At 37.7% G+C, this 129302-nt stretch overlaps 1 protein-coding gene and 2 long non-coding RNA genes across 6 annotated transcripts; 2 read left to right on the forward strand and 1 right to left on the reverse strand.

Annotated features, from left to right (window-relative positions):
- Positions 1-6115: 6115 nt before the first annotated feature.
- On the forward strand, positions 6116-64739 carry LOC136019740 (uncharacterized). 4 transcript variants are annotated; one of them, XR_010615027.1, is made up of 8 exons: positions 6116-6150; positions 8386-8475; positions 53093-53185; positions 54203-54300; positions 56465-56636; positions 56731-56826; positions 61722-61781; positions 61983-64739. It is a non-coding gene; the product is annotated as an uncharacterized LOC136019740 (long non-coding RNA). The 4 variants fall into 4 exon arrangements; XR_010615025.1 differs by lacking the exon at positions 61722-61781; XR_010615028.1 differs by lacking the exon at positions 61722-61781 and having other exon boundaries at positions 56476-56636.
- GABRA6 (gamma-aminobutyric acid type A receptor subunit alpha6) lies at positions 56600-78511 on the reverse strand. The gene is made up of 11 exons (XM_065690253.1): positions 78474-78511; positions 78149-78267; positions 77799-77866; positions 76449-76669; positions 76261-76343; positions 75515-75658; positions 74941-75093; positions 74712-74864; positions 70268-70527; positions 61484-61741; positions 56600-56650 (listed from the first exon to the last, which is right to left on the reverse strand). Exons 1-11 carry the CDS (start codon positions 78509-78511, stop codon positions 56600-56602), a joined length of 1548 nt encoding a protein of 515 aa, XP_065546325.1.
- Positions 78512-120512: 42001 nt separating this feature from the next.
- LOC136020013 (uncharacterized) lies at positions 120513-122956 on the forward strand. Its single transcript, XR_010615152.1, has 2 exons — positions 120513-120631; positions 121767-122956. It is a non-coding gene; the product is annotated as an uncharacterized LOC136020013 (long non-coding RNA).
- The last annotated feature ends 6346 nt before the right edge of the window (positions 122957-129302 follow it).

Raw genomic sequence — 129302 nt, forward strand, 5'->3', positions numbered from 1 at the left:
GACCGGCAGGCGATCCGCTCCAGGACCTGGTGGCTCTCCTGCACTTCCACTCGCCTTTACCGGCGGGTGCCACCTCTGCCCGCAGCGGCCCCAGCGCTCTGCGAGGGGGCTCCCGGTCCCTGCTGGGCTACCGGGCAGCCAGCGGCGGCTCTGCCCCCGGCCACCAGGAGCCGGTACCGGGCTGAGGCCGGGACATCCCTCCCGTCCTCCGGTGCCCGCGGCAGGAGAGCCTCTCCTGGGTGCGCCCCCCCCCCCCCCCCCCTCCCCCGGGACGTGCGCGGTGGCCCGGCCCTGGCCCACCTGTGGTGGCCGAGGGGCACGGTTCTGCTTGAAGTTAACGTCTGTTTAACAGCCAAGCAGCGACCGTCCTTTCTTCAGGTGTGAACAAACTGGGAGAGCTCGGGCGGTGCTGATGCATCTGCGGAAAAACAAGGAGAAAGTTGGGTGCATCAGGTAGGAAGAGGTGGCAGTTATGGCAGGAGAGCATCACTCAGCCCCTCACCTGCCCACCGTGCACAGGACATCATGCTTTCAGCTCAGGGCACCTCTCATCAGCTTCACGCCTTCCACAGAAATGTCAGACACTGCTAACTGCCACAAACACAGCGTGGTCAGCTTTCCTGGCTCTGGTTAGCGTACAGATAAAATGAACTCCTCAGTCAAAGAACTACTAGCATCCATAGGGTGGAAAAAATCCTTACATCAAATCATTACAATCCTTACTACTTTTCGTCTTCCGCTCTCAATGCCATCACCAATCCAGTTTCTGCTCCCTTCTCTGATGCTGCTTCAAGTCAAAATCCATATATTTTGCCAGAGATAACCTGAATTTGTATCTTATGTTACAGTTAAGCTATCTGTTGCAAGCTATATCCAGATTTTAAAATCAAATATTGCACATTCTATGCATCTTCAGGAAATAAATGAACTGTTTGTAACAGTATGGGGAGGATTTGACATGACCCAAGAAACCAATGACATTCATAGCTAAGGCTGGCAATAACTTCCAAGGTGTCAGTCATTTTGGATAAGTGCCTGACTTATAACAGTCTAAACGCTGCAATGATTTCCCTAAGCACAAGGAAAATAGGAATTCTGTTTATCAAAGTCCCTTAGTGCACCAAGTTCACACAGTCATTTGTGTTCAGCATTAAATAGCTACAGGTTATTTTAAAGACTCAATGGGCTGTTTGCTTAGTTTCCTGATGTTTCCAGTGTAGTTCATCTCAGCTGATTCAAGCTTGTTAATAGTGCACAAAAAAGTAGGAAATAGAAAAACCTACTGACTTCCCAAGGAAACTGGAAGTAGTGATTTTTCAAATCACTAGCTCATAGACACATTGCGGCTAGAGGTATTTTCCGAATATGCAATGCTTTCACCTTCATTTGCTCTTAGCTAGCATAATTTGCTAAGTTTTTATTTTTACACTGAAGCATGAGAGAGTTTTGCTTAAGCAACAAGTAGGTCCTTGGCTGAGTTTACAAAAACAGCACAAGGAGTTTTTATTAAAGTACATGGACATTGTGTGGCTGTAAACCCACTGAGCTTCCTTGCCCTGTCACTACAGCAGTAATTATATTATCTACAATGACCTTAAGCTATTTTTCTTCTAGATTAATAATATATGTTTGCAAAAATAAATGTTCAACATAGCTTCTGTATTTCGTTTTCCCCTTCATTCCTCATGGTGGGGGGGAATTGCTGTGTGTGTGTCTGTGACAGGTAGCTAGACAGGAAGATGGGCTGCAAAGTGAATGATTGAATGGCTACAGGTCCATGTACCTCTGTGTACTGAAATCTGAGCAAGTACCTGGGCAGCTGATGTAGTCTCAGAGCCAATGAGACATAACTGTGCATCCTACAGTGTTCTTGAAATCCTATAGTTTTCTTCTTATTTTAATTAGTGTATAAACAATGGTAACTTTTTATTTTTGTAAAGTGTCAAGAGTTGCTCAGGATGGTCTTTGCCTCCATGGACACATCCTCCATGTGCCAAAGCTTAATATGTTTTTCTGAGTTCTCCCTGGGTGAAAATATTGCCCTAAAATTAGAAGTTGCTCATTCTCTCTCTAATTCTCATCTGCTCAGAAAGTAGGACAAAACTATTTTTCCTCCATGGCTGAGATTGCTGTCCATCAGTGCTCACACGTAACCCAGATTTTCTCTGTTCTTTCAAGGCTGTTATCACAGTTCATGTCATTCCATAGTAAACACTAAAAATATATGGATGTAATCAAACAAATAGGCTGGTTTATGATGGATTGTAGTAACAAAATGACTGATTCTTAAGAAAAGACAAACTATAAAAGAAAATAATTTGTTGTCAGCAACAGAAATGCTCTTTCAAAGAATGAGTGTTAAGTTGGAGATCACTGTCTTGCATTTCCTACTTTTTCCCTTTTCCGTCCAAATTCCACTGACCTAATTCAAAGACCACTACAGGTAATGCATTTATCAAATAAGTCTATCTGTGCGTTTCAGGCACCTAACTTAAGAGGATTTCTTTTTATATGTCAGGCTATATAGAGGAATATGCATATTATCAGTGAGTCTTAGGGTGATATGATTTCATTCTTGAATGAATTGTTCAAATGAGACAGAAAAGATGCATTTGAACTTAAGCCTCCAAGTGACTAAATATTACGGGATGTGCATATCACTGCATGGTTTTACAGCACAATAGGAAGATGTCAAGAAGACCTATGCTTTTTTCAAGCCAGCATTATGACTCCATAAGGTTTTCAAAAAGAGGCTGTGTCATTCACGTTACAAGGTAGTGTAGAGCTAAATCCTGTAAAAAACAATTTTATTAAATCTAAACTGTCAGCCAAATTGAACTTGGCACAGCTACTATTGTGCAACGCGTTGAACCTTGATGTTAGTGCAAGTGATCAGTAGCAATGAAGTTAAACCAATTTAATCCTATTTTGGTAAAATATATTCATTAAATGATGGATTAAAATTGACATGGAGAAGGATTTTTAAAGTAGTTAGAACTGGTTTTGCTTTTGAATTTCTAGTAAGCGCTTTTTAAATTCTGACCTATTCCTTATATACCTGCATCCTCTCTCTGTATATAAACATAACATATATACAAAGAATGTAAATAGGTCACCAAGGAAGAATATTTTTTCAGTGTTGTGTTTTTGTGTTGTTCTTTGTGTGTACAGAATATACATATGTTTGATTTTAGTTTAGGAGCATATATAAACCAACTGAAATCCATAGCAGAATGCTTTGATACAGTGTGTCCTGAATAGCCAAGGGATTTGAATAAAGCAAATGAAACTCGGAGATTTACTAACATACAGCAGATCAGTAAAGAATTAAAACAGAAAGACCATCTGCTCCAAAGCTTTGAACTCTGTTATTTACAAGTTTTGTTCATGTGATTAAATGGAAATATTTTGTTAAATGTATGATTTCCATCTGATTTCTAATTTGATGTGTTCCAGAAATATACTGAGGAATAGCTGCTGACTCTTGGGTAGACACAACGGAATCCAGTTACTTAAATTTCTTTTTTCCTCCTTTAATTTACAGCCACAGTCAAAAAAACAGGACATATAATTGTCAGCTAGTGTTTTTATAAAAGGTATGTAGTGATATAAGAAACAAAGTTCACTCTCATTATGCCTCTTTAATTTTACGGTGATGTTTATTCATTCCGTCTTTCTGTTTGTAAAAGTTAGTAGAAAGAGACGAAGTTCCAAGGAAATACAAATGAGAATCTTCATGAAAACAAATTGCGCTATTTTCAGAGTCAGTCTGAGATATGGTGCCCATTAAGGACACATGAATGTTCTTTCTAGACCTGTGGTGAAAATTGACAGTGGCACTTCTTTGAACCCATTCTCTATTAAAAATGGAATAAAGATGTAAAATAGCTGATGCTCAGAAACTTAGAGATGATGATTGTCTCTTGAATTTTAAAGTCTTCAAATGCAGTATTTCAAACAGAAAACCCAATTACTCATAAGTTTCTCAAACTTTCTGATCCACAGAGATAACAATTTATTATGCCTTGGCATGCTGTTGCCAAACATCACCACAAAATTCAATCTGTAAAGCCAGGAATGGAGGATTCTTTCCTAGATAATAATAGGATTTCCCGTCTGATGTCAGAAAGGAAGAATGGGATAATAATCTGTTTTCTAAAAAAAATCCCACCACTGTGGAATTAATGAAAACTGCCAAAAAGAACACAGGTTGCAGTTGGGAGCTTGTGGGGATTACAAGGGCCTGGTAAATCCAGTGGTGATCATTGAAGAGATCTTTTTCAGGAGGCTTTTCCTGCAACAGCTGGGTTTATCTACAGTGGATTACAAACACCATATGTGTTTACCTCCTGTGCTCTAACACACTGCTTCTGATGAGGCCTAGTCTTGACTAGAAATCTACAACCTAATGGAGTTTTTATACTACCTTTAGTATAATTCAGCACACCTTCTGCAACTAGGAAGCTCTCCACACAAAAAGGCAGGAAGGTACTCTTGATGTTCTCGTGTGGATGTAATTCAGTTACCCTTCAAAAATAAAGTTATTTTGTGGCTCATTGTCCTTCCTGTGCTGCGTTAGGAAGAAAAGATTGTTATGGACTCAGAATTATGACCTGCAGTTTGATATACTTAATGACAGTTCATATTCCTGCAGACCAATGAGCTAAACTGTAATTTCATGTTTTCTTAAGCAACAGTATTGTTCCATAATGATGATTTTCCCTAAAACTGGATAGGATAAAAAGCTATGTAAGCAGAAGTTCTAGATTACCCAAAGTTCATGAAGGTTGATACTTCTTTCCTTTTAAAAAATGATCCAGCAGTATATTGTTTAGTGCATTAATAAGCCATTGTTACTTATTATTTGTGGGTAAATAAAATAAGTAACAATGAAAAGAGAGTGAGCAAAGTAAAATAAATATTCTCAGAGATAAGAAAAAAATTAAAATACATTTGTGAAAATTAAGGGAAAAAAATCAGTAGGGAAAAAAATCAGTAGGGAAAAAATTCTGTTCACCATTGTCCTACTATAAATATTTGTCTTTGAACCAAAAGATGTAAAGTCAGAATATCTCAGCCTGAATTCAAAGAGATGCTTAAAATGTGTTTAAATCTATTCTTATTCAGCCAAACACTTAAGAATCCACTTAATGCAATGGGTCATAAATATTCGTGAATTTAAATGTGCCACACTCAGCTGATTTTGCTGCTTTGGAAGCCAAATACCCTGCTGACTTCCTAGGTGACCTTAGACGTATTTAATTTCTCTCCCTGTGTTGGTGGCTTTATCTAGAATGAAAACATTGCAACCTGTGAAGTTCAATTAGCCAAATTCCGGTAGATTCCAGTGCATGCAGTGCTAAGCTGAAGCTTTCCTGCAAAAACTGTTTAGAAGCCACAGAAAGCTTGTAACGCAAAGGTAATGTGCAGAGTAGTTTGTCAGGTAGGTGCTGGCTCCCGCTGTCATTTAGAAGCACACATTGCTTGATTCTGCCATTCCTCCTACTTCACTGCCTTTCTCACTTCTTAGAGAAGGTGACAAGGAGGCTCTTCAGATGATTTCATCTTCCATTTGGACACACTGTCTTCTTCCCGACTGTGATGCTATTGCATGGAGATATCTTGCTCAGCTGCTGCACATTGTCAAGGCACTTTTGATGAATGCTGTCCTGTTCTAGAGTCTGAAGTCTGCTGTAGAAATGTGATATTCAGATTTTAAATTTATTTCTTGCATGATCTGCTTACTGCTAAAAATCCAGGTGTAGTCAGCTGGACACATGCAGGTGGGAAATACACTGAGACAGTTGTTAACAAGATGATGTTGTAATGGTATGAGTTTTACACTTAGCTTTTGCACAGTTGTGCACTCTTGAAAGAGACACATCTCTTTAAAGGTTTTTATCCAGAAGATACTAACACAACCCTTCTGCATTGTCTTTCAATTTTAAAATTAATTTTGTTTAGTTTTATGCGTACTGAAAATGACACAGACAAAGCACCTATGTAATTTTCCCAGCACTGCTCTGCTTAGGCAACTGAAGGTCCAGGTGTTAGTGGGAAACATTTACAGGCCATATAAGAACAGGGCAGGGTGGATACAAGCTTTTCTCAGGCCCCAGGCTTTTAGTTTCTATGCATTTGGCATCTAAGGTGGGTTCTTCCTGATTTATTTTGTGGGTTTTGTTGCTTGTTTTTACTGTTACAGATTAAAACCAAATTATATACTCTCAATTTTCTTGCAGAGCCCTCAGTGTTAGGTAGAACTGAAATTGTAATGTGAGCTAGAGAGCTGCTTGATGAACTTTTTTTTTTCTTGCTCATTGTAATACCTTGATTCAACTACATTTCTTGTTCCAGCTATTTCATTCATAGAAACATACCTCACAATTGTATTTTTATGCCAAGCTTTCCGACATGAAATCTACATTTACAATAGTTTGCATATGATGTTGTGTTAGGTAATTATTGTCTTCATTCAGAAGCAGCTGAAATAATAGCTAGGCTATGGAGGCAAACCCCTTAACAATTAAAAATCAATATTTTCTGGTCATTATCAATGCATGTAAATATTAGTTAGAATTGAAACTGTGTTGTAATCTAAATCTGTGCTTTATTTTAAGGAGAGCTATAATATAATTTCTGAAATTCTCTGATAAGCCAAGATGATCCAAAAGATATTTTGGAATGTAACCAATAGTTTTGGATGTTGACTGGCATAAGCAGTTTTGTAGGTGTCAGGATTGGCTCCCCAGCACAAGTAAATGGGCTCAGATGTGCTGAGTTCAGCTGGGTTGGTGCATCAGCTTTGGATCTGATCTCTGCCTATCTACCTTGTTTAAACAAACTAAGCAATTGATATGAACAGCTGTGCTTGATCAGTTAGTATATGAAAAGGCAGCCAACTTAATACAAAGGGTTATGTTTAACCTTGATAGTCTTTACTGTCTGTCTTCATGAAGCCGTTAATGTTTATCTCATCTTTGTAGCATGGATGTGCACTTTTACCTATTTTGAAATTCTGTTTACCAATATTAATTTGATTTTGTTTTAGAGCTCAAAACGTTTCTTATGAAAATTGTGAAATGTGTTTATGTCGAAACAGTACCTCTTTAGTCAGTAGTGGCTCTATAGAAAAGAGTATTGAGACATTTGTCCTTTTTGCTGCTGCCAATCAAGAGCAAACCAATGGACACTGGAACAATATTCAGGCTAACAGTCACTGGTGTGACTGGGAGGGAAGCTACTTTTCCACATGTGTTCTGCTCTGGGAGTAACTCAGTAGCATGGTTATGGCACTACCTTGATTATCACTGTCTACCCTTACTAAAGGAAATGAGCATGCATGGGCTTTGAAGGAAGAAATGCTATTAGCAGTATTTCATGGGCTGAAAAGTAACTTGTCTGACCTTCTCATTCTGTGATAAGGTAGCAAGCAAAGGATTCAGCCATTCACTCTGAAAGTAAAGCTGTGCTCTGCATATCATTAAAGGCAAGGTTTATCTAACCCATCTTCAGCTGTGACTAACTAATTAGACCCCTAAATTCCCATATAGACACCATTTGTATTTAACAGAGTGACAAGATGACTCAGTTTACTTCTTTTTAAGAGGTTTTTGAAATTGAATTAATAATTTTTTCATATTGATATATCTCATTCTACTAGACAATAATAATAAGCAGGTAGCTAAAACTTAGTTACATAAATGTAACAAAGGATTGTAAAGGCAGGCCTCTAGACTATTGCTGCTCTGTTATAGCAGTTCAAGTGTTTGGGGGTTTAGTTGGTATCTGGCCAAGTGAGAGTTCAAGAAAAATTTGCAACACAACAGTATTTTGATCCTGAGCCATGTGTGATGCCATGATTATATCCTCAATTTTTTCAGGACAAAAAAAAACCCAACCAAATTTGTGTGTGAGATCACTTGTCAAGTGACAATACTTTACTCATTGCAAACTAAAAGCACTGTTATTCACTAACATAGATAATTCAGGCAAGAAGTTGAGAGGCCTAAATGTTGAAATGGCTGCATCATAAAGTCTGTATCATAAAGCAATTGGGATGTGACATTTATCTTCTCAGTAGCCTGCAGTAAAATCTTTAATCACTTCTTAGTGGTGTCATGAACTTCCCTCATTTGTTAGGGATGCCAATGGCCCTGTGACTGCAAAACTGCTGGTATTTTCTTTGATTCTGCATAATGATTTGCTGTAGTAGCTAAAATATATCAAGGTATGCTTTGCCTTGGATGACAAAGAAGGGCCTTTTTCTGAAGACTGATACAAACTGAACAAGTGGGACAGCAAACCAGCATGTGCTTGTAACTGCAACTGCTCAGTCAGCAAAATTGAGGTTATTGAAACCTCCTAATGCTAGCTCTTTGGCAGATGTCAACTGGAAAGGATCATCCTTGAACTCCCACTCACTCCCCATAAAGAAGCAAAACAGGAGAAAGAAGTAAAGGAAGTCTTCTGAAGGTAATAAGTTCATTAGCACAAAATATCTCCTGCACAAACTAAGATTGGTCAAATGTGGAAATAATTTCTATGTTTCTATCAATTTTTCCTTCAAAGTAGAACATGCACTCTTGACACTTGTTCCCCTTTTTCATGAACTTTTTCTTGTTCTTGAAATTGAGTAATGTAGAAAAAATTATCCTCACCTAAGCCACTCAAGCATTTTTCACTGATCTTGAAATACCAGTTCATCAAGCATAATAATTTCTAATGTATAGTGCTAAAACTTCTTTTCCATGAATGTGTTGCTGTATACACACACAGTGGTTAACCTGTTGTTGTTCAGATTTTCCTATTAAAGTTTGAAGTGATTTTTTACTTTCTAGGTAGCGTAGCAGGAATGCACAGATTCTACAAATTCTGTCAGTCTAATTGCTGAACAATAATAAAAATATTCAGAAGCAGTGAAGACTTAATTCTGTGAGAGGTCTGCCACCTTTAAGGTAACAAAGATGAGGTTTTCCCAACTGTGCATGGCCTTGTGGCTCAGGCACATGTACCTTGTGAGTGCCCACTAGAGAAAGGGAAAGTGCCAGGAATCATTTTAACCCTGTGTTCAGCAGGGCATCTGGGAATTTCTTAGTTTTTTGGGGGATTCATAAATTGGGATAATTAAAGCAACAATTGTACTTGATTGCTCCTTCTGACCTGGTGAGTATTCACTGGTAATAACAATGTCCACAGTAGAAAAGCACTTGAGTCAAAGATAGCTTTATTCAACAACTCACTGTCTAAAAGGTGTGCTTATGCTAGTGTCTTTAGTGTTGTGTGGCCTTTTGAAGTAACTGGCTATTCTTGTTGCAGTTTGTCTTACATCAGGGAGGAGCCTTAGAATATGGAAAATCATTACAAATGAAACAAAATCAGGTGATAGCTTCCAGGAGTATCTGATATGCTCCAGCAGCTAATGGGTATTCAGCCCATGGGGCCTGACAAGAAGTAACCCTCTCAAAATGCATAAAGGTTGTGGGCTGATATATAGCGTCAGCTGTTTTGCTCTAGATATCTCCATCTACTGGTTTATGGTACTGGGTAGTGCAAAGCCAGTCTATGATAGTGTCCTGGGTTCAGCAGTAGCAGTCATTTTTCTCCTTCTTAGTAGCTGGTGCAGTGCTGTGTTTTTGACTTTCAGCCTTGGAACAGCGCTGATAACACCGATGTTTTTAGTTGCTGCTCAGTAATGTTTAGTCTGACCAAGGACTTTCTGAGTCTCATGCCCTGCCAGGGAGGCGGGGAAGCTGGGAGGACGCAGAGACAGGACACCTGACCCAAACTAACCAAAGAGGTATTCCATACCACAGCACGTCATACCCACTATATAAACTGGGGGCAGTTACCCGGAAGGGTTATGTCACTGCTCAGGTCGGGCTGGGTATCGGTTGGTGGGTGGTGAGCAATTGTATTCTCTTCCCTTGTTATTTCCCTTATTGTTATTATTATTGGTGGTAGCAGTAGTGGTTTTGTGTTATACCTTAGTTACTGGGCTGTTCTTATCTCAACCCGTGGGAGTTCGATTCTCCTCCCCATCCCTCCGGGAGCAGGGGGTAAGGAGGAGGGGAGTGAGCAAGTGGCTGCGTGGTACTGAGTTACTGGCTGGGCTTAAACCATGACAGACAGTTGGATATTCATAATAAAGTTTGTATCAATTCACCTTTTGCTGTGTATTTAGGACTGATATTATAGATACTAGGCATGACAATATCCTTGTCCCCAACCTTCAAAATTCTTTTAGGGATTGGATCTGCATATGTGTGTGTATGGTTTTGCCAGCTATGTGTTTCCCTGGTTTAGAATGTTGACTCCATGCTAGCAGCATCCTATGGAGCTCTGTCATCTCCCTACATCCCATCCACTGTTCTCCCGCCTCCCACACTCCTGCAAGAATAGGCCTCATCTCTGTAGAATAGTCTGTGTTTTCTTCATTATCGGATCTGCTCATTGCCCTAAATTTATTACCTGTATACAGTTTTCAAGGGGGTCCTAGTATCAATTTCTTTTTTTCCTTCCCTGCTGTATGCTGACTTTTTTTTTTTTCTTTATATTAGGAAAAATGAGTTCAATTGTGCATATTTATTGAGCAAGTTCAGCTGAGTGGTTTGAGCAAGACTAATTTGTTTGGGTTTGATTTTTCACGTAACAAAAAATATATTTTACCTAACTTGGACTGCCCTGATAACTATTTAAACCAACAAAGTCAAATACTTGGAACTGTTGGCTCATCTTCTCTAGCAAGTCAAGGAATTTAGTTATGTAGCCCACCCTGCATCTTACTCCCACTTCCCTTCTGGAACAGACCTTTCAGTTTACTTTATCCCAGTAGGACCAGAAGTCCTTCTATAGAAGCAGGGTTACTGAGAACATCATGTGAAGTCGGGTACCATGACTAGAAAGAGCTAGAATCAATAACTTCAATTATTGTTGTGTCAGTAGGTATTGAGAATCGGGACATAGTTTCAACAGCAGAATAAAGTACTTTAAGTACAGCTTGAACAGTGCAGACCAGTATTAGGAATAAAATACAAAACCATTTTTGAAAGCTGAAGAATTACTTGGCTTTTTCTCTATTAATATTTGCATAATTCTATAAAACTATTTATGTAATGAACTGATAATTTATTTGCATGACTTAGAATGCCACTCCTTCTGAACTGTTCTCTCATGTTGTTTGAAGGCGGGGGGAGGAAGGCTGGATTTCCTTGGCTTCTATTTGTCTCCTTAGAAATATGAAGCAAATACTTTGACCAAAACAACCCCCAGCAGCAGCTTCAGCACCTAACAATAAATATCTCCTAAGCACATGTCTACAAATGCTATGCAAATTTCTGTTCTTAAGCATGTTAGGAGTGTCACTGAAATCAAGACTGCCTACTGTCTATTCCTGTGTTTTTTAAAAATAGCTGTTTAGGACTTTAAAAAGGTTTCTCAGATGTCTGTGTTGGATGTTGCTGTAAGGGTTCTCCCCCGCCCCCAGAAATCCATTGAGCGAATGTATCAATTGTAAGACTTGAATTTCTTTCTGACTGTATAAATAATCACTAAAATATCAACTACTATAAGAAAAAAGAAGCCATTAATTTGTATTTTAATTTATATGTATAATTTTTTATATAGCAAGCACTAGACATTTAAATACTAACTGTGATTGAGCCTATTTGAATAATTCCAACTGGGAAAAAAACATAGCTCACTTCTCAGGAAATTAATTTTCTACATGTATAAACTATTGTCAGAACAGGACCTATTCTTGAAAATAATCTGCTAATGAATCTGTTTAGAAGTAGAATATTTCATTAAAATGTTTCTTGACCTCAACCAGATTTTACAGAGCTACAATCAAAGTACGCCTCTTCAGCCGCTGGACTTGAGTAGCTGTGTGCATTTGAAACAGTCAAAGCAAATACATCAATCCAAAACTCTTCCACTAAACAAAACTTAAATTGGCATTTACATATATAATGATGGAAAGGGTTTTTTATGTGAAATTTCTTCAACTATGACTTCCAGATTATTTAATTATGTGTATATACTTAGAAATTAACTTGCTAGTGCAAAGTCAGTGTGAAATGGCATGTACGAAAAGCTCAAGATTAGAAGCTTAGTTTTAAGGCATTTTTTAGTCAAGAAATGCAGGCTATTCAGTTTAACAACTGCTAGCCTGTTTTATTTCTTCTGTAAATTTTGAATTATTCAAAATATTACACAAAAATAAAAAAAAAGGATGTAAGCTAAATACAATTACTGTTATATAGTGAACAATACTACTCCCAGAAATGAACAGGAAAAAAAGTGGCTGGAAAAAATCATGTGCTAAAATTAGATTATAACTTAGAGTACCATTCACCCGAACAGATTTTACAGCGTTCTAAAGAGAAATGCTTTTTGTAATTGGGGTGAATGAATGCATTTCTTCCAGTATACCAACTTAACACCCTTAGAGAAACTTCTATGACAGAAAAGCTATTTAAAGGACCACTGCAATGAAGAATGACTTGCAATATAGTGCAGTACAGAAAGGACCTCATTAATTTTTACAGGAAGAAGGAATTGGAAAGCTAAAGCTTTCAGAGGGCAAGAGTCAGCCAATGTAACGAGGAAATCCTTATAAGAACGGTGCCTGTTCACCTATTACACAGCAACCATTGCTGTTGAAATTCAAGTGACAAGTGAAGAAATGTGAAATATGTTTGTAAAATTTCCCATCCTCGTATATCTGTTACAGAATTTATCATAAAAATGCAAAGATGCAGACAAAGCTGTCTTCACAATGAGTAATATGCAAATACTCATTTACTATGAAAACTTTTTTGATGGCAGTGATAGCATCATGGTAAGAATTAAATAACATCAGATGCTTTTATGTCACTCAAACATTAGAAATAACTTGGGAGCTTTTTTCATGCAATACTTTGGAAGCTGTGCTTTATAGTTGGTAGTGAAATTGTTAAGCAGTAGTAAGGATCCAGAACTGAACAGGTATTTCAGATAACTGTATTTAATCTGCATTAAAAAATAGAAAAAAACAATGACAAATTTAAATACATGGTGGGTTTTGTTGAAGCTCTTTACATTTGCTGAAAATTATGCTGGATTCTTTCATTACTATAGCCACAGAAGAGACTTCATCCATAGAGTGACAGGGGACAAGTCCTTTCAATTTGTCTTAACACAGGTTTACTGCTATGAAGGAAGAAATTTTAAGACAATAAAAAGTATATTCCTAAAGAAATTCTGAAGGGTAAATTGTCACCCTTTCTAATTCTGACCTTTAAGTATAGTATCCACGTGTATTCTCTACTCCTTAATAATTCTAGCAGACTTTTTAGTGTAGCATACAATAGTCTCTATTCTCAGGTGGAAATGAAGGGAGATTTTATGCTCTCCATATCTGACAGGATGTTTTATTTTAATTTTTCTTGCCTCACCAGCAGGCAGCACCCACAGGACTTGGTCCCAGCATGACCTGTACAGAGGGGTTTGTGCTTCAGCAAAGGAGCACGACTCCACACTTTGGAGCTTCTCATACCGATTGTGAAAATAGCTTGTGACAGCCAAGAGAGTGCATGCATTCACACTTTGTTGGAAGCATAGAACCATGGACACAAACTTGCTAAGCTAGAGAAATTTTGTAATAAAAAGTGTACCAAAAAAAAAAAAAAGGCAAGGCTTGCACAGAACAGAGTAAGCAGAGGTATAGCACCACGCCAGGAGAGCCAAGGTGAAACATAGTCTCGATGTAGCTATTGCTCCTTTGTAAACATAGGTAGCTGTGAACTAAATCATAACATGCTGGTCCTTATACAGAGCTGTTAGACCTTTGGATCTAACACGTGCTTCTGAATTAAGCTGAGAGTAGATCTAACAAGCAAAACATGTTATGCATATTGCTGTAACAAAACATGGAACATTGAAAGTCAAAGCTATGCAACACTGTCATATATGTATGAGAAAAAATTTGCAGCACTGTTAACAGGTCTGGTCTTGAAATTTGCATCTATCATTTTTTGCAAGCCATAATGGTTATTAAATTCCTCTACAGAAACTGATTTTTTAAAGAGAATTAATTTTTTGCAGTTTTAATGCATGCATTATGTACTTAACTCCTAGTCTTAATCTCCCAGCGCCATTCTTCAACTATTAATACATGCAGTTAAATAGCTTCTTATAGAGGGCTAGAGATGTAGTAACTGTATGCCATGGATGAATTAAAGAAGCAATTAAATATTCTAAACTTTTATTTATATGCTGACACTTTTCATCAACTCAGAATTTCTAGTTGTTTCTTTAGAACAGAAACTACTAAAAAATCAGGAAATAAATCAGGGTTTCTGAAATTAAGTACCATATCATGAAAACTGATGTCTAGCAATTACAAAGGCTCAAGATTTTATCCTTGGTCTGGTTTTGATGACATAACTATAATGCATTTATATCTTACATTCTAGCTTCCTAAATCAAAGCTCAGGGATCTCAGTAAGATTTATTCATCTTGAATGCTCATTAGGCAGAGAATGGGTATGCTGTTGCTGTTAATGAATGCAGTTACAAGTGCCATTCCTGGCTTTTGGCCTTTTACGCATATTTTCAAAGTCTTGTGTCTGAATTCAGAGGAATTAATATATAGATTAGCTCAGGATATTGGCACTTGTCTTGCTCCCACTTCAAAGAGCCTTTCACAACTCTTCAGAAGACTTGCACAAGGCATGAGTAGACAGATAACTAAACCTTCCCAGGAAAAGTGTGTGTCTTTTAGGAGTGGCTTTGCAGGCTTTAATTTTTTTTGTAGCACTACTAAGAGCTACAAAAACTCACAGAAAATACTCCAGTTTTTCTTCTGTATCTCCAAAATTTCATATAGTAACTCCTAGCCCTAAACAAGACAAGCAACAGCATTGAACCAGTCTTTACTTTTTCCAGCAAAATCATTATACTGTGTCTATGCTTACTAACACAGCTTCTGACCAAATAAGTAAGCTGCAGGAAAAAAAGTAAACAAATATGAGTTTGTAAAGCAGATTCTTTGTAATTGCTATGTATTCTGTATAAGAAAAGGAAAAAAAATTAATTAAAAAGACCCTTTTATTCTCCCCATCAGTACTGGGAGACCCGCTGACCTTCACATCCCATCTTGGGAGATCCAGCCAACAAAGGGAGTAGGCAGGGTTAAAGCACAGGAGGTGGTGCAAAACATGAAACTTCATTTCTGTTCTTTTCCCTTGCACATTTGTATCTGGAGAACAACCAAACATTTTTTTTTTTTTAACCTTAGTTTTTCTTGCCATATTTTTCCTTCATGTGACTGTTGCTTTTCTCCTAAGTTGAGGAAATAACCTTTCATATATAGTATGATAGTATTGAGTGTCAATACCTGGTATTTGCATGTCAAGATATAATACTTGTATGGATTGGCAAGCTTCTTCAGTGTGTTATTTTTCGTCAACTTATGAACAAGAACTACATACTGAAAATAATATGGATGAGATTTCAATTAGAAAGGAATAATGTCAGCTCTCTGCCCTTGATAAAATACAAGGACCTTGAGAAGATTGGCTCTTCGCCTCTAGAAAAGCTGAGAATAAAACCCCAAACCGAAAACCTTGTAAAGCTGAACCTTGTGTTTTCTGGATCTGGAATTATGTGTTCAGGAGTCTGTGTTACTGATTGAACTCAGAACCAGGTTAATCTAAAAGTGTGCGTTTTCTCAAAGGAAAATGGAGCAGTTCTTGCAATGTTTTTTGGTAGCTGAAGGACATTATTATGGCAAGTAAATATCTCTTACCTGTGCTATTCGCTATTGACAGACTGTATACGTACATTGTCGAGAGTTTTTTAATAAACAATGGGCATGTGAGCGATCCAGGACTTTTGCCATTGGTTAGAGTTTGTAGTAAGGATTAACGGCCTAGTTCACAGGTTACTTCAGGGCAAAGTAGTGGCCACGTATGCGGAAGTTCTGCAGGAGGGAAACAACTTCTGGATGCTGAAGAAGGAACCAATCAGCTGCCTTTGCATTATGTGTAGAGAACAATCAGCTGTTTTTGCATTATATGTAGAAACCAATCATTGTAAAGCTTAAGCGCATGACCAAGCTTGGAAGCTATAAAAGCCAGTGCTCTGAAGTGAATAAAGGTCAGTTTCTGGTTACATTAATCAGTGTGCTGCCCACTGATCTTCCGCAGTACATATGTATATATATATACACATATATATATGTACATATATATATGTATATATATGTACATATATATGTATGTATATATGTATATATGTATATATGTACATATATATGTGTATATATATATGTACATATATATACATATATATATATATATGAAATATTGCTGACAGCCAAATGGCCAAGAAGCTTCCCCTGAGGCTGGTTGCAGCTTCCATTTTATGTTGTTGGTTTAAAAGTGGCAGAGCTCCCTCTTCCCATGGTCTGCAAGCATGGTATGATTCCGAAGCACAGGACATAGCTTATGCCAGGCTCCACACTTGCATGGCCAGGCAGCGCAGCTGCTGGAAGCAATTTCACACTGGTGAAGTCTGAAGTGCAAACATATCATTAGTATTAACACTCTTGGGGATGCAAAAGCTGTAACAGTGAAGAAATACTACATAGCTACACACAAGTTTTCCGTTCAAGGGTTTCACAGACTTGTAAGCTGAAGGGTGTAAGGGGAGCATTTTTTTTCCTCCCAAGCACTCACTTATCCCCCAGGACCATATTTCTTGTCGGAAATTTGACAGTGGTGTGCAGACCCTGAGGTTCTTCGGGTAAGATTAAAAATATAGTTCCATGTTTAACTGCATTATTGTGTTTTATAGAAATTATTTCTATATCTTAATTTTGAGCAATGCATTTATCATAGAATAGTTAGGGTTGGAAAGGACCTTAAGATCATCTAGTTCCAATCCCCCAGCCATGGTTTTTGTGAAAAATAATGGTCTCTATAGGGTTCATTGCTTTAGCTGACATACTTGTTCATTTTCACAGGGAAACTCAGATCAATAAAAAAATTACAATGCCCAAAGATAAAGTCAGAATCTCACAAGTTTTCTGGCAGTAGATGCTAGTGTGTAGTAGATAACAGTGTGCTGGGGCACACCAGCCTTATTTCAGAGATGTCACTGATGAAGCTTGTTATACAGTGTTATGACTCTGTTTTGAGAAGTTTCTGGTCAATTATGTCACCAACACGAGTGAAACCAAGAGGAAAAATGTGCACTGATATCAAAGGTAAACAGACTTGGCTGGTTTTATTTTTAACCTGCTTAAAATACAATGTCATCCAAGATGACGTGTGAAGACACTGTAATGTAACTGAATACGTTTTGGGGAAGAGATATTGATAGCAAAGGTGCTGGAAAAGAATCTCCTGTTCAAAGGGACACTTCCTAATAATGAGTACTTGTATACACTGGCTAAATATACTGCAGAAATTGTAGCAGGTCTGGGTGTGATTGTGTAAACTGGGTGCCAAAAGTTGCTTATGGTCATACTTTAAACAGACTATCAAGACTGTTTCTTTATTTAGACTATAGCTCATGTTTTTAAATGCATATTTTTGATCAAGTAAACCTATAAATGAGTCAGAGGTTCTCCATTATTGATTAGAGTTAGAGTTACATTAGCATAATAAAAAGGCAATCTTGCATGTGTCCATGTGGAGTATAAACCCTGGTCTTTTTTTAAACTTATAATTGAACGTTCTTCTACATAAACATTTCTTTACAGCATAAGAATATAACAATATTGTGGAAAAATACCCTCTGAGACAGTCAAACCCATACATTTGCTGAAGTATTCTCTTTGTAGGAAAACTTGATAAAGTTAGAGTTTGCTTTTGAGAGTTTTTAACAAAACTTGTCATTTAGTTTAAAACAATTCCCCATTATCTCTGTATTACCTTAATTAACCTTTTCTCAGAATTAGTAAAGTCATTAAATTATATGTTAACTACCCAACTCTTTATGTGAGATTCCTCATGTCAAAGATGGAGTGGGGAATCTGACATCAGAGTGATTTCTGGCTCCCTCTGTTGCAAGGACATGCAGGTTCCTTAGGAGGCCTTTTACTCCAGGGATAGTGGCATAATAGGTCCACTGAAGTCCCAGGTAAGACTTCATGGGTTGTAGCAGAAATAATGCACTTTAAAAGTGTGCAGTCACAATGAGGAACGGTCAAGGAAGAATTTGTTTTTCCTTCTATTTTTATCTAAATTTGAGTACTGAAGAACATTCTCAAAATACAGTAAAGTGTGAATAAGTATTTTCAGAACAAATCTGTTCTGGTAGCAGAGTAGTAATATTTAAAATAGAAGAAACAGTCTTGCAGATATTAGTGTCATTGGTCTAATCACACAATTAAAAAGGCTGAAATGCATATGTATTTTTCAGGATGAGATGCAAATGACGTAATAAATAGATTGAAATTGGGCTGTCTATAATTACAACAAAACAGAAGTCTTTTAAGTGCTTCCCAATTTTAGTCAATGGCCAGGTAGAAGTGTTTGATTTGGATATGAGATGCTTATTTCTTGATTCTGTGATTATAGAGTACAATAATTAAAGGCTGATGAATGATTTATCAGTTCTCTTAAAATATATACCATCACTTTGATTTTTAGCTTCTGCTGCTTTTCACTTGCTGAGCTAACTATAGATTTGCAGGTTTGGGGGTTTTGCCAGAGATTGTATTGTCTATATTTATCATGCTTTAAAAAAGGTATCAGTCAGTATTTTAAAAGGTAGTTTTCATTAAGCTTCTATTCTTTTCTTTGCTTGTCTCATTCCTATTCTGTGCTCAGCATAATCAAGTATAAGCACCTATGAGTAGTGAAGGAGGAGACACCTATGGTGTCTTGATGTTTTCCATCTGCTTCTCCTGTAACTCTAGCTGTGCTGGCTGGGACAGCTAGGCAGGCCCTGGACAGGGTCAAAGCCTTGTTCTGCTCCGGTGTCTCTTGGTGGCTGAGCTGCATTCATTTCTGTGCAGTCAGCCTGGAGACCACATTGTGTGGAGTTTATGAAGCCCACTCATTTACTTCAAGTCTGAGCTGGGGCCAGAGGTGGGCATGAAAGTGATGTCTTTCCAAACTAATTATCAATATAGCCATAGTGTTCTGTGGCCTTTGGCCTGAAGCATGTGGTTTATTAAAATATATAAATAGTTCCAGTGAACTCGAAGGAGCTGAAACTAAAGTATTTTATTAAACTGAAGCATCAACCTGGATATTCTTTCCCTTGAATTGTCTTCTGTTGCTTCTGTTTATGAAATATGTTTTTTTAACTGGTTAGATCTTTTGTGCAATGTGAAAGATAAATGGCAAATACAAAATTAATAGGAATTTTGTAAAGGACTTTAAATATTTGAAGTTGTAGTTAAGAACTAACAGTATATAATCCATACTGTGTGACAAAGTGGGAAATGGTTATTTCTGCTGGATGAAATTTAAGTAGTTCAAATCAAAATTTTATTAAATTAAATTGTAGATTTTGTTCTACCACTGTGCATGGAAGAAATGATATTCAGAATAGTCTTGGTCAGTATCTATTTTTTGAAAGAGATGTGCACTTGTATGTGTATGTATATTTAGCTATATATATGCGTATTTTATATCTTCGATTAATTCAAAGCAAACTGGTATGACTATCTGATCTGTAGCCATGAATACCAAATAATAAAAATAACTAATATAAATTTATATTATTTAATATTTGTAGCTACATATCAGAGGGTTTTATTTATTTTATTTATTTTTAACAACAAGAAATGCCTTGGATGCAGAGCCTTTGGAACTAATTGTGAATACAGTCTCTTCCCAGTGCAAGAAAGGGGAGCCCCTATAATATTCTTTGATATGTTAGTAAAGCAAATTGGGGTTTTTTACCCTTCCAGAAACTATAGCTCATATAGAAAAGTCTGAAAGAATTTGGTGAAATATTTTGGCACTTTAATTTTGCTAATTAGCATGTAAAAATGAAACAGATCCAGTAGGTTTCCTCCCACTATTTCTTCCAAGTAAAATGTAACATCCAACAGGAATGCTGAAGCCTAATCCAATGTCATATGTAACCATCAGATTGCCAATATTTTCTGTACTGATTTTGAAATAATTATATATATATGCTTCCCAGGAATTACCTTTGCCTGCAGAGGACAGAGGCTGTTTGAACTGGAGGGAGCTGGTTCTGCAGTGATGAACTGCTAACACATCAGTGAAGTGCAGGCATGGAGCTGTTGCTTAGTCTGTAATAAGTTCTTCCCTCCATAAAAAGATGGAGGGGCTGGATGCAAACGCACAGGAGTTAATGGAAAGGGTCTAAAAATGGCCTGGCTTTGTATATATTCCACAGGGAAAGGAATAACAGGGAATCTATTTTGCTGAGAACTGCTTTATTTTAAGCATATCTTAAGGAGAAGGCAAAGCCACTTAGCAGACAAACTTGCTCGGAGTGCCCTTGCTGGAAATGTTTATGCTTTTTCATAAAGGGATGCTGTGCATGCTAATATGCCGGTGCAGTGCGCAGCTCTTGGAGCTGGGTAAAGCAGAAGAGTAAAGACCTTGTAGGGAGGTTATCCTTCTTTGGGAACATCTTTGAAAATACCTGTCATTTGGGCAGCCTGATACATTCTGAAAGAAAAAGATTCTCTTCAGAAGTCTCTTCATAAGCCCGAGGAAAAAGTTATTTCTAGCAGGGATGATTAAGCAGTAATCAGAAAGGGGCACACTCCATCAGAGATGGGGAAATCAATCCTACCTTCGATTTGGTGGTGGTATATTAACGAGGGGCTTGTAAGAGCCCCTGAGATAGCTCTCTAGTAGAGGCTGTGTTCATGTGCTCTGTGTGTAAGAGCTGGACTGGAGGATACTCCTGTGGTTAATGCCTGCTCATGCTGGTACAGGAAATTCCTGTTTCTCTCACTGTTAGGAGGTGTTTAAATTCACTTGGCAGTCTAAGCGCATGAGTTCTTTTTGAAAGAGGTTTACTGCTGAAGGTTATGCTGTGCTTTTTATTAAGTCATAGAATTAAGTGTTAAAGAGTTTTAGATAGTTAAACTTGGTCTACTAGAAAATGTAAACTAGAGCTGTCTTTTTAGACAGAAATAGTTTACTGCAATTCTGTTAATCTGTTCTGGAGGGGAAATACTGCAGCTTCTCCATTTCTTTATTGCATATCGAGTATTCCTTACTTCACCTATAACTTTTATGTTAGAAAGAACAAACCCTTTAATTTCCAAACTTAATTCTCAAATATATTTGCATGGAATGAGAGAGAATAGAGGAAACTATGACATTATGGCAAATGTTTTGCTAAGGGTTTTGGTTTAAGGTAGAAGCCTTTTTGACAAGCAAGAATGTTTGTATGGTGTTTATAATTTCATCCATTGCTGAACAGTGTTCATGCTGTATACGAAAAGCTTAAGCTCCTTTGAAATACATAAAGCAAGGGAAGCAACAATCTCCACGTTAACCTCTAGGAAGCAAGTGCTGTTATCAAAATGCATTTGAGTCTTATTTGAGAGTTATAAATTTTGGGAAGAACACTTCTGTTTGCAGCAGGATATTGAAGCAAGTGAAGAAGATGGAATCTTGAATTGGAAAATTAGTCACCTCTAAGAATAAAACTTCCTTTTGAAAATGGGAATGTTAATTATTAATCACCTCCAGACGCTGTCTCCTGGAATTTCTATGAGATTTCTTTATTTGATTATATACATTTTGACTGATTAGCCATTTTTTTTGATTCTACTCGGTTACAGACACACCTGCTGATTAAAGTGGAATTTATCAACTGTAGGGCAGCCTCTTCTGAAAAAGCAGTTTAAAGAGCAGAGAAATAACAGGAAATGTTACATTTAAAGATGTTCAAAACATAATTCAGAGAATATCCCCCTCCACTCCAGTCTCTCACATGCACATTCATTGAAGACTGAAATTTCCAGGCAGAATCAGACTCCTTTTTATCAGTTTCCTTGGTTTTGTTTAAAGAAACTGAAGATAAAAGGAAAATAATTTTTGCAAGCCACCCCAGATTGTTTGAGGGTGTGTTATTTTTTTCTATTTGATAACACTGTCCTGTCCAGTAAGCACACACCCCTCCTATAAGCACCAAAATTACAGCTCTGATTTTTTTCATAGCTGCTATAAGCACCACAACGGGTTATGTGTGACCACGCCAGCTGTCTCCAGGTAACTAAAGCTACTGCTGGAGGAATGCGGATGAAAATGCACTCACTTGGCTCCTACTTTCCTTTGTATATCAAACTTCCATGGTTTATGCTCAAAGTCTGGCTCATAATTTATGCAGTAGGGTTTTCAAATCCTGAAAACACTGAGTGCACTGATCTGTTGCCTAGTGCTTGACTAGTCTTTGGGAAATTTTTCATAGGAATCCAATAGTTTATATGCAGAAGACATAAATGTTTTGGGTGGTTTTATTTTTTCCTATTTAATTTTTTGTACATAATATGATTTAGTCCTGGTGTGAAAATGGGAGATTTCTTCAGGTCTGTTTTTAATTCAGTAGCTGATGGCTGCTAAGGAAGTGCACTTGTATAAAATTAATAGATACAAGACTGTTTTTGGAACCAGTCTTCCTCCATTACCCTGTGCCTTGAGTTTGTGAAATTAGGATTGTTGGTTTATTCCGTTATGATTTTCAGGGTCGACTGGCTAGCCCCATCATTGCTAGAAAGGAGATTTGGTGAAAGTTTTAGTTGTCACTTTTTTTATAACAGCTGCCAGGATCACATCAGTCTGAGTTGCCTCTAATACCCTTGTGGAAGCTGGAGTAAGGTCTGACGCTACACTGTCCCAAACCTATCTTACGGATTTAGAAATCATAAGGAAAAGATTCTCACTAGAAATAGATTTATAAAAATAATAGCTTTTAATTGGAAATGTGCTTAACTCCTTAACTGGACATAAGATTTTGGCTTTTCATTTTGCTATGAGACTAAGGTCAGATATGTTGATTCGACTTCTACAGGAAAAGCTAGGAAATGAGATATTAAAATAGCACAAAATCTGTGAATTTTATCAGCATAACAAGTGGTAGTGGTCAGTAAGAACATTAGAGAAATGGCTGTTTCAAATCACTCTTGCTATAATTCTGTTGTACTGTCTGATCTGTATTTACTACATGCAGTGGCACAGAGCGGCACAGCAAGAAGTTGTCTTTTTACTGCAGCAGACCTTCATTTGCTTTGAATGTTAAATCATTTCAGAATAAGCAGCAACTGAAATGACTGAAGTGAATGTAGTCTTCTAAAGAATTTTGCACTAATGATTTCTACAAAGGGAATTCAGCCTTGTTAAAAAGTATGTAAACAGTAAGAAGCAATTCTAAAGCCCTCTGATGTCAATTGAAGCCTTTCTATCTCAGAAACCCGTACATGTTTGCTTTAGAAAAGCAGCTTCTCTACAGTGGAATGCTCGCAGCAATTTCAAAAACAGTAAAGCAATTAGTTTTCTTAGTCTGGGTTTGCTGAGGCTATGTAAAAAGAAAAAATATAAAGCATACCTAAGCAATGGGTGGGGAGGAGGAAGGAATATAAAGGTCTTTGATAGCAGGAAATCAAATTTAGCTTTTAAGTCTGTCAATGAATCTTAGTAAACTATGGTCTAACAGCAAAGTCATAAAAAGAATGCTAAATTTGCAGTGTCATCATAATGATCTATATAGTCTTCTATCTAACTCATGATAATAGTTCACTTTAATTGCTACAAGAAATCAAAAATGAACAAACATTTAAATAAATATAGCCTATCATGATGAAGCTTTTATGTGAAGAAAGGGTTATCTTTCCTCACTCTTGGAAGGGACCATTTGTAACTATTCCTAGACTTGTAGTGTTTTCGTGGTTTTTACATTGTGTTTCTAGGAATGATACTGAAGATAGTATTAGGTATCCATATCATATAGTATGAAATATAAAAGAGGACAGTACTTTAATGGCCAAACTAATTTAGGGTTTTTTTTTAAATAACTTCCCTAGTGTTGTCCAGGCAAGGAGTGGGTACTCTTCTGAAAGGAACAGGGAGTAGTAACTCTCTTTACTTTTCACTTAGAGAACACTATTATTCCTTAAGTGGAATGGGACTATTTTATTAAAACACTCAATATAACAAGATATTCCTCCCCCTTCCTTTTTTGCTTGGTGACGCACCTGATCGACCTGCTACTGAAAGGCCGGATTTCATGACTGACTCTAAAGCATGTCATATGTAAAAGGCGCAAAAAAGCTTCTGAGGTCTGTTCTTATTCCTGGGAGGAAAGGAAAGTATCAGAAATACCTTAATCGCTAAAGCTATAATGGAAGAGAGGCTGAAGGAAGCCTTTTTCACTGATGTTGGAAATAAGCAGAGGAAAGAATGAAGCTGTCTGGTAGTACCCAGTGTTCAAAAATAGTGATTAACCAGTAATACTTGGTCTGTTGACAACTTCCTGCATAGGCTGTAGCTTCAGATATGCACAAAACTAAGACTGCAGACTTGAATGATGGGCATTTTTCCTCATCTCACTTTAACTCACTGTCAAACAGGTGCCTACATCTGAGCTGGTCAGCCAGACTGCCTCACAAACTCACTTCTAGGATGTGATTTATGTCTGCTATTTCTGACAATTATCCCAGAACAGGACTTATTTTACTTAGAATAAACTTGCTTCTCCCCAGTGTCTTTGAAAGAAGTCTAAACTCCCTGTTGAGGTGGAGCTGGTTACACCATGTCTAACACAAGGGAAGATGGACCTAGCTCAAAACAGCAGACATGCCAAGTAAGAGCTTTCACCCCAAGTGTGGTACTGCAGCTCTTCTGCCACAGGAACAAATGTTCTTGTGAATAAAGTAAGATGAAAAATTTTGTAATGCTCAGAGATGATGGAAATGGAAACAGGATTTCTTAAAAAAAAAAAAAAAAAAGTTGTTGCCCAAGGCAAGCTTTTATTAGCATTTTGTCTCTTAGTTCAGTTCAGTGGGTAAATTCACTGCTAATGGTTCACAAAGAAGTTCTGCAATACATGTTACCCCCCTCCTCCTCCCCAGTCTGCCTATACAAAAGGCTTGTATGATGCTCACTAACATGTCTTTCAAAATGCTCACCTTTCATAGGTGACGCAAAGATTAAGTTAGTGTGCACTGAGACATAGTGGCTTACAGCAGTTGAGGATGTATCTAAATTGTGAATTCATTTCCATTGTACATTACTTAACATAATAATTGAAATCTCGATTATCCTCTTCACAACAACAAATGTCTTTTTTTTTTTTTTTTTTTTTTTGGCTGATACGCTGTTTTTTAGCTGGAGAGTCTAGAAGGTCCCAAATGTTATGCTTTCTATTTCTTTAATGTAAGGTATTACATAATGTATTTGCCTGTCGTACCCTTGGAAAAGGACTTCTTGTGCATTGATTGTTTATACAAAACAGAAATGCACAATTCTCTGACAATGAGAATCTGATTAATCAGTATGACATTTGCAGAAGTAATCACTGATTACAGAAGGGCATGTAGAGATTGAGCTCAGACTCTGCAGTTACACAATTTCAATATCCCCAGCAGAAGTATAGAACTATGATTTATAGGGAAATTTTCCAAGTACTCCAGCTTCTTTTCAGTTTTTGAAGATCACTCTAAACTTGTGACTCTTCACTCCATAGTTAAGCTTTGGCAGGGTTACTTTTTTTCCCCCTAGTGTTTCCTCACATCAGTCACTTTAGTCATTCCTCTGGATGTGGCTTGGACTTGCTATTGAGCCCAGCTGAAAACTAAGGCTTCCCCTAAGTTGATCAGTGCTGTAGCTATATGCAAAATGTAACCACAGACCTGCAGTTCTCACATCTGTTCAGGCATTACGCAAGTTCAGAAGTTATCAGTGGTTGCTGGTGATTATTTCCCACACGCACACTCTCCCCATTTAAATAAAATGAGCAAAAGGATAATTTGGTTATGTTATACAAAACTTCTCAGGGACCTGAAAGTTTGGTTTTAAATCATCCTTTTCCTCTGTTAAGAGAAGGTTATTCAGATTTGTAGCTCTAGAGACATCCTTATGGGGGTGATCTCAAACTATTAGTGGTCTATTTTCTCACTTCAGGTTGAACACAAAACCTTTATACAGTTTTTGGAAGCAGAAAGGAAAGTCCTGACTGAGTATGCAGCCTTAGTTCTGACTTAGTGAGGAGCTCAAACACTGAAACCTTGCTTAAGCTGGACTGAAATACTGTCAGAACTTAGCCCATATCTAGTACATACTTCTAAATGGCAGCGGTAACATTAGGTTAGTTCCCCTGCTGCCACTCTTGTCAGAACAAGATGAGTTATATAAGATGCTTTTTCACAAATATATAGTAGCAGATATTGGAAATTCAACACCTCCAAGAGGTGACCTGGGAAAGATGATCAGTACAGTGTAGTTCATTATTAAAGACTGGATGGAGTGTTGCAAATTTGGGAATTCAGGATCATTTTATTCCTAATTCTACTGTGCAGCTCTAACACAGTTGATTTAACCTAGTCCTGGTTTGATTTATTTATCTGTACAATGAATGCAAAATTGATCAAAACTTCTGCTCTTCCCTCTTTTTTGCTTCAGAGCCTGGCACTGCCACTAGACAGGAACAGTGTTTTCTCCTTTACAAAGGACTGAGCTGCCTGTGGTAATGAGAGTAAAGCACAATTTCATTTTTGTTCAGTTGCTCGCTTGTGCAGCACTGGGAATATTAGAAACTCTAATTTTTCTGTGTATTACTAAGAAAATATTTTCACTGGTGAAGAGCAATAGGGAAGGGCAGGTGATTCTGTTGATACAGCTGTCAACTTTCAACATTTCAAAAGGTTAAGAACTTGGGGTGTTTTACAGCAAAGATTTTTAAGAATCTGATATTCCAAATCTATCCAGCATCAATTGCAGCAGAAACTCTCTGAATAATTTGCATAGCAACTGTTGCTAAGAAAAAAAACCTGCAGCCTAAACCAAAATTCTGATTAAATTCAAATCCTATCAGCATTTCCAGCAGCTGGAGAAGACTAAATATACATAGTTCAAATGGCTGGCTTCCTCTAGCAACAGTATTTTTAGATGTTTCAAAGAAATATAATGATTCACAACACACAAATATTCTTGCTATATATAAGCTTTGGGGGAGGGGAGGATGGCCATATCAAGGCAACAGAGCATCTACTTTTCAGATGGGTAATCTGACCACGGGCATAATTCATGCCTGAAATCAGATGCACCTGCTCAAGTGAAGTAACTGATGCTCAGAGGAAACTTCTGCCTCCCTCAGGCTCATGTACCCTTCAAAGTGGTGAAATTGGTGTTTTCACAAAGGTCTCTGAATCAAAACAAAAGCTATCCCAAGTTTATGAAGCTTCCCTTGTTAAAAAGTGATTCTAAGTCATAACAGAAGGCAATGGAGGACTTTAGTTTGCTCCCCACACACCTTTCCTAGCTGAGTTTTGTTCACAATTCCATGAAGCACACTAGTGTACCTGTCTAAAAGTTTCTTCTGGTGGAAAGTTTTTGGGAAAATGCATTGCCACCATCTGGAGTAAAATTATGAAAGGTTGAAGAGAAATGCAGGGGTTATTTCCTTAAGGAAAAGGGGAAAAAATACATGAAAATAACATGCAGCATATTGATAAAATGATGTGTTAACTCAAAGAAAAACTCGTGATGTAACCTGTCAACAGCACTACTGGGTGCGTCCAAATATATCTGAAATTACATCTTTTTCAGCAAAGACCTTCTTAAGCCTCTGGCCCTTTGGTATGACAGACCTATCATAGGCAAAGACTAGGATTAGCCTGTACACTGGACAGTCAAATCGATGACTGGTTTGCTCAGCAGAAGGAATTAAATATCTGCACATTGAAAATAAGGATATTCATATTTCATTCTCTAAAACAGACTCAAGTAGCCTCCATCTGCTGCTGAAGGAGGCATATTCTTTTTTCTCCGTATCAGACACAACTATGCTGTTTGCAGAAATAGGCAAAGAAGGAAGAAATGACTGATAGGTCTTTTATTCTAACAGAAAATAGTAATCTCTCCTTTTAAATGCATTAAATTATAATCTTGTGTAAAGCTAAATCTACATATGGGTATGTATGTGCGACTGAGCTCAAAGTGCTTTGCCAGTACATAATACTCACATGGCTGAAATTTTTCAATTTATTTTTGTAGTTGTCTGAAAGTTATGGTTTCAGTAAAAAAAAAAAAAAAAAAAATAAAAATTATTTATAAAGTTCCTGGGCTCTGCTTGGAACATTAATAAAATAAGCATGCTGGCCACACCTGCGAACCAAACGCAAACTGCTTCAGGGTGTAGCTGCCCTTACAGCCCATCTAGTTTGTCCCATTTTCATCTGAAGTGAGTATAATGCTTTCAATAGCACTGAAGGAAGCAGTAGCCATGACTCCATTTTCAGGTCAGTGATAAAAGAGTATAACATTGCACTCTGTTCAAGGTATCTTTTCAAAATAGATTGATTCAGTCAGAGTGTATTTTCTCTGAAAGTAGCTGGGTCAATACTCTACAGGACCTCAGAGGCTTTACAAAGCATCCAACTCTTGGAAATTTACTCAGCAAACTTTCTGTAGTTTATCTGCAAATCTTGTAGATCCTCTTAAAGTTGTCATTTAGCTATATTTTCTCTAGTTGCTCCTTTTCAGGTTGAACTGCTTTCCCCCATCAAACATAATAAAAGAGGTTTTACTCTTATTCTTCAGATGTTGCAGCAGAAGTCAGAAACAACGTGTGTGTTTAGTCTGCTGCAGCAGTTGAATGACATCTGCTTGAATGAGTCAAGTGGACTATGCCTGAACTGCAGAACACACTAGCTGGGCATATGTGTCCCTAGGTGATGGCAAAAATTGACACGCAAATCCTCCTGGCCAACTTTCCTGTCCCTTGTGCTGCAGGAATGGAGATAAAGGCTGAAGTTCTTCTGAGATGATGGGGGAAGACCAGCACTTTTAGATATGCTGTGAATCACACCTCCTGTTCTGTTCAGATATAGCCAGTGTGTGCTTACTCCTGCTATGCACCCAGCAGTCCTCAAAGGTAATGTCTGTGCTGTGAAGTGGTGTGTTTTGGATATATCACTTTTTTTACGTAAACTCAGACCTGCTGGCACAAGCTGTCAGCCAGTGCAGAAAACTTCTGCAAAAATGTCAGAACTCATCTCTGCCACAAAGAATAGAAAGGATTTCTTTTTCTTTGACTGAAAGCTCCATGTCCTATGTGTGACTCATGGTTCTGTGGCATTGGCAACATCTTCTGAAAATGAAGTCACTAAAGAATACTTTTTTTTACTTTTTGCAGCCAATTAGCACATGATGGTAACTGAGTCAACTCTGAGGTAAAGATCAGAGGAAATAGCCTAGGCTCTGTACTTCCTCAGAGAGGAAGTGATATGAGTCAAATAATTATGATACTTGGCAGTTTGGACGAAGTCTAAACAGTACAGAAAGCAGCAAAGGCAAGAAGCGCAGGGAAAGAACAATATAGGAGGAATGAAAAGGAAAAATAGCAACAACAGAAAGCAGAGAGACTGGTGCATCTCTGCACGCCCCTGCAGGTCTGTCAGCAGCATGGCTATGGGTAGGGCCACCATTCTGGGATCAGGCAAGCAATGGTTTGAGAAGAGGTTTAGGTTTCTCCCCCAGTTTTTCCTCTGTATTTTGGAATGAAATGCCCACCCTCTTCCCTAAAGAGAGCTAATATTTGTTTCACAGATGAAATAACTGCATAGCTGGAGAAAATCTTGGAGTATGTCAGATACGTAACTGATGTTGGAGATTGTAGTGTGCTGTGTGTCTGAATGATGTGTGAATTCTAGCTAAAAGAGGTAGGAATGAGCATGCCCCAGGTACTGGGATATGTGTGCTCATGGGCTTGCCCTGGGCTCTGCATTCCCCTCTAATTCAAGGGCTGTGAATGACCCAGCTGATTTTTGATTACACTTGTCTCTGCTCTCACAGGTGTATTTCTGGGAATAGTTTCATTAAGAGCAGTATGGTAACATATTGAAGAGAATACAAGCAGAAGAGTAAGTAGAAAACTAGCTGTTCTGATTCTGTATCTCTAAGAGATCAGACTGTGATTTAATAAGTATCATTTTCCAGCACAGAGGAGTTGCTCTTGGGTGCTTTCTGAAGGAGTAGATAGCTCTGTATGAAAATAGAAGTCTTTAGCTGTGGACTGCCATTAGAAAATCTTTTTCGTGCCCTAAGGATATTTATGACTGTTTTTGGAGTAGAGTTTGGAGTACTTAAGCTATGTTGTGAATGAATGCTTTCTGAACAGCCAGTCTAGAAACTGGGCATTTAGGGAAAATGTGCTGCATTCCAAACCTCATGATGAATTCTCAAATATTTTTCTACCAGCAGTTTTCTATTCATATGCAATGACAGGATTTATGATACTTACCCAAAACTTCTGGAGCTTAGTTTCCATCATGCATCAAAATATCAATTTCCTAAACAGCAAACATGAGTGTACATCTGTATGTCTTTTTGCTTTCCTCTCGGAGAAGTCAGGTTTGTTAGAATCTAATGCAGGATGGGGCACAGATTGAGCTGATCCATTTGAGAATGTTGTCAGCTGCTGCCATCATTAGGAGCCCAGAGCAGCTCAGTCTTTTCTTGGCCACAGGCTTGCTTTCACTGCTTTCCATTGAGCATCTTTGGGCTTGAGTGCCTGAAGTCAACAATCTGGAAGGGGAGGGCAGCAGGACAGAACCTGCTCTGGTCCTGATCACTGCAAGCCAAAGCAAGTAATAACTAAGGGTTAGAGCTTTGCACCCAGTTTATTTTCTACTTCTGGTTGGTTTTGAGGGTAATAAACTGTTATTGCTTCCTTAAAGCTCTAAGTGCTGAAGTTTTTGTGCTGCTGGATGAAAATAAGTGTATTCCCGCCTTATTTCATTATATTTATTTATGAATATAATAATAAAAACAGTATTCAGGTTTTTATGAAGCTGAAAATACAAGCAATAATTTTTTCCTGAACAATATAAATTCCTAGAGAAAATGGTGCTGTGTCAATTATTCCAGAATGTAGTGCAGTATTAACAGGGTGGACTGACAGTAGCTTAATACTGTTCCCTTTATACACATAAAACCTTTCCTGGATATTTAAAGGAAAAAAACCCTACCCTTTCTCCCATAATAATTTCCTTTGTTTTATGTTACACACATCTGGAAAAATTTGGGTAAGCTGAAATATAACTAATTACCTGTTAAGATCTCAGGACTGCATTTCCTGGGTATTCAAAATGCCAGTGTTTTCTAAAAGGAATATTTTTATATTCTGCAATGCAAACAAGGTCATAATGTCATGCAAATTAACTTCCAGATTGGAGAGGTCTCCCATTCATACATTCGTTATGCTCCATTTTCATGGATGCTGATGACATCAAAGCATTTAGTTAAACCCAGTATTTTATTGCAGTAGCAATACACTGAAATGGTAGATGGGTAAAATACCCCCATAATCACATTGCTTACTGGCACATCAGCAATATGTTTCTTAATATGAATTTGACAGTTTGTTCTTATTGAAATTAATGGTGACACTTTTGCTGGCTTGGTAGTCTGCTGGAGGTTTTAAATGGTAGATGTTACAGTGAAACGTCTTTCAGAAATTAAACAGTGCAGCATTGTTGTAATTTTGAGCAAGAAAGGAAAAGATGTTTTTAATAGTAAACTTTGTTACTCAAAGCTGGGGGGGGGAGGGGTAGAAAATGAATACCAAATAAATTACGGGCCTTTTTCTTTTTCCTAATGTTGTATATGAAGTGACTTTAAGAATAGGAGAATAGTAGCTGTTGGTGAAGCTTCTTCAGGACTTCTGATAAGAGATTTTATGATGTCTCCATGTTACCAGATGTCATACAAATCATACTGCCACTATGAAGAGTAAATTAAACTCATTAGCATGTGAGAAGCCAGTGAGTTATGTAAATCTGTGTAGGTCTCCTGTAAATGAAGTGGAAAATTGCTTAATGAACAAATACAAAATGGTGATACTTGTATGTAAAAATTTCTACTTGCAAAAGTAATTTTAGAACATTCTTCTCACTTGTGACATAAATGTTGTGGACTTGGTGTGTAGGGAAGTACCATAAGATATTTGAATAGGTCTTGTAATTGTTGTGTGCTTCTCTATTCCCTAATTTCTACCCTAACTCTGCCTGCTTTAAGACATTTGAATACAGAAGAGGTGCATTAATTGCTAAAAGATATGTCATCAGAGCCTTTCTCAGTCAAAGAGCTTATGATAGGTTAACTCTGGTGGATTGTTTGAAGGATGTCTACAGAAATGGAGAAGTCTTACAGTTTGGAGTTCTTTGTCCAGATGAATTACTTCTGCTCTGTTTTCCCAAAGCCTTTAGTGACCATGCACATTTCAAGAAAAGAGAAGAATAATTGTTTTGGAAAATAGTAAGAAAGCATCACGCAATGCTCCAGCACCGAATTAAAAAATAATCACATTTCTGTACTACACAGAAGTTGTGCAATTATTTCCTGAAAGGATATTTTTAAACTAATCAAATGCTTTTAATGACAAGATACAATTCCTAGATTTTAGTGAGCAAATGCAAATTGAACAACGATATGTATGTACATTTCCTGTTTACTGTAGTAAAAGTTTGGAAAAGTTATTTTCAGTTAGAGGTGCTGGAAGTATTTGTGTAGAACTTGGCATCGATTTGTCGAATTTCAGTAGCTGAAAGATTTAAAAATGGGGGGTTTCCAAGTATTAGCACTCATTTTAAAATTCTGACTAGGACTAGGCAATACCAGGAAAAAAAGCAGTGTGAAGTCTGTACTGTGTAGAAGAGGATTAATGCCTAATTTCAGTGCAAAGAGCAAGAACTATGGTATTCTGTTGAAAAGGAACTCCTGAAGAAGTTCTTTGTCTCTTACCTTCTTCATAAAGTGTCATTAACCAATTCACTTTGTTTCTGCTGGTGTGCACAAACTCCCAGCTTATTAACAATTAAAACCTACCTAGAAACTGTAATTATCTAGTGTTCAACAAATGCTTTATTCTCTCTGTACTAGATGCTGGATGGCAATAGAAGTTTAAAGCAGCATACTTCAGAAAAGATATACTGAATATTTCTGACCTCAAGGGAATCACTGATATTTCCACTACTGACCCAGTAGCAGGATATGAATTTTTTTTCTAGCTCCAATTATAAATGTCTTTAAAAAATTTGGAGGCTAGCAAAATGGCTTCCTGCTTTCTAGAAAAGGGAGCTATAAAAGTGGAAAATTTTGTAACTTCAAAAGAGGGGTAACTGCATAGAATGGATAAAATTTACCAGAAGTGTAAAGTTTGAAATTAAGGAAAATAAAATAAAATAAGATAGAATAAGTAAAAGAAATTGGGGGGGAAAAAATAATGCCATTGAAGCTTTCTGGTTTTAATATGGAATTAATGCAGGATTTCTCTTTCTTTGCCTGCCTCTTTACCTTTGTTTTCTTGACAGACTTTTAAAGAGAGAGAGCATAAATATGTCCTTCTGACAGAAACAGAAGTTCTGTTTGTCATGGCAGCCCCACCTCTCAATGGTCCAGAGCCTGGTAGAAAAGCTAATATATTGTCTATTGAAGAAGCTTTGGAGTAGATATAACTATTTTTTAATACAGATGAAATAGATGTAGAAAACAGATGAAAGGGGTTTGAAGCAGGTTACACTATTGATGAAATTTTGGATGTGGAAGTGCTGCCTGGGCCATGACAGCGGGGCCCTGCCATGCATGGGCAATGCAGCTGGGGCAGTGGAGATGGTGCATGAAGTCTCATGGCTCACAGGGATACTCACAGCATTCACAAGGCAAATCCTCCTAGAATGCCTCAAGTGAGGGCACTCTCTCTCCCTGGAGAAGCACAGTTACACCCCCTCTTGTCAGCACAGGAGCTGACTCCAAAGCAGCACTCTGAGAATCCTTTCAGAGTGCCACATTCTCAACTTGCTTGAGAGTGCTCCAGCACCTTCCTGTAGGTGCTTCATCTGGTCTGTGACTTAAATACTCAATGCCAGACTCTCAAGAGAGCATCCTGCTTGTGTAGATGACAGAGATGAAAAGCTGCTGAGCAGTGCATGCTCCACTCCTTCATTTCCAGCTTCAGAAGGTCACTAAAACCCCTTCAGGTTTTTGCAGATTTATCAGTTTCTAGATAGTTTTCCTAAGGAGGCTGAGTGACAGTTTAGGCTTATCACAGCAGTCAGCTACAGGTTCTGAGAGGAGAAGGGAAGTTTCTAAAACCTTAGTGTGATGAATAGCGCATGTTGTACTCCTTTCATCAAGTATGGTAAATCTTTGCCTCCCAAAGTTTTTCTGCCAGCCTTAGTTTGCTCTTTTAGTTTCTAAATCCTGTCCCCTTCTGATATCCTTGTTCCTTCCAAAACTTAATTCGGGATCAGGCAAGGCAGGTGACTTGTTTTCTACTTACAAGGTAAGAAATTCTTGACATTGAACCTATAATGTGTGTGCTGTGAATAGACCCCCAGCATGTATGCAGTTGCATGAGGGTTGTATTTAGTCAGCAGTCTTCAGGGAAGGTTTCACAGTAGTGAGCACCAAGAAAACAATCAGCAGAGCCCAAAACCTGCTGACACGGCATTATTTCAGAATGAGCATGGCTGGGTGTGAGAGAAGGTTAAATGAAAGTGGGGAGGTCAGGGGAGTTGCACTGCAACCTGGTGCTCAGACTGGAGTATTAATGCAAGCCAGCATGAGGGGGATGTATTTAACAGCACATTTGGAATATTGAGTAGTGTGTTGTCTTTGCGACTTACTTTTTGTCCTTCTGGCTAATGCAACTCAATTCCCCTTTCCCCAAGTCTTTTTCATTATCTGAATTGAATCCTAAGTGTTACATTCAGAGGCTCTTTGCTTTTACTTAGAATTCCTGAGAGGGAAGCATCTCTTGCCAGGCAATTTTCAACTCCTGCTGGAGTAGGCTGAGTTGTTTATCTGGTTTTTACTTTTCAAATGGTTAATGATAATGAACTGTAATTGAGAATTGCTCTGGGCTCATTCATATGCATGTTGTCATCCATTTATCTCCCTGTTTCCTTTGAAATCACCTTCTCAAGCTTTGGAATGATGTTTGGTATTCTTTTTTTTTTTTTTTTCCTTCCTGCTTTCCTGTTAATATTTGCAGGTTTTTGGTTTTGTCCTATTTTTAGAACTGCATTCTTCTAATGCTTTTTCTGAGTAAGTTTTTCTGATTCTCAAGTTTTCTGTTACTGTAGGCTTCTTGATTTCTAATCACTCTAGCTTTAAAAATGCATTTGCAGTGTATGACTAGGAGTAGAAAAAGCTTCTTAGCCTTGTTTAGGTTCTTATTAATTAATACATCAACTCTTGCTGTCTTCAGACACTACTTAAAGCATGACATCATATTTCTAACTTCTGTTTTGTCTTGACCAAAAACCTGTTAAGGAACAAGGTATACACCTGACTGTTTTGGGGTTTGTTTTTGTTTGGAGTGAGAGTGCTTTGTCACTGCTGTGCACAAGTGAACTCCTGTAGACTTTCTTGGCTATTCATTGCGTGTGTCTGCTTCTAAGCCTGTTGGAAGTGCTGAGTTCACAGCAGAATTAATTAGGTGTAGCATGGGTTTGTACTGTTCATCACCTCCCTGATTCTGTATAAATTAAGGATTGCTGTACACCTTTGAAAAACTACTAATTAGGAACTGCTGGAATCTGTTGGGTGCATGTAGTTCAGATTCATCATCCCACCTCAGCCTCCTTACTTTACAAGGCACCAGTGCATCCCTAAGGATCATCCCTTGGAACTGTCCTGGGTTCATTTCTAAAGCTTCTTCCTTTTCTCTTCTTCCATGAATAGCAAATCTGCTTTCTGGAGCAATGCTCAAAGAAAGTGGGAAATAGGAGCTCAGCTCTGAAAGCCTCATTAGTGTGTTTCAATCTGAGTGATCCCACATGAAAGAGTAAGAGGACTGTATCATTAGTAAGAGAAACAAATTTTGTTCATGATCATTCACAGTTAAATGGAGAGCTGAAAATAATAACAGATGAAAACTAATATGGAATTGTGTTTATTCTAGTTCTATTCATTCTAATTTTAGTCAGCCTTGTGAGAACACTTTTCAAACATTGGTTTTGGAAGAGATATTCCCATCTTTAAGAAAGCCAACAAAATAAACATAAAACAACAGCAAAACAATCCAGAATATCTGTAGCTATTTTTATATGTTACATTGCTTGTTTTTTTCCTGAAAGAAAAGTTTAGTATTATGGTCTTAATGACAGCATTTTATTGTCAGCTCTCCTCTCTTGGAAATGCAGATCCAAACATCAACAGGGAGGGTTTGAAAATCTGGTTCTGAGAGCTTCTGTCAAGCTCAACTCCACAGATGGATTTGACTGTGGATACCCCCTGATTCAAAGGGAGGAGTAATTGAGAAATATTAAGTCCTTATCTAATGATTTCCACTTCACTTTTTTTTGTTATGGATACTTCCACTTTCTGTACATGTGCACGTTGTTCAGGCTTTTGACCTAGGGCACTGGCAGAAAGAGCTACGTGCTTTCCTTCTGTATTTTATTTGCCCAAGTTTCTGTCTCAAAAGGTTTTCTTTTACTTGAAAACTATTGCTTATTTAGAACCTGGTTTTTAAAATACTAAAATGATGACGGAAGTAATTTATTACTATGTGGCTATTCCTAATATAGCATTTGGTTTCAAATGATTATAGGAATGACCAATTGCAAATTTTAGGTTGCTGTTTGGACAGAGTCTGGACATCACATTGTGATTGAGAAGGCTTGCTGAAGTTGCTCGGTCTTTGTTGTTGTGCTTCTCTACTTCATATTTTGTATAAAGAAGTATTTAAGGGTCCAACAGTGCAATAAGAGGTTCTCAGTGCCCTGTATTTTGGTGGAGAATTTTCATGCTTCAAGGACCAAAACCAGCTGCTACGTGTTCTACTTGGAGTACCTATCTGTGGACCTAGCAGGTGTCATAGTGCAGAATGCCAAGGATTTAAGAGTAAAACTGTCCAAAGCACCATGAAACTTCTGTACAGATTTGCTTGTGGTCAATGAAAGCAACAAGCAGGGACGTACATGGCTGCTATGGCATGCCTTCAATAAATAAACAAATAAATAAAGCTATCAGTGGTTTCCAAATGGATGAACTCTGTTTTCAGTGAAGTGCCTCAAAGACACCTCATGTAATTACTGACTGCTGTAACGTATAAAAGGAAAGAATCTTATGTATGATGGAGTCTCACCTTTTGCTTTAAATGTTTCCTCATGTCAGTTCTTCTTTTACAACACTATTAAGTTTCTATGCATCAAATTACTAGGCATCCTAGATCTTGTCATTACAGTGAGTAGCTCAGAATTATTTTGACTATTGGTTCTGATCTGTAATGCAGACTCTCGTTTGATCCACATGTGTATTAGTGAAGCAAAACTTCTAGTTGTGCCAATTTGCTCCCTTTCTCAAATGGAAAATAGGCAGGAGAGTGCAATTACATAATTAGAAAATATACATTTATCTTTCCCCCACTGCTCTGAAAGCAGCTTGCCACCATGACTCTTGCAGGTGGAAGAGCAGATGTTTCACCACTGACATCCATGCTGCCCCTTGGCCAGCTGGCAGGAGAGGTCCGTCATTGCCTCCCACTTGAGTTCACAGATGTCCCTTCCGAGACATGCCTTTACACACAGGGGGATCAGACTGTGCCAAACTTGTCACTGTCGCTCAATACAACGGGGGAGTTACGTGTCTGCAAGCTTATGTTAATCTGTTGATAAAAAAGCCACAGAACTGTGTCTGGGGAGTCACATATAATGTGACAGACTCAAACAAGCAGTTACATGGATTGTGATTCATAGTGTAAATCCCTGGGGGACTGTTTTTCACTCACAAAACACAGAGAAGGGAGTGCTTGTGCCAACTCTCACATTGCTGCTGCCTGAGTGCTCCTCCTCAGCTTCCAACAGCCTTGTGCTGGCCAATATCCCTTAGAGATCAGCTCCCCACTGTTTCAACTAACTCAGTTACACACCCTGCCCAGCTTTGGAGGTGGAGTGGAAAGGAAGATCAAAAGGCTTATGAGACACTTCAGGGGTAAAAGAGACAATTTGGATGTGTGATTCATGGAGTCTGTGAATCCTTCCCCGTGTATTTTTCAGAAAGAAACAATATTTAAAAGAGGGTAATGCAGAAAATAGCTTTTTCCAGCATGCGTTGCATCACTCTCTGTGAGTTGCACATCAACAGTGTTGTAAGCAGCAATGGTTTCATTTTCCCAAGCATGAGCACTTGTTACTTTTCTTAGATGCCCTGTACAATGTTTGTTTCTACAATTACCTAGCCTTCTGCTTTTACAAAAATTGCACTGAATGGAGCTTGTAAATTGATAATGTATCAGCCTTCTGTGAAATGTGAAATATTTGTAAGCAGAGGAAATTTTCCATGGGAAATATTCTATATGCTTACCTTGCCTATAAGCAAACAGACTAGAAAATGCCAGACATTTCACTTCTGCAGTCCTTGACTTCAGAGCAGTATGAAATCAGGGTAATTTATCAGAAGTTATTATGGAGTGTGAGGTCACTGGTTGCCAGAAGTACTGGAAGTGTGTTTTTAAGGGTAGAACTTAATTAGAAAATAACTTCTTTTTAAGAATAGAAATTATGTATAATCTTGCTCTATTTACTCCAACTGAACAAGAAAATGGAGCAATTGAGGATAGCCGTTGCTTACCAAAGACACCCTCCTGTGGTAGTCCCTCTGTATCAGCCAGGAAAGCCTACATGTGTATTCCTCAATCCTCGTCTTCCTGCTTCACCTTCCGTTTTCCTCTCATTATGCAGAGGCCAAACTGAAGAAAACCTGCAGCAAACATGTTGATTTCAAATAGCACAAAAGGATTAGCCTAAAACAACTGCAGGTCAGGTCACTTTTAAAAATAGCTGGGGAAAAGTCTGTTTCCTTTTAGCTACAGAAGGGGGGACGATTTATAATAAATCCAGATATGTCCAATGTCAAAAAAGAAATATTGCAGAGCTCTCTTTCCTCTTTTGCTCTGTAAAAGAGACTTTAAACAAGGATTTTTTTTCAATAGTTTGGACAATACAATGAAAAGACACTAATGTTAAAACCTTTTGATGTGTCAGGTTAATAATCTGTCCTTTATCAGCATTGAGACAATTCAGGGTGTATGTTAGCAGGCTATTGATTTATTTTTTCAGGCTGTCAAATACATTGCCATTCTGGCATCTTGGCTCCCACCTGAGATGTGATCCAGTAGTGTGCCCCAGCAGCCAGCCACTTCAGAGCTGAAAGTGGGGCGGCTTGGTGTGACTTTGCTTCAAGATGAAAAGGATATTTCCTCTAGGCTTTTTGTTTGGGTGGGGTTTTTTTAATACTATCTATAGGAAAAGTATGTACTGTCTGATAGAATAGCAGCCAACTGTCCAATCGAAATATGGTTTAGAGGTAGGAGGACAGGTTTGAAAAGATTTATTCCAGTACAAGGTGTGAAACTTAATGCAGCAAGCAAATTATGTTACTTCTATGCAAATTCAAATTGAAGCAGCCAGGTCTTATACATAAAATCTTGCTTCCAATAATTAATTCCTGTTTTCGACAGTGTTGCTGTGAGGAGGTTCAACCATGATCAGCTGAGGCAGGAGAGGTGTGGAAGAGTAAGAGTGAACCTTTGCTTTGGCCAAGTTGCTCTTAAATCTCCTGTAACAATACCAAATATTGCACTATTTCATAATGGCACCGTTCTGTAGTTTCTTATACTTCTTCTAAAATGAAATCTGAATTTATGTGACTAGGAACACAGAAGATTCTTAAAAAAAAAAATAAAAAATGAAAAATTCCCTTCAACTACGACATGGTGGAGGAATCCCAAAGCAGCTCATTCTCCTTTCTTTTATCCACTCCTGAGCTACTAAGCACTGCAATGATGTTTATCTAATAACTCCATTCTCCTTGAGGCATATTTTCTATTAATAGTAATTATCTATGACTTATAATTTGTCTTGAATTCTCCTCACTAGTGCAGCACTTGAACTGATTATGTACTCCCACTATTAGAATAAAAAATGATGTGACTGCATTCTTAACAGCTGCATATAAGTGTGTGCATAAAAATATCATATCTTCTGAAAGTGAGAGGTGTTTCTACCCACAGTGAGGTGGATGAATGTTCACCAATTACAGAATAAGTGGGATGAAGAGGCTCCTGACATTCTCTTTAATGAGACAGAATGTCTCCTGACATCAACTTGCGTGATATGGAATACTCAAATTATTCTTAGTGCATTTATATATTGTGGAAACCCAGAGAACAATGATGGGTTTGGTACTTAATTGGCAATTTTTGCTGTGTTAAGTGTGTAATAAGGCAGACCATGATTTGAAAAGTTAACAATATATGTAGAAAAGACAGAAGTCATTTCTGTGGATGAAAATTCCACAGAGAATGTGAAATTTTCAAGGTCGTATGTAAGACTTTTGACAGCATCAGGGAGCAAATGTAAATACCCTCAGTCCTGGTTTAGTGCATGTACTATAATGTCCTGTATCTTACTGGTTTCCTTTCATTAACTGAAAATTGGTCCCTGTTGTTGTACCTGTACCTGGATTGTGGTTGAAAACTGTACATTAACTCTTCACTATTTTGAATGCTTGAGGAAATCCTCCTATTGGGCAGGTGAGTGCTCTCCTTTGTCTCTTTAAAATAGAATTCAGCAAAACCTGAATTCCTGCAAACAAAAGAAGGTTGGAAAATTCCAGCTAAAAAAAGAGCAGGTGGACTTTATCCTTCTGCAAAATGTATCATTTTGCAATTGTACAGCACTCAGAGTTCCTTGTATGGTTATAGCTGGTCTATGGGTAATCACAAAACATGCCACACAGGAGGAAACATGAATTCTCTTTTTCGTTCTGACTTGACTCATCTGACCTTGGGAAGTTGCATTGAGATCTTTAAAAGCAGTCTGTAATTTTGAATGTCTTGTATCAGCTGAGTTGTACCTACAATCTCAAATGAAATTAATGAGAGTTAGAATTTTCCAGTGCATCTGGTGCTGAAAGCCATATGGAGCTGGTGACTCTGACATCTTAGTTTTCTCATCAGTTAAAACCAAAACCAATGACAAAATAAAATAAACAAACAAAAACCCCAAAGCTAAACAAGAAAATCCATCAATTTTGCATTAACCTCACAGGAATGGTGTAAAATTAAGTAGTTACCTTGAAAATTCATCTGAAAAAAACTTATTACTAAAAATAATAACTGATATGAAACAGGGAAGGAAAAAAAATTAAAAAAGTTCTTAAATGATTACTCTAATTTTAAAGATACATATTATGAAAAAGCATCAGGCACTTTGGACCTAAATCTTTCAAGTTTAGTGTTTCCAAAGTCCCTTGTTTCCAAAATGGACATTGATTTGCGTTCCTATATCTGATTTATAGACATAATTAATGCTATTTTTACAGAGGGCATTGCTTATTCTCATTCAGTGCAGCTACAGGTGTGGTAGTGGTTAAAGAAAGCTTTCAGTATTTGGATATGCTGAATGGGGTGAGGGGTGAACCATGCAAGCTTATCTGAATATCAATAGGTACAGTATTCCCATGGGGAGAGAATTCAGTGATGCTAAGCCTGCCCAGCAAATTAAACAAGAGACATGAATGTGCATAAAATTGCCTTGAACAGATGTTCATCAACAGAATAAACGCATAGCTTTTTTTTTCCTTTTGTTTAATCAAGAAGTATAGTACAAACATTAATTTATTGGCTGGCAGGGGAGGGGGGCTGTAACTCCATACCAAGACCACCTATTAAAAAGGTAGAGATAAAAAATCAGAGAACCCTTCCATTTTCTTTCAAAACAAGTGACCAGTAGAATCTGGACTGCAAAATAAATCATTACATTTTATTTTGTTAAATAGATCATTCAGAGCTGAAAATGAACAAGTAATACTACCTCTAACTGCACTGTCTGGTGCTACCTGTCATTACAATATGTTTAAATTACTATTATATTTAATACACATATAATTTTGCATGGAATGTTGTATTCTCATTGACAGTCTCATCTTCAAATAGTTTTAACAAATGTAAGTTTTCAGAATTACATACCAAAAGCTATGTCAGGAAGAGAAAGAAACAGAAAACAGAGCCAATTATGAGAGAGATTATAATTACTTAAATGTAATTCAATAGAATGCAGAACTTAGGTTTGAAAGTTTCACATTTTTCTCTTGTGCCATTGGAAACTAGGTGATATACTATACAGCCAGCTTCCTCCAAATCCATATGGGGTTCTCATGCTCTATGGAAATGGGTGAATGAACTTTACATTGCTGGAGCCTTTAGAAAGCAACCTATTGTAAGGATACAGTGAATGTGACCTACATTATATTAGAAGTTATTGATGAATATGTGAAATTTGCTGCTTCTAATCCTTGAAAAATGTGGCAGTTAAATCTTGGAACTGCTGAATGGAGCTAGCAGATAGGTGTTTAACCACCACTCAGTCTTTGCACCTCTTTTGCTAGTACCTAATGTTGTTTTCATAAGGGCACAAAATGAAAATTTGTCTGAAACCTATGTTTATATACGAGTTTCCATAAATATCCTCTCATGTTAACAAGCACTTCTGACAACTTTTATATTTAGCAAAATGAGTAAAGCCCCCTGAGCTCTGTGAACGTTGTTTTCTGTTAATTAAAGTAGGACTTTTATACCAGCTTTTAGCTTCTAGTAGGCAACTGCAAATTTTGCAGCTGTTGCAAGGAAGTAATGAGATGGAAATATAAGACCAACAAGCCTAAAGCAGGAAGGCTATTCTCTTCAAGAAAATCCGTGTAATGTTTTATAACCTGAATTGTTTAGATATCTTGGGAATTGCATGAGAATTATTTTTCCAGATAGTCCTTGTTTGGCTTGGAAATTTTGAATACAGGCTGATTTGCTTAGAAATACTGGATTTTGCACCCTTTTTCTTTGTCTCACTCCAAATGGCAGAACAATACTGCCATGGGGGTCTCCACAGGGATGTTGAGGATTATCACAGAGCTTGCTACCTGCTCCATTCCTACGATGATAGGGAAAGTCACCCTTCAGAAGCAGTTTGTGAGATGATGAAATAACTTATTCTTCAATGCTATTGATTACCAGATCAGATTTTTATGAACTTTCTTTGTTTTGGTGGTTTTGTTTGTTTCTTTCAGTTTGTGTGTATGATGATGCCATCACTCTCCCATTTCCTGCCCCTCTCTCTTCCTCCATAAGACTTAAGGAATTAACACACTAATGCTCTATTTTCACTGTCGTTATGTGCCCACAATGGGCATGAAATGTCAGAATCATAGAATAGTTAGGGTTGGAAAGGACCTCAAGATCATCTAGTTCCAACCCCCCTGCCATAGTCAGGGACACCTCACACTAAACCATCCCACCCAAGGCTTCATCCAACCTGGCCTTGAACACTGCCAGGGATGGAGCACTCACAACATCCCTGGGCAACCCATTCCAGTGTCTCACCACCCTAACAGGAAAGAATTTCCTCCTTATATCCAATCTAAACTTCCCCTGTTTAAGTTTGAACCCGTTACCCCTTGTCCTGTCACTACAGTCCCTGACGAAGAGACCCTCCCCAGCATTCCTGTAGGCCCCCTTCAGGTACTGGAAGGCTGCTATGAGGTCTCCACGCAGCCTTCTCTTCTCCAGGCTGAACAGCCCCAACTTTCTCAGCCTATCTTCATATGGGAGGTGCTCCAGTCTCTGATCATCCTCGTGGCCCTCCTCTGGACTTGTTCCAGCAGTTCCATGTCCTTTTTATGTTGAGGACACCAGAACTGCACACAATACTCCAGGTGAGGTCTCAGAAGAGCAGAGTAGAGGGGCAGGATCACCTCCTTCGACCTGTTGGTCACGCTCCTTTTGATGCAGCCCAGGATACGGTTGGCTTTCTGGGCTGTGAGCGCACACTGAAGCTGGCTCATGTTCATTTTCTCATCGACCAGCACCCCCAAGTCCTTCTCTGCAGGGCCGCTCTGAATCTCTTCTTTGCCCAGTCTGTAGCTGTGTCTGGGATTGCTCTGACCCAGGTGTAGGACCTTGCACTTGTCGTGGTTGAACTTGGTAAGGTTGGCATCAGCCCACCTCACAAGCGTGTCAAGGTCCCTCTGGATGGCATCCCTTCCCTCCAGCATATCAACCGGATCACACAGCTTGGTGTCATCGGCAAACTTGCTGAGGGCGCACTCAATCCCACTGTCCATGTCAGCGATGAAGATGTTAAACAAGACCGGTCCCAACACCGATCCCTGGGGAACACCACTCGTTACTGGTCTCCAGCCGGACATCGAGCCATTGACCACAACTCTTTGTGTGCGGCTGTCCAGCCAGTTCTTTATCCACCGAGTGGTCCATCCATCAAATTGATATCTCTCCAATTTAGAGAGAAGGATGTTGTGTGGGACAGTGTCAAACACTTTGCACAAGTCCAGGTAGATGACATCAGCTGCTCTACCCTTGTCCATCAGTTCTGTAGCCCCATCGTAGAAGGCCGCCAAATTGGTCAGGCAGGATTTCCCCTTAGTGAAGCCATGCTGGCTGTCACCAAGCACCTTGTTTTTCATGTGCCTTAGCATGCCTTCCAGGAGAATGTGCTCCAAGATTTTGCCAGGCACAGAGGTGAGACTGACTGGTCTGTAATTCTCCGGGTCTTCCATTTTCCTCTTCTTGAAAATGGGGGTTGTATTTCCCTTTTCCAGTTGTCAGGAACTTCACCTGACTGCCATGATTTTTCAAATACGATGGCCAGTGGCTTAGCAACTTCATTTGCCAACTCCTTCAGGAACCGCGGATGGATTTCATCAGGTCCCATGGACTTGTGCACGTTCAGATTTTTAAGATGGTCTCGAACCAGATCCTCTCCTACAGTGGGCCCAGGGTCTTCATTCTCACAGTCCCTGTGTCTACCTTCTAAGACCTGGGAGGTCAGTCGGAGCCTTTGCTAGTGAAGACTGAGGCAAAGAAGTCATTCAGAACCTCAGCCTTCTCCAAATCCTGTGTAGAATGTCCTACGTTTAACTTTTGCTTAAAGATTTAGAAGTAGATGAGGATGGCTGCAGAATATTTTCTGCTGTTTCGTTAGCATTATGGAGACATTTTCAATGTACCTAAACAGAAGCAGGAAAAATGAGTGGTAAACTGTGGGTATAAAAGTGCTTTCTCTAGAATGCAAATTACACCTGAAGTATAAAGCAGTCTGGTCAAGAAATGTGCAAAATGTTGATCAAAACAAAGTATAAAAGATATGTTTAAAGAAATATTTTCTTGGACCTTGTCACTTGTAACGTGATGTTTGAGGCAAGTAAATTACCCAAGTCTTTTTCTGAAAAAAAGCCACTTTGCTCATAGCAATAGAAAATGACAAATCCATTTTGTTATTTCTCTAAATATTTCTCATGAGAAAATACTGATCATAGAGAACAAGTAAAGTCAGTGGGTGTTATTTGGATCCAGTTTAACTTGATCTTATTTGGCTGACTGGGAGCTCAACAAGACTGAAAATCAGAGGATACCTTAGTGGTGAACTTTTGACTCGTCACTGCTTCATGACATACTTGAATGCACTTTTATATCCTACATTACATAACATAAAATCACAGTATTAGAACTAGATAGCCTTGGTATGTTTAAAACTTACAAATATGTTTCTGATGATCTTGTAACCAATAAGTTATTTTTTACAGTAAAATACTGTATGTTCAAATTTTCGCTCTTTGCTAAAAAGTACCCTTTTTTCTCCCACCTCTCTTCTCTTCAACCTGTTCACTGCAGATTAGTACACACTTTATATGTGCAATATTCACCTAAACAGTGTTGAAGAGTTTAATTACAGTTGCTAATCCAGCTGTAGCATGATGACGTGTTTTAGAGGCTTGTCAGCACATTTGCCTGTGCAATTGTTCTGACTGGAAACATCTCTTAAATATCATATTTCTGTGTAATAATTACTTAGTCATGACGCTAATTAATTTGTGGATTTGCCTGGCACATACAGTAAGGAAAACCACTCTAACATCATTCTACTACTGAAGAGCACCAGCTCTCTTATTGACCTGAAACACTGGGTTCCACAACTGGCATTTTAGTCAATAAACCATGCATTATGGGTTCCTAATTGCATACACTGAAACAACAGATAAACACAAGTGTGTCTAGAAGGTAAATAAAAGTCCTATAAATTACAGGGACATCATAAGCATTTTAATCAAATCATTTAAAAGTTAAAAGGCAGAAATAAATTCTTGAAGAAACTTGTGGAAAAGTATTCTTTGAGCCATTTTTACTGTATTGTAAAACAAAGTGACAACATCCACATGATCTGAGGCATGTACAAGGTTATGCAATAGTAAATTAAGATTGATTTGCTATAAATGTCTGTGTTTGGATCTGATCACTAAGTGACTTTCATAGATTTCTGTGAATAGTTATGCACTGTATTGGCACTTCTTAGAATCTTGGGATTTATTAGTGGCCTTTTCCTATTTTATGAAGACTTAAAATGTCTTTGCCTATTATCCTCTTTTAAGTTGCCAATCTTCTGTAAGATGAGTAAAAGTAAGGACTGAAACAGAATGAAGACAGGATGTATGATGCAGATGAAGAAAAGTTCATTGGAAGTATCATAGGTACCACATGATACAGTTTCTAGTAGCAGATAATACACGTTTTATTAGTTAAGATAGTGATGGAATTTAAATAAAGTATTCTCTCTCTTTCCTCTTCCTCTTCCCTGTCCCCCAACTGTATATGCTATGAAAGTTATGGACTCCTCTCACTCTGCCCAAGGAAAATAGTACTATATTTAAATAATACCAAAGAGGCAAATTCTCTTCCACAGTTGTGCATTCTAAGGTGGACATAAAACACTGTTTATATGACAATATGTCCTATTAAAACTATGTTGTCATCCGTGGGTACAAATTGGTATTAAATTAGTAGTAAAGTGATAAAAAGCCTGTTGAAGATCTCAAAGTAATTATTGCTAAATTAGCTTGTCCAGTTATTACGTGCCATCATGTCTCTGCAGAAATGTGTCCATAGCACTTCCAGTAAAATAAAGGTTTGCCTGAACTGTGTATCCAGAAAGGGCTGTGGAATTTAGGCATAGGTTTATTGGTGCCCTTAGCTACATGGATGGTACCATACTCTGGACTGCTTTCTTTCTGCTTTTAGAACAGCTGTCAGGAGATCTGTTCCAGCCTCCTCACTGGAATGCATTTATGAAAGTGCTTTGTAACAAGAGTACACTATCCATAAAGTGAATAGAGCATGTTGCATTCAAGAAGTAACACACTCCTAAATTATTTTAGTTTATAAAAACAAAAGGCATGATAAAACTACTTAGTGCACCTTATTTCACTCTTTCTAGAACTGGTTCAGCAGTAATACATATTCTTGAATAATGTATTCAGCAGCCGACAAAAATGTCATAAAGTAGTGATTTATATTACTCAGCCATGTAGAAATAATTATATAGAGTAATATTTTTGTTACTTTTTTTTGTGGGGGTGGCGTTATGAAGGAACATAGGCTTGATACTTTGGAAGAAAATTCTGTTAGTGCTGTTTGAAATAGTGAGAATGTGATAGTGGGAACTGCATTTTATAGAAATGAGAAGGAAATGCTGAGACTGCGGGCCATGGCTTAAGTGGATGGCAGCAGGTGATGGATACAGTCTTTCAGAAAAGCCACAACCATATGTATCGCATATCAACCAACGTGTTACTAGCAGAGTTTGCTGTTCTTCATATAACTTTTCTTTGAATGAACCAGAAAAACAACTAACTGCTGTGATATTCAGCAACTGAAGAATCACAAAATCCATAGAATGGCTTGGGTTCGAAGGGTCCTTATAGCTCATCTAGTTCCAACCCCCTACCCACAGGAAGGGCCACCTTCCACTAGACAGGTTTCTCCAAGCTCCGTCCAACTTGGCCTTGAACACTGCCAGGGATCTGGCAGTGTGTGAACCAGCCAGTTTCACAGGACTGGGATGTCCCTGAACACCTACCTTCTAAGGCAGAAATGAGCTTTAGATATAGACTCATCAAGATAATTTGACTGAAATAGTAGAGGGTGCTTACTTTCACTGTTGTGGGAGAGTCAGTTGCATGACCCTCTCATCCCAGTTAGCTTCAGCTCATCATCAGTGATAGAGCATTTCAGGGAGTGTCTAGAACAGAAGACCTTTGACTGTTTAAGACATGTTTTAACCATTTTCTGAAATTAGGTCATTAGGTTTTTCAATTGGTCTTTTCAACAAACAAAACTTTTTGTCTATGGAAGAGTGATTTGGTTTGGTTTAGTTTTCAGTGGCAAATCATACACCTGTTTTAGGGATGCTGTGGTGGGGATGGGGATACAGTTTAGACCCAAATCTAACACATTTTACCTAGAAGGATTACAATGAAGAAAAAAGTTGATTTGTAAGACTAATGTTTTGATTTTAATAAAATCACAAAATAACTTGTATGAATGTACTGGTTTAATCTATGATGACCAAAATCTCCTAGGGAGGTAAGGTAGGATAATTTTTATGTCTAGTTCTACATTTAAGCGTTCTAGCGCAAGAATCACATTTTTTAATCCCTGCTGGAGAATCCATCCAGCCTTTATGCAGTCCTGTCATGCAGATGTAAACTGAGCCTTGGCATGGGACACACTGCACTGCACAGCAATAAAAACCCTACTTAGAACCTATGTTCTGTCTAAAGAAAGCATTTGTACTAATAATAGTGTAAGTGGGCATAACACATCAGTGGTGTCACTGTTGGTGGCCATATGTTGACCTAACCTATTGAGTTTTTATTTAATTCTCTAAAAATGTGTGCAGAATAATATGAGAACTGACAGAGGAAAACTGACAATTTTCTGACAATTTCTGAGTAAATTGTTCGCTGTCTCTAGATATTAATCCCCTCCTTTCTGCCTTCCCCCACCCCAAAAAACCATGTCAGGCAGAGTTGTGCTGATTTGAACGGTGTCTGCTTACCCCTTTCTTATATCCTAATTTTCATGTGATGATTTGGCTTTCACAAATCATGAAATGGCAGTTCAAGTACATTTTGCAGGAAGCGTTCAGATTGCACTCAAATAGTGCAAAGGAACTGGAAGTCCCACTGTCCTTCACACCAAAAAAAGAACAGCTCTTTGATCCATATTTTCTCTGTAATCATGCCAACACCTTTGCTATCTCTACAGCCTTTAAGGGAATGTGAGTAGTGTGGTCAATAGGGAATATTACTCAGATGGTAAATGTGGGCCTTACTTTGTCTGTTATCATCAGCATACCTTCTCAGAGACCATTACAAATGACATTTGCTTGAATAATTTTAATGGTCACACTGTCCCTTGCAGAAATATGTAAGTAACAAAATCCAGTTTTGCTTTGTCCTTTTAGCATTAAAATCAGAACTGTTTTCAATTACTTTTTTCAATTTAGTGTCTCCAGGGGTTATTTTTTCTTGCGAGGGTGTACTGGAAGATGTTTTGAGATTGCTGCACCTTTAAATGGAACTTGTGGAGACAAAAGGTATTTGTTTGCACATCACTGAGATGAGTATTTTCCTGGTGATTTGAGAACATTAAGGTGCTTACTTATGAAAGTCATGACTCCTCAGTCAGGCCCCAATGAAACAATACCTTGTGAATGAATAAATTACTTTCCAGTCTTAAAATAAAGGTGGGATGTTGGAGTCATGTGCTTTTTAACTTCTAGTACTGCTGGAATTTGAGTTTTAAACTCACTTGGCATTGTTTGCTGCTTATTGGTCCTGAATAGAGCACATTTACCCAGTGGTTTTAATTTATTTCAAGTGCACAATAATACTCCTGTGACTGCCCTGTAAAGAGCTGTTAATGAACAGATCTCAAACATAATGAGTGATTTGCTGCTGCAGAATTTTTGTATGCCTGCAGAATAGAAGTACAAATAGGTACACTGTATATGGAGCTTTCTATAAAGACATCTGTGGTCTTTCTGGCTTCTAAATTCCTGCACCCCTAAGGGTTTTGTCCTTTTTATTCACTGTTATCATCTCCTCATGTTGCCTTCATAGAGCACATAAAGGATGGTTTGTTTTATGTTTTCATTCTTTAAAAAGAAAAAAAATGCTACAATAGGCATTCCTAAACATAGCATTTAAGGATACATTTGCCTTAATTCATGTAATTACTGAAAGTTGTAGACACTAGTTTTTTTCAGCTGGTCTTTTTAAGTCATTTTAAGCTATGGTAAATGGATTTATGTAATTTTTGTAATAGGTTGTCCATAATATAATAATATAATACTATAATACAGTACTGTTATAACTAAGCTGTCACATAGGCTTAAACCCTGGCATTTGAAATGGCTTCTTAAATATGGCACTAGTTAGTCTCAGTTATTTCTTTTCACTTTGGTTTTATTCATTCTGCTTCAGTAGAATTACTCCACTTTTATGGTGTTGGAAGTGACATCAGAATAAAGCCCTTAAAGTAGCAAGGACAAAACTTACTGCTTTGTCATGTTGATTTAGAAAACTACCTGAAAAAACTTTAATTTGTAAGCATGAAGTTTGATTCTGGCTGTCAGACACATACACTGACTTCTGTCAGCCATTGCTCTGTTCAAATTATCAGAGAAGAACATTCTGGGGGAGAGATAGATATAGTATAATCTGTAGACAAATTATACTTGAAGTATAAATTTCCGAATGATTGCAGATCCAAAACTACAAAGGTGATGTGCTTGTTATTTCTTAAATTGGGAAGTAATAATTTGAAAACAGGAATACTGTGGTTGCTGTGCTTTGAAATGTTTCTGTTTTACAGAGACAATATTCAGTGTTATTAAGGTCTTACTCTGCCTGTGAGTGATTCAGCAGTTTACTCTTTACAACAAAACCTACCTAGAACTGTAACTGAATGAAGTAAAATTCAGACAAATGCAAAGGTAACATTAAATTTATTGATTTTTCCTGCCACGTCTGCATTTTACAGATATAAAGATAAGGTAATTTCTTGCCCTCAGTCCATGTTTTGAGCCCTGGCTCTCACATTGGGAGATTTAATGCAAAGTATTTTTTTTACTGTTGTAATAATGTTTCCTATTTTCTGTTATGAATTACATTACTTAACAAAAGAGAAATTCTGCTCTTGGCAGCATGTAGTGCAGGAATTAATTCAATAGATCAGTAGGTAATTCAGAGGCTGCAGTTTGGATTTCTCATGTATGTATTCATAGCACTAAACCTGCTCTTTGTTAATACTTATTCAGCTACTTCTTCAGGGCTGTGTAACTGATCTGGTGTAATTTGGTAGCACCATATAAACTTCAGTTATTCAGATAGTCGTTTACTGCTCAGTCCTAAAAATTTTACCTGTCCAAGTAGATTAATTTAGTTCACAAAAACCTGCAGGAAAACAAGTGAGAAGGCTGAAGAATGCTTCAGAGTAAAGTGTACTTGGGTAAAATTTAAAACTGATGAAACTTCAAAAGAAAAATTATTTTTACTTTGGATAGATCTGAGTGGCAAGAAGACATCTCATACCAAGCACTTACTGTTAGGTTTTATGTAAAGACTGGGTCAGAAAGGAAACAGAAACTTCTAATTATCTAAATTGTGGGGGAAGTATACCGAGTTTTAGCCCATAAGGGATGTATCTTACTAAAACTTGAGAATGCACATTGCTTACATTTATTGACCAAACCCATATATTTTTTTTGTACCAAGATATTTCTGGTATGAGAATGAGAGCAGTCAATAAGGGGCACAGTTTGAGCTTTGGTATTTGGGTTTTACTATGATTTGTTTCGTATACAGATAGAATCTGTGACTTCTTTGCTGAGAACCCACTTTTAAATCTTGTAACTATTTCCATCATCTCTGTTGGGAACACCATATCTCCACGTAGTTTAGCTGAGCACACTGGAGTTGCAGACTTAAGAAAAGTCAACTTCTAACACCTGATATTTCGTAACTTCAACCAAAGCAAAACTGGCATTCAGATATAGTAATGAAGCTTTTTAATGTATTCCGGTATTCAGTATTCCAGTATTTCAGTATTCCAGTAAACAGTTTGTTAGTTTTATTTAGCTTTAAATTACAAAATATTTTAATCTATCTACTCTACTAAAACATTGTTATAAATAAAGCAGGTGTTAGGTGGGGAGAAAAGCTTTTGCAGCAGTGCTTGAATATAGTAACTGTATATGACCTAAAGAATGCTTATTTGCTCCTTAAGGCTCGTAAAGAATTTAGTACCTTAAAATTATTAAAAGTTACTCTTATTTATGGACAAAAAATAGCCTATTCATAATTGATAATGTCAACTATTGACCTCTGTGATAACAACCTAAATGTGTTGCAAAGTGATTTGGCAAAAATGCATGTTACATTGTTTATGAAGTTCTGTAATTTATTGTGCTGTCTGTTATATAAGTATATCAAATACAAGACTTTGGGTGGGGGGGGGAGAGGGTTTCACCTAATCTGTGTTTGAAAGACTACATATATTTCAGTTCTGGACAGGATTGATAATAGTTTATGGGTTATTTGTGGTTTGAGGTTTTTTTGTGGGTGTTTTTTTTGGGGGGGGAGGGTTGTTTGGTTTTGGTGGTTTTGGTTTTTTTTTGTTTTTTTTTGTTTTTTTAAGGGCTCTTCAAGATGTGTAGAAATCTGTTTCCTATTTTACAGTTATGTGGATGCTTTTGTTTCTCTTGGTGAAACTTTCTCATTTAAGACTTGCATTTCGGAAAGCATGGTTGAGTAGTATTCCTTTGTCACTACTTCTGATATACTTTGCTGACACTTGGTATCACTGCATCAAACTGCTGTCTGGAAATGAACTGTGGATCTCTATTCTTTGCACGCAATCACACTCCAACTGTGTCTGAGTGATGATTTTGTTGAAGCAATGATGCAGAACACAATAGTTAACTCCCCAAGTCTGCTGGTGGATAAGGATTTTTCCTTCACAGGTTTCTCCATAAAGCCAGGGGATGGACAGCATTTATGGCTTGCTTACTGATTGGAGGAGAATCCTTCAAGAATGACTTCTATAAAAAAGGCAGGTGAGGAATGCTCTTCTTGTCATGAACTGGTAGAGAAACAAGACGGTAATGAACTAAGGAATGACAAAGTCACCTCTGAATTTTGTTTGCATATGTACTAAGTGAAAGGCCTTGCTAGTAACATGACAGGATGCATCAAAGTATCAAAATATTGGACAGTACACTATATCAAGAGTGTTGAGGACTTTCATCTTCACATATTTGGGGCTTATCCAACTCTTGCTTTAGCTTCTGGTGAAGGCTGTCCTTTGAACACAATAATAGATGATCTCAAGGCTGATCTAGAGTGCTATTGCATAGTTTCTGTATCTTAAAACTACTGGATTATTTGGTTTAGGAATTATGAAAAATAATGGAGGGGGGACAAACCAACAGATCAATAATAATAAGACTAATATGTAATTGAAGTTTCTACAGTACTAAGACATAATTCTGTAATTGCGTTATTAGTTCTTCTAATTCTTGCACTTCTGAGCATGCAGAAAGCACTGAAGATGAAATTAAGATACACTCTGTCCCTTTGAGGGGTTTGTGGGCTAAAACCAGAGTATCTTTTCTACTGGGATACATAGAAAGTTAGGTCAGTGTTGAATAATGTATTACCAGAGTGCAATAGCTCAAGGTAACTGCTGTCTTCTCCCCCGCAGTGTCCTGTTTTGCACATGCAAATTCCCATTTTACAGCAATTTTACCTCCTGCTCTTCCTATTGCAAAAGAGGAAAAAATACTGAAAGAAATCAATAGCTAATTTCCTTTAAATTTGTATTAGAGATATATATGTAACTTATTTTCTGCAGAAATGTTTGTATATATGTATATGTATACATTAAATATAGATATAAAAAAACCCTTTTTCTCTGTATCTGTTCTTCTTACTGTATTGCTTGTTTGGTTAGTGTTTAACCTAACCTATAATCAGGATTGTTAATAACTGACATTAATTGTAATTACATTTATTCTAAGATATAAGTTGACATTATTAACATTATTATTGATTACACTTGTGTCTCTACAAAGCATGTGATAGGAAAAAAATACATATTCACTTCCTACCATTTGAAGAGATGTGGAGAACCAACTTTAGCTTTTCCACATGAAAAGCTCCTTTAAAATAGGTAAGCAGTCTTTGTGGTCATATTGAGATATGCTGTTAAATACCAAGAGTTGCTAGTACATTTTTAATGGCTGATACAGCTTCCTAATCAGGAATTTACCACTATTTTATACACTGAAATACTACACCCCAAGGAAATAGTTACTATCTAGTAACTCTGCATCTGTTGTAAAATTCAAATTTCTATTTCTTTTAAACAAAGATGGGATACAAAATTTAACTTCTTCAATGTCATTTGTTTTCTCCTAGCTTTTAAACATTTTCATGTTGCTCATAAACCAAAGTACTCTAACGACTTTCATAGAAATTAATGTACTCGAAATAGAGAACCAGTAAGTGAAGCAAGAATGAGTATAGTTATACTCAAAAATAACCTCTGGGTCCTTACAGCCTACTTCACTTTTTGCAAAATAAGATGCATTTAGAAATTATAAAATACCTGCCCAGTGCCCATACTTTCTTTCTTTTCTTTTCTTTCTTTTTTTTTTTTTTTTTTTTTTTTTAAGAAATAGTATATAAAGGTTTAACATGGGAAAAACTGTTACAGTTTTAGTTTCAAAGCAAAATGAAGATAGAATTCAGTGCACTTACAAATACATCCAAATGTACTAGCCTGCAGTCAGGAAAAGCAACCTGCAAACATTACATGTCTGTGCAAACAATAGCTAATATTGATGCACACAATAGCTGTTATTGACTCAAATCTACCTAAATTTTCCCCATCTAAGCTCTTTAGAGTTAAAGAACAGGGAGTACAAAAAGTGATCTCATGTGTTTAGTCCAGATACTGCACTAGTAAATTGTATACTCCTCTTGAAATACGAGGAGGAAAACAGCTGCAGCTAGGTCATCAGACAGTTGAAAGTGTTGTAATGCAAATAAAGCAGTTGACAACTTGAGTGAGTTTGCACCTAACTGCTTTGTCACAGCAACTAAGATATATGTTTAGACAAAGGAAAATACCCCGAATTTCCTGAATCAATGCAGCATTTCATGTTTCTGTTAAAATTAATTTTAATGTGTTAAAATTAATTTCAAGATAGGAGTCTTTAATTTTTGTTTGGCTGCATGTAAGACTTCCTTGTGTCTTTTTTACTTCCCCCAATGTTCATTATGCGTGCAACAAAGTTGGTTGGGGTTTGATTTGATTAGGCATATCTTTCCTAATTACATTCTTCAGAAGGATTATGGAGATGAAGGGTGAATATACAATAAAATAATAGATGACTATGAAATATGAGAAATCCTTTGTGTGGCAAGTGACACAATTACCTATATACTTTGCCTATATACTTTTTATATAATTTGCCTATATAGGCAAATTACCTATATACTCTGAATATGCTGACAGCACTTTGTCTCTGGATAAAACTTCTAGGAGTTTGCTGTGGGCCATTCAGTAGAATCAGCTGGTAAAATGAAGCTTGTTCCCTAACTAGCTATCAAGACTTGCTTCCAGGAAGCTCCTTGGAGCTGGGGGCTTGCATTCAGCCTGATAGGTAGCTGCCTCTTTCTGTCTATTCAAATTTAGACTTCGAAAACTGCCTTACATCTCAGTCGTGTTATTTCTAGGTCCTGCCAAGAAATTGCTTGTTATTAGTCTGGTTGTGTCCATGTTCACTCACAGCAAAAGATGTTACACTATCATGTTATACTATCGTGTATAGCTAAAGTGCATAAAAAACAGTTTCTGTTTCCTTTTTTCTTAACTTGTTCTTTATAAATATTGTTACAAATTAAAGGAGATGAAAATGAAATTAAAGAAAATCAGAATTTATCCTCCATCTTTTCTGTGAAAGGCTTATGAAGACATGATGGGACTGCAGCTCCTTTCATAGGATTTCTTAACAGTATTTTGAGTCAATTTTAAGTGCTGCAAATCAGTGCAACTCTTAACCTTTCAGTGAAACCTAGTCTTTCAGTTATACCAGTTCAGAATCAAGCTTATTTTAGTAATGCTTATTGCATAAAAAAATTAAATAATCCTGTTATTGACATTTTATATCAATGTAAACATTTAACTCTAAAAGAGAATTGTATCAAATGCACATTCTTTGATAATCGAACAAAATAAATCAACAAGAACTTTTACAGCAGAATCAATGCAAGATATCTCGAAGTATTGTTAGAACCCTGTACAGTTTCTGTCATTTTCATTTGTCCAGTTTGTTTCCAGGTGATGTCCAATATAAACATTTCCAGTGTTTCAAAATGGAGAGCACCTGTGGATAGACAAATCGTTTGGAGTCCCTTCAGCCCCACATGAGCTCCACTGATTTCCTTGAATGTTGAGCTGTTCTTCAGTTGGACTCTAGGTCACTTCGAAAGTGCATTGCGGTAGGTTCAAAAAACTGGAAGAAAAGTTTAGAGAGAAGTTTAAGCTGTGAGTTGTTGACAACTGAATTAACCAACAAAATCACCTCATTTCTAGCTGTCTCATTAGACTTAAAACCAGGCTGCATTACAAGGGAGAATCCTCTTTGTATTTGATGTTCAAATTGATTACCTGGATCCTCAAAGCTCAATTGTAAGTATTTATGGCAGTGACTACTTTCTCCTGAACTTAATTTTTCCAGTATTTAAACTGAAACATAACGTAACAATGCATACTGCAAGCTTTATGAATATTAACATGCTGAAGTATTAACATACTTCTCCAGTTCTTGTTTTTTTTTTCTCTGTTCTTGTTTATTCCCAGTTGAATCATCAGCATCTCATTTTCTCCTTCAACTTATGTATTTCTCTTCCTGCCACCATGCTTTCTCTGCATCCAATACCCAGCATTCAGCACATTTAGTAATGTTGTGCTTTCCTCTGCTCCCAAACATAAAGGCTGGCATCTGCTTGTTTTTCTGCAGTTTATCATTAAAACTTTAAAATCATATCTTTCTTTAGTTTGATTCACTCCATCATTCAGTGTTTGATTACATTAAAATTTTAAAGTTACGTATAAAAATGGAGAGGTTACTTTAGAAAGATGTAGAAGATGTGAGAACAGCATATGCATTGTGAATGATATGGCAAAGGTTGACAAAGTACTTGTATTTTTCTCATTAAAAGGGCACTCTCTGCATTCTAAATCAAGAAAATATAAAATAGGTTAAGTATGCAATTCACCTGTCAAGGTCAGAGTCAGAAATTAGTATTCAGCTCGAGGATTTAGCAAGATTTAAAACCAAAATATGTATGATTAAAAAAAAAAATCTAGAACAACTTTTTCTCATTTGCCAGATACATGTGTTCTCCTGTCAAGAACTTCTCTACTTGGCTAATCTAGACAAATATGTATTATTTATTATTGTGTAGAGCTTTTTGTGGAGACAATGTGCTCCATAGAAACCTGCTTGTTACATTTTGCATGTGTAGATCATAGGAATGTCACAGCTTCCATCTAAATTAATTACAAACTGACCTTTGTGAGGGACTAAGTCCTCTTAGAGTAATTCTAATGCTTTTTTTTTTTTTTCATGTTAGAAACTATTGTAATAGTTAAGCATCTGTCAGCATTATAGTTATAAAACCATTTGAGAGAAGGGAGGCTTATCATACACATATCAGCATTTTCTGTCGTCTGAAAACTGGCATCTGGTATTTCAGCTGGGGATTCTTTCTTACATGAATTTTCAAGTACCTCCTTTTGTTTTCTTTTGGGTGTCCTTTGGTTGTATCAGGTTCCAAAACATGCTGTCTAGCAAAATGCAGGCAGAGAATGATGTAACTTCATTTCTATACTTTTAGCAATATAACTGTTGTTCTGCAATGCTACTGCTATTCCATGTGCAAACCATTTTACAATGAAATATCTTATGTATCAAGTCACATATCAAGGACTGCTACTGAATGTTTTCCCATTTCTTCCACTGCAGAATAGAACCTTTTATTTAAATATTAAGGCCCCATACACATATAAAAAGTATTCAGTTGAAACACTTAATTTCAGTATGGGATTGTTTTCATTCAAATAATGTTGCTGTTTTGCTTTAAAATGTAGCAAAAGATTAATTTATAATGAAAGTTTACTACTAAACTTCTGGGTTTGCTAAGCTGGACTTGATTCAGTACATGTGGAAGTACAAATATAGAGTTCAGTCCAAGATACTCTTATCATCTGCCTAGTTCTGGTTACTATTAAAAATAGTATCTAAACGTTTAAAGGCATGTGTTTTATTAGAAATGCTTTCTTCATTATATAGACTTCCAAATCCTAAAACTTCTGTGTAATTAACACACCCTTAATTTACACGTATAGCAACAGAAGGGGGGATTAACCTGGTTGTCCAAAGACAATTATATAAATAATTAAATGGAAGCTAAAGAAAAAGTTACTCCAAGGAGCACTTTGAAAAGTACTCCGGTCCCAGGGTTCTTGTAAATATTATCACATACAATACACAAGAATAACTTTTTTTTTCTGTACCATACAGCCCCTTGTGTAAGTCATAAGAAAACTGCTTTCTAGTTCACAGAAATACTACCAAACAGCTTAGGAGAGAGCTCCTAATTTTGTGCAACTGTCATTACAGTAACAAGCCTGTTCGTTCTAGCTGGTGCTTTGTATCCAGAACATGCAAGTGGAAGTAAAAAAAAATGATTCTTCCACTTCCTTCAAGTCAAAAGAAGAGTCTGGCCAGAAGATAGTGAGCTGACAATTACCTGTGATTCTGGTGTTAACATCCTGCTTTTACAGATTCATGACATGCTTCTTGATTTATTCTATATGCACCATCCAAAGACAGGCACCTTTTCAGTTTAGGGAGCTCCGCAATGGCAGATTTTGAATGATGTTCTGCACTCCAAACTACACTAATCAAAATCCTAGAAAGCTGCACTACAAAACCTTTTGCACAGGCAATTTGACTATTTCAATGAATTGATTATATTCTTTTTTCATTCTGTTTTTAAACAGAAAGAGAAATGAGCACAAATAAGTAACTCAAGAAAAGCTAATATGCACAAAATGCATTTTCTAAATGAAAATAAATTTCTTAACTGAATAACACTGTACCAATATTTAGCCTTTTGTACTTGAGCCTGTGATTCAGTTGAACTGGCCGTGAAGCATGCCATGCTTTGTTCACCTAACTTTTTTATCTTTGCTTGAATGGAAAGGCTTACATATTATTAATATATTTTTTAAAGCAAAAATAATCCTGGGTTTCCTTAAAAGTAGCAACTGGTGAAGTGTTACAACATATTGAATTAGAAACCTAGCAATGTGTATCACAATCATCATTAGTTACAACTTGAGTACACAAACAAGAAAATGTAATTTATGAAGAGCTTGATCAACATTTTATATAATTGCTTACATTCTTCATAATTCAAAACACCCCAACTGTCAATACTTTCCTGTTTTATGAATCTTAATGCTGGATTCCTGTCATTCTGTTAGGCTACAGAACATAATTTCTGAGCTTGTGAGCATGTTTTTTAGCTTGCAGAAGTGGCATTTAAAAATATTTATAGTCACCACTATGTCCTAGATTTTAGAAGTATTTTAAAAGCTTAGTTCTACTATAACTATTAATATACAAGGTTAAACGTAAATATTTCATCACTACCAAGGGAAATTGCAACTGTGTTCCAAATATTTCTAGATCCAAAATGTGAATGGTTGAATGAAATCACTGGAGTAATGGTAAGCTACACAAGCTGAGGAACTGGCTTCTAAACAGAAGCTGTAATGATTATGTGCTTTTTAGATACTTCCCTTCTCTGATTGAGATAAGTAATTTGCACACATAGTCAATATTTTAATAGCAGGATCAGTAACTCTGGCACAAATGCTAAATTTAGCATTGGGCAGATTTTGAATGGCCGGGAGTTAGCAGCTGTGACCTCTTGAGAGAGACATCTGCAGGAACATTTGTAAGAGACAGTGCCTCCTATCTTCCTGCGCTCCTGATTTCATATATAAGCTGCTTGGCAGCACACTCCATCTTTGAGAGACAGCAGTTCCCAGATCATACATTTAATAGCAAAAATCAGCAAAATTAGAGGCTAGTAGCCTCTGCTTCAAGCAGAGGCAAGATGCCACCAATCAGCTTATCAGCACTGACTTGTTTACTTAGAACTGCACCACCTCTTGGCTGTCCATGAGATTTCCCTTGGCCTGCTTTATCTCTAATCTTAGAAATAACGGTACAGTCTGCTCACCACTCCTACCAGATTGCCAGCCTCTGGTTTTATTGATATAGGAACTTGGTGCATTTGGTACTATCTAAATACCATCATTATCTATTTAGCTATCCTAAATAAAGCTAAATGTACCAATCATACTGATTGCAATGTAAAGTGAGATTCAAAAACTCTATGGCAATGAAGAAAATCAATATATGTGTATATATATATATATTTACCAAGGAAATGGGACACTATTAGCTGTATTTAGGCAAAAGAGGAAAAAATAGAGAATTAAAATGTATAAGAGTCAAGCTTTTAATGACTAAGTACTGACTGATTATTCTAGACATGCTCAGTTTGCAAGGCACACATCTTTGCTGGACATTACGGATATCTAAAGACATGATCATTCTCTGCCTGATATGAACAAACTTAATAAAATAATTTAGCAGCTTTATCTGCATAAAACAGTTCAGATGTATGAAGAAACGGGGAAAATCAGTGTTAAAGTGTATAAAACCAGGAACTCTTGGTTCACAAACTGCATACTGTAGTTGTCAATTTTTCACACTGTATAAATATTTATAATGAACAACAACCTTCTTTGGGGAGACTGTTATCTTATTACCTCACTGAGCAAACCTTAGGAGATATTGAAGTTCTTATCTCCTTCACTGCATTGCTTCAACAGATAATTCTACCATTCCTTACTGCAGATAGGAAGATTAAGAAATAAAAGATTTAAGATTAGTTTGTTTGCTGAGAATGGCATCATACATTGTTTTACACAATGTGTTCTGCTCAGTGCATGAACATAGCAGAGAGATAAGTGTTTACATTTCTCATCTTCAAATAGCCTTTCTGCATTTTACTGAGTGCCACTACTACTGGAAGCCACAGCTGATCTTTTAAAGAAAACTTTAAAATAAAACTGTTAAAGAAACCTTTGCTCAGAAAGGACCAATTAACTGGAGTTCAGGAGTAAATGAACAATGAAAATAATACTGGTCAAGTAAACATATTACATGTTAAAGCAAGAATTCAGAAATTCTGCTACTCACTTCCATAGTGTCTTTTGAAAGATAAACAACCCAGTATACCAGGTTGAATCCTGCAAATGCCACTGGAAAGAGGATCCTAGAATACTGGTCTATTTTACTTGTGCCTCCAATAGGTGGTGGTGGTGGGACTGGTGGAGGAACAGATGCTGGTTGATACTGGGATGCACTATTTGATATTATGCTGGCTTCAGGAGACTGATCTGCCTGAGATGTTACAGAGTTTACTCGCTTCTTCAAGTTACAGTTGGAGTCAGAATGCTGTGGAAGAAAAAAAGGAAAAGGGGAAGGGGAGAAAAAGGTGAGTTTTGGATACAGGCTTAGGTTTTGTGATCATTAGGCTTCTTTCCACCTTTTTACTCAACCTGATTTTATTGCTGCTGCTTTGCTATAGAGCAACCTAAGGAAATCATAGAAATAATGCAAATATACAGAAGTACATTTGTGGCCTAAAGCTTTGCTGTAAAAATGTTTAAAAAAATGTGCTTTCCTTATTCAACAGGGAAATAAACAGAAACTAGAAGAGAGAAAGAAAAAGAAAAGATGGAGCCAAAAGGAAAAGAAGATAATGGTCTATCTAAACTGTAGTATCTTGGTATGACTGAGGTTTCTATAGATACGAATCAAGTTTAAACAAAACAGCACATATGGGCTGGCTCAAGCTGAGTCTTCACTGTGTGAGCCCATTGATGAGTTTCAGTAAACACTCACTGATGGAGTCTAATTGTTGCACTGTTATTAGTCCCCAATCTATCTGCTGATGAACTAGAAAACTGCTGCATGAAAAGAAAGGGGCTAAGTTTACAGGTGTTTAAGACAGGAATGCTAAATTGTCCTATGTTGGTGTTTTGTTTGTTTGTTGTTTTTTTTTTTCCTAGTGTGAAATTTAATTTTCAAGTATGTAGTGACTTTTCTGTATATATCTCTTACATATTGCTCTTTTTCTTTCTCTATAACCTAGCAACACTTCCAACTTGTCATATCCCTCCTTCATCCACTTTGCCATCTACATATTAAATGATTAGTACCATGTTTTGGATAGATATTAAGTGGCATTCATATTCTGGGGCTGTGCCTATCTGGAACACAGATGTTTGTTTTTGTCTTTTCCAGTAACACAGCAAACAACAGACAGATTTAAATGGAGGATGATCTACAGATGTGTCACAGAAACAGAAAGAGGGTTATTCATGTCCACTTGCACTAATCATCATAATAATCCCACTCTATAAACAGACTGACAAACCAAGCCTGGGCTACTGCACTCTATAAACAGACTGACAAACCAAGCCTGGGTTACTGCTGTCATTACAGTTGCTATTCTATTTTGCTTGTATACCCTGCTTTGATCTGAATTGTAGGAGTTGTAAAGTAGCTGCTTTTCACTTTACTGCAAGATAGCTTGACCTTTTGTGGAGAATGAGTGGTTCCTAAAAATATAAGTGCAAAGGTGAATCTTAGTCCTTTTTATCTGCAATATTCTGGTATAAGGTGGGTCAAATTCTGCTCTGGATCACTCAAGCATGAATCAGGAGTTATTGTACTGAGGTGATGAAGTTAAAAGTAGGCAGAACAGATGTAGCATATGGTCTGTGGATGATGTTCAGTACTGACTGCATTTAGAACATCGAAGTAGCAAATACTTTGTGATCATCTGAATAGGCACTTGGAAAAAGTGTAATCATGGTCACTATTTTATTTACAATATTTATTAAATCTCATGCCTGTAGAAGAGGGTCTTGCTATAGAAGGAAGATTATTTCAACATGATTTCATCTCAACTTGGAGACAGGAACATTTGGAGTCAGTGTATCCTCAGAACTTGGGGAGTTCACTAACTTGATTATACTCCCACTTTGGGGCCAGTTTAGGTCCATTCTAGCAACTGAGTGATAATGATAACTTCTTATTACTTAAAATAGTCTATTCCAATGTTCAGGAAGGATCAGTGCATTTCACTGTCTCAGTAAAACCACAGCTTTTTGTCATGCTCTTCACCTGCTAAGGAGATGGTTTAGTTGATATAAATTATTAAGAAAGTTCTTGAGCAATTCTTTACACTGCCTTTAACACCCTCATGTGCCCATCCAGCAAGTCAGCGTCAGGACTATTTTCCTGTCTACCACTACCTAGGATACGGAATTTTAAGTCCAAATTTATCTTAGATGTGTAAAGATGTTCTCAGTGTGCTAGCTGACTGTAGACCAGACTTGCTGCCCGAGAGCTACAATTCATTTTTTTTTATTGGAGTTCACTGCTAAAACAAGAGGAGGAGGCAGTGAAAGGAAGCCATGTAGTTTCTTATTACAGTTGAGTTCTGAACAGCAGCGACACTAATTTGACTACTACATTTAGATATAACTTTTCCTTTTGACGAAGATTGCCTACAATGACATCATGAAACTTTAGCAAAACACAGAGAGAATAGCCTATGTTACATAGTTTACATAGCCAACCACTCAAATAGTAAGGACTGTTTTACAAGTAGAAAGAGCAACTGTGTCATAATGAAATAATGAATTATGCTAAGTTACTGAATCCTGATTCAGAGAAGTACTCTTGTACTCATGTGGAATGTTTGTCCAATCAGGCAATTAAACTTGTCATTGTGTATGACTACCCAGTGACACAGAACAGATTGCAAGATCACTGTTTAATGTGAGATGCCATAAAACTGGACTAGACAAAGACTGGTACGTATATGGGCTAAGTAAGATATAGTCTTTTGCAGCTCAGCTATCTGATCCTCTGGAAAGCTCACAAAGCAGTAGCATCTTGTCTATAAAGGTGCTGCTCACTCACAACTCTCATCAATATCACTAGAATTTGTTCAGAATATCTCAGGAGGCTTTCAGCAAATTGCTTGGCTTCCAGCTTTAAAAAAATACAGCATATATATAACCTTGGAGTAAACAGAATTTTTTTTCTGCTTTTTCTGATTTTTATATGGATGCTAATAGTGATTTATGAATGTGCTTTGTCTTATGTTTCTTTTCCTCAAGAGATTTCTGTAATTCATATTTGAGAAATTTTCTTCTGTTCTCTGTTCGTTTGTACTGCAAATACATACTCCAGTATCAATTCAGTTTACGACCCAGCAGTAACGTGAGTATCTTATATATGCACTCAGATAGATACTGGCTAGGTAAACAAATGAGTACCTGTATGTCCTCTTTTACTCACTTATGTCTCTCTTTCCTCTGGGCAATGTAGTAAAAAATGGTTCATAAGAATAAACTCTAGAAGTTTAGACTAAAAACTGTGCTATTCCTCCTTTTCTTTATAATTTATTGGATTAAGGATATTGAAATCTGCTGATATCACAAAGCACACCAAAAAACACTAGGAAAAAAGCTCAGCGTCTGTACATGGCAGAATACAAAATGAAATATATAACATTCTTCTTCCCTGCCTGTATCATTAGTAGACAAAATTTCAATCACTCATATTGTACACATAAAATTGCATGCTAATGACTTAGCTCCCAAAGAGGGAGTTAAGCATAGTTTAGCCTCTAGATCCAATAGTGTGATCTGTAGAAACTCTGTTTAGCTACTGAACAATCCATATGAAGCACCATGCAGCAGGGAAGTTCACCACATTAGGTAGGATCTCCTTTTGGGCATGCATCAATCTTTACAGTCTTGTGCAGTTTAAGTATCCATTTCATGCTAGAGATTCATTATAACCTATAATTTAGACATTTCTTTGCACATCTCATCTGTGGGATCTGATTCAAAACCAGTGTATTGGAAACATCTATAAATGATGTTCTGCATAATTAAAAGTTCAATATAGTTTAGAAATCATTAATAGTCCTACCTTTAGATATCTGTCCTGGTTTCAGCTGGGATAGAGTTAATTATCTTTCTAGTGGCTGGTACAGTGCTGCGTTTTGGATTTTTGAGCTAGAAAATGTTAATAACAGCCTAATGTTTTAGTTGTTGCTAAGCAGTGCTTACTCTAAACCAAGGACTTTTCAGTTTCCCATGCTGTGCCAGTGATCAACTGCATAAGAAGCTGAGAGGCAGGACACCTGACCTGAACTAGCCAAAGGGATATTCCATACCACAGAATGTCATGTTTAGTGTAGAAACTAGGGGGAGTTGGCCAGGGGTCACTGATCACTGCACAGGGATGGGCTAGGCAATGGTCAGTGGATGGTGAGCAATTCTATTGTGCTCACTTGTATTTCCTGAATTTTATACCTCCTCCTCCTCTCTTTTTTCTGTTATTTATTTCTTATTATTGTTTACTTCATTGCAATTATTAAACTGATCTTATCTCAACCTTCAGGTTTTATCTTCTTCAGATTCTCCTCCCCATCCCACTCCGGGGAGCAGGAAAGAGTGAGCAAGCAGCTGCATGATATTTACTTGCTGGCTGGGGTTAAACCACAACAGCATCTTTTAGGAATCCTGTGTCCTTTACTAGGAATATTAAGAGGAGTAACTTGCAAATTTATTTTCTTTGTGTTTTAGCCTAGTAAAAGGATTAAATCATTTAGGTTAAATTACTCACTCAAAGCATGGGAAAGCCATGTTAAAATTCTTTCTTAACCTTAAGGGATTGAAATTCACCTCTCAAAATATAACCTAACCATCACGTGAATTAGTGGGAGAGGTTGTTACCTTATTACTTCAAGGCTGTTTTACTTTGCGTGGAAATTCTGAAGAGCCATTAGAAGCAGAAAGCATAGCTTTGAAAAATATACTATGCACCCATTGTATTAAAATCGCTGTCATATAAAACAGGTAACCACTAAGGAGAGCAGAGACTGGAACCCTAGTAATTCTCTTTTCAATGATGTGAATATGTGTGGTGGAATCTCTTCCTAACATTTCTATGTAGCAATCAGGAAAATAATAATGTAATTAGCACAGAACCTCTGTCAAAAATTATATCCATGTTAAACAGTTTTGAATGTTCAAAGTAATGTGTTTGGCTCTTAAACTTAGTGTCAGTCCAGAACTACCCCTGTCTCTACATTTACTTCGCTAAATTTGTGTAGTATGGAGAAACTACTGCTTTGAGTGTCTAAATGAGACAGAATTACACAAACAGCACTAGAGAGGTTGATTTGTTTGTTTTTCTCAAATTTAACTTAATATAATTTTGTACCTCATTTCCCCTTTCACAAAAGGGACTGGGATCAGACTTCCATGTTGAACAAAAAAAATGTCTAAATCCAATTCATCTTGAATTTCTTTATTTTGGTGTGTCTTATTAGCTACTTCCAAACCTTCCTTACTATCCTGCATTGGCTTTGTCAATCAGACAAATATTTAACTTGGAACCAAATAATCAACATCTGCTTTCCTTGTTGGGATGACAAAAAGTCAGTGTAACTGAAAGTTGAGGTTTGTTTTAGATAATGTACTTGATAACTTCCAATTGTGTAGGCACAGGAAGATCTCCCTAATTTGTTGAAAGTGCCATTTGCTCAGTCAAAACATTACTGCCTATAGCTGTTTCCAGGATGATCTCATAAAGGATTGTTGATAATCCAAATAAAAGTGCTTTGGTTTCAGTTATGCTACAGTACTCATTAAACGTACTCAATATATTCTGACACGATTATAGAAAACTAAATCCCCTATACCAAAGTGACATAAGGCTGCTCTGCAGTTGGGCAGGGTTATTAAACAGAATAAGAATCCTTTTCTGCCCAAGCCATGTTATTTTGAAACACAGGGACAAAGCTATTTGTAGGGAGAAGGAAATTCTCCCAGCAGTATTTTTCAGTGCTCTTTGCTGTTTTCTGTTAAAACAACAGGTCTTTCAGAACCTGACTATAATCAAGCTACCACCCTGTAATAATCTTTTGTCTTTTATGTGTACCCTCTCACATAGAAAGAATGTCTTTTGATCCATGGTGAGTACTCCCTGACCATCTCACAGAGCATTACTTCAAATGGTGTACTACAGACAGTATCACCAATTTCCCTCCCCCAGCATATTTCCAGTATTAGGATATTCCTGGACAAAGGAAGCCATAATGTTGAAATAATATGATGGATACAGAAAATATACAATTTGGAATGGATTAAAAAGATGAACGCCATAATGGTTTTTATATATGTGTGTGTGTGTGTATAACATTTGTTTTTGACATGCTAGAATAAGCTTGATCACCATATGAATAAAACCAGGTTTCTGTCAAGGTCCAGATGACTACTCAGCTTGTTGCCATCGTATTTTGGAGTGGAACACCCATAGTTTTGTATTTCATGCAGGGATTGCCTGCAGCTGACAAAGAGAGCAAGCCAAATTCTACTCTCAGTTAACTGAGGTAAATAGACTGGTGTTCCTGGAACTAGACCAGGCATGCTGGGCTGTCATCAGTTAACAGAGCACACAGTCAGACCATTGTCTCTCTTACTGAAACCAGTGTAGTCATTACTTGAGTAGAGTTTCTCCTGCTTTTATTAGTACAGTAGAGCAGAATTTGGTCTTCTGCTATCTTTCTTTTCTGAGTGCACAGTTTTTTTGGCTACAATATAAAAGTCTGTGAAAAAAAAGTTTTGTTAATAAAGCAAGATTTTACATAAAATTAACTAGACTGAAGGAGGAATGAGGCTTTTTGGTACTATTTTGAAAGATTTTTGAGTTTTTTCTTTCAGTGTCCTGGGTTCAGCAGTAGCAGTCATTTTTTCTCCTTCTTAGTAGCTGGTGCAGCACTGTGGTTTTGATCTCAGCCTGAGAACAATGCTGATAACACCAATGTTTTTAGTTGCTGCTCAGTAATGTTTAGTCTGACCAAGCACTTTCTAAGTCTCATGCTCTGCCAGGGAGGAGGGGTAGCTGTGATGAAGCAGAGACAGGACACCTGATCCAAACTGACCAAAGAGGTATTCCATACCACAGCACGTCATGCCCAGTATATAAACTGAGGGCAGTTACCCGGAAGGGTTAGATCACTGCTCAGTCGGGCTGGGTATTGGTAGGCAGGTGGTGAGTGATTGTATTCTCTTCCCTTGTTATTTCCCTTATCAGTATTATTATTGGTGGTAGCAGTAGTGATTTGTGTTATACCTTAGTTACTGGGCTGTTCTTATCTCAACCCGTGGGAGTTAGGTTCTTTCAATTCTCCTCCCCATCCCTTTGGGAGCAGGGGGGAGGAAAGGGGGGGTGGGGGGAGTGAGAACGCGGATGCATGGTTCTGAGTTACAGTTGGGCTTAAACCATGACATTCGGGAAGACAGTTAATTTGAAATGAAAAAAGTATTCTGCAAATACATCTATCTTGATGTTTAGGCCCTCACTCAAGCAGCAGCAGCTTCTAACTGGATGGTTTATAACTTTGAATTTTCTTTCATGGCAAAACTGTCTTTCTGGGCTTCTCTTAGGCAAAACAGAAGAATGGGTCTCCTGTCATACAGAAATTGCTAGTTCAAGTAACCTTCTTATGATTAACTCAAATTTGAATAAGGAAGTGTCCAGCGTTAAAATAAACGCAGATGTGAATATTGCAAATATTGCAAATCTCAATCAGCCTTTCTGCTGTCACTTCAAAATCAGTGCAAGGTTCTGCAAATATTTGTTTCCAAGCTCCTTCTAAATTTTTTGGCCTTTCTTTTGTATTTTTTCCATAACTGTGGTTAAAAAAAATGAAAAAGCTGTTGTTTTGAGCTAAAACATGTAAAGATTTGCTTGGTTTTGCATTTATATATTTAGTAGGAAAAAAAAAAGCATTATTTTAACATAGGTTACAATATCTTCAGATTTATTTATTTAATATTAATAAAATTGTAAGCAAAATACAGTGGCTTACAAGCACAGTGCTTCCCAGTTGAAGAACATTTGCTGATTAGCTCCAATGAGGACCAGTAGCAAGATGCTGTAGAGCTTTGCTTTCACTATAATATGGAACTTATCAATTATGAATTTAACAGTTAAATATACCTAAATGTTCTAACTTTAACTACTCCTTATAAGCAAATGTGGGAAAATTACTTTATGGTGGGTAAGGTGTTGCCCTGATGATACTCAACAGCTCTTTGACTTCCTTATTCAACTAGAGACTCAAAGGTTTTGCAGAAGGTCACTGAAATTCTGTTATTCCTCTCAAAATGGAATTTTGTTCCTGAAAACAGGAGGGCTACAGTGATACATTTATTAACATATGTTGTGAGACAGCATTCACTATTTATCCCAAGATGTAAGGAATAATATTTATCAGCAATTCTGACATATTTTTTTTGATACTAGAAAGCCTTGCTGTCTTTTGCATGTACTAAAATTTATCCTTAATCTTTACATTTATGGTTTGTTTTTTTTTCCCCAAGCTTCCACCAACACAGATTTTTATGAAAATAACAGATGCCAAGTTTATATAAAGGCTAATTCCTCTTCTTTCAGATGACCCACTTATGGTATGTACCAGTGTACTACAGTGATCCCATAATCATCTGGCCAATGCACATGTTCATTGCATTGTACAGCATCCCACAAATTCTTCAGACTTACTGAGAGAACCACAGCCTCCTGACCACACTGCCTACAGCATTGCTCAAGAGAAGTATTATGGATAACAGCCTAGTGGCTTTCCTTAAATATCTTACCAAATAAACATCTTTCTAGTAAATCATGTCTCAAATTTAAATAGACAGTATGGATAAATGAAGTATTTTCATTTTCTCAAATAAGAACAATATCTTTGATAAGTAGACATGATCTGGTTACATAATCTCTTTCAGGTTAAGATCATTTTAATATTGTTTTGCATTCACTACTTCAGCTGCCTCTTCCTATATGATGCTTATTATCAGAAAAGCAAGCAATTACCGAGACAATCTCGTCCTCTGCCGGTACAGTTGCTGCTGATAGTGCTGCTGCCAGTGCTGCTGCCCTGGCTGCCTTCCTCATTGCTCTCTGAGTCTGAAGATTGGTAAAGTAGTTGACAGCTGCAAACTCAATAAGTGCAGAGAAGACAAAGGCAAAGCACACAGCTATGAACCAATCCATGGCAGTAGCGTAGGACACCTTGGGCAAAGAATGGCGTGCACTGATGCTTAAGGTGGTCATTGTTAGAACTGTAGTGATTCCTTGAAAAGAAGAGAAATAAAATGGCAGCATTAGAACTTTGCTTCAACTCTGCTACTCTTAAATTCATGTATATTAAAAAAAAAAAAAAAATAATCCATCAACTCCTTTTTGGTTTTAGCTGTCATCCTACAAAGCAGCTAAACAAGACTGCTTTTTGTATTCTTGAATAATTCACTGCCTTAAGCATCTAAAAGTTCTGAACAAACTTTAATACATTGAGCAGACTGAAATTTAAGATAACTAAATACTACATGGTGCAGCTTCTTAGACTTGTGATAAACATGGGTATATCAAAAAGCAGGCTCAAACTATGAAAGACACTTTATTTGAGGGGTTAGTAAGTGGACTGTTTTGCAGAAATCTAAATTAACAGACTGTCATTTCCCAAAAATGATCCCCTCTTTTCTCCCTTTGTTGCACAAGACAGATCGTGGCTTACAGAACCTCCACTGAATCAATCAAATTCTGCATTAAAAGTCAGCGGTAGGCTATGATCCAAATATTCAAAAAAACCCCCAAGAGTTTAGTCCTCTGTGCTACTGTCTTTCATCACTGGTTACTTTATTTAAGATTCACTAACAGTACCTTGATTTGAAAGCCCCCATAGTTACAAATATGGAAGGACAGAAAAGCTACATCTCTAGAGTTGCTTTTCTATTTTCACAAAGCTGGTGTGTTGCTCATGGGCCTCATAGTGTTCTTCAAGTGAATTCATGAATTTATTCTTTCTGTTTTGAAGTGTATAACATTAATAATGTAGGAAATATACCCACTTCTCACAGCTGCTTGATACAAGCAAAAAGCGCAAGAACAAACTCATTAACATATAAGCCTCTGTGACTCATGTTTACTTATAATTATGCCTGCTAGAATGTGAAAACTGATGGTATTTAAAGGCATTAAGGTGGAGAATAGCCTCTGCTTCTTTTTTTTTCTGCAGTTGGGAATGGGTAGGTGGGAAAGCAGAAGATGTTATAATGCCATGTTGTGATAATGAATCAATGTGCTATGAATGATGCTCAGTGGAAAGGATGCAGTGTCATTGCATATTGCAGCATCAAGACAGGGTGACTTGATTATTTTCAGAGGGTTTTCTGCAACTGTTTCACATGATGTAGCTTGCCAGCTGTCTGAGGTTAACTACATCCCAATGTCATTACTTAACATGTTTTAATGAAATGCAAATAGGAGATGGTATAAAAACACACAGGATCTCTACTTCTCCCAAATCTGCCAGGCTTATTTTATAATATGAATACAAGTGTGTTGAGATACATTTCAATTTCAAAGGTCCAGAATTAACTTTTCAATATGATGTGTGATTAGATTAGAATCTGTCCATGTGCTAGTTAGTAATAAAAATGATATATTCTGTGTCTGAATAAAAACTTACTGCAGTGGGAATTTAAACTTAGGAATAGGACTCCTATTCTATTGCAGATATAGATAAGACTTCTCTCAATGTGGAGTGAATATTGATGAAATGCTCTGCACTGTGGAAAACTACTTTATCAAACTGAATGCCAAATTATAGTTGGTAAACTGTGTAACTGATGATTGTTTACCCTTGTCGTTCCACTTTGAACACTTCTTGGTAAGTTTTGAAGAATCTGTTACATAATGCAAATATTGAAATACGCAAACTTTTCCTGCTAAAAAATGAAACAACAACAAATCAAACACCTTTGCTATCTGAGACTAGATATTAATTTAAAATTCCCAGGGTGACCTGCTGGGAAGGTAGAAGCTGACTACTGTCTTTCTGCAAAATAACAGATGAACTTTTTTGCTAGCAACAAAAAAGATTAGATAAAGGCACATAAAAATGTGAAATAATAGCCATTGTTACTTGGAGTCAGAGCATACTTAAAATTAGACCTCCAATAACCATGCTTCTTATTCTAAATTATTTCTGATAATGCCATGCTTCATAAAACTTCACACATATATATACATATATATGTGTATGTGTAGCTACATACATAGCTCCACATTAAATAAGGAACTTAATACCAGCAATCTGCTGTTCTTTCCAAGGACACAATTATAAAGAACACAAGAGTGCCTCTTCAAGTATTTCTGTCTCCCATTTTTCACTTGCAGGTCTGTAAAGAGCAGATCATTAATTTATCTTTGCAAAAATGTTCAGAATATTTATTGTAATATTACTTGCAAAGGATAACTGGCATCCTGCAAAGGATAATTGGTATCCATTTTGGAGGTAAATGTTGCTAAATTAATTTGTTCTGAAAAATGTTTTTTGCACATGGTTGTTATTCTTCTACTATTAATTTCTCTTCTCTCAAACTTACAGTTTGGGAACTTAGAAGTAAAACTGAGAATTTATAATTCAAGTAATTGCAGTATAATGCAGAAGGGATACCGACTTCTCAATTTTAAACCAGGTGTTTATTGGTTTTTTTTTTCTGCTGGGGACTGAAAGTCTTTTCTGTTATACGGAGTTTGTCCTCTTTTCTTTAGATGAAGCTATTCAGAATCTATAGGATTTTGAATTAGTAAGGGCTATAAATTCAGACTGTGCCTGGGAGAAATAAGAATGGAGCAAGGATTGAAATATTCTTCTAAAATGCCACCATGACTAATTTTTCACAATACCAAGAAAGGTGTCTATTTTACTATTTTCATAAAATATAATGTTTCTAATTCTCTGTTTACTCTTCAGTATGGTATCTAAGAGCTGTTCCAGTGTTTGGCATATCTATGTCTTTACTCCTGAATCAGCTAAAGACTTACTTGCACATTACTTAAGCATATAGAACTGACTTCCACTGCCCACTAGGTAATGAATATGTTTTACTCAAAATGTAGGGGATGTAACCGTAAAGCCCAGAGATGCCTCACAAAGCCAAAACAGGTGGCGTTATGTTTGATGTACAAACCTCCTATATATTTTATGCTTTGACTGCAAAAAAAAAAAAAAAAAAAAAAAAAAAAATCCTGGAAAATCTATTGCCTGATATTTTTATATTTTTAAGCATTTAAAGAAATCCCAATTGCCAGATAATAATACTTTTAAGTGCTAATGATCCCAAATTGTATCCTAGCTCCTAATAAGAATTTCAAGAACAAAAGTGTTGATCTTCCCTCAGAAGCACCTGAGAAAGTTGTGCTCACTACACATTCCTAAAAGTCTGCAGTGTTTTTATGAATACCATTCCATGCAAGCAGGAAATGCCAACCAATTGAAATAAATTAGCAAAAAATCTGTAGCCTGCTAACTACAGTTATAGACTTGTTTTTAATTATGAGACTTGTATCATTTATGCTTAGGGAACATATAGCTGCCTTTTTGTTACCAAAGACAAGTCTCAGAAAGGGAACTTTTTAAATACAAATACTGCTTTAAGAGACCATAGGGTTGCAAAATGTTTGTGTATGGATAGTGGACTCATGAAGTTTTTGACAAGTTTTATTACTTTTACTTAGTATTTTTCTCATAGTTTTTCTAGAAACAACAGTTCAGTCAGTGAAAGTTACCTCTTAATGAGTGCAGTTGCAGAGCCTATTGACATTGCAATTGGCAGGGTTTGGGCAATTTAACAGCAGAGCACACAGCAGAAATTAAGGAGACAAAACTCACAGCTTTGGGAGCATTAATTCAAAACACTGGGAAGAATTTTCAATTCGGACATGCCTTTCAGGTTACAACTCCATCCTGTGCTAGGGACATGATTCATCTCACCTTACTTTATTCATCTAAATTCCTTGCTAGTTGTTTGGATAACTTTGTAGACAAGGAAAAGAGAGCACTTCAAAGTGCTAGATGAGGTAGGTTAATTCCACCCCATGTAGTTTACTTTTTTTTTCCTAAAGCTTTAACTCAGAGTGGTTTCAGAAGCTAATAAATCAATAGAAAAATACCACTTTAAAAAATAAGAGAGGTTGACATTTACTCTGGAATTGTCCCTTCCTGCATACAGAAAATATATTGAGGAGAAAAAAAAACACCACAAACAAGTCTGGTTAACCAAACATTCTGATTAAAGAATTTTGACCCTTGTGAGCAGGTTGAATATTATTTGATTTAATTTTAGCATTTACTTTTGTTCACTGAAACCTACTAGCTGTCTTTTCCAGTCCCCACTGGATTACAGTAGCTGTTTGATGCAATGGATTCCATACAGTGAATGAAGTGAATGATAAAAGAACAAAACACAAATACCAGCCACGGTTCTCGCTGGAACAGATTCTTTGTTGATCCAAAACACAACTTGAGACAGGACTACAGTCATGATGCATGGAATGTATGTCTGAATGAGATAGTAGCCTATTTTCCTTTGAAGATGGAAATAGAGCAGCTGAAGTGAATATTCGCCTAAAATAAACAAGCAATGAAAGTAATGAATGAATGGTATATGTGATGCTGAGCTGTTCAAAGACCTTAAGCATACCAAAAACTGTTCTGGCTGGAACAGACTCCTTATTAATCCAGAAAGACACCTGAGAAAGAACGACTGTCATAATGCATGGAGTGTATATCTGTATCATGAAGTAGCCCATCTTCCTTTGTAAGTGGAAATAAACTGTCATGATTACATATTCACCTGTTAAGAGACAAGTATGTCAGCATTATTTTGGCAACATATAAGTAAGAATTATTGGCTTAAACCCAACATGCTATGTTCTGAGGAAAGCACTTACAGGCGTTCTGGTGCATAAAAATAAGCTGATTAAAAAAAAGTAACTGACCTTATGGAAACAGAGGAGAATAATATTCGTTTTATGCACTGCTTTTACTGGGGCAGGGAGGCAGGGGAAATTCTGAAGAATTGCATGAAAAATTGTATGTTTAAAGAGACTGTATTGAAAATATTTAGAGAGACAATGGTTAGAGTCCTTCCAAGTATTTTAGTTTTTAAAATGGCAAATGATATTTAAACTAATTCAGTTCTACATGAAAAAATAACTGCAATTTATTTTCAAGATGTTTATAATGTCAGTAGTTCTCACATGGCTACGTCTTACCTGTGTTAGATTTAATTGTTTCACTAGATACAGTTTGTCCTATGAGGTCATATTGGAGGAGACTGGAAGACTCCTGTGGTACTTCTACTGAATGCAGGGGTCCTTTTTTCCATGTATAAATTATTTCACTTTTTGGATAAGCATCTGAATTATAGAGGGGGAAATTAAATTATTAATTAACAATTGAAAAAATACCTGATCCTGTTTGTGGCTTGAATGCCTACAGCAACATGTATCCTGCTCCAACAATTTCACAACTTCATTAATGACAAAATGCAAAAAAAAAAAAAAATCAACAATAAGAGAATGGCTGAGGTGGGACCAGACAGACACCAGCTTTTGTTTCTTAATTTGCTATGAAGCACATGCAGAGATTACCACAGCTCAACTAAATATTTTCGAAATCAATTGCCACAGATCAACTAAATGTCTGCAAAACTAAATGTAGTAAATGTATCACAGCTTTTATGACTTGCTGAAGGATCCACTTTGACAACTAGATATGTAAGAATAATAAACAATAAAATATTCTACAACAGTCACCCTTCAGTGAATAAATCCATGTTCCTATGAATGGTCTGAGTCCCAGAAGAGAAAGTAAGGTTCTAGTACAAAAAAAACATAATAAAATATCTCAGCTGTATCATGTCATTAGGTAGTGTTCTAGGATCTCATTTCTGATCTTCTCACATACAGGTAGACCAAATATATTACTATAAAAAACTGAAAGATATAGAAAAACTTACAGCTTCCAAACTTCAATGGACAAGCATGTCCATCCATAGGGAAGTTCACCAACCGCATAGGACAATCAGCATTAATGGTTAGTCTAGAATACATTATAGTAGATGACAATGAAAAAAGTGGTATGTGGGAACACTGCTGAAAGACTCAAAAAGAAAGGTCAATCAAAAGCAAAAGAACCGGCTCTCACCTCATTGTGTAAAGAATAGTTCCATTCTGCATAATTCTGAAAAGTTTGTTAGGAGTTGTCATATTATGAGCAATTGATTTTTTTCCATTTCTAAAAAATGTGTCTGGTGTCCAAATTTTACTGACCATTAAATTGTTCAATCTCAAAATTTCAGTTGGCCCACTAAACTTCAACCTCTCATCAGTCCATGTCTGCCGAAAGAAGACGTCCATTGTGTATTCCTATGGAAAATAAATAAGTGGTTGACTTATGTGTGGGGGCCAGCAGTCCCAGGTTATTGTATATACAGTAACTCCATGAAAGAGTCTACCACACATGTCAATGGCATTCCATTTGCTACTTAAACACTTAATCCTATTACCATTAAGTAGCTATTAAAAAAAAGAAGTAGTTTACAAAAACATACCCTAATTTCTTTTTATTTAAATAACAGCTACAAATTAACGAGTGAACAAATAATTTTATATGAGTAAGGAAAAAAACCATCATTGTCCTCTCAGAAATAATAATTTATTTCAAGGTGACTGAGGTCTAAGAAAATACAAATGTCTAATTTAGTATCCTTTCAAAGTGCAAAACCAATTAATGTTTAATTACTGGGAACAAAAAGACATGCTCAGTGTTTCTTCTGCTTGTTTCTTTGGATATTGACAAAGAAATGACTGAGTCACATCACAGTAAGATTATGGTGTCAGGTTAATATTAGTCCAAGGAGTTCTCTAAAGTCAATTAGGAGATGGAGCTAAACATTGGCTGAAAGCAGATTTTGTAAGATGGCAAAGTTATGCCTTCCCTTAGATTGACTGATAAAGAGAGGTGGAAAAAGCTTTTGGTTTTATCTTGATGCCCACAGTTCCTAGCCTGCAAGCTGGATTTCGGGGGGGGGGGCTGCTGCTGTAATTGACAGACTTAACCCGTGTCTGCAGCTACCTGACTTTGGGGACACCCAGCATGACAAGGAAAAACTATTTCAGACATGGCCCTGTGCCCCTGCGGCTACATGTTAGGTTGTTTCCTACCATGCAGACTTGATGGTGTCAGGCAAACCTACGTGTTGGGCCACAGATGCTTACAATCTTCTTAATGAGGTTAAAGAAGCATCTTTGACCTCCCATCAGTGCCCTCACCTGGGGTTAGTGCTGCATTCCGTGCTCGGGCCTGGGCCATGGGCTGCCCTGGCTGACTCTGCTGAGGAAGTATCTATATGCAGTTCCAGACAAACCGCTCTGTTGGTCCTGAGAGATTGTCAGGAAGATTAAGCCTCGTAATCTGCTTTAATGACGGTCAACTCAGATGGCACCATAATGAATCCCGGGAAAGGGGAGCAGGGGCGGCAAGTGGGGCCCTTACCATCTCCACGTCGGACACCGGCCCAAAGCTGGTCACGTAGATGTCCGTTTTGACTTCAGTCACAGCTCCTGCAAGACACGGAGACACGCTGGGTGCGGAGCGGGGCCCCTCGAGGCACCGCGGCTCCGGGACCACCGGCGAGAGCCAGCGGGCTCGGGGCTGGAGGGGCGCGGGACTCTGTCCTCTTCTGCCGCCCGCTGTTGGGTTTCCCTGCCTCCCTCCTGCCAGGTGCGGGACGGGACCCTCCTCCCCTCGCCAGCTCAGGCCACCCTCTTTTGCCACCCTCTTGTGCCCCCCTCCCCGAGCCGTGCGCTCCCAGGCTCCCCGAGGGGATGGGAGCTTCCCTGTACCTCCGAACCCCGGCCGCAGCCTGTTGTCGTAGCCGTCCAGCAGCTTGTCCAGGATCCGAGTGATGTTTTCCAAGTAGAGGTCCCCCCCGCCGCCCTGGTCCCCCAGCGCCGCCGCCCAACTGCGGGGAGAGGCGAGTCCTGCAGTCAGACCCCTCGCGCCCCCGACCCCGCGATTCAGCCCTTGCGCCCGGCGTGTGCCCGTCGAAGGCCCGGCCCTCTGGGACAGCCGAGGTGGGAATGGACCCCACCGTTTCCCCCCTCCCGTTCCCGCAGGCTGCGGCGGGGTTTGAGGGAGCCTCACGGGGTTAGGGGGGAGCTCACTCACCTCACAGCGAGGCATACCCAGGCGATGAGCAGAGCCATACCTCAGGTATGTGCCAGGACGCTCAGGTGCCCTCAGACCCGTCAGCTGGAGCAAGTGCCGGGGCTCATCCTTCTTCTCCCGGCCAGGGGCTCTGCCGGGCGGGGATGCCCAGAGTGAGGTGGCTTACGCCCTTCCCCGTGGCCCTCGGCCGCCCTCTGCCCGGATGGGGAGGTGGGGAGCCTGCAGCCTCTGGTGTCCTTTGGCTCCAGCCTCTGACTGCTCCGGTGGGGAGCTCTGGTCTGAAGGGACGGTGCGTGGCCGGAGAGCAGTGACAATAATCGAATAAGGCATTAGGGGAGATTAAAAGGAAGAAATCCACTGCTAGTTTTGGCATGGAATTAGCAGGGACCCGTTAGGAAATCTGGAAAAGCGCTGGCATCTTGCTGATAGAGATTATGTTAGAAATGGCCTCAGCTTTTATTATGTTTATGGTTCACAGGGAGATTATTATGCGGCTTCTGCATCATTAGAACTTTGGGGAAAAACAAAACAAACCAAAAAAACAACATACAGTTTCCAGTTTACTGTTTTTATTGACCTCTCTCAACATAGCTTCTCGCTATCAATCCTTCAGAAATGTACAGAGCGCTTGAATATCTAAACATTACTACGTGAACACCGAACAGTGAAAGTTGGTTCTGGTTCAGGTTTTTGGAATTGTTTTGATTTTTTTTTTTTTTTTTTTTTTTTTAATGCTAAGCTGTTTTGGAGGGTTACATACACAGATTTCACTCAGACTTTAAACCAGGGCATTACTAGGACTTTTGTTAGAATTGGAGCTCCTTACATTTAAATCAGTGGGATTGTAGATCATTACTAATTTTGTCCTGATAAGTACTGGCTGGATCATTACTGTTCCTTCCTTCAGTAAGTGTGTTAATGTAGTCAGCCTTGAAGGAAAAGAAGTTCAGGCTGCTCTAGCTTTTCCTGTGACCTTATTACTTCTTATAAAGCCAATGGATGATGTAGCACCTATGTCATTCTGCTACACTGTAAACAAAGCAATTGGGTCAATTTCCTTTCATTATGGTAATGCAGAGGAACACATAACTAGACCAAAGGAAATTAACTGTTTTCATAAAATTTAGTTGCATAAACCACATTTGCATTACCAGCTTCTAAGCAAATACATTTAATTATCCAGCAATAGAAAGTAAATATTTGGTGAAAGTAGGAGAATCATGTATTTATTTAGTAGTAGGACTTGCTGAAGTCCAGCACTGGGGTTCTGTGCTCAGGTTTTGTGTTTAAGAGAGATCATGATGCTACAAAACCAACGGAATATAAGAATGTGATTAAAAATACAGGCTATCCTCTGTCACTGACTCCCTTTCCCTGTTGTTGTGAGCTGTAGAATCATATAATCCACATAGGTGGGCTTGTTGCACACAGCCAAATCGTTGGCTCTGCCTTTGAACTGTGGTGAACCCAAATTCTTGAGAGGCTTTGGTGCTTTATGAATACACAAATGTGATCTCTGTGACTTCATCATGAGCTAGTAGTGTTCTGTATTTCTCTTGATACTTGGAACCATTTATCTGCATGAATTTATTCACAGACAATAGTGCAGCATTCATGAAAAAATCAAAGGCTTGTATGAAATACTAGGTAGAAAGGGAACAGTAGAAAAAGGAAATCAGCAAATAAGAACCTTCTGGGGGTTATATTCTCCTATCTGCTCCTGATTTAAAACCTGCCAGTTTGAAACTTTACCCAATTTTTCAAGTATGTTTGATCTTACTGAGATGTTTGAAGCTTTTGTGTTCATCCCTCTTCTCAGAACATTAAAACTACAGTTAGCATATAAACACCACTAATAGCCATTTTTGCAAATATGCTTCCATTAGTATTAGATAAAAACATTTTAAGGTTGTGGGTTTGTTTTTTTTTTTCTTTTTCTGCCTCCACTGGATCACTTTGTTCACCTCTAAGACATCAGTGCTCTGTAGCTTACCTTACATCTCTCTTGGAATAATGTCCCTTTCCTTTACAAATGAAAGGAAAAAGAATTCTTGGCATAACGTGAGCAAGAGTATTTTAATTTCATTCAGAAAATGTGCAAGAGGGGCAAACTTTTTAAAATTAAGCACATGCTTTGTCCAGTCAGCATCTCTCATCTTAATTGAACCCATCCTATTTGTCTTTTTTTAAAAGGTTTATTTTAGCAGCTTCTTTTAATAAGCATCTCCTGAGAATTAAAAGCTCAGTGTTACACTGGGCCACCAACCACTTCTTAATTCCTTTACTTCACTTTTCTTTGTTGTGAGTTAGACAAGAAGACATTTTCTGTTAATCACATAATATACAACTGCCATTTGTTCAATAGCCCCCTGCTCCAAATTAGACTTCTCTTGTGTAAAAAGACAGTCTGTTTAATTCACTAAGAGTAGACTAGGATGTGAGTCAGAGAAATGGAATAGTTGGGGGTTTCCCCCTGGAAATCTGGGGAGATTAATACATTTACTTTTTTGGACCAAGTCAGACCTACAGTATGGAAGCTGTTCTGGGACATCTGTGATTGTCTTATAGAAAAAGCATCTATGTAAGTACAGGGTTTAAGAAATTTGCGTTTAGATATATGACCATCTGTGGAAACCTACTTCATCATTTATTTAGACTGAAAGATAGGTGGTCTGTGGAGAAAACAAAGAAAGAAGACTGAGAACAGAACCACTATATGAATTTAAATGTTCTAGGAGTTCACTGTACTCAGTTTATCCTTCCACTCAAGGAAAGGCCAGCTAAAGGGATGATTTTACCAGATAAACAATTCACTACTTGCCTTCAAAATGAAAATATATACCGTGACACTTGTCCTCAAACTGGACAGTTGTGTTGAATCCCAGCCATCAGAAATGTGAGGTCTAGCAGCGGCATGTTTAGTTATCCAGACTTAGTATAGCTACTGTAAGGAGCACAGTGCACATCTCTTGATGCCAGCTTGCATCCTGAAAAGGATAATTTACAGCAGTAGCAAAGTAAATTAGCAAGGGATTCTGTGCTACACATTTATTCCCTTTTAGTCCCTGAGCTAGCTTTTGGACTGCTCCACAGCACTGGGCTTTGCTCTGTTGTTATACTGCAGTTGAAGTTAATTAATTAATGCCATAAATAAAGGAATGCAAGTTGCAGTTTGGGAACTGGGTGTGAGTCCAAATGCAGGGAATCAATATGAGGTTTAAGCAAATCCAGCTTAATGTGTGTATTGAAGAAGCTAGAGGAAAGCATACATGTGCATCAGCTTGAACGCTTCCCGGACTCCCTTAGTTGTCTACTGTTAGCTCACCTCCGAGCTAACACCTCTCAGCAGTTCTTGCATGGCAGAACAGATCTCAGATGGCAAGGCAGAGAACCTGGACAGACAAGTGGACTGCAGTGTTTGAATGAGCTGCATAATTGCAGTCTGGAATTTCCCTGCAGGAAAATGACATGGCAATATTATTTGTAAGGAATTTGCAGAGAAGAGTCAGAGATGGCAAAAAACGGTCTCAAAGCCATTCAAAATATTCCAGCCCTGCTCTCTAAAATGCTAAAACCAGCCGCTGCGTGGTAAAGTCAGTAGAAGGGACTTTACTGTCTGTCACAGAGCTAAATGGTTTCATGAGCTGAAATAGGCTTTGGATAGTTTTTTTTAAAGCCAATTTAACTTGAACTTTCAGTTCAAAACCTGATAACTCATCTAGTTCATAAGCTATGTTAATCATGTTTTCTTTCTGTGGATTTGGAATTTTCAAGGCTGAAACAGATATATTCCCTTTCTCAGCAGTTTCGAAGTTCTTTGTACCAAGAAGTTTTGTACTCTTGTATTTGTTTTCTAATTAGGAAGATAAATGCTCGCAGTATCAAACACACAAATTCCTTTATCAGAGAAGATCAAACCACCAGCAAGTTTTAATGAGACTGTGGTTATCAGGCCAGTAAACATAGCTGAGAAAATTATTTGGAAATCATCATTTTGTAAGTAAGTGATCTGAACAAGCTTTGTAAAGGAATAGTGGTCATGGAGACAAGAGAAGTTTCTTGGGAGCCAAAACCCTCATGAGAATAATGAAAATGTTTATCTGACAAAAAACTTGTCAGTAACATATGCTTTGGGCATTTAAGTAAACAAACAATTTGAAAATTGAATGAGAAAGCGGCATGAAGCGGACAGCAGCTTGGAAAAAGTGAATGGCAATTTGAGAAGTGAGGTGGCAAGATTACACTTTCCAGCTGCTAATTTTATCACCTTGTGGGATGTCATTAGCACTCCGATGAAAGATGGTATTTCTGATTAATTTGGGAATACTATTGCTGAAAATTAGATGAGTTTTGCAGCAGCTGAAACCTTCTCGAGAAAGGTGTTTGTTTACTTCTTGAAACAGGAATTTTGAAATGAAAATTGAAGTTCTGTGGCAAATACCAAGTTAAAATGTGACAAATTTGGCACAAAGGCTACAAGACTGCAATTAAATCTCTTGTATTTGCAGTTACTCTGATACATGCTAATAGTTCAGGTCCTGACAAAGATTTTCCCCTTACCCCCCAATTTCTTTTTCCTCAGCATCTACATAAGAGATAAAAAGAAATAAGCTTTCATGATGTGGATCTGATTACTAAATTAATTAGAGTAACCTATAGAAACTTTCTTTAAAAAGTGCGCTAACGAAAACATTTGGATTTCAGGGTTTTGGTTCAGGGGTTTGGTTATTTGCTTCATTTGGTTTTGGTTTTGTTTTGTTTTGTTTTGTTTTTACTAGCTGTACTTATTTCCCAGTGAAAAAATTAATTCTGTGGGGGCTTTACATCAGATATATAGGTAAAATACTTTTATCCTTGTACAATTCTCTGTACAGGAGATGCATGCCACGTTGCTATACCTTCATGATCATCTTTCTGTCACAGGACAGTGTTTATCCTGTTTACCCTTCCAGTATATTTCCTCTGCCTTCAAAAATCTTCAGGGACAGTACATTCACATATTGGTACCTATGCTGCTCACCCCACCCTGCCACTGTGAACAGTGTGGATGAGTCATCTGCTCACAGATTGCCTCACAGGTACCTTGCAACACGGGAGTTGGCACAGGACAGAGCAGCTCTCAGAACAGAGGCAGCACACAGTAATAAAGGTGCCTTTGTCCTACTCATCCGTGTCCTCTACAGAGCTTGACCACAGGGAAAAGTTGTTTTCTAATTGATATGTACAAATATGAGTTATGCACCCGCAAACACATGTACAAACATACATTCTTGTTGTTACATGTTAAATACTTAAATATTTGAGTCTGTAGGAGTTTGAACTTGGGTTTGCTTTTATGTCTAGGAAAATCAAAAATCAAAACCAGACAGAAACCATAACATATTGCTCCAAATTTCAGGTTAATTCTTTGACATTATTCAATGTGCAGACTAACATAAACACTTCAGTAAAGGAAGAAAGCTTGCTTTTTGCAGACCTACTGGGCAGCTAATTAAACAAATTCTTCATTAAACATTTTTGAAGGCTATAGGACAGACTGCTGTTCAGTTGTTAGTACTTGTTCCACCTACTGTGCAGGTATATAAATGACATTTTGAAGTACAAATAGAACTGTCTCTGTGGTGTATAAATCGATAGAAATATTGTGTGGTTTCTTGTTTGGGTTATTTTTCAGTGATTTGTATCAGTCATAAGGATTCAAGCATTCCATGGAAGCTCTCTACATACACATGCCATCTACAAATAACCTAAACCAAACTGAAGCTCATAGACTCCTTCGCTGCTGTATAGAGGTGAAAAACTGCAAAACAGAGATGGCAGGAACCACACAGATGAAGTAAGCTGCGTAACTCTCCCTTGCCTAAGTACTTGAAAAACCTTTTCTTTTGACAGCATTTTTGCCATCTGCCGTACCAGCCATCTTTGAATATTTACTGTCAAGAGGGCTCTTAGTTCATGCAGCAACTGTTTCCCATTCTTAGTCACAGAGAGAGAGTGGTAGCAGTACAACGTAACAGTCTGTGTCATCCTGTGCTTCCACGTGGTTCAGTCACCTTTTTTTAAGCACCACCAGCTGATGGCTGAGTGATCATCCTGTAAGTGAATAAGGGAAGAGATGTTTCACTTTTTGAAACCTTACTGGGTCTCCAGATGATCTCATCTATGTAGTTAGGTTCCCAATTTTCTTATGCTATTTCAGTAGTGTGTGTTTGAAAGACAAGCCTGTGTTAAAAGAGGATGTTCTCTCATACTTCAGTGGTGTTATATGGAAAACAAAACTCTGATTCACTAGGTTATTGTTAACTGTACTTGGTGTTTATCATCCATTATTATTTCAATATAAGTAATATTTACAGAGCCATTTACGACTAACAAATGAGGCTTAGTGTTAATATCAGGAAGAAAATAGTCTCCTTTGTCTCAAGACAGTCATAGCAGGGGCAAAGCAGGTTCTACTTTACATTCTATGTTTTTCTGAATCTTGCATAAACTTGACCATCTTGATTACACTGGCAAGTGTCCCAGCCCTAATTTAGAAGAAGAAAGGTCTCTGTATGTGACTGTCAGCTAAGCATTGGTTCTATGATTGTTTGGGTGTGTTTCCAGCACAGGTGTAAGGTGTAAGCTCCAGCTGAGAACAAACCCTTCTCCAGCAAGGGCACCTGGGGTAGGAGGTCCTGGCAATTGCAGGTTTGCTGCATCTGAATTAGTGTGGAGTCTAGTGAATTCAACACTATTAACTACTACCAATCCCTGTGATTATATAATAGTAATGATGGCAGTGGCTCTTTCTTTACAGTGAACAGGAGCTGAAACAATCATGGTTTCTAGTCTGCCACTCTTCTTCATCTTTCAAGAGTCAGTGAACACAGAGTCTTAGGTCTCAAGATTTCTGCTTTTTTTGCAGGTCAGTCCTTTTCTACATTATCTAGAGAAAATGCTCAGCCCAAATGCACAATGAAATAAAGCTTAGTAAATCCATGCTGTGCTTTTATTAGTTGTGTGGTAGTAGGTGGCTTTCTGTTCAGTTGTGTGGATGGTAGACTAACAAGGATTTACTGGCAGAGCATAGTCACATTCAGTATCGTTGTCTTTTATATAAAGTTGCCTGGATAAGAATACATAAGGCTGCACAATACACAAGTAGTTCAGAAGATTGTAATGTGCTGGTTAATATTCTCTCTTTGAGCATGTTTCCTCAGGAATACACATTTAGAAATCAACCTAAAGAAATAAACTCCCTTTTCAGATGTGTATCTAATAATTCTTTACCAACTATTACTTAACGAGGTTTATTTTATTGTAGAGAATTACAGTCAAATCTAATCTGGTTTCATGTGATTTTTTTTTTTTTATAAAGCTAACTTTCTAATTTAGGCATAACTTAATTCTCAGATATGGATATTTCTATACTTGATTTTTCTTGCAAAAGTATGATTAATAACCCTCAACTCATCTTAGAGCTGAAGGAAGGTGAAACAATGTACTTCTTATTTAATTTTCAGACATGTTTATTCATTTGCTTTTACCCAAGAGTGAAATACAACAAAAGGTGAAGGGGGGGGGGGGGGGCAAAGAGAGAGGGCGAGCTTGTTTGCCTCTTATTCAGAGTCACTTAAACTTCTATCTTGCTTTTATGTGTCTAGAGAATCCATGTTTTTCTCTCAGAATCTTACATTTCACTGGTTTTGGAATGTATATTAACGAACAAACAAATATAGAAGTGTTGATTTATTGCAGTAGCTCTGAATAAGATCAATACATGTTAGATGCAGGAAGTCTTAGATATGTATTCTACTAAAAACATTAAAGATTCACTCTAGAGTAACTGTGGAATACATTGATAACCAGTAATATCCTCTCTAGCTCACACTCCTTGACTGCGATCAGAGATTGGATTTATGTCACTTCCCTGTAGGTACTCACCTAAGCACTTTAGTAGAATTAATTCATCTATATTTGTCTCTGTTTTATATATTCTCTCAGAAACTGTTATGTAATTGAAATACATAATTTAAATGCATGAGTTCCAAAGGTATGTGCTTGTATCTTTGTACATTTGGGAGTGTGCTATTAGCTGCATACTCAGTTAAACAGAAAGCAAGCACCTCATGGAAGCTGTTTGACAGTCAGAAGTTAAACCGTTTTTTAAATATTGACTATTATAGAGCATCATTTTTAAGAAATGTATGAAGATCAATACATGAAATGAAAAGCTTTTAATTGTCCCTTATGATGTGGCAAATGATTTTCATGTAATTATAACTATCAGTTATAACTCTTCCAAAGAAAAAGGGTGATGGTGAGGAAGAGGTAAGAGTTCTCAAATTATTACTGGTGGATTTTTTTTTTTTTTAATCCTTGTGAGTTTCTCCTTGTTTTCCTTTGTTTCTCAGTATTGAAATTTCTTTCACCTCCTGTGTTGGAGGTGATTTTGTATGCTTGTATAGAATACCCCATTTGACATGTGACTCTTTCCTCTTGTTGACTGCTTAAAGATAAGCAGGTTAAGTGTTCCTTAATTACATTCATTCTGAACAGTTGCTTGAAGCTGTTAGGAAAGATTTTATGGTTGTGTTATAGAAACCACTAAGGTGTGTGTTTAATGAATTGTATTAGAAAAAAGTTTTAGTCTCAATTTTCCCAACACATTAAGAACAATACAAATGACAGATCACAGATTTTACCCGTGGAGCTAGCAGCCTTTTCTCTCTTTCAACCTTTGTATTCTCACAACCTGCATATTATTTTGCAATAGTATTGAAATGTACTTGTTATTGTGCATCTATCTTGCATTGAAGTATCATCAAATTTACCATATTGTAAGAGACTGACCTTCCAAATGCCTTGAAAAATGTAGCCTGTCTTTGTAAATCTCCTTCTGAGCTATTTTATACTCAAATATTTTGCTTACTTGTTCTCAAATATTTTGGACTACCAAATGAATGCACTAATTTCTCATACTGCAAAAATCTACATGACCTTTGTTATGTTGCAGTTAAATCACTATATATTAACTTCCAATGTGCTGCACTTATTTCTTTTCAAACAACTGTTGTTAAGCCTTTCTGAGAACATAAACCTTTTAGTTATTTTGCTGTATATTTCTGTAATGATTGTCCCTAGCTGCTGTACTATAAAGAGGAGCTAGCTGTCTCGGTCAATAGACACATGTGTTTGAAGACTTCAGATGAAGCCTATAATTGAGTGGCTGCTCATGGCCTGAATAGGTGGATTCTTCGCCAGTTAAAAAAACTGGCTCTATGGCTGAGCCCAAAAAGTGGTGGTAAATGGTGTCACCTCTAGCTGGTAACGTCACTAGTGGTGTCCTTCAGGGTTAGGTATTAGGACCAGTGTTGTTTGATATATTTACTGACAATCCTGAAGGGATTGAGTGCATCCTCAGCAAATTTGCAGCCCAAGTTGAGTGGTGGGAGTGTTGGAAGTGTAGGAAGGCTCTGCAGAGGGATCTGAACAGGCTGGATCAATGGACTGTAGCCAATTGTACGAGGTTCAACAAGACAAACTGCCAGGGTCCTGCACTTGAGTCACAACAACCCCACGCAACACTAGAGGCTTGAGGAAGAGTGACTGGAAAGCTGCCAGGTAGAAAAGGACCTCAGGGTGCTGGTTGACAGCTAAACATGAGCAGCTTGTGCCCAGACAGCCAAGGCAGGCAATGGCATCCTGTCCTGTACCAGAAACTGTGGCCAGTTTTCCTGGGGTAAAGGTTGGACTCGATGTACTTAAAAGCCTTTTCCAACCTAGTTGATTCTGTGATAAAAGGACACAAGTTCATATCTATTTTTGCACCTTCTCCTAGCATAAAAAGTACGCATTATTGGCTGAAGGAGGTGATCCTGCCCTTCTACTCTGCTCTTGTGAGACCTCACCTGGAGTATTGTGTGCAGTTCTGGTGTCCTCAACATAAAAAGGACATGGAACTGCTGGAACAAATCCAGAGGAGGGCCATGAGGATGATCAGGGAACTGGAGCACCTCCCGTATGAAGATAGGCTGAGAAAGTTGGGGCTGTTCAGCCTGGAGAAGAGAAGGCTGCGTGGAGACCTCATAGCAGCCTTCCAGTATCTGAAGGGGGCCTATAGGGATGCTGGGGAGGGACTCTTCATCAGGGACTATAGTGACAGGACAAGGGGTAATGGGTTAAAACTTAAACAGGGGAAGTTTAAATTGGATATAAGGAAGAAATTCTTTCCTGTTAGGGTGGTGAGGCACTGGAATGGGTTGCCCAGGGAGGTTGTGAGTGCTCCATCCCTGGCAGTGTTCAAGGCCAGGCTGATGAAGCCTTGTGTGGGATGGTTTAGTGTGAGGTGTCCCTGCCCATGGCAGGAGGGTTGGAACTAGGTGATCTTGAGGTCCTTTCCAACCCTAACGATTCTATGATTCTATGATTATTTACATGTAAATATTTTTTTAAACTACAAAAACATCAGCATGAGCTGCAGGGATAAAAAAAAAAAAAAGCCACAATAGAGACATAAATTGTTTTTAGTAAATACTATAAGTACTCTTTCCTAATGAAATCATGACTAAGAAAAGAATTTAATGATGCAGATTTATTTCAAAAACTTAATGCAGAATTATTTGTGTAGAAAATTATGTGCATCAAAAAAATCATTAGATTGCTCATGTTATTTGCTACATATTTAACCTAAATTATTTATGATGCATTGCACAGAGAAAGCATATCATCTGTTAATATTTTAATTATTTGCTGTTTAAAAGCTTCACAGTTCTTAAGAATTTTGTATCATCTGTCCCTTTTCTGCAACAGCATTCAAAATTGTAATTTATTGCAGATTTTTACTCTCTTCAAAGATTTATGGTACTGTATATACTATTCTTTACTCCTATTTTTACAATAGATAAAATCATATTTCTCAGATGAGCATCTTGGAATAAGTAATTTGTCACTGGTTCTAAAATATAGAAACACTAATTAGAGTAAGTGCTTTCTAGATATTTATAGCTTTTACTAGAAAGGGGATCTGGCAGGGGCTGAAATGAAAGACACGGAAAAAATGGAGAAATTGTTTGCTTCAGATACTTGCCAGATGTTCTTTGACATGATAGATGGTGAAAGAATGAAATATATTCTAGAATAATTTTATTATAATAGATAAAGTATCAGAGGGTTCTCAAGTTGCTAACACTTCTAATGAAAATATTTTTCTTTCAGTTTTGGTATAGAGAGATAAATAAAGAAACACAGTGTCAACAGCTGGATTGAGGTGAATTTCTGATACTTCTTCATATATAGATGTTATTCCAAGCAAATATTCCAGCCCTGTTCATATTAGTGAACTCTGCCATCTTCTATTATAATCATTAGGACTCTTGCAAATAAAAACAGACAAGGATTCTGAAATTTAATCCTAAACATTGGTTCTTATGTATAGATTTATGGAGGGAGAGATGTAATACAGATTCTTGGGTTTTCTGAACAACATGAAGAGATGGCAGTGAACTCTAGACTTCAGGTATACAGTGACTGAAGGAGTTTGGTTGCTACTTTGAACCTTGGAGAAAGAAAGTATAAGTCAACAGCTGCATTATGTCACATTTAGTAAGACAAATAGGGGAGGAGTTATAAGCATGGGCATTCTATTTCATATTTTTCCAATCAAGTGAGGTTATAGTTTAGCAGATTTCTTAGAATGCTTGCCATCAGACCTTGAGTTTCATGGGATGGTGCCTGTCCCCAGTATGTTCATTTCCTTCCAGCTCACCATCGGTAATTTTAGCCTCATTCAAGTTTGGTAATTGTGAAATAACCCAGCTACTTAAAATTAAATCCATCTGATAGTATGCATTTGGATCACCTAAAAGGTTTCCATTTTCTCCACTATTTTGGCAGCTTTGTGTTTATTAGCTCTCATATAGTAGGTAATATATTTTTATATATAGCCATATAAATTCATAATCTTAATCAGCTCTGCTATCTTTTCATGTATGTAATAATACATGTAATTTATCAGAGTCAAAATAGTTTAGGCAGTGGCTGAAAGCCTCATGTTATAGGACAACTGGAGGAAAAATAACAGTTTAATGGCAGCTATTTTTATCCTCTTTATCCTATTTCCCAGTATAATTATTTCTGGATCAGTGTCCTCCTTTCTGCACGCAGGCTTCTGTGAAGATACTAATTCTTTTCTTCCTTTGCTGTAATGTATCCTTTTACTTTGTTTTCTTTTCCCATTTTTTATAGCTACCCTTTCTCCATTTCTCACAAAAGCATTCACAGCATTTTGAAACAGTCTTGCTTAATGCTTATATTATTTTGTAAGCACATTATTTCCATTTAGACATGTCAGCCTTTTCTTTCTGACAGTATTGGTATTTCTAATTGAATCTTAAACATGATTTCTTTATGCAAGCATAACATTTGTAGATAATAAGATAAAGATGTTATTCCTCTCCTTTTAATCAGTGTGTTGGCTCTTGCTGGCCTTAAGGTCCTGACATAAATTCAGCCTTCTAAAGTCTGAGTGCTTGATTATATGGTGAGAAGGATATTGATTACCTTTGAATTGCCTTGAGATCAAAGGATGAAACTGATGATCAGTGGATGAAAACTGTTGTGTATAATTTGTGAACTGATGAAACTGTAATACTGTGTTTGTTATATGCTATGTATGGAAGCTAGATTGGAGAAAGAACGGCTTCTGCCCAATAAATTTTCATCAGAGGAGTCAATTCCACTATCTGTACAGTGTATTATGGTGATCAGTTTTTGTATAATTGCTACCCAAAGTTTAAGTGACTAGAGTTCTCTGTCACTAAGCTCTTTTATTCCAGGTAGCTTTTGCTTTAAAAATAGTGTTTGAAAAATACTATAGCAGTAATTTTTTATTAACTGACTGCTAGCTTTTGCCAGCTTTCATTGTGTACAGTGAGTTCTGTCCACCTTTATATGCCAAGCAAATGTCATGTCTCCCTGCAGACTCGTGATCATTTTACATCTGTGAGGCCTCAGCTACCCCAAAATCTGAAATTCATTAGTGCCCTTACTTGCATGTACTATTCTAATTAGCATGCTTTTGAGTGTGAACCTACAAGCACATGTTTGAGCTCACATAAAAGCAAGAATACCAGTACATGAGGGGGAATTAGCATGTATAAATCTTGCTTTGTGAGAAGGCTATAGCAAACAAGAAGATGGGGATAGTCTCATAAGGGCTCAGGTCTAAGTAAAATTTGTGTGTACAGCTTACTATAAAAGTCCACATTTATGATGAAGGACAAATTACAGTAATAGCTTGATGAAAAAACTCTGATAATAAAATTTTATCTTAAAATCCATTTGTCAAAATAAATAACGTGTAGGAACTCTTAAGTTTTACCTTGGCTGCAGAGACCTTCTGGCTTCCTCCTGTGGGGAATATCTGTAGGCTTTTGAACCATTTGTGACCCAGGTCCAAGCAATCATGCTGTTTGCTAAATAGAGGAGCAAGATCTAAACCTTTGTCCTATTATCTGGGCTCCCATTATCTACAGATCAGGAAAGCCCTCTTGGTAAGCTGCAGTAAAGTGGAAGTTTTGCAGAGAATGTCAATGTTTCTGGGTTTTGCTGTCCAGCATGAACTTAAATGTCAAAATTAATTGCAAAAAAACTTTGCTTTTTCCTAGGTCATGATGGTACTGCCTTCCTTATCCTTTCTTTTTCTTATGTGTCTGCCTTACTGATTTAGATTAATTAGCTTGCAGAGGTCTGTTGATAATCTTAGCTTCTACAATGCCTAGTACAATTCAGTCTTGTGGTGCTACTGCAGGACAGCCTTTATTGACAGGGTAACATTTATCTACTGAAACTGGAAGTTATTCATCAAATATTTCATGGGAATTGCCAGCTTTCCTCAATAATGTGAATTTATAAGTCAATGGCAGATTTTACAGCTAAATTTCAGTCAAAAATTGTTTCTGTGGGAGTACTGTTGAATGTCTGTCAGTTTCAGCAACTGAAGACTACCAAATAATTCCAGTTATCTTTGTCTGACAAGTAGCATTTTATCAACAGCCAAAAATATTAGTTTGACTAGCATTTCTTCTCAAGCAAAATATCTTCAGACCTTGGTTCTCTTTGTTCTGATTATTTCCTATTATGTCCTAAAAATACGGAGTTGTTTTTTCCTTTTGCTAAAAGCATGATATAAATACTTTTTTTTTTTTTGTATATCTGAAGTAAGAAAAGGAGAAATATACTTTTATAAAATCATAAAATAATTTAAGCTGAAAGGCACCTCTGAAGGTCATCAGTTCTAGCTTCCTTCTCAAAGTTTGGATACAGTTCCAAAGTCAAATCAATTTGCTTAAGGTCAAATCCACCTCAGTTTTGAATGTTTGCTTCACAGCTTTTCTGGCTAGTTTGTTCCAATGTTTGACCTGTCTGCTTGTGAATTTTCATTCCTGTTTATCTAGCTGGAATTTCCATTCTTGCAGTTTGTGTCTCTTCTCTGCTTTCTTTATGTTTTGTATTAGTGCATTAATACAGTTTACCAGAAGTAAAGAAATCCAAATCTTTTCACCTTTCACCCACAGTGATCTATCACAATGCACTTTCAAAAGTATTCCTACTGAATGTACTCTGAACACCTGAGGGAGAGAAAGCATTCTTAGAAGCAACATTAATAAAAGAAAACACTGATCTAACAAGGTTTTGCAATGGTTTTGACAAATGCAGATACCTAATAAGACAACTGAAGTTCAACAAAAGCTGAACAGAGGTTGGTTGCTATCCACAAATTTCATTTGTTTTCCTATCTCCATCTGCTGGGAGGAGGCTACATTACACCATGGCCTGCAATGACATGTGCGGTTACCTAGACTTTAAGACTAGTTTAGCACTCAGCTAAATTTTCATGCTATACATGACATTAAATGACTGCAACAACCAGTTATAATATGTATGAGGATCAGATTTTTTTTTCTTGAAGCTATTTTTAGCAGTTCTATTTTCAGCTTCCTCTGCCCTATAATTCATAGGTGCAATGAGGTTTTGGAAAGTAGCAATAGAAATGAAATATATTGATTGTGAGTATTAAGGCATTATTGATTTTTATTATTTAGGGTTTGGTTAACAGCACTAATTAATTGTATTAGTAGTAATATGCATTCCCTAAAGCTCTTACAAAAATATTTATTTTCTTGCAGTAGCAGTCTCTAAAGTTTAACAGTTTGGTTATGACCACAGTACCTGATCTTGTGGAATTCCACTGGTAAATTCTCTAAAAGTAGAGGCATTAGTGATTAAAAATTGCCACAATAAAATGTAGTTTATTTTCCATACCCTTAACAAAGTTACTTTACTTTTGGCCATAATATATTTCCAAAACTGTGGAAATATTGATCATGTTCTCTGTTTTCTTTATACACAATGTGCTGAATTCCCTTTTTGTAAGGAAATTGAAAAGTAGGGTTTGACACCTTTAGTTTGCTGGACCAGTTGAGATTTACATGACTGTTTTGCATGACAACTGCTAACCATGTGTTCCAGAGGCACTAGAAATTCCTAGAAGGGCAAGTGCTAGTCCTGAAGTTTTTTGTGGTACACCAGAAGCCTAATTTGGCTACATGTAGAGTATTATTTAAGAAAAATAGCTTTATGCACAGCCTTTACTCTTTGCTAAGTTTTCCTTAAATATTTTTATCTGATGTTCACTCAACCACGTGTGAATCCAACCAGTGATCTGGCTCAACTCTTGTTTGAACTTCCCAGTTTATTTTTACTTTTATCTGAATGTATTTTCTTCTATCTGAACTATGATCAAACTGAAGTTTTGATGTGCATTCATTCAAATATGTTCATTTTGATCCAAAGTCAGTAACAATGATATAAAGATGGTTGTGATGTGAAGAACATTATATTGGTCTCACATTGCCTTGTGCTGAATTGTGCAGTTTATTTTTATTTGAACAATCAAGTAAGATGGATGTTATATAACAAACTGAAATGCAGATTGGCTTGATGTATATGTGTTTCTTAACGTACTTGGCAATAAAGCCTTGGTTTCAAAGCCAAAAATTTCCATATGCATAAAAGTTGAGTCTAGAATTCTATTGTATTTCAATAACTCATACCAAATATTACAATTTATTCCAGCTGGCCTTAGTCAAGCACTAAAATATGGCTACATATGGAAGTGCTACGAAGTTTGTAGATTTTGCTCTCTGAAGTTATGGATACCTTTTCCTAAGGAAACGGTACCCATGCCTTAACATTTGAGTTGCATATCTACTGACTAAGCAGGAGCATTAAAATGAGGCTTTCCTTTGAAAGGACAATGACTTAAGGTATGACAAATGATTTCTTTCTATATGATGTTACAGATTCTCATTCATGCAAATATAGAAGACAACCAAGTACTAAAATGACCAATCAGTAGTCCAAATGCAAATACTTGTGGTATAATGCAAAATAATTGGTAGTCAACAGCTGAGAAATACGATTGAATTATGACAGCTTCTCTGTAGAACTGTGTGTTTCGTTCAGGAAATCATTCATGAAGGACAGCTCACCCCTTCACTAAGGCAAAGCATGATCTGTGTTTTGAAATCTAGTTATGATCTGTTGTATATTTTTCACAAAACTTATGATAATCCTCTTGAGATCTGACCCCTATGCAAATCAGCAAGTTATGAAAGGACAACACCTGCATAGTACTCCTGTTCTCCAAGGTACTTTTTATAGACTGATTTTTTTGGGTTTGGAGAGTGTAATTTATGCATGTTATGTTGAAAGTCCTACTTGAAATTGTTGACAGCTTGAACTTCTGACTGGGTCAATCAACAGCCGCATTTAAGTACATAGCTGAGTTGTATACACTGGGGAAAGTGATTTTATTTTTAGCAGATACCTACCTTCATGCAGAAGTCTCAAGGCATAATCCTAATAAAAACCTGTTCTATATTTCTAGGAGCTATTCAGTGTGTACTGCAGATGTGGGCAATTTTCTTTTTGTCTGTAAAACTTGCACCATTTAAACCTGAAACTGTCTTTGTGTAATACCTAGAATCCTGCAATGTCATTCAGCAAGCAAAGTCTCAATTATGTGATTACCTTGTAACATTTAAATAATCTAATAAAAATGTTTTGGTAAGCTTTTCTGAGTTTTTTCCACTTCTTCTAAATCTTATTACCATCTCTAATTTTTCCAATAAGAAATAGGTCTTTTTTTTTTTTCCCAGGATCATAGCAAAAATAAATCATCCAATTTAATGAAACATTAAACATGGAGCTTAAGTGCAGTTCAGTAAAATCATTAGCTGATTTACAGCAGAGATAGAACATGGTAATGATTTAACTTGGAATCCATTTAGGAACTACCTTGTCTTTTTCAGTACAGATCTACCTAAATAATTGGGGTATAAAAGAGGTGGTGGTATTTGGGTTTTTTTTATGGTTTTTTTGGTGGGTTTTTTGTTTGTTTGCTTGTTTTCTTTTCTTTTGTTTTCCCCTAATCTTTCAGTTATTCACATTAAGGCATAAAATAGCTACCTTTCCTGGATAATGCCAGTGATAACTGAGGAAGAAAATCAGGTATTTTGGAATAGATCTTCATGCATAAAAATATCATTAAAACTAAAGGAAGTTTGCAGGTGAGTTAAAAAGGTATTAATTTTTTGGTTTATCTTCCACAGTTGTGTATAGTTACACCTATGCACAATGAGTAATTCAGTCCCTCTAAAGACAGTTGTTTCTCTCAGCACACTGCATTTATCTTCAATACTGGTGGAGACACTTGTATGTATTCAATTAACTGATTTTTCTTAGCTTCAGTATCTCAGGCTTAGGGATTTTTCTTGTTTCTTATAGGTGATAAATTTGTTGGCTTTGTCAGAAAATACAGTTTAGGTACAGAAATCTTATTTTTGAAGGAAATGAGAGTGATTTTAACTCCTAAAACTGTGCAAATGGGGCAAGAAGAGACTGGAAAACTTCGATTAACTATTCCTTATTTAGAGAACATCTCCACTATGTGAGAAGACTTAGAATTCAGGAGGCTTTGCAACATAAGCAAACTCTTTTAACAAATCTCTCTTCCTCATTCCTAAAAACAATCACTATCCAACCTATGAGAGAACTCATTAGGGTGAAAAAGCAATCATTGGGTATTAGCATTGCTTTTATTTTGTAACTCATTAATATAGTCACCAGAATTATCAAACTGGCTTCTGCTTTGAAATGTCCTAACTAAAAGCTAAAATGGTTTGGGGTGTTTAGAGAACATCCAGTCACTTTCAGAAAAGTGTTCTAGCTTAACTCAGTATCTTCAGAAACTCATGTTTTCATGTGAAGATGCTGCAGAAAACAGCTTTGAGGGTGACGTACACAAGTTCAGTACTCTAGAATTTTTCTAACAATAGGTGAAAACTAAAATGTGTCTGCAGCTTTTCTGTGGCTACAAGCAAGCTTTTAAACTATAATAAAATACTTGTAAAGTAATGAACTCCTTGGTGTGACTTTTACAAGACAAAGCAGGAAGCTGGGGAAAGGTTTTAGGGAAAGTTTCTGAGGTTTTGGATTTTGCATTTTAGAAAGGGTAATTGGCACCCCAAAATCTGAATAAGAGACTAGTTCCGCTTAATAATTAAGAAATGTTAGCTCTGATATGTGATCTGATTCTTATTTATCTTTTAGTTAGTGCAGAAGGTGGTGAGGTTAATCCTTATTGTTTGCTGTTATATAGAGAGTTTAATCCCAAATTCTTAAGGGGAAGAGAGAAGAAATCCAGATATGTAGTGGAAGATTTGCTTTAATTTTATTTTTTTTTAAATGCCATATATTTTCAGACTACCAATTTAGCCTCCAAATAAAAGAAGCATTTCCATAATCCATCACAAATTATTAATATTAAAATATTAATTTTTTAGACTTATAGAAAAATTCCTCCTTTTCACAATGTTCTCATCTCCAACTGAGTGTAGGAGAGGAACTCATTTGCAAACTTCTTAGCACAGTAATAAAAACAATTTTCCAGGAACTAAGGTTGTTAGAAAGTTCAGTAGCCCGTGGCCTGATTTGAAGCCCGTTGAAATGTTTCCCTTTTGAGAATATGGATCAATCCTTAATATGTCTATGGAAGTCAATTCCCAAAATAGCCGTTTCCTTTAGCTGCAAACAAGCTTAAAGCCTTATGCTTTGTTCCCAGACAAAACAGCTTTGTTGAGCTTAAGTCCCTGAGTTAAAGCATAGTGAAGTGGGAATTTAAGTAAATATTTTACATAAACTTATTTATCAATATGAATAAATATCCAGGTTTTGCTAATTCATGGGTTTGCCCTCCAAATTGCGTACATAATGCTACTACATTAAAACTGATTAAAATATTTTGTGTATAAGATATGCTGCCTTGACCACAGGAATCTTTCACTGTTCAACCTAGAAAGCTGTGGTGTCTTCAGGTATCCTGAAGACTAATGGCAATATTTTGAGTGCCTTCAGGTTTCAGAAATATTTTAATTAATACACATTTCTAAGTGTTTAAGGGTATTTGGATGTGAAAATTAAATTTAAATATCACCTATCTCTTAGATGCCACATTGAGTGCTAGCAAATACTTTGGCCCAAGAGAAGAAAATAGCCTTAACAACCAGGCACATTGTCCAGCAATGCAGAAGCCCAAGAGATGGGTTTACTAGGGGAAGATCTATTTAGGTGTTTGACAATACGGTCAGATGTTTAACAGAATTATTTAAAAGCATTTAGGCAGCAGTATCTACTTCCCACTGAATTTCACTTAGTTCTGTAAATTCCGTATATATCTTCTACATCTTTAGGCACTATAAATATCTGGCCTAAAGGCAATTGTACAGCTGAAATCTGTTAAAACTATGAGCAGACTTTTCTTTTCCACTACTGGAAGAGAATCGCAAGTCCTTCAAGACTGTTCAATAGGGATATTAAAAATATCTGACATTTAGTCAGTGTGACCTGTTGGAAACATCTACATGTATTACTTTCTACCAACATAATTAATTTTGTAAGAAAAGTGACCACAACTGCAGTACATTTACCAGCTATCCTTCTCCTTTCTTTTCCCTCTCATTCAGAGATTAAACTATTAAAGGTTCCTGGCCGAATACCAATTCTAGTATTTTGTAAAATTAACAAATCGTAAATCAAAGTAATGAACAGAATTTTGTTAATTTTCTAAGTAACAAACTCTTACATAATAGGAGACATAAATCATAGTGCTTATAGTTTTGGTTGTTTTTTGGTTGGTTTGTTGGTTTGGTCAGTTGATTTGCTTTTGTGGGTTTTGGGTTTTTTTTTTTAAGGTTTTTTTTTTGGAGGCGGGTTTGGGTTTTTTTTTGGGGGGGTAAGTTTTTTGGGGGGGTTCAGGGTTCCTTTGAGGGATACTTTGGGGTTTTTTTAGGGTGGGTTGGGTTTTTTTCTTTGTTTATTTTGAGGGGGTTTTTTTTGTGTTGGGCTTGGGAGATTTTTGGGGGTTTTTGGGGGGGTGGGTTGGTTTTGCTTTTGTTGTTTTTTGTGGGCTTTTTTTTTTCTTAATATATCTCTATATACTAAGCTTTTCTGCTTTTTTAAGCTTACACAGTAATATAGACTGAGAATGAGTAAAGCCCGCAGTCCTGATGGGGGCTTCAATTCTGCGACAAGTATCCAGATCCTTTGATGGTTTATTTAGCAAATGATTCACATAACCAACATAATGGCAAGCATTTCTTCCTATGCAACCTGTTATGATGCATCTGTTACGATGCCATGCCAGAACCCAGAAGGGTAGAATGGACAGTGCTTTTCTAGTCTCAATTGACATTACGATTTGTAGTACTCGATATTATCTGACAACGTATGGAAGAGAGTTCCAAATACATCATCTAATATGTTAAATCTGTGCACAAAATATGCATGGCTTCATCACAAATATAAATCTTCACTCTAAAAATGATAGATATGACTGAATGATAAGATTAGGGAGAGTGTTAGTATGGTCTCAAGCCAGTGTAATTTATTCTTTTTTTAAGCACATATTCTTATAATGAATCAAATCATATAAGAGCCAAAAGCTCATAACCCACAAAAACATATTCATACTTGAATGTTGGGTTCTCAGGCTAAAGAAGTTTTTTGTTATTAATCATTAAGTGTGTCCGAAGATATAAATTCCTCTAGAATGCGGAATGCAACACTATCTCTGGCCTATTGGTACTTGCATCCTAGTAAGGAAATGCTCTTCCCAAGATTATTAATGAAAAGGTAGCATATAAATTTACAGGTTAGTATGCCTGGTAACTACTTGCATGCTTCCTCATAGTTTTTGGGATAATCTAGTCAGGCAATTAAAGAAACATCAGACAATTTAAGTGATGTAGCTAAATTAGGTGAAAGGTGTGAAGAATGAACACATAAAGCAACAGCATGTACTAGTCATAAGGGAGCCAGTAGCATTATTTTTGCATACAAATGTATAAAACAATTAAAAGGTGATTAAATAGTTGTCATGGTTTAAACAAAGTCAGCCATAAATCATGCAGCTGCTTTCTCACTCCCCCCCCCCTTCTTGCCCTCCCCTTACTCCGGGAGGGACAGAGAGGAGAATCGAAAAGAATGCAACTCCCACGGGTTGAGATAAGAATAGTTTAGTAACTAAGGTATAACACAAATCACTACTGCTACCACCAATAATAATAATATTGATAAAGGAAATAACAAGGGAAGAGAATATAACACCTCAGCACCAGCCGACCAATAACTCATCCAACCCCACCTGACCGAGCATCGACTGATACCTCGTCCAACCCTGCAGTCCCTAGCCCTTCCGGGTAACTCTCCGTTACATCCTGGGCATGACGTGCTGTGGTATGGAATACCTCTTTGGCTAGCTTGGGTCAGGTGTCCTGTCTCTGCTTCCTCCCGGCCTCCCCTCTTCCCTGGCAGAGCATGAGGCTCAGAAAGTCTTTGGTCAGACCAAACATTTGTGTTATCAGCTCTGTTCCCAGGCCAAAAGTCAAAACACAGCGCTGCACCAGCTTCTAAGAAGGAGAAAAAATGACTGCTACTGCTGAACCCAGGACAATAGTTGACTTGCAAAAACCATTTTATTAGAATAGATAACAATATATATAGGTCATGCTCACATAAATACAGAGTTGTAAATTGTTTACAGTTTACAGGTGATATATACAGAGATGGTGAGTGACCTTATTAACTCTGTAAGTTGCTATTGGGTGCTTAAGCCCAGATGAGGATCTCTATATTTGTTTTGTTTCTTCTTCTGCTATATTTTTCTAACATGAATTGAATAACCATTTAGTGGTTTACCAACTGATTCTGCAGCTCTATGAAACATTCTGGAGATCATTATTTATAAAGATGACACTCAACTCTTTATCTAACCCAGATCTTACAGCTTTGTTGCTCTTTTGTTAGCTAATTATTAGAAGACTATATATAAAAGTGAAATAGCTGTAGCTTACTGAGACTAAAATAGGCCTTATAGAGATGCATTTAAATGAAAATGTAAATGACTAATGGTTAAAAAAAAACTAATAAGGTGGCATAAAGCAAGTTGCGTCATCTTTGTTAGAGCAGATTGCAACATGTTTCAGGTTTAATGTCTTCATAGACTTGAAAGCTTTGGTGTCTTTGGTACCCAGGGGCTCCTTATATGCAAGATGAAATGTAAGCACTTCAGTGGTTTTCAGAGCAAAAGACTTGTCCTACCCTTTGTAATCTACAGCACAACGGTATGTTACCTTAAATCTACAAGAATGAGCCGCTGTACTCTAATGCTCACTGGTGATTTGACCAGATGTAAAGAACCCTAGACTGGTCTATCAGAGGACGCTGTTGATTATAGCAACTGTCTACCTGCTAATCTTAATGGTAATGACTTGAGAGGACTGCCTGAAACCGCGTGGTTTATTTTGGTAGTATACCAAGAGTGATAAATAAAACTCAGTGTTGAAAGAAGCTGATTACAAGAATAGCATTTCTAGGAGGGTTATATTTTATGCTTACAGTAGAAAGCAAGGTATTTCTAATGTATTTATTTTACAGACTTGAAAAAGAATTTGATTTATCCTGCATCAGGATGTATATATATGAGTTGACATTTTCATAAAGCTGTTGCTGATTGCATGGAAGCAACACACTCCATTCTTGCTAATATAATCTATTTTGGTAACAGACATTTGGGTCAATCTGTTCTCATACAAATTCTTAATAAACACATTCTTACCCCTGCCCCCCCATATGCAGCTGAATAGATGGGAAAATGCAAAGCAAATGGGCAAGCTAGAAGAATTGTATTTTTATATTTCCAAGAAATGCTTCTATTGTTTATTACTATATAGTATGAGGACTATAAAAATAAATCTTTTTTTTATTGTATTCTATAAAGTTTGAGAGTACAATTTCACAACTGTATTTTCTGAGTCTAAGAATAAAAGCTGGTATTTCTGCAGACAGATGGCTAAGCATGTAGTTATCCTGTCTGCGTGTGCAAACAAAGATCATTGCAGTCTCACTGCCTGCATCTTGCTTTAAAACTTTGGCCTTCATTTTATATACAGAGCTGTTCATTAAGATATGTAGGAAGCTGACTGTGCCTCTGCCACAGGGGTTGTAGAAGATAAATGACTTAGGGTTATGCCCTGAAGCCATTTTATCTTACAGCAAGATTTAATATGAAGTACATGTAATTAAAATTAGAACTTGATTTCCAATTTCTGATCTACTCTAATGCTTATATATTTGGTTATCCTAAAGAGTGATAGCATTACCTTTTTAATAATTGAAAAGTATTATTGCATTTAAAATTATTTAGCTACTACTGCACAGTTATTAAATTTAATAATATAAACAGTTTGACTAAAATCATTAAAAATCATTTGAGTCTTTAGTACATTTTGAACCATTCAGATCAATCTGTGAGCTTGAAGAGTCAGTTTCATCAGCATCATCAAACAGCTTGTGTTATCCAGCACTTTATAAAATAGAAGATAATTAAATGCCTATGAAGGATTTGTCTTCATGAGCACGAAATATTTCTTTCTAACCTCCAAGGAATTGCCCTGTAAGATACTGTAATTGGAGGGCAGTGAGAAATAGTTCCAGAGACTGGAGTCAGTGGGGGTGTGTGGGTTGGTTGGTTTTTTGAAGGCAGCCTCACAGACAAAGCAGCTTTTTCCTGGTGCAGAAAGCATTCCTCTTTTCTGGAGATCAAAGACTGAGTTTTTGATGAATTCACAAGAAAACCCAAGCCTTGGGATCATATTAGATTCTGAGGAATGTGATGCCTAGCCTCTGTATGGTTGTGTACTAAGAAACTTGATTAACAATCTCTGATCAGGAACACTTCAAAATTGGGAAAGGTGTCTCAAGATGCCTCTCAGGAAAACCTTCCTGTATCAGAACCCATTATCAGGTCTAAGCAACTTATTCTTAATAATAACAATTGAAAAATGTTTCAGAAGCTGTTTATCACTTAATCCCAATTTTGAGCCATTCAGTAACAGAAGCTCAGTTTGTCTTTTGAAGATTCATTTTGCTAAGATTGTGATTTCCAGAGATATTTTAGGAAAAAGAAACTAGTACCTGAAGTTCTGGTGTCAGCATGCTGGGGTTGTGGTGGGAAACCCCAACATGTCTTCCCTTTTTGTTTAGTTTTGAATGATGGCGTGATGAGAAAAGGGACGTAAAGGAGAGCTTTTCTAATGGGTAATTTGACAACTCTTCCTTTACACTGAAGTATTATTGACCTTCTTTCTTTGGGGTTGAGCTTTTTTTTCGGCTGACAAAGTTCTAGTATAAACCTATGTAGAAATCAGTGTCTTATACTGCTTCATGGCAAAGGCAGCTCTCTTGTGCATGGATCACTGACAAACAAGTTCCAATTTAATGAAGTATCTACAGGGACAAACCAGAGAAGGTGTCCTAATCATGATAAGTTGTCACTCTCATTTTCCATGGTTCACCAGAGAAGGGAGGAGGCCATATTGTGGCTTCAAGAAGGCTGGGTAGCTCTTCTGAGTCACTGAAGACTGAAGTGCTTCATCGCTGTCTTTTAATGCTGCTTTGGTTTTTTGCAACTGGTTTTGTCAATACTGAGTTAGGGTTTGTAGCATTTTATAATACAAAATACAAAGTATTGAAAAGAGTGGAAATGCGACAGCGGTTTTTGTGCAGTTTTCCCAATGCGTGCAGCCCGTGTGGGTATCCTTGTCGGTTACCTTGGAAACTATCGTGAGGAGACAGTTGATTGGTTGCATTCTCCATTGATCATTAAAGTCGTGGGCAGTTACAAGTGGAAGATATCTTACAGGCTGCATAAAATAAGTAGCTCTAAATGATTCACAATTTAAGATTCTTTTATTTTGAAGTAAGCCACGTGAAATGGTACATCTGTAATGCCTTGAAAGTTTGACTGGAATGAGTAATGGATTAAGAATTGCACTGTTTTTAAAGCTGTAGTGCCTTTTGGGTTCCCCTTCCCTCATGCTTTTAACTCTTTATTTCATGTCTAGAGCGATTCCTTGATTTTTACTTTTTTTTATTTTTTTTTTCCCCTGGCAATAGCTGCTGGGGCACATGCTTCTGGAACTAAGAGGGAGGGCTAAAAAACCCACAAAAACCTAAACAAAAAAAAAGTTCCTAAGCAATCCCAAAAACCCAAACTGAAAACTGAAGAGAACTTTGTACTATACTGTGACAAAATACAACCTTATATTTTATATTGTAAGAGGAATTAAGAGCATTTTGCATCCTTTGAGCTGCTTATATTCTTCCTTTTTTTCTGACTTAAGAATTTACATTAAAATTATTTACTAGCCTGTCCTGTTCACATCACTAACTTCATGAATACTTTTAGGCTACAGAGTGATGCATTCAATATCCTTAATTCTGTTTTAATTATATTTCTTTCAACAATGTAGGAACACATTTTTCTGTTTTCAACCAAAAATTCCCTGGTGACTAAGCGTCCTTATGTCAAATTGTCTTAGTAACTTTTGAAAAGGAAAATTATATAGCATAAAGCTAAAAACATTATCTGAAGAAATTCTTCAGAAAGTCATGGGTGATAATGTAGTTCCCCTATACTGTGTTGTTGTCTTCAGTCTAATGTTACTTAACCATCGCTGTCTGCCAAAAAGTCAAATATCTAGTCTTAGTGAAGTTTATGTCACATTGCAAAGAGTTTATGTCCCACATTACTTTAAGATGCTTATATGATTGTATTAGGAGGAAAGAATGAGTGTAAAGTAAAATTACTGTATCTTTTAAAGATATATTTACCATTTTTATTTTTCAGCTGGTACTTTCTGAGGAACACTTTCACTTTTATTTCTGAATGACTCCAATACTTTTTCATAACTGTAGACGCTTGGTTAATGCAGGAAAATAATGTGTTGCTAAAGCACAACTTCGCCTTTATGCTCAACCCTGATAGTAGTTAATAGCAATGAAACAGGTTGCCCAAGGAGACTTAGAGGTCTTCAAATTTGTAAGTTTTCAAGACCTGAATGGATATTGCCCTGAGAGAATATCCCTGACATCAGAGCTGACACTGCTTTTAGTAGGAGATTGGGGAAAAGAACCACTGAATTCTCTTCCAGCCTGAATTTATCCCATGCTAGCAACCATCTCCATGATAACTCTGGGTTTTTTTTTTGTTGTTGTTGTTTGGTGGTTTTTGGCTGGGTTTTTTGTTACTGTTGATCTGACTGTAGCTTTTAGCTCCTGGTTTCCATTACCTTTTTGTCCAGTTAAAGAACTCTTCTGTACTTAAAGCCCTGCTTATTGTGAGTGAACGAGCAAGCTGCCTCTCAGTCTATTTCAAGACAAGCAGCTAGACAAACACTTAATTTCTTTATCCTGAAGGTAATTTGCCCTATTTTACCCTGGACAGGATAGGGCAAAAATATTTAAATGTTTTTGTAATGCATATATTGAGGCTGAATGCAGAGTTCCCCTTCTGGAGTTTTCAGTGATGCCTGCAGAAGATTTCCTGTTTCAATTTGGTCAAACATATTCTGAGCAAAACTCTGAATGGGAAATATTCTGTTCAAATAGCTTTCTATGCATTTGTAAAAGTTATTTATTTTGTGAAAAAGGGATCTGAAGCAAACTTCCGTCTCATTTCTTGCAAGTTTGCTCACCAGTTGGACAGTCATATGTTAAGCATAGTCAGCTAGACACAGGTATCTGCAGGGCTGTTCCCATCTCTCAGATCCACTACAGCTCTATCACTCATTGTTTTAAAGCAGGAAACCCAGGAATTCAAGGACTAACCCTCCAGAGCAATCAGATCCTTTCTTTTTTTCCTGCATGGATGGAGCACAATACTGAATTGTACTAATTTCTGATGCCCTGAAAAAATGGAGTTTATTGCACGTAGACAGTTATTTTCGTTAATCAAATTTGTAATCTTTTGAAATAATAAAATCCAGCATGTTGTCCATACCAATTATTTCTAAAATTATGTAGCTGGGAATTAAGTATTGTCCTACACTTTAATTTGTCAGACTCTTGCAGCAGCTTTCTGTTATTTTTGCCAAGATCTGAAGTTGGGCATCTGGCCTGTGGTTACCTGATTGATCCCTCTTGTCATTTTTAGTATGGGCACAACATTGCCTCTCTTCTAATCTTCTGGAGTATCTCCAGTATTCCATGATTTATTAGAAAATTAACACTAGCAGACAAGAGATTTCCCCTGCCTCCTCTCCTGTGGTGCTCTTGGGGGATTCTTGTTAGTTTGTGGTTTGTTTGGGGTTTGGGGGGGGTTTTGTTTGTCTGTTTTGATTCTAAGTTTTCTGATTTTATAATGTTTATCTTTGGTAAGCTTTCCTTAGCATCCTTCCTTGTCAACAAATCACTTTATTTTCCTCTGCAACAACTTATCCTGTTTTGTGGTTCATTTGTTCCCCATATGAAGCACTACTGTTGGTGTTTTTTATTGTAAATGATATAATTTGTTATATATATTGATATATATATTTGTTATATATATTATGAAATACATATTGTATGTATACTACAGCTGTTTTCTCCCTCTAGAAATAATAGAGTAGAAACTCTATGGAGTTTCTACTTTTCCTGAAACTACAATAAATTATTTAGAACAGCATGCTAAAGGTGATCGCACCTAGGAGGAAAAAAACATCCAGTTTTTTTTCCAAATTAAAAATGACAGAATTGACTTAAGCTTAGCAATTAAACTGTCTGCAAGAGGATCCTAAATTAAAATCAAGACAGAATAGATTGAGTTGGCTACATTTCTTATCAAAACATGAAAAATAGGATTTATTAAGTTTTTTTGTACCACTAATCCTAAAATAGCTGAAAAATAAGAATATGCTTAAATATCTTTGATTTTATTGGGCAAGAGACAGTATCTCTACCTGATCAATTTTCCATGCTTCATAACTTTTAATTTATGTTAATATGTCCTTTTTCTGTTAATCCAATTTCCACTTTCCTTCACTGATCACTGAAATGGAGTTGTTTCTTTCTAGTGTTAATATAAATTTGGAATATTTAATATTCCGGTCTTTAGAAAACTTTGCTTTTTCAATCTTACTTTTCTAAGTTTTTCTTGCCAACCAATAGATTTCTTACTTTAAGGGAAAGAGACCCTTCTTAAGCACTGAAGATGGAGTGCTGCCTGTTTGCCCATGTTGAAAGAAACTGCCCAGTTTGATTGGTCTCTAAATGATCACTGAAGTCCAGAATATCATCAGTTGCAGTGTTTTCTGTGTTTTGAGAACTTGGTAACATGAGACTGTGAAAATGAAGTTCTCTAATGCACTATTGAGGCCATACCTTCCAGATGTGTGCTGAGGAAATGGCTTTTTGTGTTCCATAGGCTGCTACAGGTGTGAGCCTTCTTGGCCTTGACAGAGCATGAAATACGGTTTTATAACTATGATTCCCTTTCAGGTTCAGGTTATTTATAAGGAAGAAATTCTTACTGTGAGGGTGGTGAGGTACTGGAACAGGTTACCCAAAGAGGTGGTAAATGCTCCATCCCTAGCAGTGTTCAAGGCCAGGTTGGACAGAGCTTTGGGCAGCATGGTCTAGTGTGAGGCATCCCTGTGCATGAAGGTGGGGTTGGAATTAGATGATCTTATTGTCCTTTCCAACCCAAACCATTTTATAGTTCTATGATTTTGAGATTCTTGGTCCTCTGAAACAAGTGATGAGCTTGCATCTGCATACTAACTTAAATGGATTATAATCAGTTATTTCAATTTAATAAGCATCGGCATCAATAACAACAATTAGATGTGTGTGTTTCTCATCAATGAGAATTTCCAAATTACCTTTCATGTTAGTCAGTCTTTATCATGGACGTAAAAATAAATGAAGTATTCTTTCACTTGTTCTTTATTTATATTTGATATCTTAGTATCTCAGTGTCCTGGTTTGAGCAGCAGCAGTCAGTTTTTTCCTTCTTAGGAGCTAGTACAGTGCTGTGTTTTGATCTTTTGGCCTTGGAACAGTGATGATAATGCCGATGTTTTCAGTTGCTGCTCGAATGTTTGGTCTGGCCAAGGACTTTCTGAGCCTCATGCTCTGCCGGGGAGGAGGGGAGGCTGGGAGGAAGCAGAGACAGGACACCTGACCCAAACTGACCAAAGAGGTATTCCATACCATAGCACGTCATGCCCAGGATGTAACTTAGAGGGACCCGGAAGGGGTAGAGGGACTGCAGGGTTGGAGGAGGTATCGGTCGGTGCTTGGCTGGGGGGAGTGGGGTGAGTTATTGGTCGGCTGGTGTTGAGGTGTTGTATTCTTTCCTCTTGTTATTTCCTTTAGCACTATTATCATTGGTGGTAGCAGTAGTGGTTTGTGTTATACCTTAGTTACTAAACTGTTCTTATCTCAACCCGTGGGAGTTGCATTCTTTTCGATTCTCCTCTCCGTCCCTCCAGTAGCAGGGGGAGGGAAAGAAAGGGGGGGAGTGAGTGGACGAGGTTTGTGGTTCGGTTTAAACCACGACAGTTCTTTTTGGCGCCCAACGTGGGGCACGAAGGGTTGAGATAACGACAGAGATGATCAGATTAATAGTCGTCACAGTGCTGATTTATTGGCTCTCAAAGTTGTTTCTCTTGCTCTCAGCGCTTCAGAATGTAGTACATTACATAGAGCCGGTATTCCCTGTGTTCGTGTTTATCAAGTGTGGGGCTTGGGCTAAGGTTTTTGTTTCACTGTACTTTATGGCAATGGCTTGTAATACGGTTGGGCTCCAGCAGCAGGGAGAGATGGACGTGGCCGTGGACTTGTACCGGGCCGTCCCGCTGCTCTTCACCGCCCTGGCCCTTGTCCTCGCCTCTGTCTTTGTGAAGCTGCGGGGAGCCGAGGGGGAGCGGCCCCGGGAGCCGGCGGCGGCCGAAGCGGCCCGGGAGAGCGGCCCCGGGGACCAGGCGGCGGCGGGAGCGGGGCCCGAGGCCGGGAGGAAGGCGGCTGCTGAGCAGCGGGAGGAGGCGGCCGAGGAGCCGAGCCCCGCGGAGGAGCTCAGCCCAGCGGAGGAGCCGAGCCTCGTGGCGACCGAGAGCGTCCCCCGGCAGCCGCCCGCCGAGCCGCAGGAGGATGCAAGAGTCCCCGCAGCATTTCCCAGCAGGGCAGAGGAGGAAGAGCTGCACCCAGGGAAAGAGAAGCTGGTGGTGGGAGAGCCGGCAAGCACAGCAGCTGCACCAGCCCCAGGGACAAGTACAGCAGCAGCATTGGAGAGTTCTGAAGGGTTCGAATGGCCTTTGGGTACCCTTGGGACCTGCCTGCTGATTGTGATGGGGATCAGCATGTTGGCACACACACAGAGTGTGTTCTACCCACGGCCATTTTGTCTGATCTCAGAAGTTAAGCAGAGTCAGGTTTGCTTCTTGTATAGGGTTAGACCACAATATGGGAGGACCAAAAGATCTTCCCTAAGGCTGGACAGTCATGAGTGGCACGGTGTGTGGGACAGTATGAGCGAGTATCTGGTCCACTGGGCCCCTCCAGTGCTTTGGAAGCATTGGAGATGGAAGGCAGCTCTATGGAGTCCCCAGCAACAAGCTGCAGAAACTGCTGAAGGGGACAGTGAATTATTTTGAGCCTGGTGGGCCCATGGCACTTCAGGCCATCAGCGCAGAGACGCAACATAGAGATGGACTCATGATCAAGGGGTGGACTTAGCAATGGACACTATTGACCAGGTTATTCATGAGTGTGAACACTGCACACAGCCTCTCCTGCTCTGAGAGACTGTTGCAAGAGATGGAGCCTGACATCATGGACCAGATGGACTCAGCAGCTTTATAGGTCCATGCACTAAGAAATGATGTTTTTCTCTGTGTATATGTAGATGTATATATATATGTAAGAGTAACGGCATATTGAAGATGTGGGATCTGAGCATGACATCAATGGTATGGAATAAGGGGTGGATAATGTCCTGGTTTGAGCAGCAGCAGTCAGTTTTTTCCTTCTTAGGAGCTAGTACAGTGCTGTGTTTTGATCTTTTGGCCTTGGAACAGTGATGATAATGCCGATGTTTTCAGTTGCTGCTCGAATGTTTGGTCTGGCCAAGGACTTTCTGAGCCTCATGCTCTGCCAGGGAGGAGGGGAGGCTGGGAGGAAGCAGAGACAGGACACCTGACCCAAACTGACCAAAGAGGTATTCCATACCATAGCACGTCATGCCCAGGATGTAACTTAGAGGGACCCGGAAGGGGTAGAGGGACTGCAGGGTTGGAGGAGGTATCGGTCGGTGCTTGGCTGGGGGGAGTGGGGTGAGTTATTGGTCGGCTGGTGTTGAGGTGTTGTATTCTTTCCTCTTGTTATTTCCTTTAGCACTATTATCATTGGTGGTAGCAGTAGTGGTTTGTGTTATACCTTAGTTACTAAACTGTTCTTATCTCAACCCGTGGGAGTTGCATTCTTTTCGATTCTCCTCTCCGTCCCTCCAGTAGCAGGGGGAGGGAAAGAAAGGGGGGGAGTGAGTGGACGAGGTTTGTGGTTCGGTTTAAACCACGACACTCAGTTACTATTATGTTACATAATACTTTACTGATGATTTTCTAGCCCTCAGAAAGTTAGCCTCTTTGTATATAAAGATTCATGCTGCTCCGTTCAATCTTTCTTTCTCATGGAAATTTTATTCAATGTTATACAAATCAATACAATTTGCTTTACACCAACCATCCAACAAACACTTTCCTTCCATTTTAAGAGCTATAAAAATGTTACTTGCACTTTTCTCCCTCACTCCTTCCATTCCACCTTAAGTTCTGTCTGAAAATGGCATTTCTATATGTTAAATTAGCAAACTGAACAAGTACTTAACTCATTTTTGCAATATTACCTTTATATCCTTTGTTTTCTAAATTTTTAACTTGATGAAATCCTGATGCTTGTGGACAATTCTCTAATTGTATCTCAAGGGCCTGGAATGTTGCTTAGTGCTTTCTCTGATGGATATTTAAATGTTTCAAGTCAAATTCTGTACCTGTAGTTAGAGAGGAAATCTTAGCATAGCACATCATGGCAGGAGCTGTTGCTGCTTGCTTTGCTTCTATCGAGCTGTTCCGTTCATTCTGTTTCTTCTCCCCTGGACAGTCTCTAGACCTCCCTCATTACTGGTTCTTGCTCTCTTCCTTCAGTTTTTCTTTCTGTTCCTGTTGTTCTGTTTCTAAGATTTAGTGGTGCCACTAACTGTGCTCCCATTGCAGATAGGACTGGGCATACCCTAGTAGAACTGTCTGGTCTATATTCTGTGGCAATTTACTAGGGGCCAGTTTCTAAATGTATTTATGGTTTTAAATCATTTTGCCATCAATAGGATTTGGACAGCAGAAAATCATTTTCTTAAAAACAATTATATGCCTAAATATAGCTAAAACCACTTTTCCTTTGTTTCAGTACCTTATTCATACCTCAAAGTTTTACACGTGAAGGTTAAGCACCAGAGATTTGGGAGGCACTGAAACACATATCCCAGACAAAAAGCTGTAGTGCCATGCAGCTCTTGAACAACATGCTTGTGCATCAAATGATTCCATGGGATATTAGGTGCTGCTTGTTGCAATAAGTCCCTATGGCTCTTGTGTGAAGCAATGAGAATGAAAAAATGCTTTAGATGGTGTTCTGAATATATAGACTGGGAAACTGTTTCCTGTAACATATCATCAGTTTCCAAGAATGAGCTGACTTAGGAATAGTGCTAACTTGCAGGTTATGCCTGCCTTCAGTTGTTATCTCCCCATTATGCCAGCTGTAAAATTCTCAGTCCTATCATACTTGTATCGGTTCATATTTGCGTCCTACAAAACATCACTGTGATGAACTGGTAGATACAGAACAGCTGTAACAACAAAAAAACAACACAACACAAAAAAACACCTTCAAACCAATGAATGTCTATCCATGTTTTGTTTGTGTTCAGGCTCCTTACAGGTACAATTCAATGAAACACAGTCTTTGCCTGACTGGATTTATGTAAGAAAGGGCAGGGTTGCTTCTTGTAGTCCCAACTTGGTGATAGGCATTGTTAGAATGCAACTATATGGTTACTGGCTCCATTTGGCAGTATTTTCTTCAGAGGAAATAAGTGAATAAAATTGGAAATACTATTCTGTGTCATGGAGATTCTGAGATGAAGCATGATTTTATCTTTCTCTTACCTGAAATTAGGCAAATTCATTTATCAAAATATATTTCAGCTACTGAAATAGTTCTGTAGCTGCTTGCTACTTCTTTCTTACCTTTCTGACAAGTAAGCCACTCTGAAGCCTGCTTTCAGTTTATTGTATCTGTGCTATATATATTGTTCCAGGCAGCATATTATATTTGTGATATAAGCAAAATCCAGCCCTCTACACTTTTCTAGAATTAGCTTTTTGTTTGGAACCGTTTTGTCTAACTGCTATTACTCACACTCCCAGGCAAGCATGATTGGTCAGGCCTTTGTGTGGGTTTTTTTTTTTTTTGGTGGTTGCTGTTTTGTGGCTTTTTACTTCCCTGGAAACACACACACTTAATTGTTAGATTAGTGTTCAGCAGAATATTTGATTCAAATTGTGTAAATACTTCTTGAATATATTATTAAAACCTATTGAAGTTTTAATCTTGGAGAATCTTGCTAATAGAATGAAAAAGGATACTTGCCTTCCCCCCTCTCCCCTTTTTCTTTCCCAAGTTGTACTCAGAGTAGTAATAATCTACAGTGGCTTAAAATTCAGAGAACTATTTGTGCTTAAGAAATTTAATTAGATATTTTTATCTGAAACTCATAGCTTAGTGTAATGAGCAGGCAGGTTTTATAGAAAGGCCACACAATTCCAACTTCTGCAAGTTCTTATGGCTATTCTGACTGAAATTGGTCTCATGCTGGGTTTTGAGGGTCAGTTTGAGGATGTCTCTGACTGACTTAGGCATAGTCAAGCAGTACACAGTGAGGGAATTCAGGAGCTTCCCTCAATCCATTGATGCATATTCCTAAAAATTCCATCTGCAGATACTGCATCATATCGTGTCCCTTTCTACCTTTTTTAGAAAGGAGGCAAGACAAAAAGTGGGGGCAGGCAGTGACCAGTTGTTCAGGTTTGAATTCTTTGCACCCTTTGTAAGTTAAAAAAAAAACACCAACAAATAGACTCCTGCCAAAAGCTCTCTTGTTTGCTTACCGCATCTTCTATCTGGTCTTGCTAATATAGGGGTTTTCTGAAGCAAAAGCTAACTTGACCGTCTAGATTTGACACACTGACTTTTTGCTGGGGTGAACTTAAAGACAAGAAATTCAGATCAAGTACTTCAGAACTTAGTCAAAGTTTGGGTTTTGTGGGATGCCTGTTGTTTCAATGTGGAAATAATTGTACTTTTGCTACTGTGTTGAAGAATAATGAATGCCTTCTGTAAATTGAAACCAGCGTCAACCCTATTTGAAATTTCAGTTCATCACTACTCTTGAAATCTGTTCATTCTCCAAAGCACTGAATAGTCTTTGTCATTAAAATTACGTACGTAGTCCCAATGGAAGACAGATTTGTTTTCTTTTTTTGTCTTGTGCTTAACAAAAAACTGTCAGTAGGTTTAACCTTGGATGCTGGAGAGTAAGCCTGTTGTACTGCATTGAATATTAACAATTGTCACACATTTTATTTGTGACAGGATCAAAGCCAATGTTACACATATGAACTTGGACGAGATTCTTAACATATAACTCTTATCAGTTAATGTACTCGTTGTTGATATGTGACATCTTTCTTAACCTGAAGTGTTGAAATATCCTCATAGAAACTGATAAAAAAACACCCTAATTTGAATTCAAAGGTGTCAGTTAACAACTTATAATGCTCACTCTGTGATAGACTAGAGCACAAAGATGATAATGGACAGATGACCCATTACTTCTCTGGCTGGGCTCACTTAGCAATCATTGGAGGCTTCCCACTTCGGCTTGCTTTTCCATTGCCCTAACAAGGCAGATTACCTAATGTTATAGTTCTACTTTAAGGGCAGGAAAAGAAAGAGAGATAAAAATAGGTATGCAGATGGAAACTGTTTCTTTTTTCCATATGCTAATAGCAAACTACTAGGCCTCTTAATCATCCTTCTCATTAGTGGCTGCATTTTCAAAATGGTCTCAAAAGGATCTTTAAATGTGAATAGCCAAAAAGAGATCTGCATACATAAAAATGAGCAAAATTTTGAGGAAGAAAAAATTAGATGCAAACTGTTAGTGGTGTCATGGACTAGCTGGAATGTAATTTAGAGTGTGCAAGTAGCTTGCATATAATAAAACAAATTTTTAATCTAAAAATATCTTTAAATACCAATATCTTTGAACAGTATAATGGGAAGTCTTTTAAATTATTGTACATTGTTAACAGTGATAACTTTCTTTAAAAGTTTTAATAAGATTTTTCTTACTTAGGAAATTTTTAGTATTGAAGAAAGGACCAGTCTTAAGGCCAGAGACCCAAAAAAAGCAAGTTTAAGGAGGTGATCCTGCCCTTCTTCTCTGCTCTGCTGAGACCTCACTTGGAGTATTGTGTACAGTTCTGGTGTCCTTAACATAAAAAGGACATGAAACTGTTGGAACAAGTCCAGAGGAGGGCCATGAGGATGAGGACAGGCTGAGAAAGTTGGGGCTGTTCAGCCTGGAGAAGAGAAAGCTGCTTGGAGACCTCATAGCAGCCTTCCAGTATCTGGAGGGAGCTTATAAGGATGCTGGGGAGGGGGTCTTCATTAGGGACAGTAGTGATAGAACAAGGGGTAATGGGTTCAAACTTGAGCAGGGGAAGTTTAGATATAAGGAAGTTCTTTATTGTGAGGGTGGTGAGGCACTGGAATGGGTTGCCCAGGGAAGTTGTGAATGCTCCATCCCTGGCAGTGTTCAAGGCCAGGTTGGACAGAGCCTTGGGCGGCATGGTTTAGTGTGAGGTATCCCTGCCCATGGCAGGGGGATTGGAACTAGATGATCTTAAGGTCCTTTCCAGCCTTAACTATTATATGAGTCTAAGTTATACCACAATGCTGATAGCATACAAATGTGATCTCAGTATATCAGTGAATATATCGGGCAAAAATGGTAAGTTATGTGTCTTAAGACCTTAGGTAGAGGTGGAGGTTTACTAAAAGGAGTATAATATTCAGCAGAATTATCTGTATATGTACAATGAAAGCCCCAGAATCAAATGTCCAAGCGCATATTGTTCTGAGGAACGGAAAGCTACTGATTAAAGATGGGTAAGGAAAAAAAACCCCAGACAACTCACCAGCATCACACTGTATTGTTGATGCTATCAGTGGTCACTACACACTTTGTTTTTATACATTATTTTAGAACAACAAAAGCCTTATTTGTTTAGAATTTAAGTCAAGATAAAATGTGTTGCATATTTTGTGAGGTGTTATGAATATACAATGAGACAGCTCCATTTATCTGTGATTTATAACATGGCTGGATTTCTAAGAGCTATGGTATTATGACAGTCATCACTGACAAGTTTTAGCTGAAATTTTCCTTAGAGTCCCTTTACCATAACATGCAATGCCTTAACTTTTCCTTTACTTTGCAAAAAGATTTATACTGAGGCTTTTAAATGTTAAAATCTTCTTAACACAGATTCCATCTTTTCTACATTGCATGTGATAGATTTTAATGGCTTCTGTTGAGCACAATGAAAACAAATTGTATTTACCCAGTGAATATTCACTAGCTCCCTGATTTATCTATCCTATTTGTAGATGGACTTTTCTGCTTGCGTTTTGAAACAGCCAGTTGTAAAAAAGTTCTGTATTAAAAATGAGGTATTTAATATTGAAAAAGATTTATTATATCACACAATATGCTGTCATATGAGTGTGTCCATTTCCAAGTACACACTTCTTTTTTTTTATTTTTCCTTTTATTGTCTCTGTCCATTGGACTCAATGAAACTTGCCAATTCATAGAACTGGTTTTACGAGCACATCTCAGGACAGTTAGTAATGAGGATGTCACTGACTGCAAAAGTTCAGATAAAACAGAACAAGGTATTTTGGGACCCATTACTGAACATAGCAATATTAAGCACTAGAAATTTTTTTTCTCAAATCCAAGCAGTTCTTAGAAGATCCAGGGGCTGTGTAGTTAGAAACTCATTTCCCCCCAAGTTATTGGGAAAAGTATTCCTACTCACATTAAGTTTAGGAAGCAGATATGCAACACACAAACTTGTGCTTCTAAAGCTCACACTAAAGCTGTGCAGAACTTGCAGATGCGTGACTATTTTAAATTTTAAGAAAGCTGTTCAAAGTACTGAAACAAATCACCTGTTTCCAATCAACTGATACCTCTTCAGTTATCAAACAGTTTCTAACAGTAATTGCTAATGTTTCACCTCTTGAATTTCTAATCTCGGTTATCACCTGTAGACATAATTTATTTCTGCTTTACCTTTATAACCTTCCTTCAACTCAGTTCATCTTTATTATTTTTAATAACATTCACATATCCCTTAAAATATGTTAATATGCTTTTATATAAATATTTCTTTTTCCCATATTCTCTACCTCCCATCTCCTCATAATTAACAGAATACTGTGGCTATTTGGAGAGCATTAAAAGTCTCTTTTTAGGAAAAAAACTTCCTACCCAATTTGTTGCACAACTTTATAGAAGAGCATTAAAGTTTTACAATGTAAATGTCAATTTTAGTATATTATTTAAAATTTGTGGCTTCCTAGTAACTTATTAATTATTTGAAGTCTTCAGGCTTCTTTATACAGTCTTATACATAACAAAAGGGTAAAATTCACTTTTTTTCAATCCACATTTAGGTTAACCTCAAAACAGTTTATGATTTCCCTGAATCTATGTCATGCCTTCTTTAAATTTATAACTCTTATCTGTATGTAGTACTTCATCCAAACAAATACTGTTAATATACTTCATGCATCATGGAGCATCTCTTGAAGCCTTTAGGCTTTGGTTTTCACACATTGTTGGGGCCATAGCTCGGAAAAGAATGGGACATTGGATGGAATTACTCCAAAAAGTAAAAGACACCACCACAATTTTGAAAGTATGTATCTGTTTCCAGAATTCACTGGTTCCTTCTGGGTTTTTTTTTTTTTTTTTGGTTTTTGGTTTCTTGTTTTTTTCGTTGTTTGTGTTTGTGTTTTTTTTTTTTTTTAATGAGCAGAGCCTATTCTTTAGTAATTACACGTTTTAATGTATCAGATTCAATTTGCCAAAAATAAGCAAGTTGTCTTGTCAGTTTAGTGATACAGAGGAACATATTTAGAAGGCATATGGTTGAGAAAGCAGGGTGTGCTGCACCCTGGGAGATCTCTTCCTATCTTCCTGCAGTACTTCACTGAGTAGAGCACATTCATATAAGGCTCTCTTGAATATGTATTAATTGAATAAAAGAGATCATTTCCTAATGATAAAATATTTTTGCTATGCTCATTTAGATTTTTTTTTCTTGCTTACAAAAGTAACGCCCTAGAACAGTCAGTATATAGTAACTGCTGGTCTCCTCTAAGAGAATTAAATAACATGCTTTTGTTACTCCTGATTCAGTTGGTTTGTGCACAACATGCAACTTTGATCTGAAGCAAATCCAGGAGTGTACAGAATATGTTTTCTATATATGCATATAGATATAATGAAGACATAACGTAACATAGTATATGTGTATACCCTGTATTCATCCTCAACTGCCTGATGTCTTGTTTTCAAGCACATTGACACCTGCAATCAAGGGCAAAATGCATCTATTTGCAGGGTCTCCTATACTGCAGTTACAACAAGACTAAGCTAACTTTTTAGGCTAGTATGTATTTTCAATACCAGCAATAACCTGCAGCATCGCAGAGCTCAGTGTAGCCTGCAAGTGCTTTCTGAGAAGCCTGACTAATTAGTGCATGCTGAGTTTCATGCTGCTGTAGCTGAGCTCCTGATACCTAGGCTAAATATAGTTCCACAGGAAGCCCCCTCAGAGATGAGCTAGTGTAGATATGTTTTTTGAAAGGTACAAGTTCAGAGGCAATGCACTACGGTCTTTCCTGAAGGATTAAATAGGGCTTTGATGGGGTAGGTGTAACAGACCTTTTTGTAGCCCACTAAACATTTTACTTTGTCTATTATTCAGTGGAAATCTGTCCTGAATTATACATCATGAGGAAAGTAAGCCATGGACTGACTCCAAAGCTAGCAGGAACTAAAAGCAGCGTGAGCACTCTGTATACTGCATCTAGACGCGAATGACCCAAAGCAATGGTTTTATTGTATGTATTCTATTTTGAACTTATAATAGTAGTCTATCCACTTTAATAGTCAACAACAGAATTTAAAAGGAAGGTGTGAAACCACATCATGTAACTAATTTGGAAGTTTTATCCTATGATTGCATATCACTTGCATTCCAGATTTCACAGCAGGAAAGAGAGCAATAGGTATTCCCCTTTCTACTTTGACTAGCTATTTATTCTTGAGAAAGTCAGTCTTTCACAGGTGCTTCTTCTGGCAGGTGGAGATAGTTTGAACTGCTAATATATGTTATTTTTTATTCATCTTACAAAACATGGTATAAGTTTTTACTATAATGTGAGCATACCTAAGAGTCCTTAATTAGAATCCATATAATAAAACACATGTGTCTCAGTTCACACTTAATCTGAAAGAACATTCTTACTTTGAGGAGTTATACAGATATTTTCTAACAGTTTTCCAAAGAGCTCTGAGAAGTTAGAGAAATAAAATTCTTTCAAAACCTGGTTTGGTGCATACACATCATGAGGGTACCACCTCTGAGTTTCATAGTTTCATAGCTAGTCTGAAAAGCACTTGTTACCACACTTGTCAGTTCTTTCAAAACTCTTGGATCAAGTAAGGTAATTATAACAATTTGATTCCTCCTCTTCCTTCATCCACTGCTCTTACACTTCTTGATATCGCTATCTTTGGGAATGCCTCAAAAGCTGTTTTCTGTTTCACTTCTATATACAGGTATCTCATATTCACAATTTCTAAACAACTAAGTAAAAAAGAGTGTCTCACTGCAAGATCTTTGGGGCTTCTGATGTCCCACATGGATTCTGTTAGGCTTCCAAATTTTGGGGGGTTTACCATATTTTACTCCTATTTTTGGAAATCATATTGGAATCATAACCCTCTAGCCAGCCACTGTTTGGAATCTTACTTGCTGCCATAATTTGAATTCCATTCAGAAAAAGTGAAGGCCTACAAACATTGCATTTATATCACTTCAGCACCTGCCCTGTTCACTTTTTATTGCTTTGGTATATAAATCTTCAGCTCTCTCGCCTGATTGTCTAACAGGACGGTGTCCAGGCTGCTGCCTATGGATTTTATTTTTCTATTCTTTTTACTTCATTGTCTTTTAAACTGTTGTAGCTTACTCATTTAAAAAGAATCTGGCTCCTGAATTTCAGTGTTGCAAACTGCCACTTAGTTTGATCTCACAAAACATGTCAAATTGAATTATATTATGCTTTTTCTTTAGCAGTTCAATCATATTTATTTACAGGAATTATTTCAGAAAGTTACTTAAGGCAAAGTCAAGAATAGCCTATTCTCTTGTATCCTTCAGAATGAGCTGTTCCAAGATGCAACTGTTTATTACTTTCAAAATTGTCTTTCTAATTTACATTGTGATGTGACAACCAACTCATTTATATCTGGTATGATAATTGTCCTAACAGACTTTATTACAGATTGTCCTAATCCCTCTGAAGGCCAGCACACACTCTCAACTGTGAGGGTATTAAGAGTATTCTATGACCTGGATCATACAGTAGTGTGGACCCACCTAGATTCTGACTTTATGACCTATATATACAACATAATGTACTTGAAAATCTCTGTAAATTGTCTCAAGAAAGACCATCTGGGCAACTTAATCTAGTTCAAGATGTCCTTGCTCATTGCAGGGGGTTGGATTAGATGAACTTTGAAGGTCCCTTCTGACCCAAACTGTTCTATGACTCTGATCTTAGAATGAGAGTTACCCCTCAGGTGCACAGAATCAGAAGTTTCATGTACCATCCCAGTGCCCATCTAGTGTAGGGGAAAAAAAGACAGTAGTGTTGGGGTGGGGAGGGCAGATATGACACACTTTTCACATCACATTTGTTATACTATTCGCCATTTATTCTGTTCTGGTATAGGCTGCGGGAATGAGGATTTAAAATCATTTTCTTACAAGAAAGGCAGGGTTACTAATGAGGACAATCAAAGCAATGACATTGGAGAGCTTGAATTCTTAGCAAGAGCTAAGTTTATCATCACAAATAAATTTATTATGAGAGTGCTAGAAGGTGTTGAAATAGGAGAATGAAGTAGAAGGTAGCTGATGGGCTTGTTTGCATTTTTTTTCCCTCAAAACAATGTCTGAAATGAAGGAATGGTGAAAAAATCACTTTGATTTTAGAAGCAATATAAATTAGAATCATGATGAACTTTATTATTGTAATAACCTGAAGATAAAAGGTCATTCATGTGGAATTATATGTGGTAGTAATGGACAAATCTCCTGTGCATATGGCATGTTTCCCTCTAGGGCTATGAACTCATGCAGCAGCACCAGAAAACTGATGGGTTCAGAAAAAAACTTGCAAGTGAATGACAGCAACACCCACCAGCTTTGCCATAAAGAGAAGAACTCTTACCCATAGCCTCAACAGTAAGTTGTGATAGTGTCACCTGTATCTTTTATTTAGTGCAAAATGTCATAATAGGAACAAAGGCGGGAAGAGGTTGGTCAAACCAGAAAAAAATTATATTGGATTTAAACTTCAAGAAACTAGAGAAGTGCTTAATTCTTAATTTCTTGACCTATTCAAATGACCCTTGATGCCTTATGGTGATGTGAATTATCTATATTTATTAAGTGTGACTGAAGAAATTAAAAGATAATTGAAAGAAAGTCCAGCTCTTCTTGAACTTGAACTCTGAGGCATGTTGAACATACAAGTTATTCATATATAGAGTTAGGATTATTGGTCTTGTTTGGGGAATTTATATAAAGCATACTTAATATTTCATAGCGAGTTAAACAGCTGTAAATAAAGCTAAATACATAAATAAAGATCCATAATTATTTTAATGTACAGAGAAGATCTTACTCTAAACTCTACTTTTGGGAATTTTTTTTTGTAATTATGTAAGATTTGTAGTTACTCCTGATTTACACTGGCATGTGATGTCCAAAATTGCCATTGTAAGACATAAAACACAGAGTCTACTGTGTAACAACATCAAATCTAGGTATCACTTAGACGCTTTTTTCACCTTTGAGAATAAATTTACAAGGTTAATACCATGATTAGTACTACCACCAAGAGCTGCTGTTCTGTTTCCACTGACAGACTCTTGGTCTGACTGGTTATTGCACAATTCTTCAAGGCAGCTCTGAAGACAGTTTTACTGCCATGTAAGATCTCATTGAACTGTCCATGTCTGGAAGAGTGATCAAGAATACTAGTTGCTAAAGTGACTTTATGTTAGCATATGAGAGATGGACACAATATGTCCCAAGGCATTAGGAAGAGGTCACCCAAACCAAATTCAGAATGGCAATTTACTATCACTTCAGACCCTCTATGAGTTCCCCCTACCACTGTTTGAGGACTAAGCGTGCCCATAACAAACTTAGACCTCTTAAATTAAGATGTATTCTGTATTTTGGAAGCTCTAGCTTCAAAAAAGACAAGAACCTGGGGATGTTTGAATTTCCATCTCGTGCTTCATTAGATAAAAATTACAAAGTTGTGCGCTTTTTTTTTTATTATTTTTTTAATTTATTTTTTTTTTTTTAGATTTCCCTGGGAATGTGGTACCGACCATATTGGTAAGAAGTTAATGGATAATCATGACTCTTGGGCACTGTTCCAGTTTTCTGCCATTCAGTGCTTTGTACAATGGGCCTTGATGCTGCTGTTCCTCAGCTGTATGTGGATTTTGCCATTAATTTCAGTAGGAAGTGGCTTGAGTGCTTAGCCAGTGTGTAATTTGACTACCTCATCTGTGAAACTGGTGTAATAATATTGTAGAAACTTACTTATTTGCATACATGAAATCTCTTCTAGACGATAGCTGTTTGTAAATTAGGGTATGATCACAAAACAGGGTGGGAGGAGAGAATGAAAGATAGCTATCTACAGAAATGTTGAGGCATTTTAGAGAGATCTTTAGATGTGAAGTGATAAATACTGACAGTTATTACTAAGTTCTGTTCTGTATATAGCTTCTTGAGAGGGATTATTCCACAGTTTTATAGTTAGTTTGGGTGGTTAGGTTTCGTTTGTTTGTTTGTTTCCCTGTATTGGCATTCTGAATTGCTTTCTCAGGATTATTGTCATTTCCTCTAGGACTGGTGTGCAAAAGTGTACTCCATATGAAGTTAATGCTGTCTTTTGTTTTCAAGTTCCACTTTTGCAGTTCATTTACTCATCTGGTCTTACCTATTTTGCACTGCTTCAGATGTGTTTTGATGTATAAATACCCATAAAGTGGAAGCTGCTTCTTCAAGTGCTCTCTATGATGAGCAGAAGCAGTGTTTTTGCATTTGCTGAGCAAATGCCTTGCCATCTTTACTGGCCTTCAAGTCCATTTCCATGCATACCCTTTGAGTAATAATACCCCTTCTGTAGAGGGTAATGCAGCTCTACAGAAACAGTCAAGCTAGCAAAACTATTCCATTCAGATTTAGTAATTGCTGCTGAGTAGAAACATGCCTGTGAAATTTCTACCTTCCAGCATCTGCAAATAGGGGCAGATCACATGTAATGCAAGTATTGATTCAATGAAACTTTTTGGCCTTTATGTACAAGGTTAGAAAGCATCAGCTGGGGGCAAAATGCGTTACTAAACATTTATGCTTACTGCAGCACTGTGGGACATTCCACAGCACTACAGAATTGTTAGGGTTGGAAGGGACCTCTGTGGTATCTCTTAAACATGTAAAATACTTTGCATTATTAAAATAGAATCCACTGATAATACTTCAGCTGTTATACACTTGTCACAGTTGGTTTCTTTGGCTTTTGTTTACTTTTATTAAGATAGTTTTCATGTGAAAATACATTTTACAGCTACAAATGGCATTAGATTAAAAATACCCAGTGAAATATCCTGATCTACAGGAAAAATGAGTTTTAAGCCTCAAAATATTTTATCTGGATCAAAACACTTTTCATAGTTGCTGTCACACAACAGTAATCTCCCTTTGTCTACAGAATAAAGAACTGATGTAGGAACTGTCTTTGATTTCTGAAATAGGACTGTTTCATATTTCACATTAGTTTAAAGGAGCAGTATTTATTTATTTATTTATTTATTTATTTATTTACTGTCTTTGATTTCTGAAATAGGACTGTTTCATATTTCACATTAGTTTAAAGGAGCAGTATTTATTTATTTATTTATTTATTTATTTATTTATTTATTATTTTAGTCCCTGCTAAATAAACAGCTCTTTTCTCTTCAAACCTCATGTACCATACCATAACACTTGCCTCCACTGATCTTCCTTCTTTCCTCCTTGTTCATATGCCCTTTTCATTTACTTATTTAATTTTCCTGTTTCTGCTCCTACTTCTCATTTTCCCTCTGGTTGTTCCCTCAAACAGTCAAGTTGCTGGTCAATATGAGGAGGGTTTTTCTGAAGTAGTGAGGTCCTTCCAGTTAAGCAAAATCCAGCTAAAACTACATAGGTTTCAGTTTTAGTCTTAAAACCTGCATACAGTTATACCAGACCAAAGACTGATGTTTGAAGCTAAATGGCTTTAAAAAGAAAACAATTTTCTTTTTTTCATCAAAAGCTTCCAACCTAACAGTTTTAGAACCCTTGCATACTGTTTATAGCAGTATTCTGGAATGTACTACCCAGTATAAAAAATTCAGGAAACCAACTCTGTTCAAGAGAGCTTAGAAAGAAAGACCAAATCCTGCAATCAATTGATGCAGACAAATGCCACTCCATTAATTTAATAACAGTTTTCTGCAATCTGCTTTCAGGGCTGAGTTTTACACAAACAGCATGGAGGAGATTTAGATGCAGAGTGATATAATCTTGGTGTACATTTTGTGCTGTCTTTTAAGTGTTTTACTATCCCTACCCTATGCAATCACTCCTTGTGCCCTGCCCTGCTCAGCGTTCTTATCAAAGGATGCATATACTGTAGATATTTCCCAGATATCTATGTGGTAATGTAGCTAAAATTGAGGAATTCAAAAATTGCTATCTATATAGCTGTTAAACTAATTCCATTATTTTGAAGGAAATAGGCTTTTTGTGGTGCTTTCATGATTTGATAAGAGGACTGTAGATTTCATTCCATCATAATTCAGACATTTTGTATTTCACTCCAGTCCGCACTGAGTTGCTAACAATTGTCTGCAATCAAAGCACTTGTGGATGTCTCGTACAACCTTTTACTTCCAGTTTGATTTAATCTGTAATTCAATTTCACATTCAAAGACTTTCCTCAACATACATCTAAGATCCATTGATCCCAAGCTATATAGCAGGTCTATAACTTCTGAAGTACAGTCTAGGTCATGATCCACTCCAAGTTCTTATCTATAGTGTCTTTAACCCTGTGGGGATGTCACACAGAGAGTCACAGAATGAACAAACAAGAGCTCCAGCAACTAAAGCCCTATATAAGGATACAAACCAATTAGAAACTATTACTTGTCCCTCCCATTTGCTCTTCTCTTGCAATTAAGTGGAATTCGTGCCATATCAAGTGGTACTTGTTTCCTAATTGACTTATCAGACTCAGTTCTGTAGAGTACTGATAATTTCATATTTTTTTAAGGGCCAAAACCAGTATAATTGGCAGTCATAGACTATTACTTTTGCATTTTACCACTGGATTTTTTTAGATACACCACAGTTGAAACTAATATGAACCTAAATTCCAGATGATTGTCACTATGCAAACATAAATTCCATTGCCCATGAAAAGTAGAATCAAGGTACACCTGCATGAATAATAGTTTTTCCGTTTGTGATGTAAAAGGGATCTTTATGCTGACAGACTTATTGATAACGGGATGGTGTGTGGTGCATGGGCTGTGACGTACTAGATCGGAAGACCTAAAATGACAACTAAAACCAAGATAAAGTATACTTTGCTCAGGAAATGTCTGCAAGAGTTGACTATATTTTGATTTATTTCACATCAATTTCTAGCTTTATAGGTGTTGGAAATAGAAGACATGTTCCAAAATAAATTATTACTAACATTCTCCTGTAAGGTAGAAAATAAAATCTTACATGACACATGGAAATGACTCTCATCTGAGTGTTTCTGGTACTGGTGCTTCTTACCCAAACGATCAAAACCTCAGGGAGCATCACTGTGATAGAACTATGCTCATACCAGCCTGTCCAGGTGCAGTAAAAGAAAACACTGAGTAAGATATTGCCATTGTTACATTACTTGTGATAGAGGGTTACTGTTCTTGGCTAGCAAAAATCAGCATCTCTGTCTTTATTGACTCAGAGTGACTGGATCACTCAAGAAACTATCTTGAAATTCTTACTCTACCTGAAAGCTTATTTTGCATAAGTCTATACATTCACAACAAGCAATTTGAAAACCACCTTAGAGCAGTTCCCAGTACATGGCCTGAGATACTGTTTGTGGTGACAGGAATACACTGCTACAGTCAAGGATTGACAAGACAAGCAAAGTATGATGCTGCTTATAGCCCATTTCTTGCATAGTGTCACATGCTGGTCAGCAAGGATCGTGGACCTTTAATTTAGAGTATTTTGGGGGAGGGGGGATTCTTTTGCACTCCTCAAACTTGAAAGCTAAGAATAAACATAACCTGCATTTGGCATTTAAAATGCGATCATCTTTGCTGGCTTCTCTGCAAGATTATGGAACTTGCAATCCAATTGAGATATTTTTGGAGCTAGAAGTATCATATCCAGCTGTGAACCATGTTGTTCCGTCATTGTAAAACACCCAAAATCTTGGATAGCAATCCTTAAACATGTTACGTGAACAGTTCTGTAGTTGCCAGTGCTGGTGTTCACACCAGTTATTGCCTCTCCTTTTCAATCAAACATACAGACACAAGTGAGAAAAAAAGAGGAACAATTTTTTTTTTTACAAGTTTCTCAAAATAAATGGGAGATTTTGAAGGTGCTGAGAAATTCTGAGTGACAGAGATAGACCAGAATCCCGTGGTCAGAGAAAAAGTGGCACTGCCAAAAGTGCAGAGCAAAGCATGAATCAAGTTGCAAAAAGACCAGTCTTGTATGACTTTGTACTCTATGTCAATATATAGTAATGATGTCTGTGCCACATAGATTTCTTCAGGCACACAGAGAATAGCGGAAAGGAAGTGTTACTGGTACCGATTTAGACAGTGGTGCATTTACAGATAGCAAAAATAGAGTTATGCAGATCATCCCAAGCATGGCTCAGTAGAGCCTTTACACTTCCAAAACCCAAGGATATACATTAATTTTCCACACCTAATGCACCATGATATCCGTATGTATTTAATTTATTTGAGATATGTTCTATTTCTTTTTGTTTAAGTAGCCAGACTGAGAGTAGGTTTGCCTGCACATGGCACAGTGGTACTATGGGCCCAGAACAAGTGTTCCCTGATTATTAGTGCATACACCAGATCTGAGAACAAATGCTAGATGTACTGGCATCAGTTGAATTCTTTGGGTGTATTATTCTAACATTCCCATGGAAATAGAGTAGTTTTCTGCTTCTGATTTTATGTTGATATGTTAGTCAGAAACTCTTGTCAGTCCAGCATTGAACATTACTAGCCTTCAGCCTCAGGTTCTTGTTGATACCTGGTTAATCATGGCGAGTGAAACTTTTCTGTGGTATAATGGTAATTTACAGCAGAGACTCAGAAAGAGCTCGGAAAGCAGCAGTGTCGGGTGTAGTCCCGAGTTGGCACTTGCAGGTGAGTTTCATCCTGAAGAATTAGTGTTTTACCTCGAGACCTCCTGTTCTTATCATATGACTGCAGAAGAAAAAAAAGTCTTTATTATAGATCTAAAGTAAAATGATTCACTGCACAGAGTAGCCACCATCTTCTTTTCAGGGCTGTATTTCAAGAGGTTTGTCAGCGAGGCAGACTAGCTGTGTGAGAACAGAAACCTCCACTGGTGAACAGGGAGAGTGGCTCTGTACTATCAGCCGTGGAACAGAAAGGTGCAAAATGGAGGGGAGGGGGGCTTTAATTGTAACTGATGCTTAAACATTCTTTAACTTAGTTGTTTGGGGGTTTGGGTGTTTTTTTTGGGGGGGGGGGTTGTTGGTTTTTTTTTTTCCTTTTGTATACAGAAATTAGACATTTTAGGTTTGCCATAGGCACTAAATCTTTTCTGCTTCATCTGGAAAAGTGTATTTTCTCCCGCTGTGTAATTCTAATTGTTACAAATGGGAGAAGGTGCTGAAAATGTGATGGTGAATTCCCCCAGCCCTTTCCTTATGCATTTTTTCTCCTTCTAGAAGCAAACCCCAAGCAGATAGATACTTACTTGGTCTCTAAGGCAGAGAGGGGTGTTTGGAGGAGGTAGCATTGGGGTGGAAGGGGCAGCACAATTTAGCCGCGCTGCCGGGGCAGGGCGTAAGCGGCTCCTTGCCGGAGGGAAGCGCCGCCGGGGGTGCGAGCGGGGGGGGCACCTGGCGGGCGGTGGATGCAGCGGCAGGTGGATGCCGCGGTGTTCGGCGTGGGGTTCCCCGCTCTTCCGCTCTCCAGACAAGGTAGCTGCCGGGCCGTATTAAATGGCTGCCTGCTTTTCGGGGCTGCCGGCTGCTTTACGGTTTGGCTGTTCATCATCTTAGCAGCCCTACCGCCTCTCGGGCAGCGCCCCCCCGGCTCCACTCCCCCAGGTGAGGCTTCGTCCCATAGCCTCCCTACACGCCTCCTCCTCAGCCCTTCCGTGGCAGCAGCCGCCGCTTCTCCGGGCGGCTCCTGCTGCTCCTGCTCCCAGGTCAGAGCGCGGCCAGGAACCGGGGCTGGGTCCGCGCACCGCCTGGCGCCGACTGCAAGAGGCGGCTCACTTCCGCCGGCCGCGGAGGGCAGGGGATGGGGCAGAGCCGGGAGCTCTGGAGCTCCTCAGCCCCGTGTGAGCAACACTGAACAGTGCCAGGGACGGAGCGAGCTCTCCAGCCCATCCTGCTCCCTGTGCAACAGCCTCACCCTTGTCCCTCCCCTTCCCCCCCGCGTTTGTGAATCCCCCCCCCCCCCCCAACTCCGTACAGCGAGTTGAGTGTTTCTTTTGTTAATTGACGTCCCAAGGATTCCAAATCGCTTCCCCGCGCAGCCCGGGCCGGCCGAGGACGTGTGCACGCCCAGATCCGCTCCGCGAAGCAGCACAGATCCGCGGGGCCGAGTGGGTATGTGCGGGAGGAGGAGGAGGTGTAAAAGGAGCTACGAGCACAAAGCAGATTTGCAAGGAATAATTTAGCTCCGGTGGTTGTTGTTTTTCGGGGTTTTGTTTTTTCTTCTCTCTCTCCTTTCTGTCCTTTTTTTTTTTTTTTTTGTCTGCTCAGGATTTAAATGTCACTCAAAGCATTCCCAAATCAGCTTTCCGCTCGTCTCCGGCTTACCCCGAGGCATTAATTGGATCCTACGCTGCTTTTGAAAAGCTTGGGTGCTTTACCCACGAAGGTAAGTGGGCACTGGGTCTGGATGGTCACTAAGAGCGCGACTGCCTTTCACAGGGGTGTTTTTCTGCCCCCCACCTTCCCCAGCCCCGTGGCTTAGCTCTACCTGAGGAACTTGCATCCTTGCTTAAACACCGGTCTATATGTGCCAGACGCGCGCCCGGGCTGGGCCGGAGAGGGGCCGCGGGGGCTCCGCGCCCGCCTCTCGGGCACCAGCAAACGCCTCGCGGGAGCCGGCGGCCCCCCACCCCCCAAGCCCGGTGCCTCTGTGGCAAGCGCAGTGAGGAAGGAAGCAGCCTAATCCCCTCCTGCGAGAAAATATTCGTCATCATTTTTTTTCTCCCCCGTGAGAAATACCGTAGGCGCCCACCTCCCCTCCTCCCCCCGCCCGCCAGCGCTGCGAGCGCCGGCTCCTTCGCCCGCGCCTCGCCTCGGGCGGCTCTTTCCAGGGACCACAAAGTTGAGCTGCCCCCGTTCGCCCCCACCTGCCCCTGGCACTCGCTGTACATCCCCCTTTTAACCTGTTCCCCCTGTCTCATCCACGTCCGTCCCCTCACCCCCCTTTTAAACTAGGCTGCAAAGCCGCTGTGCTCTGCAACTCCTAAAACTTCTCTTCTTGCTGCGATTTATATTGTATTCTAACAAAAACGACAACAAAAACACACTCGGGCCTCTTGTGGATGGCTT

This window comes from Lathamus discolor, chromosome 10 (genome assembly GCF_037157495.1).
Source record: "Lathamus discolor isolate bLatDis1 chromosome 10, bLatDis1.hap1, whole genome shotgun sequence".
NCBI lineage: Eukaryota > Metazoa > Chordata > Aves > Psittaciformes > Psittacidae > Lathamus > Lathamus discolor.

Excerpts from the sequence above, each read along its gene's own strand:
- GABRA6 (XM_065690253.1), bottom strand. The coding sequence starts at position 78,511 with ATGGCTCTGCTCATCGCCTGGGTATGCCTCGCTGTGAG. Across the intron at positions 70,528-74,711 it reads TCCAGCGAGAACCGTGGCTG|GAATCACTACAGTTCTAACA; the intron begins GTATTTGTGTTT and ends CTTCTTTTCAAG. Across the intron at positions 56,651-61,483 it reads TTTCAAAAGACACTATGGAA|TTTTTTGAACCTACCGCAAT; the intron begins GTGAGTAGCAGA and ends CTTTTCTTCCAG.